Source organism: Aquarana catesbeiana, linkage group LG02 (genome assembly GCF_042186555.1).
Source record: "Aquarana catesbeiana isolate 2022-GZ linkage group LG02, ASM4218655v1, whole genome shotgun sequence".
NCBI classification, from domain to species: domain Eukaryota; kingdom Metazoa; phylum Chordata; class Amphibia; order Anura; family Ranidae; genus Aquarana; species Aquarana catesbeiana.
This window is the reverse complement of record NC_133325.1, coordinates 154,667,116-154,811,294: the sequence shown is the minus strand read 5'-3', so window position 1 is coordinate 154,811,294 and position 144,179 is coordinate 154,667,116. Positions and strand designations below refer to the sequence as shown.

The 144,179-nt window shown below is 41.4% G+C and overlaps 1 protein-coding gene across 1 annotated transcript; it reads left to right on the top strand.

Annotated features, from left to right (window-relative positions):
- The first annotated feature begins 50,098 nt into the window (after positions 1–50,098).
- LOC141127332 (twist-related protein 2-like) lies at positions 50,099–138,027 on the top strand. Its single transcript, XM_073613652.1, has 2 exons — positions 50,099–51,044; positions 135,804–138,027. Exon 1 carries the CDS (start codon positions 50,472–50,474, stop codon positions 51,003–51,005), a length of 534 nt encoding a protein of 177 aa, XP_073469753.1. The 5' UTR covers positions 50,099–50,471; the 3' UTR covers positions 51,006–51,044; positions 135,804–138,027.
- The last annotated feature ends 6,152 nt before the right edge of the window (positions 138,028–144,179 follow it).

Genomic DNA, 144,179 nt, shown 5'->3' with positions numbered 1-144,179 from the left:
TTAGGCTGGCCCCTGGAGGGCATCCTGCCTCGTTGGTGATGTGCTGCCGCCTCCTCCTCCTCCTCCTCCTCCTCCTCCTCCTCCTCTCTCCTATCAGGCACCCACGTTGAGTCAGTGACCTCATCATCCCCTCCCTCCTCATCACTGGAGCAAACCTGGCAGTATGCTGCAGCAGGGGGAGCATGACTGCCAGATTGCTGTCCTTCTTGGGCACCCCCTCTGTCCGCGCTCATGTTACTGCCTTCATCGAGCTCAGTATCGTCATCAGAGCCTTCCAAACGCTGGGCATCCTCCTGGAGCATGTACCCAACACTGTGGTCAAACAGTTCGAGGGAATCCTCATGAGGACATGGTGGAGCTAGGGAAGGAGTCACTGATGACATTGAGCTGAGGGAAGAGGCCGCTGCTTTGCCAGACAAAGCACCCTGGGCATGGGTGAGAGAGGATGAGGAGGATGAGGACGGCTTGGTCATCCACTCGACCAAGTCTTCCGCATGTTGCGGCTCAACATGGCCAGCTGCCGAAAAAAAGGCCAAGCGTGTCCCATGGCCACGTGCTGATGAGGATGCACCGTCTCCACGACCAGCACTAGACACAGAGCCTGCTTGCCCTCTCTTATTGGCTTGTGACTGTCTGCCTCTCCTTCTTGGCCTTCCAGACATACTAATGGCCTGTAGCTGCACTAAGCTGGGATAGAACACCTGTAATTTTCTTCAAGTAGCTTTATATACTGTAACCAGACAAGCCTGCCTGTCAGTAGGAAGATAACAGGAACGGATCTAGCTGAACACTGTGAGCAGGACGCACTGTACTAAATGTAAATAGTCTAGCTGCCTGACCGTGGTACTAATAGGATCAAATAGAACACCTGTAATTTTCTTCAGGTAGCTTTATATACTGTAACCAGACAAGCCTGCCTGTCAGTAGGAAGATAACAGGAACGGATCTAGCTGTACACTGTGAGCAGGACGCACTGTACTAAATGTAAATAGTCTAGCTGCCTGACCGTGGTACTAATAGGATCAAATAGAACACCTGTAATTTTCTTCAGGTAGCTTTATATACTGTAACCAGACAAGCCTGCCTGTCAGTAGGAAGATAACAGGAACGGATCTAGCTGTACACTGTGAGCAGGACGCACTGTACTAAATGTAAATAGTCTAGCTGCCTGACCGTGGTACTAATAGGATCAAATAGAACACCTGTAATTTTCTTCAGGTAGCTTTATATACTGTAACCAGACAAGCCTGCCTGTCAGTAGGAAGATAACAGGAACGGATCTAGCTGAACACTGTGAGCAGGACGCACTGCACTAAATGTAAATAGCAGGAACGGATCTAGCTGAACACTGTGAGCAGGACGCACTGCACTAAATGTAAATAGCAGGAACGGATCTAGCTGAACACTGTGAGCAGGACGCACTGCACTAAATGTAAATAGCAGGAACGGATCTAGCTGAACACTGTGAGCAGGACGCACTGCACTAAATGTAAATTGCAGGAACGGATCTAGCTGAACACTGTGAGCAGGACGCACTGCACTAAATGTAAATAGTCTAGAAGATAACAGGAACGGATCTAGCTGAACACTGTGAGCAGGACGCACTGCACTAAATGTAAATAGCAGGAACGGATCTAGCTGAACACTGTGAGCAGGACGCACTGCATTAAATGTAAATAGTCTAGATAGAAGATAACAGGAACGGATCTAGCTAAACTGAATACAGTGTATATATATATATGCAACACCTGGGATGCATATATATACACAATACACTGTAAGTGCAGCTAACTGACTGACTGTTCTGCCTAATCTATCTAACTCAAATCAAATGACACTGTCTCTCTCTCTCTCTATCTCTCAGCACACCGGAACACACACTACACAGGGCCGCCGTGCAGGCGGCCTTATATAGTGTGGGGTGTGTACTAAATCCCCTGAGCCATAATTGGCCAAAGCCACCCTGGCTTTGGCCAATTACAGCTCTCTCTACTGACAGCGCTGTGATTGGCCAAGCATGCGGGTCATAGTGCATGCTTGGCCAATCATCAGCCAGCAATGCACTGCGATGCCGCAGTGAATTATGGGCCGTGACGCGCCACACGAATTTAGCGCGAACGGCCCATAACGTTCGCAATTCGGCGAACGATCGAACAGCCGATGTTCGAGTCGAACATGGGTTCGACTCGAACACGAAGCTCATCCCTAGCCAAGAGTCAGTCATTCCCACATAATATAGGGTGAACCCTCCAGATGGAGCCCAAATGTACATAATCGACTTAAATAATCTCCATAAATACCTCCTGGTCCTTAGTCTTCTAAACTTACCTATAAGTGGCCACTGTGTGATTTGAGTCTTCCATATTATGCCAGTTCAATGTACCCTGCTTGTAGAGAGACGTAATGTAAACTTTTTCTACTGCTAACTCCCACTGTAACTACTTATCCAGCCAACTTGTTTCTTGAACAATGTTTGTTTCCGCACGTTCTTTTGTTTTTTGTGAGACTCTAATAAAATTAGATTAAATTAAAAAATAGTTTATACTAACACATTAACGTATAGAAATGCAAAATATGTATTTAAAATGTATTAAAATAAGCATAATCAGTCCAAAAAATAAATTTCAGTTCAACAGTCTGTAAGGCAGTTGCCAAAAATAAAGCTGTAAATAGACTTAAAGTGATTGTAAAGGCTTGTTTAAAAAAATAATTAAATAACAAACATAATATACTTACCTCCTCTGTGCAGTTGGTTTTGCACAGCCCAGATCCTCCTCTTCTGGGGTCCCTCTTTGCTGCTCCTAGCTCCTCCCTCCTTTGAGTGCCCCTCAGCCAGCAGCTTGCTACAGGGGGCACCCAAGCTGAGTCAAAGCTCCGTGTATCCATTCAGACATGGAGCCCTGACCTGGTCCTGCCCCCCTCTCCCCTGATTGGCTGACTGACTTTGATCGACAGCCGCGGGAGCCAATAGTGCCGCTTCTCTGTCTCAGCCAATCAGGAGGAGTGTACTGGATGGCTGAGGGGATTGTGGACATCGCTGGAGAGAAAAGGGTCTCTGGTAGGTAATTGGGGGGTGCTGGAGGGGCTGCTACACACAGAAGGTTTTTTATCTTATTGCATAGAATGCATTAAGATAAAAAAACTTCTGCCTTTACAACTCCTTTAAAGGGGTTGTAAAGACAGAAGGTTTTTTTTTTTTTAATCCTAATGCAATCTATGCATTCAGATGAAAATCCTTCTGTGTGCAGCAGCCCCCCTCAGCCCCCCTAATACTTACCTGAGCCCCATCTCTGTCCAGCGATGTTCATGAGTGACTCGGCTGCCCCAGACTCTACCTTCTGATTGGCTGAGACGTGGCAACTGTGCTATTGGCTCCCGCTGCTGTCAAACAAAGTCAGCTAGCCAATCAGAAGAGAGAGGGAGAAGGGCTAGGCTGCAGCTCTGTGTCTGAATGGACACAGGGAGCTGTGACTCTGCTCGGGTGCCCCAATAGCAAGTTGCTTGCTGTGGGGGCACTCAACCTGGAGGGAGGGGCCAGGAGCAGTGAAGAGGGACCCGGGAAGAGGAGGATCTGGGCTGCTCTGTGCAAATCCACTACACAGAGCAGGTAAGTATAACATGTTTGTTATTTTAACTGAAAAAAACAAGACTTTTCAATCACTTTAAAGTGATTCTAAAGGAAATAATAAAAAAAAAGTAGCTTTTAAAACCACTTTAAATAAAGTAGTTGTAAACATGTTATAGACACTTTCTAATACTGTTATAACTAGGAAGGCACCCTAAGGCCCCTTTCACACGATCGGACCGTTCAGGTCCGCCTGTCAGTTTTGACAGCGGACCTGAATGGGCGCTCCATGTTAGCCTATGGAGCGACGGATGTCAGCGGAGTCATGGATGGCCCTACGTCCAGATCCGTCGCTGGCAGATCGGATCGGGTGAGATCTGATGAAAACGGACATGCTGTCCGTTTTCATCCGATCCCTCCATAGGCGGCAGCAGCACCTGACAAGACCCTCCCCGCTCAGTGAGCAGAGAGGGACCTGTCATCCGCCGGCTCAGCGGAGATCAACGGACAGATCTCCCGCTGAGCCGGCGGACTGAGGTGGGCTCCGTGGAAGCGGAGTCCGCCTCGTGTGAAAGGGGCCTTACTGCTTTGTTTAAGAGACAGGCTGTGATTAGTCGGGGGGTGTGAAGGCTGAACAAACCACCCAATACAGGCATGCTGTTTGTCTGCATAGTGACCTGCTCTGAATGTCCAGCCAAAGGATGAAAACTGACCACACAAGAACAGATCACCTTCTGTGCTTTGTGAGGTCAGTTTAGAACAAGGAAGAAAAGTGACTGGCAGGATCAACCAGGTACTTTAGATAGAATAAGTCTATGAAAATGATAGAGACAATGGGGTCAATTTACTAAGAGATAAATACCGCATTAATTTTTTAGTTAAAATAACTCATGCTGTATTTATCTCAAAAGAAAAAAATCACTAAAAAACATGCAGTATTTCCCGAATGCCTTAAATATCTATATTTTGTGATATTTAGAACTTAAATTTGCTTTATTTTTGACGGTTTTTTTTCCCCGCAATTTTTTTAATGAAGGCTAACACTGCACCAAAAGGCACACAGCAATTTTGTGAAACTATGATGAAATGTTACAATTTATTTACATTCCTGAGCTCAGAGGAGAACATTTTCACACTGATACATTGTATAATTTTCACTTTCTGGCCAGTGCAGAGTTCCTCAGAGCCAAGGTTCACACTGATGTGGGTTAGAAATCGCGCGAGTTCAGCTGAGCTCGCATGATTTCAAACCGGCAATGTAGTCTGACTTCGGGGACGATTTGACCTACATCTGTGCGGGTTCATGCACAGATGTCTATTCAAATCGCCCCCGAAGTTGCCAAAAGTAGTACAGAAATGACTTTTGGGAATTGGTGCGGCACCACAAAGCTGGCGCTGCATGAATTCGGATGTGCTATTGCCGGGAATAGCCGCAGATTTGGCATGTGATTTGACATGTCAAATCGCATGCCAAATTGGCCCAATGTGAACGTGGGCTAATTGTTATTTCGTGCATTTCTAAAATACCGCCAGCAAACATCAGGTGATAAATAACAAATATTTTGTAATTTTTTGTAAATTTACTTTAATAATTTATCTCCTTTTTTTGTAGTATACATCTCACTATTTTAACAAATGTGTGATATTTACCTCACATTCGATATATTACTTTGATGTATTGACTCTTTTATTATCTCATTCAATATTTCCAAAAAATGAGTACTATAACTTTCATACGCATGCGATAACTTTTAGTGAACTGACCTCTATGTTTTATAAAATACACATAAGTGAACACACATAGAAAAAAATATTTAGGGTAACATGGACTTTTTTGCTGTGTCTGTGTGTTTAAATTACAGTAACTCATATTTTTAACTGATTACTCCATTTAATATATGTTAAATATTACATATATATTTTACATTCCCATGCTTTTATTGTACGTGTATAAACATTTGTTTACTGTTGGTGTTGAAAGATTATACCAGGCCCCGGTCTCACTAAGGTTGACAACCACTGCTCTACGACAATAAAACATCTAAGGGGGAACACTTTTCCTAGACACCATTTATCAGACATTAGGTTTTCTTTCATTTGAAATTTGCTGGCACATATTACAAACCTTATCTTGGTACTTTATTCTTCATAAAATCTATGCTAAACTGTCTTTCATTTTCAAACATTTTCAAAATTTAGGGTCTGTTTCTCTCAACCCAACAGGATGTTCCACTTTATGTAGAATTCTAGGAACGTTTCTCCTGTGAAGTACTTAATATGTTTTCCTACATTTCATCATTCCTCTTTCTCCTATATCGTCTTTTCATTTTTTCTTTTCCCCCCTCTTCTCCTTTTTTGATTTTTAACAATAATATAAACACATCTCCAGACGTCACAAAATAATATAATATGGAGAGTATATGTAAGCAAGTCCTACATCAGGGTATGCAAAAACGGAATATAATAAAGATCAAACTTTCATGTTTGGACGGTGGGATAAATAAACAGTTAGACATAAAACTTACACCTATGAATTATCATTCTATTAGACATGAGCGATAATATACGTGAGTAACATTTTGCTGGTGGTACTGAACCCCCCCCCCACTGAATAAAAATGGTGAGGGGGCGAGAAACGGAGGATGTTCATGTCCTGACAGTCTGCGCAGTAATAGCGTAGAGTGTCCTGTGGATGAAAGAGAGTAGAGGAAAGAGGGGGGAAGAGGGAGGGGATAGAATTTTGGTAGAGTATAATCATGTTATGGAAACGAAGTAGGAAAAGGGAAAGAGAAGAAAAGGGTATATCTAAGTAACGCTGAACCTCCTGGTCCATGGTTTTTCCGGGGTCCAATACCCCTCACTATATTGGCTATGTTAAGCCCAGAGCTGAGCTAGGAAAGACAGGGGTAGGGGGTGGAGGGAAGGATAAAATGGCAAAAGGGTAGGGTGCATGAGGAAAAAAAAGAAGGGTAGATAAGTTGCAAGTTTTTTTTGTGGGTAAACGTTGGCCCTGAGTGTAGCATTCAGATCATGCGAAAAAAATCATTGCATCTTAGTTCTGGTTGCCTTGTATGATGCTGATCTATGACATTCCTCCATGTGCATTGGTCCAGGTTACATTGTTGCAGTCTGTCAAGTTTGTAAAGCACAATGGACTCCATCTCAAAAAAGTAATCCACTTGATTCTTCCAGTTTTGTCCACCATAATCGGGGGGGGGATCAAGCTGAATGCTGCGTTAAATGAGGTGTAGGTGTTTAGCTGGTAAAGGTTGTTATTCTTTATCAGCATGTAGAAGGTACAGTTCAGAGGAGTATGGGTGTTGTATACTTTCTGCCGGAACTTTTCCCAGAACTTTTGTAGAGGCCTGCAGGGAAAGAATGTGTGACACAGAGGGGTTGATTTACTGAAGCTGGAGAGTGTAAAATCAGGCGCCCTTCTGCATAGAAACCAGAACCATAGAAATCAGCTTCCAGGTTTTATTACCAAAGCTTAATTGAACAAACTGAGGTTAGAAGTTGATTGGCTACCATGCACAGCTACACCAGATTCTGAGTGCTCCAGTTTTAGTAAATCTACCCCATAGTGTCTTTTTCAGCGTTGCATCTCCAGCAGGTTAAAAATGTTCAAAAAAAGGGTCAAATTTGTCTAACTGCAAGGGGGTCCTGTACCAAAAAGACAAGATTTTATAATTTGTCTCTTGTGTCATTGCACTAATCAAGCTCTGCTGAAATAGTTGGCAGATGGTTTAGCATTGCTAGTCAGTAACTGAGCATTGAGGGAGTTCTTTGGAGTGGAATAAATCTAGGAGATCAAGTAGGTCTTGGGACCCTTATTTATGTATATTTTTTTGAAAAGCAATAGAAGACACGCACAGCCTTGTATACTTAACCTGCTGGTCGATGGAAGCCTCTCTACTGCTATAGCTATTGGTCTCTGAGCTTGTCCCCTGACCATGACAGAATAATCTGGCCCAAACATGGAGGTGCTATAGCAAATGCTGTGGTTCCTTTCAGGCAGCAAATCGCAGAGCTGCAGGAGTTTGGTGTTACTTATCAAGAACAATTTGTGGAACTGGAAAATGTGGTGAAAGGACAACAGGAGAAAATCCATGCTCCCCAGACAAAGTTGGTGGACTTACATTCCAGAGATGATGCACACATGCAACACATGTATGCCTCTATTATTATTATTATACGCGATTTATATAGCGCCAACAGTTTACGCAGCGCTTTACAATGTATAGTGAGGACAACACAATTACAGTACAGTTCAATACAAAAGGTACAGGAGGGCCCTGCTCATAGAGCTTACATTCTAAAGGGAGGGGGTGGTGGTACAAAAGGTTATAGCTGCAGAGAATGATTTGATGGGGGAGGCTCTGGGATAGTTATGTGGGTGTGGGATAGGCTTCCCTGAAGAAATTAGTTTTCAGGGATCTCCTAAAGGTGGACAGGGTAGGGGCCTCTACCACTCAAGTTCAATGAAGACCGCCGCCATTATAGAGGTTTTCTTAATCAGTGTTGCATATATTTCTAAATGCAACCCACTGTATTTACTTTTGAAAAAAATAGGGTATTGTTTGTTATCAACTTCCCAACTGAGGAAGCCCTAGCAGGGACCTCATCTTATGTAGAACAAGACATCCCCACAATAATTTTAAGAATGTTTGATCGTGATGAATTAGGTTTTTGATGATCCTAACTGCTGTGCTACTGCTGAAGCAAAGTTGCATAGTTTGCAGCAGAGTAGACATTCTGATGCTGAGTACACAGCTGAATTCCAATGTTGTATGTCAGATACCACTTGGAACCCAGCAACGAAAAAGAGAGGTAAAAGATGAGCTCGCCAGAGTAGAGACTCCTAATGATATTGAGGCTTTCATCCAATTATGTATCTGATTTGAAGGTTAAGAAAGGACTCCCTGTAGCTGCACATCGATGCTATCCCTAAGAGGAGTGTGTAAGTGGCAAACTCAGCCTGGACTCCAGCCAGGCCACGTCCCCAATGCGCTTCGCCCCTTGGAGCTTAGTCATGGGGAACCCAGCTGCGAAAAAGAGAGGTAAAAGATGAGCTCCCCTGAGTAGGGACTCCTAATGATCTTGAGGCTTTCATCCAATTATGTATTTGAATTGATCAGGGACCTACAGAGACAGAGTGTTAGTATTCTAACACTCTCGAACCTATGCAAGTTGATGCTATTAAAGTGGTAGTAAACTCAGTTTTACCACTTATACCTACAGATAAGCCTATAATAAGGCTTACCTGTAGATACTGTAAATATCTCCTGAACTTGCACCGTTTAGGAGATATTCAGAGTGCATGCAGCTGGCGACGTCACCGGCGCATGCGCTATGAAGGTCCGGCATGCCAGACCTTCAGAGTCTGTGCCGTAAACAGCGGCTCCTGTACGCATACATGGGAGTGACATCTTTTTGCCCTCAGCCACTCATGTAGCCGGAGGCCGTGAACCCAGAAGGAAGACCGGGTGAAGATGGAAGCCCTCTCAGCGGTGACAGCTCGCTGCTGGAAGGCTTTGTTTTAAGGCAAGTCTCTCATAATGTGCTAGTATGCAATGCATACTAGCACATTATTGCATTGCCTTGCAGGGGATCTTTTTTTCTTTAAATGTGGTTTACTACTGCTTTAAGAGATCTCAGTAGAAAGAAAGAAGATGTTCAGAGAACTTGTGTCTCTATTGTGGGGACTCTGGGCATTAAGCAGTTAGTTGTCCCAACAAAGTCAAAAGAACAATTACTGTGACTGATGTTATAGTGCCTGAACAAAAAAACTCTATTACCCAGTCTCCCCATTGATCAATGAAGAAAATAAAGTAAATTCTCTTTCTCATTTTGTCATCCCTATTAAACTTGCTCTGCTAGGCTGGACTCTGGGCTGGGGGTGGGGATTTATGGATATATAGTTTGCCCAAAGCAACAATATTCAAACAAGAAATAAATCTGCCCCTACTGATTTTGAGACAGTTGATGGTTCACCTTTATTTTCAAGACCTGTTACCCAGGAAACAGTTCTGCTGGTACCCTGATTTGAGGCTGACCACCATGAGACTGATCAGCTTTCAGTTGATTACATCACCAAAATTTCCCATAATCCTGAGCTTTCCTTGCTTATCTACCCATAATCTCCCCATCAATTGGGGAGCATGAACTATACATTATACAGCCCCCCATTGCGTAGAGCATTGTAGTGAACCTTGTCTAATAAGTTCACCGCCGATCAAGGAATCACAAGTTGATATGGTAACTACCAAGTCATATGATAACCTGACTCCACAATAACATAAGTTCCGGTATGTCTGTGAAAAAAAAAGTGCCGATCAACTACCTACTTATTATACATATAATTGTTCCATTGTCCCAACTGCTTCCAGGGGCAGAAATACCTTTTGGTCGCCTTTTCAATCCATCAGAACCTGAAATAAAGGTGCTTAGGGAGTGGCTTGATGGGAACATAGAGAAGGGCTTTATCAGACATTCAATGTCTCTTGCAGGGGCAGCCCTGTTCTTTGATGAAAAAAAAAGACCCCACCTTGCGTCTGTGCTTAGATTACAGGCAATAAAATCACTATTAAAAACCGTTATGCACTTACCTTTATCGCTGCAAAAGTCTTTACAAAACTAGACTTATCGGGAGCATATAACCTTGTACACATTCGTCAAAGAGACAAATGTAAAACTTCCTTTAAAACCAGATTTGGACATTTTGAGCCCTTGGTTATGCCTTTTGGCCTTTGCAACGCTCCTGCAACTTTTCAATACATCATCAATGATGTTTTTCAAGATCTGCTGGACCAATTTGTGACTGCAAATGTGGATGATATTCTCATCCTTTCTGATAACCTGGAGGAGCATAGCAAGCATGTTTGCACTGTCTTTGAAAGATTAAGGAAAAACCGACTTTATATCAAACTGGAACAACTTGTTGCACTTGCACTAATACAGCTACAATCACCTCTATTAAACTGGAGAAAAGTGAGTTAGAACGAACCCAGATCCAGTTCTTGGGATATATTTGTAGAAAGGTCCCTGGTCTCCTTATGTCTAATAAGAACCTCCAGGGCCGGAGAACAACATATAAACAAAAAAAGAGCGACAATTTTGAAAAAAACACAATATTTTTTACTTTTTTGCTATAATAAATATCCCCAATTTTTTTTTAAAAAAAGCACGTTTTTACCTCAGTTTAGGCCGATATGTATTTTTTTACATATATTTGGTAATGAAAATCACAATAAGCGTATATTGATTGGTTTGCGCAAAAGTTATAAAATAGGGGAAAGATTTATGGCGATTTTTTATTATTTATCTTTTTTACTAGTAATGTAAATCAGTGATCAGCAATTTTTATCAGGACTGCAACATTATTCCGGACAGACCGACCACTTAACACATTTTTGGGACCATTAACATTTATACAGCGATCAGTGCTATAAAAATGCACTGATTACTGGGTAAATGTCACTGGCAGGGAAGGGGTTAACACTAGGGGGCGATCAAGGGGTTAACTGTGCTCCCTCATGTGTGTTCTAACTGTAGGGGGGTGGGACTGACTAGAGGAGATGACAGATCTTTGTTCCTAGCTAGTAGGAACACACAATCTGTCTCTCCTCTCCTCACAGAACAGGGATTTGTGTGTTTACACACACACACGTCCCTGTTCTGGCTCTCGTGCCCGCGATCGCGCCTGGCCGGTGGTCATCGCAACCGCCGGCCACGCACATCAGCACGCCTGCAGTGCAGCTGGCACTCGTGCCTGCTATCCCCGCTTATAGGGCCGACATACAGCTATGACAGTTCGCAGGAACATGATGACCTGACGCAGTATAATGATGGCGGCTGCTCGGCAAGTGGTTAACAGAACTTTGGGAAAGAGGGTTAGGGCCAGGACACCCTTAGGTAGTTGCAAGATTAATTGTCAGACTCCGAGACTTCAACAGGAGAACAGCCATGCAGGGAAAGGCATCCAGCAAGACGCCTCTGCATGTGTAGGAATGCTGTCTCCTATGGCAACAGTATTTAACAGTTTCTAACACAAAGTGTAACAGTTCCTTCTCTTCCACTACAATCACTTATTGTAGTTCTTCAGCCCACTGAGCTCCCAGTCTCTCACTAGACTAGATGATTCACTGCCACTGAATCCCTTGAGTTCCTCCAATCTTCACGGTAGTATCTTCCTCAAGCGTCACCCTCGCCTCTCTGCTGGGTCCCTAGCTTGGCACTCAAGATACTTCTCAAGCTTCTCCCCACTGGCCTGCTTGGTCCCTGGCTTGACACACAAAGCTGGTCTGCAAGCGTCACCTTCCCTGGCTGGGTCCCTGGCTTGATACCGACTGAAGTTTCCTGATTCTTCACTGTCCCCGGTTGGTGAGAATACTTCTCCGGTACCTGCTTCAGCTACTCACTGTGGTCCCTGGTAATAAGGTGGTTGGTCCCTTAGTGGAGACAGCTTCCCTTCTACCTCCGACCAGGACAGGTTCTCCAGCCGGCAGAACCGTCACTTATGGTTGGACTGCAAGCCGCAATCCCAATCCTGCGCTGCTCTCTTGCTTCTGGATAGGCCCTCAGACAGCCTAGCAGCCAGATGTGCCTGGGATAGGCCCAAACTCTGGCCTAGCAGCCCGGGCAATACAACACACGTCTACCCAGACAGCCGTCCAGGTGGCACAGAACCCCGATCACCGGACTCCACCCAAATATATAGGTTCACCCAGCAGGCCAAGGGATTTAAGAAAACCCCATGCCCATTGGCTGGGATACCCCATATACCCATAATCTGACCTTGCAGTGCCCTTCTCATATCTAATGCCACCAGGTACCCAGCCACCTAGCGGCAAAAGAGAGAAGTGCAGCAAATACAGACTTATGCCCCGTACACACGGTCGGACTTTGTTCGGACATTCCGACAACAAAATCCTAGGATTTTTTCCGACAGATGTTGGCTCAAACTTGTTTTGCGTACACACAGTCGCACAAAGTTGTTGGAATTTCCGATCGCTAAGAACGCGGTGACGTCAAGCACGTATGACGAGACTAGAAAAGGCCGGTTCAGAACCAAGCGCGGCACCCTTTGGGCTCCTTTTTCTAATCTCGTGTTAGTAAAAGTTTGGTGAGAAACGATTCGCGCTTTTTCAGACTCGTGGCTTTCAGATCGTTTTCTGCCGTTCAGTTTGTGCTTGTGGGTTTGTATCTGCTCTTCAGTGCGTGCAAGCAAGTTCCGCGTGACTTTAATTAGTCATTGTATTCTTGTTCGTTAGTTACTGTTTTTCAGGTCGCTCTTCACAGGCCTTGCTGTTCTTCAGTGCGTTCTCTTACTTCGTTCTGAGCAGCCGACCGTTTTCTAGCCATGTTGTGTATGCCTACTCCTCGTAGAGTTCGTGCTGTGCGGGGGCTTGGTGTTGGGGTCCTGACCTTGACACAAGTCCAGACCATGAACAGGGTGGGGAGGAGTTCATGGACCAAGAATTGGTTGCTTCAGCGTGACCAGTTCTCTCATATGCCTTTGCTCCATGAGATCCATGAGAATAATCCTGATGATTTCAGGAACTTTCTCAGGATGACGGACCCCGTGTTTCACCGTCTGTTGGCTTTGCTGACCCCTTATATTAGCAGGCAGGATACCTGCATGGGGCAAGCCATCACTGCGGAGCGTTACCCTGCGGTACTTGGCGACAGGGAGAAGCCTGCAGGACTTGAAGTTCTCGACAGGCATCTCCCCCCAGGCTCTGGGTATCATCATCCCAGAGACCTGTCCTGCCATCATACAGGTCCTGCAGAAGGAGTATATGAAGGTAAGATTTTTATCCTTTTATATCACATTTTATTGTATTGAATGGTTGCTAATATATTGTATTTCTTTCCTCATTCCCTAATTACCATGATTGGAATATGCTGTGAATGTCCCCTTTGTTCTCATGCATGATGGATTTTTATGTCATTATTTTTTTAGGTCCTTCATACAGATTGACCTTCAATAACCTCCCCAGCATGTTCTCTCCTGCCCCTATATTCACCTCATGTAGTCACTTAACAATGTATTTTATCAGCTCCATAGTAGTGCTTTACCCCAAACACCCCCTAAAATGTTTTGAAATGCTATTTTAGCTTTAAATTCAGGCAGAGTGTCAGAGGCTTTTTTTTTGTGGTGTTGTAGTAACCCTCCCTCCCCCAACTGGTAAGTCAGCTGATCCCAATTCTCTATCTATCCTCAATCATCTATCTGCTGACTTTGCCCAACCCATACACACTATACCCATCTGTTTTTTGCTCTGATTTATGGATGAATTCCCCAAAGCATGTAGTGCAAGGGCCTGCCTGTATACTTTCAAATGGTACTGTTTAAAGTTTTTGTATCCTATTATTATCTTGACAGGTAATATCAGAATGTCCAAATGTCCTCAAATGTGTACAGTGTGTATTTATATCTTTGTATTATAACACTTCTTACCTGTCCAGTGGGCTGCCAATAGTGTAACTAAGGAGGGGCTGTTCCAAGTAATACCCTGTATTTAGCCATTCATGTCTCAATGAAGTGAAGAGGGTTACCTGTCCAAGATTTCCACACACCCCATAATGTTAGAAATGGCCCATGCGAGGGGGGGAGTGGGAATATGATAGGTGTACCTTATACTTTGGCGTTGTTAAATTCCCCTTAATAAATGCTATCTGGAGGTTGCCCCATAATGTTTGTGCCTAATCTGCTTGCCATGTTTCTGAGCACAAATAGTAATTATTTTTTTTCCCTCAACAGTTTCCTTCCACGCCACAGGAATGGCAGACTGTGGCCTCCCACTTTGCCCAGCGGTGGGACTTTCCTAACTGCGGAGGGGCAATTGATGGGAAACACGTCCGCACCGTCCCACCACCCAACTCGGGGTCGTACTATTTCAACTATAAGGGGTTCAATAGTATTGTGATGTTGGCGGTGGTGTCAGCTAATTACGACTTCTTGTATGTGGACGTGGGGAAGAATGGCCGGATGTCCGATGGTGGAGTCATCGCCCAGACGGAGTTCTACAGGCGTCTCCAGAATGGCAGCTTGGACTTGCCAGCTCCAGAGGACAATGTGGAAGGACTCCCATTTGTGTTCGTGGCTGATGAAGCGTTTGCGCTGGGGGACCACCTGATAAAGGCCATTCCCGATGAGGACCCTCACCCCGGAACAGAGGGTTTTTAATTACCGTCTGGCCAGAGCCCGAAGAGTGGTGGAGAACACATTTGGGATCCTGGCCAGCCGGTTCCACCTATTTCTGACACCTATCCATATGGCGGAGTATAAACTGAACCATATTATACTGGCGTGCTGTATTCTCCATAACTTTTTAAGGAAACATTCTGCCAACTATGCTGGCTCAGTTGGGCCTGAGGCCGGAATGATACATGAAACCACACTGACGGCGCTGGAAAAGCGGCCGTCCTGGCTTGCCCTCCCTGAGTGCCCGTGATGTCCGGTTACGATACCTGGAGTTCTTTGCGGGTAGGGGGGCCATCAATATGCCAGCAAATCTGTGAAGCCTTTTTATAATAAAAAAACAAAAAAAAAAAAACATTCTTTGTGGACATTTACTGCTTGTGTTTGTTTTAGCTGACCCTGACAGAAATGTGTTAATTCCAGAAAATGGCGTGTGTGTAAATGGATGTGTGTAAATGGATGTGTGTAAACTTATACAAAGCACTGTTGGCTGTTATTTACTAAATGCAAAGACACATTTCACTACAAGTGCACTTGCAACTGCACTGAAACTGCACTTGTAGTGCCAAGAGGATTTGTCCTTAGTAAATAACCCCCATTTTCTCTTAAAACAGCAATGACATCACCCAAAAAGTGTTGTAGCGTTGAGACAATAATCCACACATTCTTGATTACCAAACTTTTTTATACCTGCGCAATCACATGTGCATTTACCAAAGGTTTTTCAAACAAACCAACATGTTTGTTGTATACCAATTTTTGGGGTAGCATTATCAAAAATAGAAATGTCCATTTACGATAAAACAGGCCTGTGTAAAACCAACAAGAAAGACACAAATCTTGAACTTACAAACTGTAGAATTTGAAGGCAATATCACACATGAGTATTTAGGAACTGTGTTTGATATTGCGTTCAGATGGTGTGAAGTCACCCCAGGAAAAGCCAAATTTGGAAGATGCACAGCAATTTACGAATTTCAACATGTGCTAGCTGCCATCATGGGGGATCAAGGGACTTGTTTGGGATGAGAAACCCCTTCCTCTCAGCTACTTTATTATTGAGGAAGGGGTTGCACCCCCAAAATGCGTCCATTGATCTCCCGTGATGGCAGATAGCACATGTTGACACACTGTGTGTATCCTCCAAATTTGGCTTTTGGAAAAATCACAAAAACATTTTGCACATTGTAGCACACCAAAAAACAAAGGGATTTGGAGGGGCTTTAAACTCGCCCCAAAACATCAATGATGTTTTTAGTTTTTCCAATAACATCATTGATGTTTTTCTTGATGTTTTCCAATTGTAAATTACACCCCATGATCTCCCCGATCAGGATCTGGGCACTTTCAGATGTGAAAGGATCTGGATCCACAACATCACGATCACCTAAAAAGAGAGGAACCCCAAAAAAAATTAGGTCTCAAAAATCTGCCGGCATCCATCTCTTACCTGAGCCTGTGGTCGCAGACACTCACCTGTTGTGGTGACTAGTTCCACCACATCTTCTTCCTCCTGCTCTTCTTGGGTTGGGGGTATTTCCCCTTCTTCCAGAGGGGGGTGGGCTCTGGTCTCCTCGGATGAGGGTGTCCTCCGAGTCTTTTCTCCCCTATGTAAAACAAAAAGGTATAATTAGCACACAGATATTTGATGGCAGAACTATAAATAGGAAACATTGCTTGGAAGTGGTGTACAATGGGCAAGTTTAGCAGAGTTCCAAAATGTAGCATTTTCAGTGTCCTTTGTCAAGCTGCAATACTTTACTTGTTTTGTACAATCTTCACAGATGTAGCACCCCTCCCCCCCATAGTATACACTGGAGCACCTGTGTGGCCCCCTAATAAAAATGGTGTTCTTGTGTCCCCACACTAGTGCTCCAGCGTCCAGATGTGAAAACAGCTGCTGAGTGTCCTCTCCTTACACAGAATCTAGTTTGCATTTCATTCTAGTATAACAAAGCCATCTACACAACCAAATTCTTTTAAGACAAGTATAGGGCGTAAAAATGTTGGCCAAATGCATTGGCCTAAACAATGGTGTTTTATAGGCCGAAAGAAAAATGTTTGATACGAACGAATAATGTGCCCATGAACATGAAAGTTGCCATTTTAAACTGTACAACAGTTCCTAAAAGCACATGGAGCAGCACGAACGTACTAAACATCAAAAGAATAGGAACACAGCACAACTACTTACTTTTTTGCAGCACTCTCTGGATCTTTCTGTACTGCTCATGTTCTCTTAATTTGAGGTCCAACCACCGCTTCCTGAGCTGATCTTTCGATCGTCGTACCCCGAATTTCTGGTGCAGACTCCTGACCACTTTCGCCATGATCTTGGCCTTTCTGACATTGGGGTTGGGGTAAGGCCCATACTTTCCATCATAGTCGGCCCTCTTCAGGATGTCCACCATCTCCAACATCTCCCCAAAGGACATATTTGAGGCCTTAAATCTCCTTCTGGATCGGGACGTCTCCGGATCCGGGCTTTCCTCCTCCTCCTTCTCGTTGCTACAATTATCACGATCCTGCTGTGTATCCGCCATGTGCTCTTCCCCCACTGTGCCGAATGAAAAGGGGCGGGGAATAGACTAGAAAGAACGCGTGTCAGGGGCGGGCGGAGTTACACGCATGCGCAATGTGTATAAAGCGTAACACGTGTGCGTCTTACGTACGATCTGTGAGTGGAGGAAGGAGCATCGGAGGCGCCGATCGTGATAACGAAGGTAGGATCTAAACTTGGGCCTATACTGCTTCGAAATGGAAGCCTATATTGTAACAAGATTAGGGGAGTTTGGCCTGACCTTAGGGTTTGTCTTGTGTTGTGTCTTGCAGAGAAAATGGATGGGTTCAACGACCACAATTTCCTCCCCCTGTTCATAGACAAGTACAGGGAGCTGCCCTGTCTGTGGCAGGTGAGACACCCCCATTATCACAGGCGTGCGCACAGGGTGTGCCTGGGCACACCCTAATCACCCCATGTGCATTAGCATTATCCAGGGGTGGCACCAGGTGGGTGGTTGGGGTGTCGGTGGCCAGTGTAAATGCCCCCAATATATTAAAGGCTATGTTCAACTAGGAATAGATTACACCTATACTTAGGATGTAAGGTAATATGCTCCCAATCAACTGTCTCCCACCATCAGAGCCTCCTCCCTGTGACAGCAGGTGGCGCTCATGTGTGTTTGAGCTTTGGGGTGCACACCCTAATGCAATAGGCTGCGCACACCTATGCCCATTATAATCATAAACAAAAGAGGCAGGCAGCGCTGGAGAAACTGCTGGAGTTGGTGAAGCCGGTGGTCCCCACAGCAACCATCCCCTATTTAAAAACCAAAATTGGTGGCCTGAGGAGCACTTATCTTAGGGAGCGCAAGAAGGTAACAGATTCCCAGAGATCCGGAGCTGCAGCAGATGACATTTATGTCCCCAGGCTGTGGTACTATGAGAGACTGTGATTTCTGTCAGACCACCCAGAAGTCAGGGAATCCCTCTCTACTCTTCCTTCCACTCTTCCTTCCACCCCAGCTGAGGCTTCCGATGTCCAACCTGGGCCTTCCAGCCAGGAAGAAATGGAGGAGCCCAGATTGAGTCAGGTATAGCATTCTTCTACAGATTTCCGGTCAATAAATAAATTATGTTTATTAGATGTTATTATTGATCACTAATTGGTGATTGCAAAAAGTGTTTTACATATCAATAGACAGTAGTGGGCACCCAAAATTGGGACAAGAATGAAAAATGCTGGGCTCAGAAGGATAGTCTGTTATATTTGGTAACAGTCAATTTGCATCAGTCATGAGATGAAAATTGTGTGTGATTGATGAATAAAATACTAAAACTATGTCCCTTTTTCATACACAGGAAGACCTCAGCCAGGAGGAGGTTGTGGAATGTGGCAGCCAGGAGGAGGCGGAGATTAGTGGCAGCCAGGAGGAGGCGGGGCTAAGTGTCAGCCAAGAGAAGCCTGGGACCAGTCGCAGCCTGACTGAATTTCAGGTTCCTCCCCTCCGCCTTCCATACAAAAGGGCGAGGAAGACGACTCCCGTGCATGATTCTGCGCTCAGGAGGCTTCTGCGTCCCTCTGAGCCTTCCCCACTCCTGAAGAGGCCTTTGCCTGCATGGCTGCCACCAAACTGCAGGGCATGCAGGAGGGTCAATGCAAGCTCTGTGAGGACCTTCTGTAAGTCCTAAGTAAGGGGGTGAGTGGGGAACTAACACCCAAGACCGACGTCATTGAGTTGGGCCATCCTCCTCCTCCTCCTGCTGCCACAACTCCACCACCAGAGCCACCGCGTGGAAGGAAGCGTGGAAGGAAGACAAAAGAGTGATGACCCTGGGTTCAGTCTGGTCTGACAGAAGCTGCAGTCTCTCGTATGACCACAGCCTGGGGACACAGATGTCATCTGCTGCTTTCTTGATCTCTGGGACTTCTGGACCAGACTGCCCTCCCTTAGATAAGGACTCCTCAGGCCACCAATTTAGCGTGAAAATAATTGATGTCTGCCCTGGGGGTCCAAGGCTTCACCCATTTCTGCTGTTTCTCCAGCGTTGCCTCCCTCTTTGTTTAGTTGTGACCCCTTTTAATAAAATTTTTTGAGGGAAATTCTACTCTCCTGTGTGTGTTTTAATCCAAAAAGGACAGTTTGTTGGTGACGATTCTGGTACATTTCTAACATAAAATGTGAAATTAACAAGGGACACCAACACCAAACAATCTCCTACAGATTAAATAGAACAACATATCAATGGTGTTGTGGTAACTTGACACAAAAAAAACACACACAAACATTTTTGGGAGTACAAATAAAAATCCAAAAAAAAAAAATACAACAAAATTATGTTGTCAGATGTGAGAAATCAAAATATATTGAGGGAATCCCGATAAATAGTAAAGAAATAAGTTTGTGAGAAGTGTGTGTGAATATGAGCAGCAAAACTACTTAATTCTTGTCACATTATAAAGAAGAAGAGAGTGCGCTGTATTAAACCATTTTTGACATTGCAGCATGACGAAAGTGCTGTATCCATTGCGAACGCTAAGTTTACCAGAACGAGCTGTTCCGTGCCGGAATTTCTTCTGAGCATGCGTGGTACTTTGTGCGTCGGAACAGGCCACACACGGTCGGAATTGACGCGATCGGATTTTGTTGTCGGAAAATTTTATCTCCTGCTCTCCAACTTTGTGTGTCGGAAATTACGATGGAAAATGTCCGATGGAGCCCACACACGGTTGGAATTTCCGACAACACTCTCCGATCGGACATTTTCCGTCGGAAAATCCGACCGTGTGTACGGGGCATTAGAGTGAAATCAATTGATCCTCAACAATTAGCCAAGGTAGCTATACCTGGCAGGTAAATTTAAGAGCAACCCTGCCAAAACACCAGGGTGCTACATCTTCTTTCTCCACAAGGCGTGAGCATGGATCCCTAGAGTATCAAAGCAGTGGTGGATTGGCCTGCCCATAGAAATGTTAAGGAAATATGATTTGTTGAATTTGCCAACTTCTACAGAAAATTTAGAAGAAACTTCTCTAAGGTGATATCACCAATTACACAGCTGACAAAGAAAGGGATGCCCTTCGTGTGGTCACTTGAGGCACAGACTGCCTTCAGTAAGCTAATGACTCTTTTTACTTCTGTACCAGTAGTGGTACATCCTGATCCTGAACTTCCTTTTATTATGTAAGTGGATGTTTTTTCTGCCATGGGAGCTATTCTTTCTCAGCAAAGAGGAGAAAAGATGCAGCTTCATCCTTGTGCTTATTTCTCTCATTTAATGTCTTCAGACAAAAGGAATTATGACATTGGTAATAAAAAGTTGCTGGCAATTAAGGAAGCCTTTTGTGAATGTAGGCATTTGCTGGAGGCTAATCATCCTGTAACTGTTCTCACAGATCATAAAAATTTGGAGTTCATTTGTTCTGCCAAGAGATTGTCTTCTAGACAAGCATGTTGGTCTCTATTCTTTTCCAGGTTCAATTTTATCATCTTGTATTGACCTGTGTCAAGGGTTGGTAAGGCCGATGTTGGATGTTGTCTGGGCTCCTCCAGAAAGGCAACTCTGAAGGTACAATACTATCTCAGAAGAACTTCCTAGGGGCCAAAAGTCCCAATACAATCTTACCTCTCCTCAAAAAGTGGTATGAGAGAGAATGACTCACTTCTCAATCATCCTCCTAAGGACATTAACCTCAAGTACAAGAATGGCTTTTGGACTCAAGCACACCGCCTCTATGTACCTAAATCGGTTTGGGTGGAAGCCCTCAGGTTGGTGCATGACTCTAAACTTGCTGGGCATTTTAGGGATTCTAAGATGGAAAAACTTTAATCACATTTCTTTTGGTGGCCTGGTTACAGGAAAGACTTCAAGAACTATGTGACCTTGTGTCTAACCTGTGCACACCTTGGTCTTCTAATTTGGGGTTGCTCCAACCACTCTCTGGTCAATCTCCTTGGACTTTATAGTCAATCTTCCTCTCTTGAAAGAGATAACCACTATCTTAGCTCATTTTATACCTGTTATGCAGTACCCTCTGCTGAATAAACTGTGGATTTGATGGTTTGAGAAGTCTTTAAGATACATGGAATTGTGGTGTCTGACAGCAATACAGTTTACTTAAAAATTTTGGAAACGCGTTTGCTCAGCTTTAGGTGTAATAGTTAATCTGTCCTCTGCTTTTCATCCTGTCTAATGGTGAGAGGACCAATCAAACTTTAGAGCAGCACCTTTGATGTTTTGCCAGTTATCTTCAGGATGACTGGGTGGATTATCTTCCTATGGCAGAGTTTGCTTATACCAATTCTAAACATAGCTCAGCTTCTCAAAGCCCCTTTTTCTTATATACTGGGTATCATCCAGTTTTTATTCCTGATCTCCCTATCTCAACTCCAGTTCCTGTCATTACCAACAGATTAACCACATTACAAGAGATTTAGAAGTAATTGATTGATACTTTGAAGGAGGCTCTGGAATATTGCAAGAAAGCTGCTGACAGACATCGCAGATCACTCCCTACTTTTCATTTGGATGGCAAAGTTGGGTTATCTACCAAAAATATGAAGGTTCATGTTCTATCTGTGTCAAAAGTTTGTGGGACCTTTTCAGATCTCTGCTTAAATCAACCTGGTCACCTTTTTCTTAAAATTTACTGACAGTATGAAGAGTCACCCTGTTTTTCGCATTTCACTAAGCCATCATGAAAATCCTTTTTCTGGAAGAATTCTTCCACCTCTTCCACCTGTTGAGGTACAGGGTGAAGATGAATTTGTGGTTGAGAAAATTCTTGATTCAAGGATCTTTAGGACCAAATTACATAATCTGGTTCAATGGGAAGGATATGGGCCTGATGAAAATTCTTGGGAAACTGAGGCAAACGTTCATGCACCTAGATTAACAAGAGAATTCCACCTGAGGTTTCTTTACAAACCTTGCCCTAAGATGTCCTGGGGAGGTTGTGGGAGGAGGAGAGTACTGTCAGGCCCCGATCTGAACTTGCAACCTCTGCTGTGTCTGGTAGTGCCTCTTCTTGCTGAGCCACCTGAGAGGCTGGGCAGCTCCCTGGACAATTCCTTGAACAATCTTCCCTTGAACCTTGTTTCTGGTAAACCTTGAACTCTTTGCTTCTTCCATGAACTTCCTTTTTAAGCCATGCCTGTTTTCCAAATTATTGTGCTCTCCCCAGCCAATATCTGTTCCTCGACTACACTTCTGCTTGATCCCAAACTGCAACCACTTATTACTGACCTTTGGCTTGTTTACCAATTACACTTCTTCTTTAAACCCTACCTGCTATATCTGTTTCTGGACCCCGGCCCGCTTACCTCTTAGTGGGGTAATCCTGAAGACCAAGACCTGGTACTAACATGCAGCAAAATCTCCACCATTAGGAGCTCTGGTGAATACGATAGGGCTTAGACCCAGCACCTCAGGTAACCCATATTATCCACCAGAGTGGCCTGCTTGTATACTTATTCTTCTGAATGGTTGGAGTCGCTCTACTGCTACAGCTACTGGTCTCTGAGCCTGACCCCTGACCGTGACAAAAGGACTTACTCACACAGGTACTCTGGCTGTGTGAATGAGTGAATTGTTCATGTGGCTGGGGCCACCTATTACACTAAGGGGATCAGCAGCTGTACAAACATAGGTGAGGGTACTAATTTAACATGTGTGCATGTGTGGGTGAATGGCCCCCAAATGCACACTGTGTTTGGGGCCCTGGACCTGCAGTTGTGTTCGCACAGCTGTTGCACCTCCACAGGGTAAAATATGCTGACTGTACATAGCTCCAAACAGCCCCAGCCACACAAACAAACCACTGATTCACACTGCACAGGCCACAGCCCCCATGTGAATGAGCCCCATGACCTCATTCACAAACAAAGCATGATTTATTAACGCAATAGTTTTATCTGTTAGATTTAGCAGGAATTCTGTTGTGTTTGTGACCACTAATAATGATTTTAGTGTATTTTTTGTGAAAATATCATTTGATATGATGACGATGTGCCCAGGCAGTATGCACTGCAGGGGCGGGAGAAGGAGCTCTGCTGAGTGCTCTGCCACCAGTACCCCTGTCCTCTGCCCTGCCAGCAGTAATCCCTGCCCTATGTCCTGCCAGAAGAGACCCCTGTCCCCTGCCCTACCAACAGTCACCCCTATCCTAGGCCACTAGGGGGTGCGAGCGCCCGTGGTGCGACGCCGGGGCCGATGCATGTGGCCGGTGGCCGCGATGTCCGCTGGCCACCCATGATCACTCCTGAGAGAGACAGAACGGGGATCTGTCAATGTAAACAGACAGATTCCCTTTCTGTCAGGGGAGGATAGACAGATCTGCTGTTCCTAGTAAATAGGAACAGCGATCATTCTCCTCCTATAGTCCCTACACTGCCCCCACAGTATGAAACACCTTCCTAGGGAACACTTAACTCCTTGTTCACCCCCTAGTGTTAACCCCTTCCCTGCCAGTGACATTTATACAGTAATCAGTGGCTATTTTTAGCTCTGATCATTGTTCAAGTGACAGGCTGACCGCAGGTCAGCCTGTATGTGTAGGAGGAGTCTGTCCGCATAAAGCCTGCCCTCCGTTGCCTCCTATCCTGGTGGTCGTAGGCTCACGTGTCAGCGTAATTTCCGGCTCTGACGTCACGGATCGAACGAGGAGGACCTTCGGAGGCGTCTCTCTGCTCGTGGCAGGTCTTGGCCGCGTTACCTTGCGGCAAGGGTCTCCTGCGCTGCGGACACTGGTAAAGGGGTAGTGTTTCTTCCCTCTGTTTTCCACCTTACTCCAGTCGGCGCGGGGTTCAGGTAGCACCATGTTCTGGGGTTGCAGGGTGGGGGGAGTGTGTTTGGGGGGCCTTTCAGGGGATGTCGGCAGGGTGTCATGTGACACAATTTCCCGCCTCTGTCTATTGGTTGTCGTGGTGGATTTATCGTGTTGCGGGTTGCTATGTAGTTGACACATGTCTGCATGCTGGGGCAGGGCGGTTTGAAGGGGTTTCACCTGGGCAGCCTTAGTTCAGGGGGGATGCTGGGTTTCATTTGGGACCACATCATCCTTTTACTGTCACTTGCTGGGGCCGGGGAGTCGTCATGCGGCCCCTCCCCTTTCAGGGCTCATAAGCAGACAGCTGGCGGTCTCTCTTTATGTTCATTAGAGGTAGCGTTCAGCGGACCCCCCCCCAGGGCTCAGCTCCAGCAGCACCCACGTCAGTTCAGGGGGTCGCTGTGCATGCATGGTTACACAAACTTCATCAGTTCTCTTGTTACTCAGGGGCAGCTAAGCAGGGACCCTCCCCGGTGCTCAGCACCGAGGCACCCCACATCCGTAAGGGGGGGGGTTATCAGGTAGGTATGGTCACGAACCATCCTCACCTAGCCACCATACTCTGGTATGTTCAGGGCAGGTGTCTTGTTTAAGTTCTTAAGTTTGTATTCTGAGTGGTAGTTGTTTGTTATGTTCCTGGTTTTGTTTCTACACATCTACTGGATTTTTAATTGGCTTGTGCAGTGGCATCCGTGTTACATACGTTACATCTCGATTTCTATTTCATAGTTACATGTTACCACTTAATCATTAAAGGAAATTCTGGACAGCCGCACTCCAAAAAGACTATATGCCTTTATTTAATAAAGTGTCATCCAAAATACGAGTCACAGCAGAGTGGAACAAAGCTTATGCGTTTTGCACTACGCAGAGTGCTTAGTCATAGCTATGACTAAGCACTCTACATAGTGCGAAACGCGTAAGCTTTGTTCCACTCTGCTGTGACTCGTATTTTGGATGACACTTTATTAAATAAAGGCATATAATCTTTTTGGAGTGCAGCTGTCCAGAATTTTCTTTAATGATTAACTGCTACAGCATTGCCAGCACCTGGACTTCTAGACTGGAGGAGATGCCTTTTACTTTGACCTGACCCACCTGGAGCGGTGATATTCTCTCTCTATTTGGATTCCTGGACTTTACATGTTACCACTTACATCAGTAGCCTGACACGTTTTCAGGTTTCAAGGCCTGAGTTTACTTTTTTTTTTTCTCAAATAAAGTTTTTATTGTAACAAAACAAAGAGAGTCTGTACAGTTTACATAGAAAGACCAGCAACGATCCTTACATTCATTACAGAATATAGCATCAGTCGACATGGAATCAAGGCATACAAGGTGTGATAGTACAATCCGTGCACCCAACACTCAATATTCATTAAGATTGGATACAAGTCACCGTTAACCCTAAACGTCTCCAATGCTTTATCGCAACACATGAGGTCTGTCTACCACATATCTAGAAGCTTAGCATTCCACCCCAATGCCTGCCTTCACCTCCAGGTTATCTAAACAATAGCCTATTCATTACTAAATCAATAGGCAAAATGCCGGGGGTGTCCAACCAGGGCGACCATAGTTTATCAAATTTATTTGGGCGTTCCCTATGTTGATATATGTACTTCTCCACCCGGAGTGTGTCCCCCATCTGTGTCAACCATTCCTTCAGCCCAGGAGGGTCAGCCTCCCTCCAGTGCCTAAGGATCAGTTTGTGGGCCTGAAACAATGCTCTGACAATAGCCTGCTTCTGGTCGTCTCCTGTAGGGATGTCGTCCACAATCCCTAGCAGACAGGGCTTTGGGTCCAATGGTACTGTAACCTGAAAGACATTGTTAATCATGGACACAACCCCCGTTCAAAACCGATGTAGTTTGGGACACCGCCACAGCAGATGTATGAGGTCACCGTGGTCTCTCACACATCTGGGCCAGTGCGGGTCTGCCCTCATCCCCATTTTATACAGTCTGGCCGGTGTATAGTGAACTCTAAGGACAATGTACAGCTGAGACAGTCTTTGGGCCACATTGAGGGAGCACATCTGTATCGCCTGTAGCGCCTCCTCCCACTGATCTTCCTCGAAGGTGCCCACATCCCATTCCCACCTGCTCACCGCCCCCTGGGGGAAGCCCTCCAGATGGATGTGCAGGATCATGGCATAGCATCTGGATATAAAGCCCCTAAATAGAGACACCTCTGCCATGTAGTGGAATACGAGTGTCGGCGAAATAACCCGGAGCCCCAACAGGTTGCGCCCGCACTGCGTGTTGCAACTGCAGGTAATAAAAAAGCATCAAGTTGGGGAGGCCAAACTGCTCCCTCAGTGCAGAGAACGGCTGCAACTGCCCATCCGCAAAAATATGCTTCAGGAGCATGACCCCTACACCGACCTCCACACTCCAACTTCTGCAATTCCTCATAATGTCCATTGGCCCATATCGGGCTGTAGCTAGTGAACCCCTCTACCTCCTGCATCTGCCGAAGTTTATTCCATAATTTTTGTATGAGCACATACATTGGGAATCTCTTGTTGGATTTAGCATGTGCCAAGGCCTCCAATCCTACAGCAACATCCGCAGCGCCAGTAGCGTGACACATAAGAGCTCTGATGGGGTCAAAGTCTACACATTCCCCTATTGTCTCCTGCCCATCCACCATAGTGCGGGCGATGTGCTGTAGCTGTGCAACCAAGTAGTAAATCCAAGGGTTAGGGAGCACAAGGCCTCCCCTTTCCTTGGACTTCTGTAGTTGTTCAAGTTTAATTTGTGGGGGTTTGTTAAGCCAGATAAAGGCCCTAAAAATAGAATTAATTATACGAAACACCTTAAGGGGGGATCACCATAGGGGTGTTGTGGAGCATATACAAGAGCTGTTGCATAAACACCATCTTGATAAGGTTTACCCGTCCTACGAGGGACATTTTTAGGTGGGACCAGATTTTGGCTCTATCTCAAATCCTATTAATGAGAAGGAACAAGTTCAATGAGACAAAATCCCTGGGTTCAGGTGTGACCTGTACACCCAGATATTTAAGGCTGGGTGTAACCGGCACCCAACCCCCCCCCCACTGTGTGCATCTCGCTGTCTGGGTTTGTGTCCAGCAGCATGAGAGAAGACTTGGACCAGTTGATCACAAGCCCCGAGTACTTCCCGAAGCGTCTGATCAAAGACATAGCTTCCTCAAGTGTTTGTGTCCCCACGAGAAACAACATGGTATCATCTGCGTATAGCATGAGTTTCTCATGGATTTCTTTGTGTTGGAAGCCCCTAATCTGCTGGTTAGCCCTAATTTGGGCTGCCATGGGCGCGATGGCAAACAGGAGGGGGGATAATGGGCATCCCTGCCGGGTACCTCTATGTAGTTGAGACGGTAACGAGACATGTCCCGCCTCCCGAATCACTGCTTGTGGTGAACAGTAAAGCAACTGAACCCATGAAAGGAATCATTTGCCAAAGCCAAATCTGCCCATGACAGTACTGCCACTCTATGCTATCAAATGCTTTATGGGCATCCAGCGACAGCAGAGCCCTGTCACCCTCATTGTCTGATCTCATCTGTAGGTTACGGAAACGCCTTCTAATGTTAATAGCAGTGGATTTTTGGGGCATAAAGCCTGACTGGTCTGAGTGGATGATGTCGCAGATAACTCCATTAAGCTGTATTGCAAGGACCTTGGCAAGTATTTTAATATCGCTTTGCAATAAGGATATAGGTCTGTAAGACCCCGGATCTAAAGGGACCTTGCCAGGCTTGAGGATAAGTACAATATTAGCCCTAGCCATAGACTCTGGTAAGCGTTGGTTTTCCCTGGCAGCATTAAGTACCTTAAGTAAATGCGGCAGGATACTATGTCCATATTGTTTGAAGAGTTCTATAGGAAGACCATCATCCCCTGGGGCCTTGTAATTGGGAAAAAGGCTAAGCGCCTCCTGCAGTTCCTCAATGCTAATGGGGGCATCTAGCAGTGATTTCTGTGTGTCCGTTAAACTGGGTAGTTCTATGTCCTGCAGATATTCCTGCAGATCAGCCGGTGTGTAGTCCACTCGGGATCTATACAGATCCGATTAAAACCCCACCAGCTCCTGCATTATAAGATCAGGGGTGGTCACCAGTCTTCCCCCTCCTTGGCGCAATGCGCCAATAGATGGGGAGGTCTGGGAGGCCCTTACTATCTTTGCCAGTAGTCTTCCTGTCTGTTCCCTCTCCTCGTAGAAAGCTAGCCTATTGAAGAACCTTTTCCTGTTTGCCACAGTTTCGGTGATCCTATCCATCGCTTCCTGAGCGGCAAGCCAAACGTCTCTTGCTACATCTGACGGATCTGCCACAAATTCTGCTTCTAAGCAACTGACCAGCCGGGCGACCTGCTCCTGCAGGGCACTAGTTTTTGATTTCACCCCATTTACCTCATAGATAAGTATACCTCTCAGGAACGCTTTAAAATTATCCCACAATAAGTTGAGATCAGGGTGTTCTGCATGTCGAGTCCAGAACTCAGAGATCTCCTCAGATATCCGTTCTGGGGCGAGGAACAAATTGAGTCAAAATGCAGTTTCCACGGAGCTCTGGGCAGATCCAGGGCCGGTTTGGCCAAAACAGATACCACCAAGGGCGAGTGGTCCGATACACCTCTCACCAGATATTGAATATCCTGCAGGAGGTGTGCCACCTGAGGGGTGCATAGGCAGAGATCGATCCTAGACAGTGAGAGGTGTGTTTTAGAAAAACAAGAAAATTGTTTTTGCTGTGGGTTGCGGTCCCGCCATGGATCAATCCATCCAACCTCCTCCGTGAATTTCCGCAGTGCCGTTCGAGCCATTTTGCGACCGGTCACTGGGGGCGGATGTTTGTCCAAGGCTGGATCCATATAACAATTCAAATCACCTAATATAATAAATGGAATATCAGGACTGCCCATCTGGTACGACAGCAATGTTCTCAACACTTCTAAACTGAAGGGTGGTGGCACATAAACAGCAGCAATTATGCATTTCAACTGGTAAATCCTGCACAACAGAATAACATATCTACCTTCAACATCTATTAGCTTATCTATTAGTTGGAAATCAACTGTGCGGTGTACCAGGATGCTCACACCCCTGGAGTATGAGGTGTGGGTGGGGTGGTAGGTTAGGTACAGGGTAGCGAGTCTGGTACCAGATGTGTCTCTTGTAAGGCATATATGGCAGGGGAATGTTTGAGGGTGGGGGATACCATAGTGCGTTTTAAGGGGCTCTGTAGACCTCTAACATTCCAAGAGAGTACCGGCAACACACTCATTTGTCAGCACAAAAGTATATGAAATGTGACTAGGCAGTTCTGGAGACATGGGTGCCCGGGGCAGTGTACAGTCATTTCTCTCCAGACCCTGCTGGCCAAGAGAGAGGTGCATACCTGAGACAAGGCGCCATGTCTGAGCAAGTGGGCTCACTCATAGCAGAGTCCTCCATGAGTCCATGTCTTCACCCGTAGGGCCAATTTCATGACAGTTGCTGGTCAGAACAGTAAAAAAGAAAAAGGTTAAACAGAACACAAAGGGAACCCCGGGTCTGCTGAGGCCCTCACCCAGGGCCAGGCCTGCCAATTCACGTCCCTGAGTTTCATAGGCAGTATGGCGGGGGTTGTAGCTACTCCAGGGACGTTGAGTAAAACCAGGGAAAAAAATATGGTCAGTCCAACAGGACCAACTGACAGTCCACTCATCCCGCAGAGACCGAACTAGTGGGTAACAATTTGCGGTAAGTTTCCAAACAGTGCTTAAAACTTTCACTTGCTCTCATCATGAATGGCTTTAGTAAAGGTTATGAATTCCCAGCCAAACAGGTAACATGGTGCAAACTTTTAATCTGGTGAAGTAGGGTTTCAGTCTCCCTCCGCAGCCCCCCTCCCGGCCTGGCGAAAGATGTGCACGTTGTTGTCTAACCAGGAGGAGGCGTCTTTAGCCGACTCAAATAAGTGTGACTGACCCCCTGCAGTGATCCGCAGCTCTGCGGGGAACAGCATGGCGTAAGTGGCCCGCAAACGCTGCAGTCTTTTTTTTACATTTGTAAACCTGGCTCTGCGTTTTTGGACTTCTGCGGAGTAATCAGGATAGAAAGAGATGCGGGCTCCGTTAAATTGCACATTACGCCTCTCACATGCCTGGCGGAGCACTATTTCCTTGTCTTTAAAGTTGAGCAACCGAGCCAGTAGGGTGCAGGGAGGATGCCCTGGTGGAAGGAGCCTAGATGGGACAATGTCGTCCAACTTAAGTTCGCTCACCCTGGCAATCCTGGCAGTAATTTGCATGTCCCTAAGGAGTGGGGTTAATTTATCCTCGAGATCGCTGATACGGCCCTCAGCAGCTGTAGTGAGCGCTCTAGTTTTCTGCAGGTCATGTGTAATAAAACACAGTTCCTCTTTGAGGCCCCCAAATTGCTCCTGGAGGGTGTGTACAGAGGCTTTACATCTATGCACTGCTTTCAGTATGGCTGCAAGGGTGGGTTTCTCTCTCTGGTCCCCCTCCTCCTCCTCCTCCTCTGTGTCTTGGGATGGCTGATCAGTGTCCTGTGAGGGGCCTTGTGCATACCAAGCATCCTCTGGCTGTGTGCGAAAAGTGGCCAGGGTAATTAGCATGTCCTCCCCCCCTCCCGGTTCCGTGGCACCATTCAGTTTTTTGGCATAATATATCATGTCCCGGGGGGGTGGTCTTTCGCTGTGCCCTTAGGTGTTTTAGGGGGCTTACCCACGTCCTTGGTCATGTCTGTGCCTTGTGCTCGCTGGGAGAGAAGAGCTGCGGCGCCATGTTGGTTTTCTGGTGGGCCGCCTGTTGCCAGCTGCTTGCGGGTCATCATGGCTTCGGTGGAGCTCGGTTTCAAGTCCGGGTGGGTCTGCAGAGGGTGCCCCAGAGTTTGTGTGCTGTTTCTCGCTTGTATTTCGGCTGGGAAGAGGACCTATTCAGGATCGAGAGAGGGAGCTCAGTGAGGCACGTCTGCTCACATGCTGCTGTTGGCCACGCCTCCCCTGAGTTTACATTTTTAATTTGCCTGTTATGTCTCAGGTAACTTGGCCTGGTAATTAGACTGGCATGTTTCAGTCCTGTTCTTACGTTGTGTTGTCTGCTACGCCTCAGATTAATTCGGCTTCTGTCCGAATCCCGAGACTCACATGGTTAGTCCGGCACTAACGTTCATTTATACATGTCAGGTTCATATCTTCATGTTTTAGATCTGATGGCTACACTCCACTGTTGGTTTACCTATCACGTTTATGGGTACCTACGGATTGAGATGATCGTTTTTAACTGGCTTATGCGGTGGCAAGTCCCCTCATCTGTTTCCCACGGCTTACATTACAATTTCATACGTCATGACATATCACTACTCATATCACTTGCCTGACACGTCTTCAGGTTCATAGGCTGGAGTTTATGTTTTAAATTTGCCCGATTTGCCTCAGGTAGCTCAGCCTTGCTAGTTTCTTGAGACTGACACGTTTTCAGTCTTGTGCAACGTATACTTCGTCAGTTAAGCACAGTCACCTTTGGGAGGTTGTTCGAAAAAAATAAATAAAGTAAAGAGTTTTCCTTTCCTTAAGGTAAGTTTGGGGTATATTTGGACAAACTCTTGCTTATGTTGGTGTTGTTTTCGTTTCTTTGCATTTTATCCTGAGTGGCAGTAGTTGCTTTGTGTATTTGTCTTCCTTCCATAGTGGTGGTTACTACATTGCAACAGGGTTCTCGGAAGTCCGTTGTTTGTTTCCCAGTCCAGTTTCAGGTGGGTATTTTGGTGTTCTCATACTCAAGGTTTTAGCACTTTTCTCACGTTAGGGCTGACAATGGTCCACAATTCAGTTTACCCATCACGTTTTTAGGTACCTAACAGGTTGAGGTGATCGTTTTTAATTGGCTTGTTCAGTTACAAGTCTCCTCATCTGTTCTCACGCAGCCTACGTTTATCATGCAGTGACGTTTCTCATTCAGCTTACATTGTCACGCAACTGACGTTTCTCGTGCAGCTACGTTTCTCATGCAGTTTACGTTTCTCACACAGCTTACGTTCATCACGCAGCTTACATTTCTCAGGCAACTGATATGTATCACGCAGCTTGTGTTCCTCGCCCAGTTATGTTACGATCTTTCTCACACAGAAATGTTTTACCACTTACATCGGTTGGCTGAGTACTGTTCGTGGTGTTCTCATGTTTATTTTCTATGGTTACATGTGTTTTGCATCACATCTTCACGATTAGTTCATGGCATCTCCACTGCAGTATTACCTATCTCATTATAGGTTAGCACGGATTGAGTTGGCCGTGTCTATTGGCTTGGGCGGTGGCAAGTCTCCTCATCCATGTCACATACGATTCCATCTTGGTTTCTGTTTCATAGTTTAACATTGACTATCCACATCAGTAGCCTGACACGTTTTCAGGTTTCAAGACCTGAGTTCACGTTTTAATTTGCCTGTTACGCCTCAGGTTCTCGGCCTGGTAATTTCACAGGACAGACACGTGTCGGTCCTGCACAACATTTTGTTATTTGCAGGGGGGGTGGGGTGTCAGTTGGGTCAAAGGTAAGTCGTGGGGACGTTTAATTATGTTCCTTTGTTTATGTCAGTGTTATTATCTGTTCATGCAGGTCATGTCACTAGCAGCAGATATTGAGGACTTTGCGTCCATCCCTCCTTCTCTGGCTAGGGGTTCGGGATGCAGTAGCTCGCCCTCTTTCAGTACCTGGACTGTCCCAGGGGCTTATGGAAGAACTGCAGCGCAGGGGTATTTCATACCCTGCTTCAGCATGGAAAGCTGAGCTATTCAGGTTGCTGTTCCCCTGTGCTTCAGGCTCTACTGCGGAGCATGTTACTCTTCGGATGGTGGCTTCTTCCCTGTCTCGAATCCACACTACCCTTAGTTCCCTGGCTACTTCCTGGTGAGAGTTGAGTAGCAGAATTGAGGTTTTGGAAAGTCAGCCGAGTTCAGCTCCAGGAACTTCTACTGTCCCAGGGGCTTCGGCGGATTCCATGACCCCCTCGGTACCTAGGTCTGTACCGGTAGGCTCAGCAGGTCCCAGATGCGGACGCCTGCGTCACGCCTTCTCATTTCCTGCTGATGATATATTAGATTCCCATTGGGCTGTCACGGCAGCCTTGGTCGATAAGTCTTTGTCTGTGAATACCAGGAAGGCTTAGGGCGCAGCCTGGAAGGTTTTCCTGGCTTTCCGGTCGCGGTATTCTAGTTTTGACAGCATCAACATCAAGTACCTACTAGCTTTTACCGCTTTTTGCCACTTTTCAGCTCAAACTGGCCCACAGCACCAGCAGAACATATCTGGCAGGGATTCAGCTTTTTATATTTTTGGAAGATCCCTATAGGTCCTCTTTTTTTCCGCTCACCCCATCAGGGCCATCCTCAAAGAGATTCAGAAGAGTAGCCCTCTGGCCCTGCCCAGCGGACTTCCCAGCATGGGTCACTTTTTTTGGGACATGTCTGACATGCTCACCAGATCTCCTTTTGGGTTGCTACCTAGGTTGGTGCTCAAGGCAGCCATATATCTGACCTGTTACAGTTTCCTGAGGCCGGGGGAGTCTACGCGTAATGGGACTTTTGGCCAATCAGCTGGTCAGGCACCCCGGCCACTTCTGTTTGCATCTGCACACATGCAAGCCGCTGCAGACAGGAGTCGGCACAGACATCAGGTTTTCTGAGATTGGCTAGGCAGGGTGCCCGGTTTTGGTATTAGACCAGCTCATCAGTGCTACGTCTGACAAACCCGGGGATGGTCCTCTGTTGCCTTTCCCTAGTTCTCCCCTCTCCGCAGCTCAATTCGTGCTACATTGCCGTACCCTATTGGACAATTTTTTGGGTCTGGACCCTAAAGCATACTCTGGCAATTCATTCAGAATGGGTGCGGCTTCCGTGGCTTCGCGCCAAGGGGTCCCTGCTCATATTGTCAAGGAATTGGGTTGGTGGAGGTCATCATATTTCTCTAAGCATATCCTAGATCCACTGTTTGAGATGTCACAAGCTTGTCAATTTGGCCAGTTAATAGTTATTTAGTGTGTAACATAATCTTTGGTAATCTTCTCCCTACTGTGTTTATTTTTGCCCCCTTTTAGGCATACTGACCTCGTGACCCCGGCACACCTCAGGTCAATGTTCTCTGTTTCTCTTTTCCTTTCCTATACTATCCACAGATAAGACTCAAATGTCAATGGTCCCAAAAAGTGTCAAAAGTGTCCGATCTGTCCGCCGCAATGTCCCGGCACAAAAATTGCAGATCACCGTCATTACTAGTAAAAAAAAAAAATAATAATAAAAATGGCATAAATCTATCCCCTATTTTGCAGACGCTATAACTTTTGCACAAACCAATCAATATACGCTAATTGCAATTTTTTTCCCAAAAATATGTAGAAGGATACATATCGGCCTAAACTGATGAAGAAATTTGTTGTAGCAAAAAGTAAAAAATATGAGGTGATCAAATACCACCAAAAGAAGCTCTATTTGTGGGAAAAAAAGGATGTCAATTTTGTTTGGGTACAACGTCACATGACCAGGCAATTGTCAGTTAAAGCGACGCAGTGCTGTATCGCAAAAAATGGACTGGTCATTAAGGGGCAAATCCTTCCAGTCCTTAAGTGGTTATTGCAGGGATTTCTGTGGTCTTTTTCATGTAAAAATTAACACACAACTACAATTGCATGAGTTTCGGATCTGTAAAATATGGCTACCTTCTGTTCACCATTAGCAGTTTCTATGAAAAGTGGCCACTGGTCTGGGTCACAATGAAGCCAGGGCTGGATCTAGCCTTTCTGATCTGGGGTAGCAGTAAAAAAAATCAGGGAGCCTACTGCCAACTGGTGCATGGGAGCATTCTCTGGCTGAGAACCAGTGGACTTGTATTACCATCTGGGTCAGGGGCAGCAGTGCCTGCTTTGCAAACTAAAAAAGTTATATAATGAACTGCTAATGTAATCTGACAAAGACAATGAACTAAGCTGTTTTTTTCTCTCAATCACTTGCTTACTGGGCACTTATATCCTCTTCCTGCCTAGGCCAATTTTCAGTTTTCAGTGCTGTTGCACTTTGAATGACAATTGCACAGTCATGCAACACTGTACCCATATGATATTTTTATCATTTTTTTTTGATGAGCACTGGTAGGTGGCACTGGTGGGCACTGGTAGGTGGCACTGGTGGGCACTAATGAGGCGGCAGTGGCTATCTGTGTGGGGGACCGATGTGCCGTTTACACAACCTGGTAATCGGCTTATTTATTTCTCCCCATGCTTTTAGCATTAGGGAAAAAGAATGATTACTGTTTTTTGTTTACATCATGTGATCAGCTGTCATTGATTGACAGCTGATCATGGGGGATCGGCCCTTTACTTCGATCTGTGGTCAGGTGATCACTAGTAACTGTCTTTCGGCTATAGCGTGGGCATCAAGTGGTAAAAGTGCAGCCCTCTCCTCCTTCTTCATTTTTTGTCTCTCCATAGTCCAGCCCATTTCCCCCACCCGTGTTTTTGTCTCTCCAAAGTTCAGCTCTCCCCCATTTTTTTTTCTCTTTAAAGCTCAGCCCCCTTGGTCCACTGCTAAGAAGTATTACCAAGGTTCTCTACTTTTTCTAAAAGCTATGTATTAATTAAACAAAAGATGTTAAGTCAGTTTCAGCTTCAATAGCTTTTACTGTTTTTGTAGGATGCAGAGAAACATGCATTTTTAAACAAGAGTTACAGTGAACCATTCTAAATTGTACAGTATATAGAAATAGATATTAATACAAGTGTGCTGAAGTCAGCAGACTAATTATCAATAAAAGTGAGAAGTATATGTATATGTGGCATTAGTCAAGGACCTATTGCTCATATAGGTGGGTATCAGTGGGTGGCATCACATACAATTGGCACTCAATGTTTCCATTACATACAAGCAAGCAGTGGAAAGTAAATTAGAGAGGATAAACAGGAGGGTTAACTGGGAAGCGGTAAGTAGTAAAAAAGGAGGATGGAAAAAAGTAAATAATGTTGCATCAATTTCAATTGGTGACATTTATGGGCTGCAGTGAACAATCTGCGAATCATAGCTCATATCACAGCACTATCTATAAAGAAGAAAAGAGATCTCAACTTAATTCACTCAGTCTGAACAACCTTTTGATGTTATTATCAACTGAGGAGAAAATAGCCTTCAAATGGGCTGACTGGGCTTTTATTGAAGACACTCTCAAACATGTTGGATTAGGAAATTCCATGTGCGTGGCACTTTACTCTTATTCTTCTGTCTACTTTACTCTTATTCTTCTGTCTCCTTTGAACTCAGTAGTTTGCTAACTCCAACATACAGATGAGACTGAGCTGTCCCCTTTCTCCACTTATTATCTTTATGTCCTTCAGACTCTTTCAATGTAATGATTTTGCTATACCTAGCATGCCAGAATTTAAATAGCAGATGCACACCACTAGGTAGTGACCTTCACTGATGATCCCCTCATATCATGTCATGAAATTTCTCTCATATAGCCAAACCACCTCGTTTGGTGAAACACCACGGAAGACAGTCAAACTCCAAAGCCCCAAAAATATATCAAACCTTCACGTCCAATACGTGACACACTTTTTCCCTTATTAGGCCCAAGATTGTAATAAAAATTGAATCACCTAGATCAGTGTTTCTCAACTCCAGTCCTCAAGGCACCCCAACAGTTCATGTTTGCAGGATTTCCCTCAGATGAAAGGGCTGTGGTAATTACTAAGGCAGTGAAACTGATCAAATCACCTGTGCAAAATAATGGAAACCTGAAAACATGACCTGTTGGGGCGCCTTGAGGACTGGAGTTGAGAAACACTGACCTAGATAACCAAAGATGGCTCAGAGAGCTCCTCCAATTACATAGTTAGTAAGGTTATATTCTCAGTTCATCCTGAGAATGTGTGCGTGTGAACACTATTTCCCATATCCCTGTACGTTGTGTTCACTAAGAAACACATCTAAAAGCTTTTGAACTTATCTACACTCTCAGCTGAGACCACCAACTGTGGAAAGGAGTTTCACATTCTCGCATCTTTAACAGTAAAGAACCCCTTATGCAGTTTAAGATTAAACTGTTTCTCATCCATCTTCATTGTGTGGCCACATGTTTTCTTTAAAGACCTAAGAGTAAAAAGTTTCCTCCCAATGCTAGAGTCATTCAAGAATTTGTATATTGTTATCATGTTATCAACCCCTTAAGCGTCTCTTCTCCAGAGAGACTTAAAGCAGAACTTCATCCAAAAGGTCCCAGGAATCTGCGGGACCATTCACATGCGCAGTGAGCAGCTGGCTTTGAGGCTGCAAACAGTCACAGCCGCCTACCCACAGTTAGCATGCCGGTTCCAGGGACTGAAGCCGGCCAGTTGAGGACAGCACTGGATCCTGGGACAGGTGAGTGTCTGTTTATTAAAGTCAGCAGCTACAGTTTTTGTAGCTGCTGAATTTTAATTCTTCAAAAGATGACTGAAGAACCACTTTAAGTTTAACTTTTGTAGTCCCCTTTTTAGCGTTGTTGCCCTTCTCTGGATTTGCTCTAGTTCAAGCACATCCTTTCTGAGGAATGGTAATCAGAACTGGATGGCACACTCAAGAAGTTGCTAAACTGCTAAAGTTGCTAAAGTGGTAGAGTTATAGTTTTATCTCTTGAGTAAATACCCTTTTTAATGCATGCTAATAGTCCACTGGCCTTGCATGCTGCAGCTTGGCATTGCATGCTATTGCTGAGTTTGTTTTTTACTAGGACCCCCAGATCCTTTTCCATCCTCAATTCCCCCAGAGGTTCTCCCCCTAACACGTAACTTGCATGCTTATTTTTGGCTCCCAAGTGCATTACTTTACATTTTCCTACTATGAACCTCATCTGCCATATAGCTGCCCACCCCTATTATAACTAGATCAAACTAGGTCTTCTTGTAAAAAGTTGCTATTGCTCTGCTAAGCTTTGTATATTCAGCAATCACTGAGATTTAACTATTTATTCCAAAATCATACAATTTATAAACAAACTAAACAGAATTGGTCCCAGGACAGAGCCCTGGGGCACCCTAGTCACAATTCCAGACCATTCAGAAAATATTCCATTAATCATCATCCTCTGAGCATGCTCCTGCAACCATTTTCTTACCCAGGTACATAATGGGTCATCAATGGCAAAATGCCTTAATTTGTAGAATAATAATTTGTGAGGTACTGTATAAAATGCCTTAGCAAAATCTAGATACACTTCTTCCAAAGGCCTTCCTTCCATCTCATTTACAATTCACTTCCTCATAGAATTTTAAAAAGGTTGGTCTGGCAATAATGCTCTTTTGATAAATTCATGTTGGTTACTACTAATACTACTATTTATATCAGCAAATTCTTGGAAATGGTCCCTTATCATTCCTTCCAATAGTTGACATACTACTGATGTTAGGCTGACTGGTCTATAGTTCCCAGGTATATATCTTGGCCCTTTTTTGAATAATGGTACCACATTTGCTATTCACCAATCAGCAGGTTCCATTCAAGTCATTAAGCTGTCCTTAAAAATTAGGAATAATGGTCTGGATATGACATTGCTAAATTCTTTGAGAAAGCTCGGGTGTAAATCATCTGGTCCTGGTGATTTATTAAGTTTTCCTAGTCTTTTTTAACACTGGCCTCTGTCAGCCACGAGGATACATTCAATATACTGTTATTAACATTATATTCTTGGAATGATGCACAACTATGTTTAACCGGTTCCCGACCGGCGCACGCCGATGTATGTCGGCAGAATGGCACGGCTGGGCAAATGGGCGTACCTGTACGTCCATTTGACTTCCCCGGCGTGCCATTGCGTGCACGCCGCCGGCAGCCGGGAGCTCCGTGAGCCGGATCGCGGGTCCCGCGGACTCGATCGCCACGGGGATACCCGTGATCGCCTCATGGAGAGGACGAACGGGGAGATGCCGTTGTAAACAGCATCTCCCCGTTCTGCCTAGTGACAGTGTCACTCGATCTCTGCTCCCTGTCATTGGAGCAGAGATCAGTGACGTCACACACAGAGCCCATCCCCCTACAGTTAGTAATCACTCCCTAGGACACACTTAACCCCTCCCCGCCCCCTAGTGGTTAACCTCTTCACTGCCAGTGTCATTTACACAGTAATCAGTGCATTTTTAATCGCACTGATCGCTGTATAAATGACAATGGTCCCAAAAATGTGTCAAAAATGTCCGACATGTCTGCCATAACGTCGCAGTCACAATAAAAATCGCTGATTGCCGCCATTACTAATAAAAAAAAATTATTAATAAAAATGCCATAAAACTATCCCCTACGCTATGACGTTTGCGCAAACCAATTAATAAACGCTTATTGCGATTTTTTTTTTTTACCAAAAATATGTAGAAGAATACGATTGGCCTAAACTGAGGAAAAACTATTTTTTTATATTTATTATAGCAAAATGTAAAAAATAATGCATTTTTTTCAAAATTGTCGCTCTTATTTTGTTTATAGCGCAAAAAATAAAAATCGCAGAGGCGATCAAATACCACCAAAAGAAAGCTCTATTTGTGGGAAAAAAAGGACGTCAATTTTGTTTGGGAGCCACGTCGCACGACCGCGCAATTGTCAGTTAAAGCGACGCAGTGCCGAATCGCAAAAAACACTCTGGTCAGGAAGGGGGTAAAATCTTCCGGGGCTGAAGTGGTTAAATGTTGTTTTGTCCAACTGTACTTCAATAGGTATGAGGTTCTTTTGCACGGCTGAGAACATGCAATGTTGTCAAAATTGATATCATACCCATAATGCTGTATCTCCTTTCAGTCCACATCCCAACATTCTGCTTTCTTTTCTGCATGTACAGCATGTTGTTTTTTTTGTTTTTTTCTTTTTGCATTATCTTGCCATTTAGAAATATATGCGATAGAGATTATGATTCTTTTAAATGCAGCACCCATCCCTCATGCTAAGCTGATAACCAGAATATTAGCTCTCCATTTATCTCTTTTTTTATGCATTGTTTCCTCTTGAGCTAGGTGAGGCATAAAGGTGCATACCCACTGTGATCCATGTTGGTTTGGTGTTGCACATGTCAGCCTAAGAACAGACATTGTTATTTTTCATCAGGAAAATTTGTGTCCAAAACTAGTTGCCTGCAGGCACAAGTGTTTTGATGTAACTTTGAAAACCATTTTGGAATGGGAATCTTAATTCATACAGATGCAAACAGCGATTGCATAAATGTCATAACCGTATATTTCATATTAGCCATTTAAATTAACATCCCTCTGGAAAAAAAAATGCTGCTTACTGTTTGGAGCTCTTTTCTATGCACTGCCATTCTGGAACACCAAAAATTGGTATGCACCTGGCAGTGATAGGGTTAAATCACATGGCAGACCACAGGACATCAAAGATAATGCGCTGGTCATGACACATCTGCATCTTATTTGGTAGGAATATGGTGCTAATTGTTCACATATGAGAGAGCTGAACCCTGTTCAGAGCAGTTTGTTGCATTAACCCTTTCACAGCCTGAGGCTGCTGAGGCTGTGAAGTCGTATACTCTTGTTTACCCTTTCTGTGCCAGGCAGCTTCCTTGCTACAATACAGTTTCCCCAACCAATCTACAGGGATCACCAAGGTTGCAGGTTTTACTCAATTCCAATGAGCACAGGTGTTTCAATTAAAATAATTTTAGGACAGATGGATGCTTTTAATGCAAAATCTACCTATTCTCTGAAATGTTACATGCACTTGATGGTGCAATCACATTTCATTGTCAAAGAGTTTCCCAAAATCATGAAAAAAGTGATGGCTGGTGCATAATTAAAATATATGGTCAGATATTTTATTTATTTATTTATTTTTTTAGCTAAAAATTAAATAAAAGGTTTGTGTACTTTACTGGTACATATGAGATGACACATCCACTTCTTAAAATGGTATGCACTTTATTCTTATTAAAATAATTAAAATCATTTTTTGTATTGCATGATGGCTTTTTGTGGCAAAAAAAAAGGTGGTATTATTTTTTTTTACTTTTGTTATTCCAATTGTTATTGAAAATAACTATGCGGCCTGAAAACTACCACCGGAGTAATTTTAATGGTCCCTGAGTACTGGAGTTAACTTGGGTTATTAAAATAACACTCAAACTTGACTCGTTGTTGTAAAAGTAAAGTTTTTTTCCGTGACAGCCCCCTTCCACACCACCTAATATAAAGCCTAAGCCAGCCTTTGAAACAGATCTATACAGGTAGTTCACTAAGAGAAGGAAGCAGGTCAAAAAGATCTACCTTCTTTGGAAGAATGTATAGTTATCAATTTGCTAAAGGAGTAACATTACTGCTAGCCATGCAAACATGTTTTTTTTCCCATGACGAGTAGTCACTTTAAATGGCATCAATACTTACAATAAAAAATGTAATTTGAGCATGGCTCCTCAAGTACGGAGTTGAGTAAACAGCGGGTCAAGATCTCATACCGGAGGAGATTTACTAAAACAGGTACACTCAGAATCTGGTGCAGCTGTGCATGGTAGCCAATCAGTTTCTAACTTCAGTTGGTTCAATTAAGCTTTGTCAATAAAGCCTGGAAGCGGTTTGGTTTCTATGCAGAGTTGCACCAGATTTTGCACTCTCCAAGTTTAGTAAATAACCCTCACAGGGTTTTGTAATCCATTTCATTAGTCCTCTTATTTTACGTCATAACTTGCTGCACTGTGCAAAAATTAAACCTGTCCTATTTTTTTCAGTGCACACTAATGCAACAGGTTTGTGTGAACTGAAATAGAAGTACCAATTGTTTAATTTCACAACAACTGCATTGTTTATCCTTCTGGACTCTCTTGGACAATAATGCCCAATGTAGCCCCATGGCTAGTGTGAACCAACATGGCGTGCACTTCTTCTATGCTAATTAGTTAAGTATTATTTCACCCATTGTCATTTTAATGACACTCAAATCACAACCAACCTTCTAAAATCTGCCTTTTAAAAAATTCTTATGAATGTCAGCTATTGCTAGAAGAAAGTTTATTGTGACTTTATAGCAATGCTAAAACTAATAAGTCTTCTGACTTTAGTGATTTACAGTAATTTCGACGATCCATTTATTTGGTATTATGACTCTTTAAACTAAATAACATAAAATATATATAAGCTGTGTCACCCAAAATCTGACTAGCTGGGTCCCTCTTCCTGTATGGTTGTTTGTAGGGAACACTAGTCCACAGAGTAAAGCTGGCCATACACTATACAATGTTCTTATTTAATCACCTTTAGATTTACCTTCATCTATGTAGTGCAAGGGCCAGCCTGAATGCATACAAATTGAAAGTGTTTAGGTTTAGGTGTTTAGGTTTGACCTCATATTATATGGTTTTGGTAAATCTAAAGGAACAAGAAATTGAACAAGAAAATTGTATAATGTATGGCCAGCCTTAGTGTAATACTTCCACCATTTCAACATTTCCCTTACAATTTCACAAATATTCAATAGATAACATTTTTAAAACCCACAAAAAAATGAAACCTGGGCAGACATTGCATATTGTTTTCTAATGTACATATAATGTACATTTAGGTGTACATAACACACAAATGCATACATTTTATGATTTTGTGATGTATATAATAAAGCAACAACTATATTTTTTAGTAAGGAAAAGAAAACGCCTTTTTTCAGCCTGTGTGATTTTGCAAATGTCATCAGTATATTCAGGCCATGAAAAGCTTTATTCCCTAAAATCAACATCTGTGCTAGTCCAGTTAACATTAACTCATTCAGTTTAAGGCTGGGTTCACATATGCTGTGCCCAGCAGGGGGTTCCAGTGCATCCCTGTTCACCGATTCAGGTGCGAATCAGGTCCGAATTTTTGCCTGAATTCGCACCTGAATCGGAACCAAAGACACACGGGACCCTTTTTAAATGTGGACAGCGGCCGCCCTGGAGCTGTGTGAACCGGCTCCATTGAGAGCCGGTCACACTATCCTGTCGTGCGAATTGGATACGGGTAAATACCGCGTCCATTTCGCATATGTGTGAACCCAGCCTAAAGGAAATTGATTTTCATTCTGATTTTGAGGTGGATGGAGATCTGCTGGTCAGGTGTAAGACTTACCCTTTGTGCTAAGTAGTGCCATAATACAGTGTAGGAGTACAAATACACCAAAAGTGAACCAACTGAATGATATAAGTATCCCTTTAAGACAGTTGCACCTGCAAAAATGTATAATTAAGTTATTAATGGTTAACCAAATAATACACAACAAAAGAAGAAGAAACCCTTGTACAGATTTAGAAGTATATCTTTTCTGCAGTAAATAAATATAAAAAAAAGGCTCATAGCATTTTAAAAACAACCCCAAACCTGTTTATGTTTGCATCCTAAACACTTGAGTAATTGTCCTAAATCGTTTGCAGTGCAAATGTCTATTCCATTCCATGCATATATTTATTAGCAACCTTTTTTTTTTTACCTTTAAGTGTATATTGTTTTTGTATGTTATTACTGTGACTCATATGTATAAGAAATGTTATACCTATTGCTTTTGGAACTGAACCTTTTTTCACCATGGAAAATAATTGGAGTGTAATCTAACGCCTGTATTAATTAACTCAGCTAACGTTCTTTCATCCTTTTAAATCATTGTCCTAATGATTTTGTAGATGCCTTTCTGGGATTTGTGTAAAATCCTCAATAATCTAGCTGTCATGCAAAGTAATCTATTGAAGATTTTTTTTTCTCTTCGACAGTCATCTGTAGCTTCTGGAGTGAAAAAAATGGTTCTTCCGGTACAGAGACAAGGTTTTATTTTTACATTTTAGTTTTGAGTCTGGGTGGAATATTTTAGTCTAAGTCAACAATTTCCTTCCAATATTTCTTAGGGACTCCAGCTTCTGTTCCCCACTGTGTTCACTCCCACTATGAAGTCTCACTCCTCCTGTTATAATAGAGGTGTTTGCACACTTCAAGTTGAAGTCCTATAATTCAAATCGAGATATCGATTAATACAAATGGAAGACTCATAGCTCCACGTACCAACCTTGGCAGGTGTGTAGATCTGGAAAGACAGCTTAGAATTCTCACCACTGTAGCGCATAAAAGATTAACGAAACCTATAGGTGCTTTAACTTTAGTGCATCCATCAAAGCTTAAAACACAAGTATGAGGTGGGCTGATCCTTAAAAGGTGATGTAAATAAACTGATGCAATATGTATTTATACAAGTGGGCTGAAAAACCTACCGCTTATTATGTTGTCATGACTTTAGGGGTAGCAACTCCTCAGCTCCTCACAGAGGCCCTTGGGTGCTGAGGTTGCTTTGTTGAGAGATATGTGTGACCTTTAATCCTGCATGTTATTTAATACAGTGTGGGAAACCAAGCAATTTCTGAACTTTAGAACTAGTTTTACTGATTATATGAACTTCAAAAGAATGGCTTCATTTTCATCCAGCATACCTTTCATAAACGCCCCCCTGTATTTTTATATTTTGTGAGATGAAGACATTAATTATGGGATTGTTGTGTCAGCAGGGGGTTTTCTATCTATCTCAGAAGCTGGTTTTAGTTGTCTTCATTTTAGTTAAAATGTCATGGTCTATATAAGAAATCAGATGTTTTTTCATATAGACCCAATGGGGATTGTGTTTGACGATTGTTCTAAGAGAAAAAAAAATATTTTTGTCTTTAGCAACTAACCAGCTTCCAGTGATCATTTTTTATATCTCAGAACTGAAAAATAGATGTAGGCTTCTGATTGGCTGGTGAGGGCAACAAATATGTATTCCTTGGCATGATTTTCAGATCCTAAAACATTTAATCTCCTTCTGTTTTACAGTAAAAAGCACATTAAACTTTATCTTACTTTCATTCAGTTTTTTGCTTTTACAGACAGCTAATTTTGAGTGTTCAATTGAAGAATTCAGAATTGTCTCTGAAGGTGTAGAAAATATATTATTGTCAGCGAATTACAGTAACCAACAAATCATCACCTTCAAAACAGGACAACACTAAACTGCTCAAACCAGTCACCCTCTGTAAAGTTAGTTACCCCGCTTAAACCCTTCTATTTCAACTGTTTATTCCTTAAAATTCTCTAGCACTTTAGGCTTTGTTGGATCTCATTTGATTTTTTTTATAACACCTTCCCAGTATGACAGCCGGGCATGCCTTTCGTCCTCCTGAGTAGATATCATATGATGTCCTTTTTAGAGGTGCCGCTCGCGCAGAGCCCCGCGATCTGTCACCGGCTGTGTCAATCGAACACAGCCGATGACTGATCACTATACCGTCCAACTGCCAGTATCATCTGACCAATCACAGCAGATCACATGACAATTGTAAACAATGGATGGCTTCCTTTAATGCTGTCCATTGTATACAACTGTGATCACATGGTACAGACAGGAACAATCACAGCCCATCTGTACCATGTGATTAGCTTTGGCTAATCACAGCTAATAACAACAAAAGACACTGAATGAATCAGTTTAATTCAGTAAAAATGGTTGCTTATACTAATGGAATTCATTGGTATGTAATCATAATGCGGACAAAAAAAAAAAATCCTGATCACTTCCCCAAAGTAGTACAGTGTTACTATGGTAACACTGCATTGCCCTGGTCACAGTTTACTAAAAAAAAAAAACAAATTAAGAAAAATAAATTTTTTTATAAAAAAGAAAACAAATTGAAATAAAAATGTATTTTTTTTTTTTTTTTACAAACTGTCATCAGTCCCTGATCACCACCACTATAGTTATATGATAACACTGTACTGAACTGGTGACAGTGTGTAAAAAAAAAAAAAAATATTTCTTTATTTTTCAAAAAATTACAACTTCAGAAAACTGCCATTTACTAAATACCTTGGACTGTCTACTTTCCAAAAAGGGGTAATTTAGGGGATATTTGTACTGTGCTGGCGTTTCCGGGCTTCAAGTACATCAGGATTGATCGACTTTCAGAAATACACCATAGTTTATGGACTCTATAACTCCTACAGCCTAAATAGTAAACACTGATTTGGGTTATTTTCACCAAAGAAATGTACATTTTGACCTATATTTATGAAGAAAGATTATTTATTTGCAGAATTGTATAACAGAAACAAAGAAAAACTGTCTTTTTGTTTATTTAGAAAAAAATAAAAAATCTAGTAGTGATCAAATACCACCAAAAGAAAGCTCTATTTCTGTGAAAAAATTATAAATAGTTCTTATGTGTACAGTGTTGCATGACCGTGCAATTATCATCCGAAGTGTGACAGTGTTGAAAGCTGAAAATTGGCATGGGCAGGAAGGGGTAAAAGTGCCCAGTATTGAAGAGGTTAAAGTCACAAATCACTCCTTACAAGATTAAAGGACTATCATTCAACGCATGCTCTTGTAGCCTCCCTGGCGGTTTTCCCGAGTGTGGCTCGGGGTTAAAATTCAGTCCCATTAGCGGTAACCCCGAGCCACACTCGGGATCGCATTGCAGGATCCTGGGGCGGCGTTACTTACCTTGTCCCCGGGATCCTGCGATGTCCCCCGCAGTGTCCGAGGGCTCCGTCCTCCTCCGAAGCCTCTCTGTGCCAGGCTCCATTCCCTGCGAGCGGCGCGACGCACGGGGCGGAGCCTGGCGGCAAATTTAAAAAAAAGTAAAAATCATGACACATACAGTACTGTAATCTTACAGATTACAGTACTGTATGAAATGATTTCACATCCCTTTTGTCCCCAGTGCTTTGTCCTATGCCCTGCATGCAGTTTTACATGATATACACTGTTCTTTCTGCCTGGAAACTGGAGATTGTCCATAGCAACCAAAAAGTGTCCCTTTACGTCAAAAGTGGCTTTAGACCAGCTAGAAAACAGCGATAGTAAATTAGAACACTTGCAGAATTGAGCGATAGTGAATTGTGGGGAAATTTATTTTATTACTATTTTTTTTTTTTTTTTTTAATTATTTATTTTTATTTATTATATTATAATTTATGTTTTTGTGTTTCAAACTTTATCATACCCGGGATATCTACTAGACTCTGGTTTGGACAGATTTAAGTGTGTTATTGTTAAGATTTACAGACCTACAATATAAAATGCCAAATTTCCATGCAAAATAATTGTACCGCTTTCAGCACCTAAAATACGAAATAATCATACCGCCAGGGAGGTTAAACTAGAACTCTAGGCAAACAGCTAAAACATATTGGAACACATACATACATGTTTATTTTTTTACCTGTCAAAGTATATGTAAATAAAGTGGTTGTAAAGGCAGAAGGTTTTTTATCTTAATGCATTCTATGCATTGAGATAAAAAAACTTCTGTGTGCAGCAGTTTCCCTCAGCCACCCTAACACTTACCTGAGCCCATCTCAATCCAGCGATGTTGCAGGAGTGTTTCAGCTGCCCAGGACTCCCCTCCTCATTGGCTGAGGTAGCCGCATGGCTCCATTGGCTCCTGCTGCTGTCAATTAATGCCAGTCAGCCAATGACCTCCTGCTCTCAAGCTCTCTCATCTCCTCCTCCCATGCTCATCTCCAGGATTTCTCCAGAGCCTCGCCCATCCTCTGGAACTTGCTACCTCAACCTGTCCGGCTATCCCCTACCCTTGCTACCTTCAGGCGATCCCTGAAAACTCATCTCTTCAGGAAAGCCTATCACATCTCCAACTAATTTCCTACCACTTCCAACAGCTCATTCCCCACAGTTACAACCTTTTGTACCACCTGCCCCACCCTATTAGATTGTAAGCTCTTCTGAGCAGGGCCCTCTTAATCCTCTTGTATTTTATTGTATTATGACTGTATTGTCTCCCTTTTATATTATAAAGCGCTGCGTAAACTGTTGGCGCTATATAAATCCTTTATAATAATAATAATGAGGAGAGAAAGGGTGCAGAGCTAGGCTGCGGCTCCGTGTATGAATGAACACAGGGAGCTGCGGCTCGACTCGGGTGCTCGACCATAGCTGCTTGCTGTGGGGGAACGCAACAGGAGGGAGGGGCCAGGAACACCGAAGAGGGACCCGAGAAGAGGAGGATCTGTGCTGCTCTGTGCAAAACTATTTCACAGAGCAGGTAAGTATATCATGTTTGTTATTTTTAACAAAAAAACCCCAGAGATTTTAGTATCACTTTAAAGCAGTTATAAATTCAGAGGGTTTTTTTTCTTAATACATTGTATGCAATAAAAATAAAAAGTTTTCTGTGTGCACCCCAGCACCCCCTGTCTTGTCTGTCCGAGACTCTCCCTCCTGATTGGCTGAGATACAGCAGAAGCGCCATTGGCTTCCACTGCTGTCAAGATCAGTCAGCCAATCAGGAGAGAGAAGGGGCAGGTCCGGGCCACAGCTCCGTGTCTTAATGGACAAATGGAGCTGTGACGCGGCTCGGGTGCCTCCATAGCAAGCTGCCCGCTGTGGGGGCACTTAACAGGAGGGAGGGGCCAGACGTGCAGAAGAGGGACCTGAGAAGTGGAGGATCCAGGCTGCTCTGTGCAAAACCACTGCAACAGAGGAGGTAAGTATTACATGTTTGTTGTTTTTATTGCAAAAAAATGAGACTGTACAATCACTTTAAGATCAGGCAATAAGCAGGTCAAGGCAGAGCGGTGACATATGAAGATATAAAAATGAAGAAGGAAACAGAGGATTTACAACTCCTTTGACAGGTAAAACTGTAATCATATATGTAACTGAGCAGCATAATTACCTGTTTATCTGGAGTTTGGCTTTAAGGTTACAAAAATGAAATGATCTCATGAGCACACCACACACAACTAGGACTAAAGAATAAGAGAAATTTACCTACAAATAATATTCTATTTGATATTTTTAGAGATTGTAACTGAGTTTGAATGAGAAAACAGGTTGCTATCATTAAATAAATTAAATTTAACAAAAATTTGATTTTAAAAAGGAAAGCTTAGAGTTGTATGGTTACACCATAAAGTCTGATATTTGGTTGGTGTGATTTAAGTCACACCATTGCAATGTATTATCAAAGTAGGTTCCTATATACAAGTATGACATTACAGAAGAAGCTGACTTTATATTAAACTAAGACGTGTGTATCATAAAAAGAAGTAAATTTAATGTATAATAAGAAAATACTAGTGATAGAAAAGAGCCACTCAGTCCTGTGATGGAACTTTGCTATAATTTCTAATATCTTTACGGTAAGCGGCCCACTGTTTCTCAGATATGTACCTAGGCGTATATTATCTGCACACCAACTCCCAGCTCCTGCTATATGTGCATGTTCAACTGCCAAGCATAGATACAAAGTGTTATTGTTAGTTTTTCCCATTGCCTGTTTTTGTTGGAACTACAACAACTATATGTTTGCTATCCTGTTTAGACAAGATGATTCATCTTGATTTTTTTAAATGGTTGTGTATCTTTGCAGCCTGTGCATGTGTATATATATTGGTGGAGTTTACAGTTGGCAGCAGCATCACAGCGTGTCCATTTCCCATAACGTTAAAGACTGGTCCAATGCAACATCAAAACACTACTGGCAGTCTGTTCCGATCAGGGGATTTCGGGACACAAACATAATGCGTGTCTATAAAATCAACTCGGAAAGGAAAGGGTTTTCCCATCATCTGGTTAGGATTTGCACTGGTACAATCTGTCACAACAGTGTCTGTTTATTGTGCTGCTCTTCTACACTATACACTCTCCCCAGTGAGGTAACCTCATCCTATATAAAGATTTTCTTCTACCTAGCAGCGTTTGTTGATAGAGAAATTATGCTTTCTGAATGCAGAGACTGCACGGTGCAGCCTTTATATGTAAATGATGAAGTGTCTGAAAGATTTAAGGGGTAACAGTGATTCACTGGGAAAGGCCCCTGTACCCCCTCAGTGGCGCCTAAGGGGACTGATGCCGCCTTTATGTTACTTCTTGCTTGATGGGCAGTCTGCTCCAGCCTTCCGTTCACTGTGCATCTGTGCCTGCAGGGCTTAAATCTGGAACCCATAATGTCCAGCAACGTTTATACTACCTTTCCATGATGGATTGGTTTTGACTGAAGGAAAGGAGAGAGGGAGGGGGGTGAAGAGTTATTTGGAATCACAAAGTTAGAGAGAAGTTATGGATCCCTCCCCCCAATTCATTGGCTTGGATGATCCAATCAGAAGACGCACAAGGCCAATTTCTTGTGAAATCCCTCCTTAACATCCAAAAATGAGGAGTGAAAGAAAAGAAGGACGGATAGGAGCATTATTCGGGAAGCCTGTTAAGCTTAGGAGCACACACTCTGCCTGAATCTGCTGGCACACACACGCTGCTTTCCAGAATTTTTTTCACCTTACTTGGTACAGCCTTTTGCCTCCAACACTTTAAAAAGATTCTGGCACAAATAAGAGTGCATTCCATAGCAGGAATCTGGGGGATGATCACAAGTAGCATTCAGGCAGCAGGGACCACTTCATACAAGATGAAAGAAGAAGATACATGCCCCGACTCCCCCGAAGACAGCCAGGTAACCAGTGAGGAAGAGGCTGAGCGCCAACAGAGAAAGGCCATACGTAAGCGCACAGTACTGGTGGGCAAAGCTGGTGATGGGAGGGTGCCCCTATCACCAACATGCAAACGCAACAAAAGGAGCCCCCCATTAGAAACATTTGAGGATGTACACACACAGAGAATTATCGCCAATGTCAGAGAGCGGCAACGCACACAGTCCTTAAATGACGCTTTTGCAGAGCTGCGCAAGATCATCCCTACTCTACCATCTGATAAACTCAGCAAGATACAGACCCTGAAGCTGGCTTCACGTTATATTGATTTCCTGTATCAAGTCTTGCAGAGCGATGAGCTGGACCACAAGATTGCAAGCTGTAACTATCTTGCTCATGAAAGACTCAGCTACGCTTTCTCTGTTTGGAGAATGGAAGGTGCCTGGTCCATGTCAACATCTCACTGAGCCACCAGCCGATGTCCTTTGTGCCTGCTGTTCAAGAAGGTATGTGGGAAAGCAACAAGGCTTGGCAAACAGTTTTATGTGTATTATATGGAGTCTGCAATGGCTGTGTTTCGCCTGCTCATCTGAAATGCAAAGATTGAAAAACTGAGGGTAATCTGAACGTTTAATATGCTTGTTTAGATACCATCCAGGATCTACTATTATAGTTAATATATGTCCTTGTTATCAAGGAACTCTGTGTTATGTAATAATATAGGAGGTGGAAATGCATTAGTGTGACAATAATTTTCAGAAGAGTGGTCAAAATCTCACTTCTTTCTATTATATTCTGTTTCCCTCTCAGCAAACCACGAGGGGTTTATTCATAAATGTATACTTTCCTCTAGCTCCAGGCAACTACATCCTTGTCCACACTTTCTGTAGGCTTGTGGCCAATATGTCTTCACACAGGGTTAGATGGTTTCACTAGTGGGCACTTTAAGCTTGCAATAGTCAGTGCACATGTCATTTATATCCTTGTCATTCAGACCACTAAGCAAAAAAGGATGTTATACACTCCTGTTATAAATTAGACAAGGAAGGGCTTGGCTGACCCAGGCCACATTATCACTTTTCACAGCTAATCATGTCTCCTGGGTGGGAATGAGGTGCAAGCATTTCCTTCATTACACTATCCAGACTGATTAAACTGTACAGCCGGAAAAGTCTTAGCCACACTTCATTACTTACAACAAGGTGCCCAGTGCTGAACATAGCACAACACTTAGAGCTCAATTAGCAGTGTCTAACATGGAAGTTGCAAGGCAGTCTGTAGTTTTATTAAACTTTACAATAGAAACAAAACACTGAGGATACATAAAAAAAAAAAATTGATTCCAAGTTCTAAGAGTAATGATATTTTTTTTATATCACTGCCCTTAGAAGTCAATCCAATTTTACAAATGTGATATTGCACCTTAAAATATGAAAACAAGAATCAAATTAAAAAAAAATTCCTTCTGCCCACATTTGTATATATGTTCTCTCCAAATTTGTGCACAATTCTATATCTAATGCCAAACACTGATAAGTCACTTGTAGAGGTCTACAGATTAATACAATCCTTAAAAATACACTACTTGTTAAGAACATCAAAAGAAACTAGAGGCAGTCCCAGAGTTACATACAATCAAAGAGGTCTACGAATTAATGCAAATCATTAAAAATACACTACTTGTTAAGAACATCTAAAGAAACTACAGGCAGTCCCCAGGTTACATACGACTCATACTTACAAACAGAGGGAGACAACAGGAAGTGACAAGAAATCTACCCCTAGGAAAGGAAAATCACTCCTGTAAGAGTTATTATGGGAAAAAGGTGTCTCCGCTGAAGCTTTATCACCAATCCTTGTTTCCATGACAATCCAAAATTTTCAAAATCCAATTGTCACAAGGACAGAAAGTGAAGTGAAATCTTCTGAACACTGGCACAGACAGCAAAACAAACATTACAGGGCTGTTAACTCTTACCCATGCTATCCAAAAAACGTAAAAAAAATGTTTTTCACCTGGAGTTACACTTAAAAAATGTACCTGTTCCAACTTACATACAAATTCATCTTAAGAACAAACCTACAGAATCTGGTTTGTAACCCGGGGACTGTCTGTACTACAGCAAAGCTTTATAAAGAACATGAAGGTATACAATTAGATAGAATGATATAGTATATGAGTCCAAACAGATGTATGATACAAAAGTACACATGACATAATTATATATCTGAAATGTGCCCATTATGTCTGCACATTATCAATAAAATAGTGTTTCTTGGCAATAATAAATTTGTTGCAAACATATGCATCCTATGTTTAGTTTAGGAAAAAGATGATGCATTATGTTTCTTAACACTTGCACCATTGCTATTTAGGAATCTCTTTTCCACCAAAGCCTTTTTTTAATATGTTTTCTACCTACAAAATTATCCTACTGATAAATAATGAAAACACATCTTTCTTTTCTCTCACGATTTGAAAACAAAAATTTTTTTATAACGCAGCATATGAATATTTGTTGTGTTCACATAGCTCATCCCAACAGTAAACACCTTAAAAAAATGGTTTGGTGTTATGTAGCAATAAGTAGCCTGGATCTGAAAATGATTCACATCCATCATCCCATATGTCTTTGTATATCTGCTAGTATTCATTCCAAGATAGTGGAAATAAACATTGACATGTCAAGGACCGCATACAACTTTTTGAAATAGTAAGGTTCACCTTTGCTATTAGTATCTTTGGGTTTTAAGTAACAAATGAAGTTGTGGTTAAATCTGAGCTGACAGCTAAATTATACCATGTGGTAGTTCATTTAGTTGAAAATCAATATGTATGGGTTCTGTTGATTTATGCCCATGCCTAGGGTATGCAGACCACCGGAGAAAATCCGTGCAGCTATGTGTGATGTTTATTTCTATACATTGTCTGTGTCCCACAGCTTATTTATCTAGCATTCAAGAACTGTCCAAATGTTTCATCTCAAACGTTTCAGCTGCCTTGCTAACATCTTTCTCCAATAATCAAAGTAGTTTGCCTTGTCTATTTTGTGGTATAGACTTGTTTTTTTAAATTTTGCCTTTGGACGTTGTAACATAAACAAACTTTTAAGCATTCCTTCATTGTAGAACACGCAGGGGGCTGCGTGCATGACAAAGATGTATTTTGCTGTGTGTGTATGTACCAGGAATGTTCCTAGAAGAGAACTGAACTGGCACCTTTACATGTGTTACTGTAATACAGTTAGCTGCCTATTCTAAACACTCAGCCCATAATAAAGTGTTCATAATCCTGGAAATCACATAAAGGCTAGAAGCAAATGTAGATTGAACAAATCAGCTTGGTTTATTCAATAAGGTAAGTACAGAAGAAAGCCAACACTTGATTGATCCAACTGCAGTAAACTAAAACCTGATTGGCTGTTTTGGATTGGTGCACCTTGTACATCCTGACTGCTCACCGCACTGCTTTATTACATTCACCAAGTGTATTTCAAGACAAACTAGACAAGGATTGTCATTACCTCTGATTAATGAACTGTTGTGGTTATGGCTAAGAAATATCATACTAGTTGGTAACTAACCAAATAAAGTTTTGATGTAAAAGGACATAAACATTACATCTCATACATTCACTTCTGCGGAAATCTGTTACTTGCTGTAGATTTAGTAATGACTACTGCTGTTCGTCACAGCGTACCGAGTGATATGTTCTGTCATCGCAGGCATTTTCTGCTCATTTTTACTGCCTGCTTAATAATTTTATTATGTTACTGGCTTTAAATGTGCTTATCATTCCCGTTTGTTCATTTTCTTTTGATACCCTTTTCTTTGTCATTCAAAAGGTAAGAAAGAAAATCTCTGTTAAATGTAACTCTAAAAAACATACAACAGTTTTAGCAAGGTTTTGTGCACTTTAACATTTTACTTGCAAAAATTCTAATAACATAAGCATGTAAATAAAACAAAACTTTAAGCCAATATGTTAACAAATAAATATAAATTAAAGAATGGTATTCCTTAAGTCCAACATCTTAGTATAAAATTGTGGTATGCATGATCTTATATAAGTTCTGCATTTTTATAGTTTATAGGTTTCCCTTACATTAATGAGAAAGGAAAGCAAAGCACAGAAAACATTTTGCTTGCTATATTTTAATATATGTCAATGTCAAAGCTTATCGTGTTAGTGCTGTAAGACATAATTAAGGTGATATATTAGTTTGAGTTCACTGCGGGGAAGGAGTTTTATTAGACACATCCTTTTACAGACACAAATGTCAAAATCATGCTTGTTTAATTAACACTTGACCTTTCTGCTCCTGTTGGGACCTTTAGCAAATCGAGGAGCAATAGCTACAAGCTGCCTTTTCTTTTCAGGAAACGAAGGGCATAGCGCTGTGGAAAACAGACATAAAACCTTGCCTGAAAAAAAAAAAACTGTGAAAAGCAAATGTTGAAAACTGTTAGGTGGATTAGATCCAGGATTTGGCAAATTAGGAATATGTACAAAACAAAATGTGGTAAGTGAAGTCAAAATTGGCCAATCTACTTCAGTTTCACACAACTTCTTTGTATATAATTTAACTAAAACTTTACCTGGGTCTCATTGGATATTTACATTTAATATAGAGTAGCATGAAAATGAAACCTTTAGTAAATCACGTTGGGAGTCATCTACAAAACCTGGCTATGTCTGGTGCCATGGCAGAAGTATTTTTTCACAAAAGGAGAAATCCATTTATTTTATTGTATTTTATATTTCCCTTGAAGCAACGGATCTGGTCTAGAGTAATATAAAGGAGCACCTAGGAAGTGTACATAAGCATTTTACTCCTGAAATTTTCTTGGGAGATTGTGGTATACTACAATCAAATGATATAATAATGGCAATAATAGGAGTAGAAACAGCTAAAAAAAAAAAAAAAAAAAAAAAAAACCCTGCAAAAGCTGAGATCTTAGTATGACGATGAACCATGTTGAAATTTAGAGGGGGGAAATTCTAATAACAAAAAATCAATGTTCCTAGGAATAAGGGGCGATTGGCAACCACAATTCCCTAGAACCCCCACTCAGTTATGAGCTCTTTCACATAATTTTATTTATGAAACACCACAAAATCATTAACTAGAAACTCGTTTGTGATGTGGTTCTTTAAATCACGGTTACCATTACTATTATCTATCATTCATTTTATTATTATTAATACGTTTATTATAATTTTTTCTTATTTTTATGATGGTGTTATGGAGATCTATCTAACTGATGTATGTAATACATTGCAAATTCAAACATACAAATTAGCTTGGTGATGTTTTGCCGAAATGACCAATATCAAAAAAATACTGCACAAATTCCTTGCTATATTATACAAAGCAAAAATGTACAGAATACAAATTCCTACATTGGGCTGAATTGCAGTATCTGATCTACACACTCTACTAATGTTTTTAAGTAACATATATTTGGCTGACAGATAGAAAGTTGCAATGGACATTAGACTGTACATAGTAGCAGCCCTGATTCAATAATAATTGTCTTTGCATATCAGTCTTTGAAGCACATGATCTAGTGTTTAAAAAAAGGGGAAAAAAACAATAAAGCTATTATTAAAAGAACATGAGCAATTGTAATGTACAGTAACACATAGCAGGAGTCAGATCAATGACATCAAACAGCTGCAGGTAACTACACTTTGCACATTGACAACTGTAAAGGCCTCAGTCAGTTTAGGGAAAATATTAGTGAGCTTAACTGGATGTTTAAAGCAAGCACAGGTTTGCTTTGGTAGTGTATAAATTACCTCTTTAGTATATCAGATTTTACTACTATAGAAATACAGCAGGCCGGTGAAAGTTCTATAACACTAGCAGAAGATTCCAAAATGACATACTTTACCGCAGGTTTACACGTTCTGGCAATGAACGGTGGAAAGCCGGCCATGAAATACAGCCTGCTATTAGGATTAGCGTTCCTGTTTTTGCTGATAAACACAGAGGAATAGAATTTAGGATGACTTCTCCTATAATCTATCGCCTGGCCTGGATTTCCATCAACTTTAACTGAGTTACTCTGAAAACATAGTAAAGTATTGCTTCTTCTCCTGGGACACAGCTGCAGTTTCCAACATGCTGTGCAAAATGGTTTTATCTGAAACAAAAGTGCTTAGTTTTCCCGTAAAAGTCATTTATTACAGAGTAATTCCTCTGTGTGTGCATGATACTGGAGAATTTTTCTCATACTGAATCTAGAGAAATCCAGGTAGCCTTCCTCAAGCTTGAAAGCAGTACTAAGAGAATATAGGAACTGCCATTGCTGACCTCTCCTGGGACCTCTCCTGGGAAGGTTTGTAATTTGGCTTCCATGCTAATCCAATGTCTTCTTTCGTTTCGGAGGCATGGACCTGGAACAAGTCAGCCTTACTTCACCGGGACTTTCTAATCTGTATACTTTTTCTGGGTCAGTGATTCAGAAAATATCAAACTTTGACAGTCAGGTGACTGATATTACTAGAAGATCAACAATGGTAGCTCCCTTATTTCTCTTAGTACACTAAATATAAGGACCAAGCTGATGCAGTCACCTGCAGGTTTGAAAATGTTACAGCAAAATAGACTTATGGAGGTAAAGGAACTGATGGTGAAGATAGTAATAGCCCAGACATTTGCTATTTTCTTGTTTTCTATAGTTTACTATATCCATTGCACCTATTTATATAGTTTATAAATGTGCTGTTGTATTATAGCATTTATCAATTGTGTTTTACCATAGCAAGTGTAAGGGATACATTTTGCATTAACAGTTGATTAAGCAATAATTAATATCACAAATTAATGGGTTAGTCTACCTAGAATTGAATAACGTTTTTAAATTTTTTAGAGACTCCAGCAACACATCTGAAACGTTTCCTACCTGTACCCTCCATGCCATAAACATTTATTTTTGCTTCATTCCTTTTAATGTAAAGTAAGAAGTATTCAACAAGTAGAATGAGACCACCTTGTAGTGGACAGACAAATGGGCCTTAAGAGCGAAGATCTCACTGATGGAGCTTAAGGCACTTAAAAAGCCATTAGGTTACATTAATCTGCAAATATCAAACTAGAACTCAGAGATTAGGGCTGACACTATGGTCATTATAGATAGATTACATTTTTTCGATGATATATACATTTTAATGGTTTACATTTACATCTGTTTTTTTTACTTAATAAAAAGGACCAGTTTCAAATGGTCTACTTTAGGGGTTTATTGAGGTTCAATACAAACTACCACATTTAACATAAACTCTGAAATAGAACATGCAATATTTACGTGGTATTAAACCAAAGTTGTGTACACTGCACTAATGTCCACAACACAGATTCAATGAGTTTGATTTGCAAGACTAACACAGAGAATATATCCATAGCCTATTGAATATGGTGAAGTTGTGCTTGCAAATTCACCTTATTTACCAAGCTCAGCGACCACTTGTTTACTCCTTGTTAATCATTATTTCTAAGTGACTCATGGCAAATGCACCAAAATACAAATATGAGGCAAACGTAATGCAACCACAGGTTCAGGTCCAGTGTGAACATTCCCTTGAAGTCAAGGACAACTCTTTGGAGATGTGGATATGTCAAAATACTTTCATAGTACATCCCATACCACTGGCTTGCTTACTGTGTAATATTGTTCATTATATAAAGATACAGTGTACATGTAATAAAATAGTACATAAAATAGAGAAAATCTTGATTAGCTTTTCCAGCCTACATTTTCAATACGCCAGCTGATTCTTTGGCCTGTGTTATAAAGATCTGAGTGTCACTCATGGTAACTGTGTTTAGTCCGTGTTAAAAATATTGTAGAAGTGTCAGCTCATACTGTGTCTGTGCATTTGCCTGTGGTCTTTCTTTTTACCGTAGGACACTGCAGGGAGAGTTCTTTCTGAATTGCTGTCTATGAAGGCTGCATTGTGATGTAGGGGAAAAAAGTCAGCAAAATGTTTTCTACACATTAAGGACTAATACTCATCTCTCTGATTTAGGTGTGGTGCATTTTATTTTACATGCGATCTAAGCCAGCCATACATGGATTGAAATTTGACAGTATTAACAGGGACCAGCTGAATTTCAATTTATTGTATGGGCACCCTGGTTGTACACAACTCAATAAATCGATTGACTTGTGCACAACCAGCTGAATTTCAATTTATTGTATGGGCACCCTGGTTGTACACAACTCAGTAAATCAATCGACTTGTGCACAACCAGCCTGTCAGGTTTTTCCCAAATGATTAGTGCCAATGGTTATAGCCAGCAACACTAATCGTGTTCTGCCAGCAGGGAAGTCTCCCCGCCAGCAGAATCAATAGTGCGGTGGGAGGGATTCCCCCATCAACATTGACTGAGTTGATGGGGAAATCAAGCAATTTTCCACCCATGGTGGAAGATTAGAAATCTGCATAAGCTATGGCCTGCCTTACATGGGTTACCAATGAACTCTATGGGGTTTATTTATTAAAGGCAAAAAGACTAGTCACTTAGCAAGACAAATTGCACTATGGAAGGAAGTTTGCCCCAGTAGTTCACTTAATAAAGAATACCTCAACACATGTAAGGAATATAAAAAAAAAATTTTGCACATAAGGAAGTCAGCAAAACGTCATCTCATTCACTAAGCTCTAGGGCAAATTCCTTTGAAAGTCCACCTTTTTTTTTTTGATGGAGTGAGTGAACAACCTATTTGCCAGTAAATCAACCCCTATGTAACATGTGCTTTGAGAATAAGATGTTGCAAGCAGGTATTTGTTTACCACACCTACAGCCCACTGGCGCGAATGGGCCCCAAAGGGGCCTACAATAATACAATTCACTGCATGTAAATGTAGGCAACATGCAGATTTGTGTGTATAATACAAATCAACCCATTGCTTCACTCTACCTAAAAAGACCTGTCTATGCCCCACCCATTAATTTAAAAAGCACCTTATCATGATTAGTGCCATTTAAAACTATGCTCTCATAAGCAAATGTAAAAAGATATTCAATAATACATGCTAGTTACTATAGATTACTGGGCTGATGTGAAGGGTTAGTAAATTAATGTGATGTGAAGGGCTAGTAAATCAGTAAATAGTTGTGTTCGTAAATATGTGCCAGCTTCAGAAATTCAATTGTGTGTCTATTGTTTTTAAATTTCACCAGTCTTATTGGGCTCAAGTATTGGAAGGGAAAATAGTATCACTGGGCTCAAGTATAAAAGTTGCTTCCTTAGTAAATCTTTCAGCATACTGGAAAATGCATCTCGTTGGGAGCAAAATTTGCTCAGAAATTATGTAACTGGCAAAACCCACATTTTCTCATAAATATATTTAAAAAATTAGTACAGTAATTAATTCTGAAAAATATTAATAGGTAACTATAGGAGAATGGCCATAAAATGAATATTTTAGCAACAAAATATCTGTCTATCTGTGGCCATATTACATGGAAAAATTAAATCTGTATTATATTATTTATAAATGTCATTATTCTACAATGGCAATAGAAGCATGAACCTAAGAAAATACGATTTCTACAGTCAACACATGACAGATTTGATTCTTTCTAATTCACAATGAGGCCCTTTGTGTTTTTTCCAAATCTCAAATTTGATCTCATTTAAAGAAAAAGAACATTAACATAGGAGCTCTCTACATGGCACAGCGGATCCTTCGCCACTGTAATTGTCATCGTGTGCTTTATACAAACTCACAACATGAAGATTTACAAAACAAACAAGCATTACCCCTTCTCACTACCAGAACGTGCACAGAGGCCACTACCGGGCCAACTTCAAAGGAAGACGGAATTGTCTCCTGTCGTGCGGTGCAAGTCTGCACAGTATGTGGATCAACATAGGAACATTAGCTGCAGATGTGGCCACAATTTCCCGATAAACTTTGCACATTGGCAGAGATGAAATTCACTCACAGAAAAGTAAGAAAAAAAACTGAAAAGAAGGCTAGGGAGAAAGATCATTTTCAGGGTAATGGTTTACAGTTTCCGTATTTTATTGGTTTATCTAACTGCGGACACACGTTATGTCAACTCTTTACATCACATCTGAATGTGGCAGTGCACAGTAATTAACTGACGAGTACATAACCCTTCCATTTTGTACTCCAGGCTTCACATTTAGCGGTGTCACTTTCACAAAAGTCAACATCCTAACTAGATTATGGAAATTCAATTATATATATCATACTTATGTGGTGTGTGTGCTGCAGTGCGCAGACCTAAAAAGGGAAATCTATAAGACCAACAAGGAAACATTAAAGGCATTGTTTGCTTGTTTGATTAACTAATTAAAATATTACATTAGTAGATCAGAAAAGCCTTAGAGAGAGGGCGGTTCTGAAAATACAACATCTTATTCTGTGTAAAGCTACTAGATTCCTTTGGAAATGTATTATGTACTTTAAAATGGAATTTCCAAGAGAACACGGAAAAGTTCTATTTGCCTGGGATCCTTTTTGTAGTAACACAGTGGTGTCCACTCTAGATAAAACACTTTATAACTGTGAGCACAAAAGGCTTCATTTACAAAAGCAGTAGTGAACTTTAACTTTTCAAATCTCCAATTAGCTTAGCCTTAGTGAATATGATGGAGTTGTGTTTTTCTTAAACACCAATTAAGTACAAGCCAAAATCATTTTTTATTGTTTTTGTAAATGATTAGCTATTTAAAGTGAACATAGCTTTCTACCTTAGAAAATCAACCACAAAGACTAGGAGGCAGGTTATTCTTTGAATCCACGAAAGACAAAACCAGAGAAATTCCTAGCTCAACTCACCAACCAGTCTGCTTACCAACCGAATTAGGCTGTCTAACAGTATGTGTTAAAAAATGGGGTTTAGTTAGCACACATTTGAAAACGCATGCCTAAGCTGCAAGGCCTCTTCACGACACCCTGAATTACCTGCAGTCCTAACTCCTGTAAATTAATGAGAGTCTCCACAGTGGGAGCACATGCATTCTAATGGATAGATGAGGGCAGGTGGACCTGGAGGTAGCCCAATCCTCCTTAAAGGCACAGGGGCACACTGAACACCCAGCATTTTCTTTGAATCCACACCAGAAGGGCTGAAATGCAAAAGACAAGCAACCCCATGTAATAGAGTTCTAATTCTTAGGTAGTTCTTGTGCAATAATCTATAACAAACAACCACAATTCATCTTCTACTGTCTGACAACCAATCATCATGAAGTAGAAATAGTAGAAATGGATTCTGAAAAATTGATTTTGGTTACTAAACAAATTATTGTGTAAAACTGATAAGGGCATTTGTGTTGAAATTTCAAATAATACTATAAAGAGACTGACATTTGACAATAGCTTAATCCTGATTTTGCTACCCCAAAAAACTGTACATTCAATTCAATGTTTCCCAGCTTTAATTTTGTTTTGTATTCCTTGATAACATCTCATTTTTGCTACCTCTTGTTCCATGTTAGTTCATCTACAAAACCCCAAAAAGCCTGCAAATTTATTACCAATAACATTTACTATGACCCTTTTATTACACCCACTATTTTGAGGTCTGAGCATGCGTATTTTTTAAAATACACTTTAAAGCGTTATTTCAAGTTTAAATAAAAAACAAAAATGAGAAACTGTGAAAAAGTACTGCAGGCATAAAATCTGCTGCTAGGAAACATGTTTGAGCAGAACATTCAGAAATACAGAAACAGGCAAAATGCAGAAAACTTCCAGTAAAAATACAATAAGCATAGAAGTGAGCCACTGCATGTAGCACAGCAAAACTATGAAGGTCTGTGCAGCATCAATTTTACAATACGATCTAAAATAAACCTAAATTGATATATAAGGGCTGCAATTGCTTCTCTACTTCTGAGAATGACAGTTTCCTGGTTGTTATGCTGACACTTTTCAAAGTCAATGACCTGAAACAATAATGCAGATCAGGTAGATCAGAGAAAAGGCATAGGTCTTTATCTGCATAATTGTTCTGGGTCAGGGATTCACAGTATTAAAGCCAAAAGGTCAGCATGACAGCCAGGCAACTAGCATCTTCAGAACCAGAGGTCAGTAACATAGGGGTTGATTTACTAAAACTGGAGCAAAATCTGGTGCGGCTTTGCATATAAACCAATCAGCTTCCAGGTTACTTTGTCAAAGCTTAATAGAACAAGCTGAAGTTAGAAGCTGATTGGCTACCATGCACAGCTACACCCGATTTTGCACACTCCAGTTTTAGTAAAGCAACCCCCTAATGTTTCTTTCATTACAGGTTCATTTTAAATAAGAGCTACAGACTATGAATAATGGTAATTGCCAAAAGTGTACTTTCCCATGTCCATTTATATGTTTTTGGATGGACCATTGATAAAGATATAATAATTTTCTGCAATTTTGGCACTGTAGCAATAGATGAGACATGAGCAAAGTGCATTGTTTTCCTGACTTCCCGTGGCTTTCCTTTAATAAACATTAGGCATGTTACTCAGAAGCAAAACATTAATCTGTACAGCACCATACATAATATCTGTCTTGTTGTGAATATATTGATAAAATTTGGTGTCTAGGACACCAATGGATGGGGGGTGTTGTACAATGATCAGGTGTTTCTAGAATACTGTCAGTCTATTGATAAAATATGTGTTATTATTTACTAACGGTATGTATAGAACACAGCGATTTACGCAGTGCTTTGCAAATTGGACAGGCATTGCCTTCGAGGAGCTTACAAGGTCCATATGTCCCATGCATAAATACACATTCTAGAGCCAATTCAGACAGGAACCAATTGGGCTACATGCATGCATTTGGAGTGTGGAGGGAAACCCATACCAGCTAAGGGAGAACTTGTAAACTGTGCAGGTATTGTCCTGTTTGGGATTTGAACCGGGGAGTACTAATAACTAATCCAATGTACTAAGCACTGAATGCAAAATGTGCTTAAAGCTCACCTATTATTAATAAAAATAAATTAAATGCAAGCTGAATCAACAGGCCATATTGCAGCATAACCAAACAAAATTACATTTTGTATCCCTTTTCCAGACTTTATTAAAGTATGATGCTCTGACCACAATCATGTCATTTTTAGTCTAGGTGTAGGTGATAAGACGGTGGACTTACTAAATAAATATAGACTGTTCATCAAGCAAAGTGTATGTTCACTTTAGAAAGTGACTGCTAACAAATAAGGAGAAGCTGTATTGACTGAGAATAACCAATGCAAGGGAAATAAAAAAACAAATGAAAAAAAATTAATTTTTGCTAGCACATGATTGGGTATTCAGAGTGAACACAGCTTGATCTTATTTACTAGCAGTCTCTTTGAACATTTACTTTGTGAACATTTACTTTGCTAGGTACAGGCTCTACTACTTTAGCAAATTAACCCCATGGTCTCAAACTGTGTTGCATTTAGGGTGATGGCAGCCCTTATGTACATATGGTATCACTAATGATACATGAAAGCAGGGTTTTTAAAGCATTACAGCTCGACTCCAGGTACATGAAAAAAGAAATAAATAGCCTCCACCAGCTCATGAAGAATTGGTTGCTTAGTTTTGCAGGGGGATGGGCTACTTCTTACTTTAAGGTCCTGTGACAGCCAGCACTCATGTACTTCATTGAAATGTGACCTTTCTACCAGTGGCCATGTCCCATCCTCTTTACGTGGTCTCTTCCTCTGCATTGATTACAGTGCAGGAGTTATGACGTTGGAGAGATAGGTAGCAATGAGACCAGTCAGAGACTTGCATAAAGAGTGGCTTTGATGGCTCGGTCTTCACAGCTGCAGTCGGAGAGGAGGAAGATTGCGGGTCTATGGAGTAATGTGAATATTCCTATGTGTTCTCCCATGCCCTTGCAAAAATTAGCAAAATATTTTTAGAAATGTGGGGGCTTGGTATTTTTTTTCTGTAGTGCTAGGTAATAACATGCATTGATAGGATTCTATGTCTCTCTTAGAAAAGATTATTGTATGCAGCACAATACCTAGAGGAGCATATAGTAAGAGGTATTGATTGTACAGCATGCACAACCTACATATGTATGCACATTACAAATTATAACCACTTGCAGTAACTGACTTACATTACAGAACTTGTAATGTAACATAATTTATTTAAACAATGTGCAATCATGGCTGCAAATCACCCATAAATATGAAGCAAGCCCATCCAATTTAAAAAAAAAGGCACATACAATTAAGGAACTTTCAAGATTAGCAATGAGTCATAAAACAAATATAAAAATGCAGGGAAATCACATGGGCTACACAATGATATTATTTATGTGTATTTCCAGGAGAGCTGATTCCATTATGAATATGGAGATGGAAGCACAGATATTTACTGATGATTTTATACATTAATGCACTCAACTTTCCCCACATATGATTGGGTATTTAATGTAAACAAAGAGTGAACTTATTTACTAACATTCACTTTGTTGGCAATGAGCCCCTACCCTCTACTGTAGTAAATCAACTCCATCATGTCCCTTTTATTATTTAAGACTCCCCTGGTAAGACATATGAAAATTAAAATTTTTCCAGCTGGCCAGCCAGCCAATTTCTTGAAAATAAATACATCTCCCCATGGCATTCCATATGGCACTGATGAATTTCAAGTGCAAAAATCTGAAGACTGGATAATGCTAACAAATCAAGGTTTCACAAGGTCAAAGCAATGCAAGCTTTGTTTGAAAGGGTTCCGTCTTGACATGAAAATTACGTTCTTGAGATGTTTTCACCAACACTTGGATTTTTTAAAATTGGGTGAATGTTGTTTATAGGTGTTGGTAACACTGCGTGTGATTCTACACACTATGATCCACAGTGGTCCCAAAATGTTGGTCTGATATTATGCTTTGATTAATAAATAAGGACTAGGAAGATGGAAATTCCCATCTTAGACCGCTATAACCGGGAACAAGTGTCCTTGTTAGAATATTTCCGATCACCTCTTGTTCTGGGGACCTTGAATCCTAAAATATTTAATTTCATCTCGCTTTCTTTCTTGGTGACAATTGTCACCAGTAAAAATAGAGGGGTAAATGTTCACAATGGAGACAAAAACAGAAAGAAAGTTGACAGTTGAGTTTGTAATGCTGCCTCACGCCATCCAAAGTTAAAAAAAGGTTTTAGAGATACAATGTATATCTTTTGGCACAAATCATAATGTAGTGCAACCCAAAGTATGCAAACAGATTTCAGCTTTAAGGACCTCCCCACGTACATATACTGCGGCAGGGTGGCCCTTAAGTGCAAAATCACATACCTGTACGTGATTTTTTTTCTTTGGCTATGGGAGCCAATCAGTGGGTCCAGCAGACCTGATGTCCGCCGGAAACCCGGCGATCGTTCCGAGAGAGGCAGAACAGCGGTCTGCCTATGTAAACAAGACAGATTGCTGCTCTGCTAGTAAGGAAGACAGAGATCTTTTGTTTCTGCTATGCAGAAACACGGATATCTGTCTTCCTACATTTAAACCATCCCACACACAGTAAGAAAGCACACCCAGGGAACCCATTTAACCCTTTGATCACCCCTGATGTTAACCCCTTCCCTGCCAGTGTCATTAGTACAGTGACAGTGCATTTGTTTTAGCACTGATCACTGTATTGGTGTCACTGGTCTCCAAAAAGTGTCAAAAGTGTCAGTTAGGTGTCTGATTCGTCCGCCGCAATGTTGCAGCCTCGTTAAAAACTCACTGATCACTGCCATTACTAGTAAAAAAATAAATAAATAAATAAAAAACATAAATCTATCTCATAGTTTGTAGACGCTATAACATTTGCGTAAACCAATCAATATAAGCTTATTGGGATTTTTTTTTACCGAAAACATAGAATTTGACAGAATACATATTGGCCTAAATTGATGAAGAAATTTGATTTTTTACATTTTTTTATTGGATATGTTTTATAGCAGAAAGTAAAAAATATTGTTCTTTTTTCAAAGAAAGAAAGCTCTATTTGTGAGGGAAAAAAGGACATACATTTTATTTGGGCACAGTGTTGCACAACCGTGCAATTGTCAGTTAAAGCAACGCAGTGCAGTATCGCAAAAATTGGCCTGGTCAGGGAGGGGGGAGAACCTCCCGCAGCTGCAGTGGTTAATATAGTCACAAAAATAGGCTTTTTTATAGGTTGCCATAGTTGGTGCACCCTATACACTACCACTTTTTTTTATGCTATAATGAGAAGGGTATCATTTTATTACCATCATACGTCTTTACTACGTCTTTATACTGACATGTTTATAGTACAGTATACTTCAGCTTTGGGCATTACTTTTATTGAATATGTGGGAACAGTAGAAATAATATGGTATAAATATATGGTTCTAATATACAGGAATACACAATGTCCCTCTATATTAACAAGTGTACCTTGATAAAGTCTCCAGCATCTGGAAAACATGTCTTCAAAGCCAACCATCTCCAATTTGACCTACACTGTGAAATGTCTAAAGACATACCCAGGTGCCACTTCACGACATATGTTTACAGTTTCAATCCTTTTATGTGATATAAACCCAGCTTTCCTTTTAACTCGCACATTTTACTTACTCTTTCTGGATTTTAATAGCCTTCTGAAAGTAGAAGTCTTGCATGCCTTCCCTATGTCTTTGAAGCTGTTTGATACAGGCAAAAAGAGGATGTAGAGAGAGCCCTAAGGCAGAAAGGATGGGAACTTCCAAATGTTTGTGGAGAAAAGTAAACCAAAGTATACAGAATAACTTTTGCATGCATTAGGAAGCAACAGAGTTGCATCCCTCTTTCACAATAAGTATATAGGACAAACCATAAGGGCTCATGTACAAGGGCATCAAACATAGAAGCAAATCAAATGCAGTATGCTTCAACTGCTTCTGAGTAGCTATATATATATATATATATATATATATATATATCTATAGATCTATATCTATAGATCTATAGATATAGATCTATAGATATATAGATATATATAGATATATTTATTTATATATTTTTCTATCTATCTCTCTCTATATATATCTATATGTAGATATCTATCTATCTAGATAGATAGATAGATAGATAGATAGATAGATAGATAGATAGATAGATAGGTAAAGGCCTGCGTGCTGCAACTTTGCTGTGGTATATGATAGAAAATGATTTGAGCTTACATACAACATGTATTTTTCAATATAAAATAAAACTTGGATCAATAAAAAGATTTTGGTCATTTAGGAATAATTGCTTGAATTCACAGGTTACTCATTACATAAAGGTTTCTGTAAGAGAGAAGAAGAAATCTTTACTGAAATGGTCAGCATAGGGTTGACTGACAGGTAGACATTCATGGAAGGCTAGGTGAATGGTAAGAATAAACTGCCACTGTCGTAAAATAACAGCAGATTAAAGCAAAAAAAATTGTGTTTTTTGGCCAATTTTATTTACATTTTGGCTTGAGTATTTAAAGCGGATGTAAACCCATTTAAAAAAAACTTATTGTGAGAAGAGGCATTCATAATTTACAAAACGTTTTGCTCTTGCAAAAAAAGAAACACATTGTAAATATATTTTGGTGCTTTGGACTACATTTTTACTGTATTTACTGTATTCAGTGTCTGGAGTCATGGGCAGTAAAGCCACCACTCTGTCCCAAAGTTTAACCCCGTCTTCTTCCTGTTATCTTGAAGTGCTTGGTTGATAGCACATGTGCGGTAGGACAGTATAGGGTCAGTTGTCAGAACATACAGAAAAAGTCACAGAGTGGATGGTTGCTTAAAGTGGAGAGCCTAGTTGGGTTGGGGCAATTTGGAGGGTATCAAGGACACTGGTGGACCAAACATGTACGGTAAATCACATGGCACATATGGTGGCCATTTTAAACCAAGGCATGAATGCCTCTGGTGATAACAGAAGCCCTAATCACATGGCACATGGTTGCCATTTAAAAATAAGGCATGAATGTCTTTGGAGATAGCAGGGCTCCACTGATACAATTACTTCTTCCAGGACCATTAAGTATGTTGTATTAAGTGAGATGTACTGTATTTCCACTGGATAATGCAGCTGGGAGAGAATCAAACACTGGAGACTGAGACTATTACTGCGGAAGAATAAAAAAAAATAGAGGCCAAGTGTGGTTCCTTTGCCTTAGCACTAAGCAGTTGAGCAGGCAACCAGGAAAACTCTCCCATGATACAGTATGAGATTTCCCTATGCCATTAGTCAGTTTGATGTTATAATGTGCAGACAGAAAAACAGAAACATTTTTCTCTTGATGTGAAATCCAGGACTGCATAACAGATTTTCTGCTTCTGCAGGGAAAGCAAATTAATCTAATAAATAGTTATATTTAGACATTTTCTTAAAAAAAATGCTTTTCCCACTAGTATGTAGATCTTTTTTAAACAAAGAAAAGACAAGGCAACAGGTTGCTTTAAAGTCACCCTGACACTGGTATGAAACTTCAATAGTACCCTCTGAGAAAAAAAAATCATACCTACCTGTCCAGTGGGTAGCCCCTCCATTCTTTGCTATCTAGCAGACCAATGGGCACCACTGGTATCTGATATTTTGTCAAATATCTTGTACTCTGCTACATACTGTGGTGCAAGTGAGTGAACATTGGAGTCACTGCCTGCTGGAAAGGTAAGTATTACTGTTTTTCCTCTACAGAGTAGCACTATTTGAGTTATTTTATAGTAACAAGATGGCTTCTTAAACTGATGACCAAAGCTACACATAATCACCTTCCTTTTAACTACACGTTTAACAGCACTGCTGCTCTAGTCATCAGAAGACAAGAGAAAAGGGTTGATTTACTAAAACTGGAGAGTGCAAACTCTGGTGCAGCTCTGCATAGAAACCAATCAGCTTCCATGTTTTTTTTTGTTTTTTTTTTTATCAAAGCTTAATTGAACAAGCTGAAGTTAGAAGCTGATTGGCTACTATGCAGAGCTGCATCAGAGTTTGCACTCTCTAGTTTTAGTAAATCAACACCAAAATGTCCTGTTCAAGCTGCAAGTCAAAACTTAGGCTAGGTTCACATCTCAGTGTTCCGTAGTGCACATTTTTACGTGCGTTCACAAAATGCATGTAGCAGTTGCAGCACCATCCATTGTTAATGGCATCGCAAACAAGATAAGCAGATGAGTATTTTGGCACACATCAAAATGCATGATTAAAAAACGGGCAAAGCTCAACACCCAAAAAGGTACATGAGCTACTTTGTTATGCATAGGGCTGCCCATTGAAATTAACCTCCCTGGCGGTATGATTATTTTGGATTTTAGGTGCTGAAAGCTGTACAATTATTTTGCATGGAAATTTGGCGTTTTATATTGTAGGCCTGTAATTCTTAAAAATAACACACCTAAATCTTTCCACCAAGAGTCTAGTAGATATCTCGGGTATGATGAAGTTTGAAACACAAAATCATAAATTATAATATAATAAATAAATATAAATAATTAAAAAAAATAATAATATAATGATAATAAAATACATTTCCCCACGATTCACTGTCGCTCAATTCTGCAAGTGTTCTAATTTACTATCGCTGTTTTCTAGCTGGTCTAAAGCCACTTTTGACATAAAGGGACACTTTTTGGTTGCCATGGACAATCTCCAGTTTCCAGGCAGAAAGAACAGTATATATAATTTAAAACTGCATTCAGGGCATGGGCCAAAGCACTGGGGACAAAAGGGAAGTGAAATTATTTCATACAGTACTGTAATCTATAAGATTACAGTACTGTATGTGTTATGGTTTGTACATTCTTTTGAATTTGCCACCAGGCTCCGCCCCCGTGTGTCGCGACGTTCGCAGGGAACGGAGCCTGGCACAGAGAGGCTTCGGAGAAGGACAGAGCCCACAGACACCGCGGGGGGGGGACATCACAGGATCCTGGGGACAAGGTAAGTGTACCGCACCAGGATCCTGCAATGCAATCCCGAGTGTGGCTCGGGGTTACCGCTAATGGTGCTGAAATTTAACCCCGAGCCACACTCGGGAATACCGTCAGGGAGGCTACGGGGATGCCCTTTGCTTGTAGCATGTAAAACACATAAAAAACACACAAAGCAATGTGTGCAAAAAACTTGTATTCATAAAACCCTAGGTGTGATCCTAGCCTTAGAGATTAGACAGGCCTGAAAATTCTGCCAGCCATGTGGAAGCACTAGGCGCCAAAGCAGTCAATCAGCAAGTATCAACACTACTGGTGGTCAAACAGAGTAGAATTAAAGGGATTAAAGGGGAGATGAGTACTGGCCGATGCAAAGGGTGGCAGTACAGTAAACTTGTTGCTTTGTCTTGGATGGGTAAAGTGCATGCTGATTCTAAATCTGAACAAAGTCAGATATGTAAGAACAAGCTAAATATATTCCTCTTTAAATATGGCACTATGCCTGCTTGTAAAAACTGGGGGCACTGTAGGACTTTATTAGGTCTGTGCAGCACACTGATCTGTTTGTGAAAAATACCACTTAAATATTTCTTTCCGCTGGACAAATGCCAAGGCAGTTTCATGGTGCTTCCCATTAAGGGCCTAATTTACTAAAAGTGTATGATCGCTTGCCAAGCTGTCATTCACAGGCGATGCTGTAGGGTAACCTATGCTGTAGGGTAACTTATTCAGATTTTACTAAAGCCAAGTGTTATATGCACATATGTGCACAAGCCACATGCAGCAACCGAGCACACATCCCACTGAGTGCAACTGCATGTTTTATGAATATACAGCTTACATTGGAGGAAATCTAATACAGAGTGCATTTTGCAAAGCCAAAATAAAATGTTAAGGAATGATAGCTATTTTTTAATTGTTGAATTCTAGGCTTAATAATAAGTCTCTACATTTAATTGAAACAAAAGCAGATGAATAATATTTTACTTAACCACTTGCCGACCAGCCGCTGTCATTATACTGCGGCATGTTGGCTCGTTCCCGTGAATCGCCGTAGCTGTACGACGGCCCTTTAAACAGCTATAGCAGGCACCCGCTGCACGGCAGGGGAGCTAATGCGCGTGGCCACCCGCAATCACTCTACAGAAAGGCAGAATGGGGATCTGTCAATGTAAACAAACAGATCCCCGTTCTGCCAGGGGAGTAGAAAGTGATCGTCTGTTCCCAGTGATCAGGAACAGCGATCTCTCTCCTCTTCCAGTCAGTCCCATCCCATCTCTCCTCCTCCCAGTTAGAAACACCTCCCAGGGAACACATTTAACCCCTTGATCACCCCCTAGTGTTAACCCCTTCCCTGCCAGTGACATTTATACAGTAATCAGACCATTTTTATAGCACTGATCGCAGTATAAATATCAATGGTCCCAAAAAAGTGTCAAAAGTGTCCGATCTGTCCGCCGCAATGACGCAGTCCCGCTAAAAATCGCTAATCACTGCCATTACTAGTAAAAAAAAATGCCATAAATTTATTCCCTATTTTGTAGACGCTATAACTTTTGTGCAAACCAATTAATATATGCTTATTGTGATTTTTCTTCCGAAAATATGTAGAAGAATACATATTGGCCTAAACTGATGAAGACTTTTTTTTTATATATTTATTATAGCAAAAAGTAAAAAATATATATATTTTTTTCAAAATTGACGTTTTTTTTTGTTTATAGCGCAAAAAATAAAAACTGCAGGGGCGATCAAATACCACCAAAAGAAAGCTCTATTTGTGGGAAATTTAGGATGTCAATATTGTTTGGGTACAGTGTCACACGACTGTGCAATTGTCAGTTAAAGCGGCGCAGTGCCGTATCGCAAAAAATGGCCTGGTCATTAAGGGGGAAAATCTTCTGGTACTTAAGTGGTTAAAGCAGTATTAACCACTTTAAGGACCTAACCCATTTTTGACACTTGTTTACAAGTTAAAATAAGTATTTTTTGCTAGAAAATTACTTAGAGTCTTTTATAGAAATATAGGCAGTCATTGCAATATTTTATGTCACACAGTATTTGCGCAGCGGTCTTTCAAATGCAATCTTTGGGGAAAAAATACACTTTTTTGAATTAAAAAATAAGAAAACAGTAAAGATAGCCCAAATTTTTTGAATATTGTGAAAGAGGATGTTACGCTGAGTAAATAGATACCAAACATGTTACGGTTGAAAATTGCACACACTCGTGGAATGGCGACAAACTTAAAAATCTCCAAAGTGAGGCTTTAAAATTTTTTAATGGTTACCAGGTTAGAGTTACAGAGGAGATCTTGTGCTAAATATATTGCTCACATTCTGACGATCGCGGCAATACCTCACATGTGTGATTTGAACACCGTTTACATTTGCGGGCGTGACTTACATATGCGTTTTCTTTGCTGCACGAGCACGCGGGGACGGGGCACTTTAAAAATGTTTAGTTTTTTTCTTATTTATTTTCTCTTTTTTTTTTTTAACCCTGTCCCCTAAAAAAAAATCTGATCACTTTTATTGATGTCACAAGGGATGTAAACATCCCTTGTGACAGTAATAGGTGGTGACTGGTACTCTTTATGGAGGGATCGGGGGTCTAAAAGAACACAAATCCTCCTTTGGACTTCAAAGTATTCAGATTGCCAAAATCAGAGTTTCTGAACACTGTAATTTTTTTTAAATCGGCGCATTGGCAGCCAAGTAAACCAGAAGTGACGTTGTGACTTTGTTCGGGTCACAGTCTAGTCGGCGGATGTGCCGGATGGTGGCTCGGGTCTCCCGGTGGGATGGAAGGCCCGAGAAGAGCGGTGAACAGTGGCGGGAGGGGGGGCGTTCCCTCCCGCTGCCTGGGATAACGGCCAAGCGGCTGCTGAGCCGTATCAGCCGTTATCACCAGACCGCCCACTCTAAAAAACGGTTTCGGGGCATAGCCTGCAGCTATACCCTGATACATCCACTTCCTCTTACCGATGTGCCAGTACAATGGTTTGCGTGAAGTGGTTAAACCCAAAACCAAAATGTAAAATATTGCAGCTTACCAATCATTAGATGTGATGGCTGAGTTAGTTTTCTTTTTCCCTCTGTTTTCACCTGGTGAGAGGGGAGCGTTGATTGTACTAGCAGATTTAGAAACACTAACTAATTGAAGCCGAACTCCAACCCACGCTGCAGTTACACAAGCAGTTACATTTTTTTCTTTTTCTAAATAAAAGCTAATCATTTTAAGCACCACTGTTAGTGGTAAATGGTCTGTCTCAACCCTCTAAGGCTTCATGTACACGGGACGTTGAAAAACCTCTCCTGAACGATGGAACTTAACAGCTAGTAACCGATGGTTAAAAATGTCCATTGTGCCGTGATACATGCCGCATTTAGCCGCGGTTTTTACATTGTAAATGGTTAGAAATGTATCTCCTTTGAAAACGCCTATAAATGAAACATGGCTAAAGGTGAGTTACCGCATTTAGACACATTTGCAAGCTGTTACAAGCATTTGGCGTTTCAAATGCCAATAAAATTCCACCCTGAATGCAATTTTTTGCGTAAAAAAAAAATGCCACTAAACTCAACTACCTCTAAATGACTATAAACTACTCAGTGTTCATGGACGGATAAGATAACATAGAGGAGAGTTCAGGGGCTGCTGAAAAAAATGCCCAACTGCTCCTAAACGTCCGTTTATTTGCAGCGGTGTACATGAGGCCTTACTGATACATTTGTAGGAGAGTTTGTTTTGTTAAAAAACAACTGACTTACTGGCCAGATCACCAGGTGAAAAAAAAAAAAAAAAGAAAAGACAGCCTTAAAAAGAAAATGAATGCAGCCATCACATCTAAGAATTGGTAAGCTGTAATATAATAAATGTTTGCTTTTGGGTTTAATACCGCCTTAAACTAGAATTCCAGCTTATACCTTACTAGCCTTTAAACCGTTCCCCACTCCCCTCCGAACACTTATGCTAACTAACCTGTACAAGAAAGATGTGGCTACTTACCTATTTTCAAGCTGCCGACAATGGATAGGCCATTGAAGCCTGTAGGTAACATCATCACTCCAGACTTTACTAGCCATTGTCGTTGAGTTTTGTCTCCTCTCCTTGCAGCCACCACTGGCTGACACAGGGGAGATCATGTGACCGAGCCGGAGAGGCCTGAAAATAGGTAAGAGCCCTTTCACACTGGGGCGGTGCGGGCCCTTAACTGTCGTTTTAGTGGCACTATTCAGCGGGGCAGTTTTAATCCCCCTCTAGCGGCCAAGAAAGGGTTAAAACGACCCGCAAAGCGTCGCTGCAGCGTCGCATTGCCGGCGGTTCTGCAGCGGTGCCCATTCAGACCAATGGGCAGGAGCGGTTTAGGAGCGGTGTATACACTCTCCGGCTTTCACACTGGAGAGATAGGCGCTATGCAGGCGCTATTTTTAGCGCTGTAGCGCCTGTAAAGCTCCTCAGTGTGAAAGGGGTCTAAGTGTATACATCTTTCTTACACAGGTAAGTTAGCGTAGGTGTTAGGAAAGGGAAGGGGAATTCTACTTCAACTGACTTGAATATCCACTGTCTGCTTCACTGATCTTATTGGAGAAAGTCTTTTCAAACAGCACATGCATATTCATGTTGAATCCCAGTGCCATTTTAGAATGGCCATTTTAAAATGGCACTAGGAATCAGGGCTGAGGTGTTCAGGCTGAAACTGCCTGTGATTGCCAGCATCCTCACTAAGCCCAGGAGCTAAAATGATCAGCTCCTTGGCTTCCAATGCTTCTGCAGAGCTCTCCATAACAGACACTATTGCGCCAATTTGTGCCCTTGTCAAGCCAAATTAATTTTATCTTAATGCAATAAAGGCAATTCAGACTGATTTTTCCAGTATGTGTTTATGTGTCGCAAAAGGGAATAAAACTACCCTAAATGCTTTCACTTTAAGCTTTACCATCCCACTATGTTACATAAAAGTAGCATTTTAACCTCCCTGGTGGTATGATTATGTCCGATTTTTGATGCTCAAAGCGGTACAATTATTTTGCATGGAAATTTGGCGTTTTATATTGTAGGCCTGTAATTCTTAGGAATAACACACTTAAATCTGTTCAAACAAGAGTCTAGTAGACATCCCGGGTATGATGAAGTTTGAAACATGAAATTATAATATAATAAATAACTATAAACAATTATAACAAATAATAATATATTAATAATAAAAATTATTCAATAATGTAATCAAATCAAAAACACTGAAATTTGCTGAGTTGCAGAATTGTCGCTGTCATTACTTTCAGTGTTTGATGACGGATTTCCCCACAAATCACTATCGCCTAATTCTGCAAGTGATTCTAATTTATTATCCCTGTTTTCTAGCTGGTCTAAAACCACTTTTGATGTAAAGGGACGGTTTTGGTTGCTATGGACAATCTCCAGTTTCCAGGCAGAAAGAACAGTATTTATAATATAAAACTGCATGCAGGGCACTGGACAAACCACTAGGGACAAAAGGGATGTGAAATAAATGGATATAGTAATGTCATCTGTGAGATTACAGCGTATTATATATGTATTGTGTTTTTTACTTTTTGAATTTGGCGCTGTTCTCCATCCCGTGCGTCGCAATGCTCACAGGGAACGGAGCTCAGCACTGTGATAGATCCGGCGGAGGACAGCTCGCACACAGAGCGGGGATCCTGGGGACAAGGAAAGTAACTTTGCCTGGATCCTGCAATGCAATCCTGAGTGTGGCTCGGGGTTACCGCTTTTGGTACTGAAAATCCACCCCAAGCCACACTCGGGAATACCACCAGGGAGGTTAATCAGCAGACTTTGTTGATTTTTATTTTGATATAAATAAGATCATCTAAGTCTATTGATTAAAATGCTACTTTTATGTATGATATATATGGGAGTGTACATAAAAAAGTTGAGTAGGCTATGGGGGTACCTCATCCTATGGATATTTGAGAGATAGAGCTGATATGATGGACTTTAACAGTACCAGTAAGGGATTGTAACCCCCAGCATAGTTACAATCTGGGGGCAGTAGGGTTGTCTATCAGACCCTCTGCCCGACCAAAGTGGTGGGGTTGAGGTAGTAGGAGACTGGGGATTCCCACTCCTGTCAGGCCTTCTATGGTGTAATTGTTCCATTATATAGCAATGATATGTGGTTTATCCAGTCTGCAGAGAATGGGATGGTATGGCCTAGTGTGCATATGTGGGGGTTCTGATTGGATATGTGACGCTCATTCTTCTCTATCCATTTTAGGACAGAGTTTGGACGCTTGTCATTCAATATTGCGACACTCGCTCTGGCTCTAGTGCGCATGCGCAAGCTTTCGGTCTCGTTCTCGACCGGAATCTGGTTCGGCGCATGCACGGGTGTGCAAATGACTCATTGTGTTATCAATTCCCATCCCTACCCGCCCCACAGCCTGCCAGCACCCTCCCATTATTTCACCTGCATTACATATTAATTTGGACGCCGTTTTGGCACCAAAACCGGCTATATAATCAGTCTTGATTGTAAGGGCTTGGTGAATGGTGCTGTGTTTGCTGATGGGAGACAAAGGTGAGTCTATCTGAGACTGTGTCAATGGACAGACAGCTATGCATATTATGTAAGCTGATTTCAACTCACTGGGCACTTCGGCAGCGCTGCCCATTCATTTCAATGGGCATGGCTTTTTTGGAGCGGTGTATACACCACTCTGGCACCGCCCCAAAGATGCTGCTTGCAGGACTTTTTTCCTGTCCTGCAAGTGCACTATCCCAGTGTGAAAGCACTCGGGCTTTCACACTGGGGTTGATGTGGCTATCTTGAGTGAGTTACTGGGTTGATGTGGCTATCTTTAGAGAGTTATTGGGGTTGATGTGGCTATCTTTAGAGAGTTATTGGGGTTGATGTGGCTATATTTAGAGAGTTATTGGGGTCGATGTGGTTTCTCTTTAGTGAGTTACTGGGGTTGATTTGGCTATCCCTAGTGAGTTATTGGGGTAGATGTGGATATCTTTAGTGAGTTACTGGGGTTGATGTGGCTATCTTTAGAGAGTTATTGGGGTTGATGTGGCTATCTTTAGAGAGTTATTGGGGTCAATGTGGCTTCTCTTTAGTGAGTTACTGGGGGTGATTTGGCTATCTTTAGTAAGTTACTGGGGTAGATGTGGCTATCTTTAGTGAGTTACTGGGGTTGATGTGGCTATCTTTAGAGAGTTATTGGGGTCGATGTGGCTTCTCTTTAGTGAGTTACTGGGGTTGATTTGGCTATCTTTAGTGAGTTATTGGGGTAGATGTGGCTATCTTTAGTGAGTTACTGGGGTTGATGTGGGTATCTTTAGCGAGTTACTGGGGTTGATGTGGCTATCTTTATAGAGATATTGGGGTTGATGTGGCTATCTTTAGAGAGTTATTGGGGTCAATGTGGCTTCTCTTTAGTGAGTTACTGGGGGTGATTTGGCTATCTTTAGTAAGTTACTGGGGTAGATGTGGCTATCTTTAGTGAGTTACTGGGGTTGATGTGGCTATCTTTAGCGAGTTACTGGGGTTGATGTGGCTATCTTTATAGAGATATTGGGGTTGATGTGGCTATCTTTAGAGAGTTATTGGGGTCAATGTGGCTTCTCTTTAGTGAGTTACTGGGGGTGATTTGGCTATCTTTAGTAAGTTACTGGGGTAGATGTGGCTATCTTTAGTGAGTTACTGGGGTTGATGTGGCTATCTTTAGAGAGTTATTGGGGTTAATCTGGCTATCTTTAGAGAGTTATTGGGGTCAATGTGGCTTCTCTTTAGTGAGTTACTGGGGGTGATTTGGCTATCTTTAGTGAGTTACTGGGGTTGATGTGGCTATCTTTAGTGAGTTCCCAGTAACTCACTAAAGATAGCCACATCAACCCCAGTGTTGATGTGGCTATCTTTAGAGAGTTATTGGGGTTGATGTGGCTATCTTTAGAGAGTTATTGGGGTCGCTGCGGCTTCTCTTTAGTGAGTTACTGGGGTTGATTTGGCTATCTTTAGTGAGTTATTGGGGTAGATGTGGCTATCTTTAGTGAGTTACTGGGGTTGATGTGGCTATCTTTAGAGAGTTATTGGGGTTGATCTGGCTATCTTTAGAGAGTTATTGGGGTCAATGTGGCTTCTCTTTAGTGAGTTACTGGGGGTGATTTGGCTATCTTTAGTGAGTTATTGGGGTAGATGTGGCTATCTTTAGTGAGTTACTGGGGTTGATGTGGCTATCTTTAGAGAGTTATTGGGGTTAATCTGGCTATCTATAGAGAGTTATTGGGGCCAATGTGGCTTCTCTTTAGTGAGTTACTGGGGTTGATGTGGCTATCTTTAGAGAGTTATTGGGGTTGATGTGGCTATCTTTAGTGAGTTATTGGGGTTGATGTGGCTATCTTTAGTGAGTTCTTGGGGTTGATGTGGCTATCTTTAGTGAGTTATTGGGGTTGATGTGGCTATCTTTTTTTTCTCAGAAAGGATTTTATTAACATAAAAGATAATAAACATACATGGATAAATACACTTCCCTGCATATAAAACAAAATTTGACAAAATTTCCTTACATCCAGCAGCATGACATTCAATAAGTATAATGTAAGACAGGCCTCAGCATCTTTCAACTATACAGTTCCGATACAGTTATCCATTGCCATTCACAAATTCGGCCCTCTCTGAACACAATCACATATGGATTATAGAAGCAACCTATCCAATACTGATGCGGCTATCTTTAGAGAGTCATTGGGGTCGATGTGGCTTCTCTTTAGTGAGTTACTGGGGTTGATTTGGCTATCTTTAGTGAGTTATTGGGGTTGATTTGGCTATCTTTAGTGAGTTATTGGGGTACATGTGGCTATCTTTAGTGAGTTACTGGGGTTGATGTGGCTATCTTTAGAGAGTTATTGGGGTTGATGTGGCAATCTTTAGAGAGTTATTGGGGTTGATGTGGCTATCTTTAGAGAGTTATTGGGGTTGATGTGGCTATCTTTAGAGAGTTATTGGGGTTGATGTGGCTATCTTTAGAGAGTTATTGGGGTTGATGTGGCTATCTTTAGTGAGTTATTGGGGTTGATGTGGCTATCTTTAGTGAGTTATTGGGGTTGATGTGGCTATCTTTAGTGGGTTGATGTGGCTATCTTTAGTGAGTTATTGGGGTTGATGTGGCTATCTTTAGTGAGTTATTGGGGTTGATGTGGCTATATTTAGTGAGTTACTTGGGTTGATGTGGCTATCTTTAGTGAGTTATTGGGGTTGATTTGGCTATCTTTAGTGAGTTATCGGGGTTGATGTGGCTATCTTTAGTGAGTTATTGGGGTTGATGTGGCTATCTTTAGTGAGTTATTGGGGTTGATGTGGCTATCTTTAGTGAGTTATTGGGGTTGATGTGGCTATCTTTAGTGAGTTATTGGGGTTGATGTGGCTATCTTTAGTGGGTTGATGTGGCTATCTTTAGTGAGTTATTGGGCTTGATGTGGCTATCTTTAGTGAGTTATTGGGGTTGATGTGGCTATATTTAGTGAGTTACTTGGGTTGATGTGGCTATCTTTAGTGAGTTATTGGGGTTGATTTGGCTATCTTTAGTGAGTTATCGGGGTTGATGTGGCTATCTTTAGTGAGTTATTGGGGTTGATGTGGCTATCTTTAGTGAGTTATTGGGGTTGATGTGGCTATCTTTAGAGAGTTATTAGGTTTGATTTGGCTATCTTTAGTGAGTCATTGGGGTTGATGTGGCTATCTTTAGTGAGTTATTGGGGTTGATGTGGCTATTTTTAGTGAATTATTGGTGTTGATGTGGCTATCTTTAGTGAATTATTGGGGTTGATGTGGCTATCTTTAGTGAGTTATTGGGGTTGATGTGGCTATCTTTAGTGAGTTATTGGGGTTGATGCGGCTATCTTTTTTTTCTCAGAAAGGATTTTATTAACATAAAAGATAATAAACATACATGGAGAAATACACTTCCCAGCATAAAAAAAAAAATTGACAAAATTTCCTTACATCCAGCAGCATGACATTCAATAAGTATAATGAAAGACAGGCCTCAGCATCTCTCAACGATACAGTTCCGATACAGTTATCCGTTGCCATGTACAAATTCAGCCCTCTCTGAACACAATCACATATGGGTTATAGAAGCAACCTATACAATACTGATGTGTCTATCTGTAGTGAGTTATTGGGGTTGATGTACTAAAGCAACAAAGACTTTGCAAAACAAATGCTAGAAATAAGGTGAAGCTGACTTTGAGTACTTAACCTTGTATGAGGGAAATGATGAAACAGGATATTTGTTAGCATGACTGGTTACTCAGTGAACATTTGCTTTGCTAAGTGAACAGTCTGTACCCCTTTTGGTAAATCCCTGTGACCTGAAACTAATTTGAAGTTCAAGTGTTACAGTACTTGACTGATTGCACACTTGTTTTGAGTCATTGGGATTGATTTACTAAAGGAATAGAAGCCGATCGCTTTGAAAAGCGTACATTTACTTTTCAATGTGAATAATAGTAAATAGGGGGAATCCCAATTAAAAAAAGTATGTTTGCTAGCACATGATTGGTTCATTGAAGTGAACACAGCTTTAACTTATTTACTAAGATCAGTGAACATTCATTTTGCACGTTCTATTCCTTTCATACTGCTGGGATTCTGACGTTACTGCCTGATAGGGCTGTACACATGCCATGGCAGCAATGCTTTGCTTTTTTCCTGTGCTGCAGTTATCAATGGGGATGCACAGGAACCGTGAGCCATTTGGCTCACACAGTTGCAGCACAGTCCTGTAAAGTAAAATTGCCATTTGTTAATTTAAAAAAAGTATGAAAAAAAGGAAGGGTGCGAGGAAGCAGGAGTAGTGCCTCCCAGCCTGCCACTGCTATACCATCCTCTGAAAAGCAAACCACTGCTGATCCCTTTTCAGAAGGCAGTAAGCATTACTGCCAGTGTGAAATGGCCCTTGGTAGGTAAACATCGGTATCTTATCAAGAAGCAGGGAAAACAGTGACAGCCCTGAAGTTTGTACTTTCAAAAGCAAATCAGCAATGTCAGCTTCGGCATTTCTTGTCTGGTTCCCTCAAAGGTGAAGGGGGCTTTGAAACAAATACTAGCCTACGGGCAAATCCTTTACAATAAGACATCTGCAACAAATACTGCAAAGAACAGAAACACACTACACAGTCACTTGTACAAAGCAAGGGTTAACTGCACTGCTAAATTATACTGACGCTAGCAAAGCTTAGCTTTGATTTATACACACTTGCTCATAAATTCATCGTGTCCCATGGGATCCGGCTTTTCAAAGGACAACAAAAATACGCACAGTATTTTCTCAGATCGTTATTGTTTTTTAAATTACTTTTAAGAAGCGGTTTTGCCAGAAATATCTGAAGTTTTGCCCAAAATAATTTAGCGTGCAAGCAGATATGCCAAGTGCACACATGGGAACTCCAGTAATATGTTAAGAACGCAGATCTGAATCCATCCAAAGACCTAAGCGGTTTCCTGAATTGTGGGCAGGGATAGGTCAGAAATGACTCACCTCAGAAATTGTCTGTATGTGTGACTAAAATGATTAAAAGCCTCTAGGAAGCTTAAGACATAATGCAAATGTAAAAAATCATGCCATGTTACTTTAGAAGCCGAATGCTACGAAGGAAAATGTAGTCAAAACACAATTTGTCTAATAGATAAGTCAGGTTTGGTGATTTAAGGGAAAGTTGCACAATAGTTTTAACTTATCACAGCCAAGGCTCTGAAGGTTACCATTCCCCAGCTCACAGAAGTGGCAGTTTTGGGGGAGAAAATATCACTGTATTTAGGGGTGCTTTGTCCTAAAACTAGCCCTCCCCAGCAACCAGGCAGTAGCAGTACCCAGCACTGAATGGGACGCTTGACTGTAATAGGTAACAGTCATTATAACAAGTTCTCTTTAGGTTTGTCAAACAGTGTTTTTCCTGTATCTTCATTAATAGCAGATAAAAAATATGTTAATGGCAGAATTTCCAAAAAATAAAGGGACAAATATAATATAAAAACTGCAGGCAGGTCAGTTCGTGTAGACCAAGTCTTATCTGACTTAGCAAGCAACACATAACATGCTTAAAAAGTCTCATTCATATGGTGGTGATTGACTAAAGCCATGATTTTCACTCTTTGCCATGTAAACCTGTTTGGTTAAAAAAACAAACATGCAGATGATAGGGTGTGTAAAGTGAACATAATTTAACCACTTCAGCTCTGGAAGATTTGGCTGCTGAATGACCAGTCCATTTTTTGCAATACGGCACTGCGTCACTTTAACTGACAATTGCGCGGTCGTGCAGCGCTACACCTAAACAAAATTGATGTCCTTTTTCCCCCACAAATAGAGCTTTCTTTTGGTGGCATTTGATCGCCTCTGCGTTTTTTATTTTTTGCGCTATAAACAAAAAAAACGACAATTTTGAAAAAAAAACACAATATTTTGTACTTTTTACTATAGTAAATATCCCCCTTTTTTTTACAAAAGCAATTTTTTTCTCAGTTTAGGCCAATATGTATTCTTCGACATATTTTTGGAAAAAAAAAAAAAAACGCAATAAGCGTATATTGATTGTTTTGCACAAAAGTTATAGCGTCTAAAAAATAGGGGATAGATTTATAGCATTTTTATTAATTTTTTTTTTACTAGTAATGGCGGCGATCTGCGATTTTTATCGGGACTGCAATATTATGGTGGACACACCGGATACTTTTGACACATTTTTGGAACCATTGCCATTTATACAGTGATCAGTGCTATAAAAATGCACTGATTACTGTAAAAATGTCACTGGCAGTGAAGGGGTTAACACTAGGGGCGATCAAGGGGTTAACTATGTTCCCTGCTACATGTTTCTAACTGAAGGGGGAGGGGACTGACTAGAGGAAGTGACGGATCATGGTTCCTAGCTAATAGGAACACACGATCTGTCACTCCTCTCAGAACAGAACAGGGAAGTGTGTGTTTACACACACTCGTCCGTGTTCTGTCTCTCGTGCTCACGATCGCTCATGGCCGCCGGTCATTGTGACTGTTGGCCACGAGCATCGAAACCCCCGCTGTGCAACGAGCGTGCGTGTGCGCCTCCGGCAGTGCGCGCGTGCCTGCTATCCTGATCCTGGGAACCGACGGTTCGCGGGATCGCGCCGACCTGCCGCAGTAAAATGGCGGCGGCTGGTCGGCAAGCGGTTAACTTAATCAAAAGTTGTAATGATGCTGATGCTTTTAGTAGATCAAACCTGCTGCATGTTGTGTGTAACATGTGTGTGTATATATATATATATATATATATATATAGGTCCTTGTTTGCCAATGTGTCTCAGATATGTACTGTCTATGTAGAGCCACCAATTGAAATCAAACCAACACCTAAAAAGACCTTTGAAGAATGAATATGTGGATGTGACTAAAGTCTTTGGAGAAATGCATAGAGTTCATAGAAGCTGAAGGCAGAAAAAGAGAGATTGGTTCTTTATTTAAAAGAAGAAATCTGAAAGCTGGCCCCACACTTTACACTATAACTCTGCAACCTACAAACAAACTCCAACCACACATCAATTTCTAAAGCCTAGTACACACAATGAGATTATTAGGCAAATGATCCATCCGTTTTTTGCATGCTAGTCTCCATATTGAAAACGAAGAGCCTACTCAAGTATGACGATTCTTGTAGAACAGAATAAAAACTCGGAAGTGATGTAATGTACTGTATTGTATCCGTACTGTGTTTTCGGACGAAAACTGTACTGATTAAATGAAAATCTGGTATCATACGAGAACATTTTTCGCGTTTGTTCTTTTGGAAAATTTCAGACGAAAGCTGTATATTAACAATCAGATTATCGTACGATCACTTCAAAAGTGGTATTTTTTGTACGATTTTCTCATCATGTGTATGGGGCTTAAGACATTTTCTGCCAGATTAAATTTACCAATAACCATGTCTTGCAAGTGCCTACAAATTTGGCTATGAGGATGGTTTTGGTGACCCCCACACCCAATACATAGATCAGCCACATTTATTAATTACTAACAGATCAAGTTTAAGAAAAACTTAACTTTTGTGGTACCAGCTTCAGATTTACCAACAACTATGTAGTGTTAGGATCTATGAATATGAGTTGGATAATTTATGAACAATCATATTGTAACGTGTGGTCAGCATTATCTTCAGCTAGCGGCCTGAAAAAAAAACAGATGTTAGCTTTTTGGTTTGATAACTGTGATTATCACTGGAGTGACTCAGCCATCTCCACAGTCAATTACTGTATCAATTAATGTATTGTTCTCTCTACTTATTTGGATCAGAATTGGTAGATAATCGTTTGCTGCATTTTGCTTGACCACAGAAACAAGTCTACAATACCTTATACTGTATTTTACAGATTTAACTGTATCAGAGCTTAGCTGTTCAATCAGACAGACGATCGGCAGAGGGTTGCTGTGCAACAGGACTTTAATTGGTGTTGTGCTCATCAATAGAAATAAAACATACAACTTACTTTGTAATATATGGGCAATGTCACTGTTTGTGGTATGTATGCCCTACATTTAATATTCTTTATTTTATATGCCTAACTGTAAATATGAATATTTTAACAAATAATCCTTTGTTGTTTGTCATTACAATACTCATAATCAAGGAATTCCCACTTGTATGAAGAAAATGGGAATCCCCTCCAACCTGCTGGTGATTTAAAAGCAGTTAGGCTCTCCCCTTGCACTAGTTGTTTGTCAAACATCAAAAACCAGTTCAGACACTGCAATCTATAAAAGGAGAGTACTGTTGCTACAATTAATAGATTACAGGAAACCCAAGGTGTATTTTCTGTAAGTACACCTTTAATCCCAAGTAGGGTAAAGCAACAGGTTCACTTTAATGTTGCCCTCCCCAGCACATTCTTACCTTCCCTAAACTACCATGTTGCTCCTTTCAGTCTCTGGGAGCAATAGGATTGGCTCAGCCCTGTCATATGTAGAGAGTCACATACAGATACCTGGAAGTGCCGGGTTTCTCCTTTTGCTGCTGATTGGAGTAGCAAGGGAGAGAAGCAACTGAAAGCATATGTTGCAATGAATGGTAATATAAAGCAGTTGCCTTACCCTGAAAACAAATGTCTGCTTTTACTGCCACCAATGTTACTAAATACTACACTAGTGTCAGATGAGGATTGTAAAGAAACTCACGGGCACTACAGCAGCCATTACTTTGTTAACTTTTCAAGAGCAGACTGCTGGCTTTAATGTAGTAGTGATCCAGAGGCTATACAGCTGCCTAGTCGCTTCTACAGTGTAAACTCTCTTATATGTGACACCCCCCCCCATGCTGTTCAGGTACCCCTCAAGACATCTCTCTTGTGTAATATGAACCAGGAAGCATTCAGGTCTAAGAGTACTTCTGGGTTCAGAGCCTTTGGTTCCCAGTCAGGAGAGCCAGGTGAAGCAGCTAATCAAAGACGCTGTGGGGTTGATTTACTAAAACAGGAGAGTGCAAAACCTGATACAGCTCTGCACAGAAACCAATCAGCTTGCAGTTTTTTTTTTTTTTTTGTCAAAGCTTTAGGCCTGGTTCACACCTACTGTATGCAGGTTGCAGTTTGCCTATTCCAGGTGAAGTTTGCGTTTTTCAATACACATTTTTGATCCATTAAAGTCTAGAAAGTTTAGAAACTGAAAAAAAACTGAAAAACCAGAAAAAAGTCCCTGGCCCTTTCCATAAAATGCATAGATGTGAACTACATCCATAGGAAACCATGTTAAATGGAATGTAGTGTGTTTCTGCATAACTGAAAACGCACTAAAAAATGCATAGGTGTGAACCAGGCCTAAATTAACAATCTGAAGTTAGAAGCTGATTGGCTACCATGCACAGCTGCACCTGATTTAGCACTCTCCAGTTTTAGTAAGGCTCCGTTTCCACTAGTGCGACTTATCATGCGATGTTGGACATAAAGTCGCATGACAAGTCACAGCCCATTGATTTCAATGGCACCCGTTCCAATCTATGTGACTTAAAGTTGCAGCAATTTTGAAAAGGTGCCTGCACTACTTTGATGCAACTTTGATTCAGAGAGTGTAAAGTTGGATCAAAGTCGCATTAAAGTCGCACTCCAAAGTCACACTCTGAATCCTATGGCTTTGGAGTTGCACTAGTGGAAACATAGTCTAAATCAACTTCTGTGTTCTCAATCAGAGTTGACTGAGTGCATGAAAGGTGTCCAAAGTCCCATTAAGGGCACCTGTCATTTAAAAGTGCAATCACATAGAAACTTATCAGCATCTTTATGATAGCAATAAAGTTAAATGAAAAAAAATTACAAACATAAAAAAAAGTATTACAATATAAAAAAAAACCTTTTTTTAAAGTTGCCCATCCCCTTGCACATGCACGTGTAGGGAAACCTAGGAGTAAATAAACAAAGATTACATGACACACGTTGGGTATCGCCATGCACATTTGCCTTGGGACAATTTTGGGGATTGCAATTTCTATCTGTGTTGCAGGTACATACCGTTTTGACTCTTGACATATTTGGTATCTACCTACTTAACTCTTTGCGTTTGTATTCACTAAAATTAATTTGAACTAACATAGTGTGACATAATTATTTTTTTATTCTGTGGGTTCTCTTTTTTCAGAAAATATGTTATGGCTTGGTGTTGTAGGTGTATTTCATGTAAAAATTAGCTATTTAGCATGTTCAAAAAATGGAAAAACAGCTCCAATAGTGAAAGGGTTAAATTAATACTATCTGAACGTAATTGTGGCTCTGCACTTTACTACCCCTTCTGGTCCATATCAGCAGGGCCAGACTTTCCATTGGGCTTGACGGGGCTGAAGCCCATGGGCCCCGGCAAATAGGGGGCCCCGCTGGCCCCGCCCATTCCGAAAGCCACCAAGAGCGGCTGAGATCCGCCGAGAGCGGCTGAGAACTTCCGAAAGCCTCCGAGGGCAGCCGAAAGCTGCTGAGAGCCGCCAAGAGCGGCCAAAAGCCGGCTCTGTATCTCAGCGGCACCATTTTTAAACTGAAAGGCTGCAATGACAAGGCAGCAATGACACTGGAGCAAGACTACACTGACAAGTCTGCAAATGACACTGGGGCTAGGCTACACTGACAATGACAAGGCTGCAGATGGACACGATAAGGCTGCATTGATGGGCATTTGAATGTAAGTTTTTTTCCTTAAACTTCCCTCCTAAAAGTTTTTTTTCCATAAAATGCCTTCCTAAACTTGGGGTGAGTGTTATACGCTGATAAACACCGTAATTATAATTTTATCCATTTTTATTGCTTTTATTAATCGTGGACCCAGGACGAATACCAGCACAGTATCCCCCACTTATACGCTTATATATTATCTACTTTTGTGAGTAGCCATTTGGCTGTTTTATCTTGTCCAATTAAACAGAAGTTATTTAATACTGCACTCAGTCTGGCGCACCTTTGTCCTTTTTCTATTTCTGTTTTATAGAGCTGTGCATATGTATAGAAGGTAGGGCCCGAAAGTGACTCAAGCCCAGGGGTCCCCACCACCCTAAGTCCTGCCCTGCATATCAGCATTATTATTTGCATTATTTAATCCTACACAGATCTGTAGATCACACTCTTGCTAAATAGCTGCTAAGAAGGTAAACCACAAAGAAACTGTATTTTTTCTATAAATCTGAGCAGCTTAATGGATTTACAGCAATTCCCGCCCCCATCCTTTCTTTCCACTCATTTAAATGTGTACACCTTAGAAGCTGATTATACAGATCTAGAGAATGAAAGGCCTGTAGACATGTCTTTGGGTGGTTTGATCAAGCACAACTACTGCAATTGTGTATTTCTTAAAGAATATGTTACCCCAACATTTCATATTTCTGATATGTGCCTGCTGTACCATGTACTCGTATGAAGAAAGTATTGTTTTGCCTTTGTGTTGTTTTCTTTGTGTATCCTGGGGTGTTCCTGACAGTCCCTCTGCGTTCTTATTTTCACACTAGGCGTGGTCCGTTTTCTGGCTGTGCTGGGAACTCAGCCTTCTATCCTCCAATGATTAGACTTGTGCTGATACGCCCCCCCCCCCCCCCCACACACACACACACACACACACAAAACAAACATACACAAAAGTCTTGCCTTTCTATTTTAATCTGAATAGGTCGTTTTACAAGGTGAGCGTTCACATAAACTTTAATTTTGTTCGCGTAAACAAATTAATGATATTTAGAACAGAGATCTCCAAATGTTCAAAGCAAATGGCCAATATACTGTACTTCAGATTTTAGGGTAGCCAAACTGTGGCTGTGTGAGGAAGTACATAATTCCCCAGCATTAGTAGGAGTAGACAATGTCTCAGGCTTGGTGGTCAACAGGGGTAAAAAAAAAATACATAATGCCTGGGTCAGCAGTGGCAGCTGGAGGTATATTTTTTGGAGGGGGGCGTCAAACAACCCTTCCTCTGGGCGGCGGGGGGCGGCTTCACCATGTATCTCATCTCCTCCTCAGCTTTGGCGGCTCCCCCTACTTCTCCTCCCTTCTCTCCCTCTGTGGCCAATAGGATCGCTTCTCCTCTCAGTCAATCGGGTGACGGGTCTTTCCTGATTGGCTGGGAGGAGAATCAGGAAGACAATAGCGAATATTCATTCGCCATTGTCACACAACTGGGTGGGCTGGGGGCGCAGTGCACCCCCAGCCCACCCTTTTTTAAAGCCAATTAGAGCCTCAGGCTCTAATCACATGCTTATAAAAAAAAAACCCTATTGGAATCCATGCGTCCGGCGCCCTGCATGTGGATTAGGGGCCGGGTGCATGGATTAGGAGAGCGGCGCCCCTGCACCCCATATGGACGGGCCACCACTGGTGGTCAGGTAGGATGAGGAACAGTGCCCCATCATTGGTACTAGTGGGAGGAATAGTGCCCCTTTGTTGGTATCAGTGGGGTGCCCCTTTGTTGGTATCAGTGGGATGACTTGTGCCCCATTGTTGTCAGTGGGAGGAAAGGTGCCCCACTGTTGGTGTTAGTGAAATGAATGTTGTCTCATTTTTGGTGTAACTGGGGTGACTAGTGCCTTGTATCAATGGAAGGAATAGTACCCCAAGGGCTGAATAAAGGCAAGCATCTGGCCAGTGGGCCACAGTTTGGAGACCACTGGAATAGATTATATCCTAAACCAGACACCTACCCTGCTGAAAGGTTACTGAAGTCAGTGGTAGACATGTTGTCTTTGTCCTTTCCTTGATCAATGGCAGCTACAATATACTAAGGAAAAGCAGTAGAAGTAACCACACACACATGTTAGGATTGTTAGAGACAAGGGACCCATTAAACAGTGTTTTCATTTCTACAGAAAGTTTTTTTTTTCTTCTGAAATTTATTTAGGTTACACTATGTGGTCAGTTGGGTGCAAATAAGGCTTGCAGAAATTGTCTTTATATTTCCTCTGCTATACTTTAAAGCTATCCATTCACTCATAAATGGTAAGCTAGTGAGACACTGGAGCAAAGAAGTGAGAGGATACAACAGTCTCATGTCATATTATTATACTGTGCTGTTTTTTCCCTTTTAAAGAACCATATACCTAGATTTCATTGAAAGATACAGATCACTTTTGAATCTTTAATAAAAATAATCTTTCTTTTAAACTGGAGCTAGCCTGTAAATGATCTATTTATGACAAATAAAATGTAAAAAGAAATTGTACATAAAGGAAAAATTTAGTTTTTCACTTTAACCACTTGCTTACTGGGCACTTAAACCCCCCTTCCTGCCCAGGCCAATTTTCAGCTTTCAGCGCTGTCGCACTTTGAATGACAATTGCGCGGTCATACAACACTGTACCCAAATGAAATTTTTATCATTTTTTTCCCACAAATAGAGCTTTCTTTTGGTGGTATTTGATCACCTCTGCGTTTTTATTTTTTGTTAAAAAAATTAAAAAGACTAATTTAAAAAAAAAAAAAATTTATATTTTTGGTTATAAAATTTGCAAACAGGTAATTTTTCTTCTTCTCCTTCATTGATGTACGCTGATGAGGCTGCACTGATGGGCTGCACTGATGGGCACCGATGGGCTGCACTGATGGGCAACAATGGGCTGCACTGATGGGCACCGATAAGGCAGCACTGGTGAGCACTGATAGGCGGCACTGGTGTGCACTGAGAGGTGAGACTGAGAGGTGGCACTGATAGCTGGCAGTGATGGGCACTGATAGGCAGCACTGGTTGGTTACACTGATAGGTAGCACTGTTAGGTGGCACTGATTGGCACCACTGGTGGGCAATGATAGGTGGCACTGGTGGACACTGTGGGCAGTGGCAGGTGGCAATGGCAGGTGGCACTGGCACAGATGAGGGTACTGATTGGCATCCTCTTTGGGACTGATGTCCCCTGCACATAATCCAGTGATTTGCTTTTTTTTCCCCTCACACTGTCAGCGTGAGGAGAAAAAGAAAACGATTACTGAGCTTTTGTTTACACACATGCTCAGCTGTCATTGGCTGACGGCTCTTCACATGGTAAGGGGCCGGGATCTGTGATCACCCGAGTCTCGGTGACTCGGTGATCACAGCGCGTGCCGTGCATGCCCTGCAGGGGGCGCACGGGGTGTGTGCAAAGGGGAGGATGTCATACGACAGCCTCCCAGAAATTCAGGTCTATTTAGCCTTGCAGGCGCGCTCCCGAGTCCAGAATTTTTGGTCCATAGACACAGAATGTAGGACTCGGCCCCTGCGCCCGCATCATTGGATTTGATTGACAGCAGTGGGAGCCAATGGCTGCGCTGCTATCAATCTATCTAATCAAGAGCCAAGAACCCCAGCAGAGAGGTAGAGCGCGTTTCCGCCGAGGGAATGAAGGGGGTCAGGTGAGTAAAACGGAGGGGCTGGTCACTGTCAGAAGTTTTTTCACCTTAATGCATAGGATGCATTTTCACCACACCACCTCCACAGCTTCCAGTCAACTATTGTTCTTCATTTGGTGGTTCTTAACACAATTTCCATCAGCACTTCCCATTTATACTACTTCTATTTTTCACTTTTTTGAGCACGGGCACTGCACACATTGTGTTTGTCATGACACTGATTTTTATAGAATAACCAACAAGTGACTACATGTATTATTAAATCAGTGCATTTTGGACTCTTATTCTGAGGTCCAGTGTCCGGCCTGCCTCCTCTCCACACCCCCCCCCATCTCTCTCCCCCCTCCCCCGACATTTCTTCTTGGTTCTGGTGCTAAATGTGGCATCTCATATTTCCCTTTCTTGGTGGTGCGAGTGCTCTCCCCACTGTTGGCGTGGGGGGTTCCATGTTAGGCTCTTGCCGAGAGGTCTGGATCCCTGAATGACAGTCCAAGGCATACATCTGGGTGGTCTGTTCAACTGCTGTCAGTGGTAACTATTTATCATACATCCATATATACTATTTTTGAACCTGTGTGTTGTAGTATACACATTGTTTAACATACTTATACACTGTATTATTTAGAAATCTATAATGCTTTTCCCCTGAGGAAGACCGATACCACATATGGTCCAAACGTGTCGGGCTCTCTCAGCCTGGTTTCTGTGATATATCATGCTATGTTTTAATGTACACTGTTCAGTGGTATTCTATATGTATCCTCTGTATGTATGCCAACTTCCATCACAGAGCTCATATTTTTAACAATGGTTATGCCAATGTAACTTTACTAATTGTAATAAAGTTATTTTTTGCTGCAATTCAAAACCCCACAAAAAATCTCCTCCATTTTTTGTAAATGCATATGATGCATTAATGTGAAAAAACACGAGGGTTTACAACCCCTTTAAGTTACAAGTTAAAATGTCATATATTTCAGAGAAAGGCCAAAGGTGGGGGGACAATCCAACACCCCTAGCTGCATGCTAGGCTGGGACAAGAGTTCCTGTTTTCTGCTGTGAAATAAAGGGAGATGGCTGGGACTACTTAACATAAGGGGAAACATTTGGAACTGTTTTTCTAACCAGTCTGGTTGGCTGCTCCCTGCAGCGTGGCTGGTTGACAGTGGTCTGCATGAATCACAAACAGAGGCTTGCTGCCTGAGCAGTTGCCAGTGTCAGGATCTCTAAGAAATGGCTTACTTGCTTCTATGTAGTCCTTACACCATAGACTTGGGGAGGAAGATGTTACTCACTTGATGACCCCTTGCTAGCAAAGGAGATTAGGCAGTATTGCGACCAATGAGGGAAAGATTTCATAAAGATAAATGTAAGATTTGGGTGATTCTGCTGCTGGTAAGCAGAAGAATTGCTCGCGTGGCACGGCCCTATCGGTATTGAGTTTTTTTGAGTATATGTTTATTTAAACAATTAGGAGGCATGCACTGAAATATACAGGAATGCAAACAGTTACCACTAGTCAGAAATACAACCTTTGATTTTAAATGTAAAAGTGGGAACACAAATAGAAGATAAATATTAAATAAATATTCACACAAGACCTCATTCAGACCTTGACATGAATGTTTCTAAGCACAATAACATTCATTTTGTTAGGGCAGGCCATTTACATGATTAATACCGTGCATTGGGTTAAGGATTTCCAAATAAAAGCCCATTCAAAATGAATGGCACCACAATGGGCTGATGCACCTAATCTGTGTTACAGTAACACATGCATTACTGCACTGTAAAGGTGTGAATGGGCCCTAAATGTTTAAATGGAATGTTGTAGCAAGTAATAGAATTCCTTGACAAGGTTGGAAAAAGCAGAGAATAATAAGTAAAGGTTAAAACAGTAAGAAAAGATATAAAGGGAGACCAGTAAGCCTTTGATAAAGAGAAGGGAAAATAAAATGGTGACAGAGGAGGAAAAGTAGAGAGAGAGAGGCTGATTTCCTTAGGTCTCATGCACACTGGATGTTTGACTTTTTTTTTTCTGCCTTTAAACGCCCATGCATGTTATGGGAAAGGCAAAAGGGGTGAGCATCGCTCCAAAGGCATTCCTATGAGATCTTCAGCTGCCAAAAAATCCTGGGTGCCTGTCTGAGTCGGCAAACCCCATATGAAGGTAGAAAAGAAGAAGATAGCAGCACTTTCAGAGAATCAAAAGAGCTCCTTTTATTGTGTAAAAATGGGAATGAAAAACATGCCACACACACTCAACCCACGGAGAGTCAGCAGACGCGTTTCACACTCCTGTGCTTAATCCTTGACATCCTTTTTTGTTTTCCGTGCACGTGATTGGGTGTTCTTTACCTACCGTAGTGAAGCTTTGCCTCATTTACTAAGCTCTGGAGCAACTGCACTTTGCAAAGTGCACAGTCTTTTTGCTTTTAGTAAATCAACCCCAATGTGTCTCGCACATATAAGTGCTTAGAGAAGTTTAGAAGCAGGGGTATTTAGAGGCAGAAATAAAAACCTACTGCCAGCACTTTCAGGAGCAGCAGCAAAAAAAATGCAGGACGGATGTAAATGCATTTAAAAGCACCTTAACGCTAGGTGCGGTTAGCGTTTGAGCATTAACCCATTTCAATTGCCAGAATAAAATATTATTCTGACCAATAAAATGAATGCCTGACACACCTGAACACTTTGCATGCATTTACATACGTCAAGTTTTTTTCTGCTAAAATGTCACTGGCAGGAGGAAAGGCATCTAGGTGAGAGCATACAGTGTGCATGAGGCCTAAAGAGGTTTAGAAAATGGAAAGAATTGTGTAAATATTTACTTAAATTATCCAGTCATCTGACAAGCAAATTCCTTTTCACTTTAAATTCCCAATAGATGCTTTTCACATAATTCAATAACTGGGAAGGGTCTAGTAAATATGTAATTTACCGGCCCCTTCCTTTTCTGAATGGAAAGAGTCGATGATTGGTACCAATCACTGACTCTGTCCATTCATAACTGAAGCATAGTACACTGTGTTTACTATACTTCAGTTTGTGAATAACAAGGAAGCTCTGAAGCTCATGGAAGCTCATTCATTCTGTGCAACTGAGGCTGCATAGATGGAAATTGAGGCCTCAATCTACTTTCAGACCCCTGATAACAATTTAAAAATAAAAGTGTAAAAATTAAAATAAAATAAAGTGGTAAAAAATAATAAAAAAATGAAACAAAAAACGACTGACACTAGTGCCAAACTACCTGGGGTCCCAAAGGTTGCACTTGCAAAGGGTCCTGGCATTCCGGCGTTCGGGGGGGGGCCTTCATAGTTTCTTGCACTGGGGGGCCCTGAAAGCTTCTGTTCATGCCTGTGGTGACTAGTCTTGTCTCAGCTCCTTCTGTCGTTTCCTGCAGGCAGCCTGTTGTGGGTGGGGCCTGCCAGGTCCCTCCCACAGTTCTACTCTTAACACAGGCTATGTGTATCACAGTGATGATGTCAACAATATTTTTACAAGGTAATACCTGGGTTTGCAGAGTTGCTTGGTGCACACAAAATGGATTTAAATCCTTTGTGGCTATTGAGAAGTCTATTTCAATTAATGTTTTTGTGCCCGAAGTTCAGCTTTAATTAAAGACAGAAAAAGAAAGGTGTCTTGGGATTTACAGGTCTTGTAATTCACCCAACCATAGCAGATAAAATTTAACCGGATAATCAGAGCTGGTTTATATTATATAGATTCATTTATACATTTTTAGTTTACCAGTTTCCAAAATCTAGCTTACTCTTATGCAGCGTACACACGGTCGGACTTTCCAGTTGGATTGGTCCGACGGACCGAGTCCGGCAGACAATCCGATCGTGTGTGGGCCGGACCTGTGGCAGACTTTTCCAGTCGAAAATCTGATGGACTTTAGATTTGGATCATGCTTCAAATCTTTACGTTGTAATTCCGCCGGACCCAGAAATCCGCTCGTCTGTATGCTAGTCCGACAGACAAAAACCCATGCTAAGGCAGCTATTGGCTACTGGCTATCAACTTCCTTATTTTAGTCCGGTGCACATCATCACGTACAAATCCGTCAGACTTTGGTGTGATCGTGTGTAGGCAAGTCCGGTCGTTAGAAAGTCCATCAAAAGTCCGTCGTAACTGCGTCGAAAGGCCGTCGGACTTTTGTTGCTGAAAAGGCTGAGCGTGTGTACAGGGCATAAGAAGCCAACAGACTGGTAATGGGTTGAAGCCTCATTGTGATTACAATTTTGTCACTTCTGCCGTGTGCCGGAATCCCTTCTGGACACAGAAATAGCTGCCGAAATCACATTACCAGCTAGTCATTGTACTGTAATTCGCAGCAGCCCCAGATCTAGTACATGCAGGGTAGTCCGAGGACTTTTGTAGTGTCAGGAATATAAAATCATATATGTACAAGATAATATTAAAATATAAAACAATTCAAATGAAATATTCCAACACGTTGAAACCATCAATTAACTGATCCTTTATTTCATGAGGTTAAAAGGTTTTACTTTAATAGCATGGGTTCCTTGATAGTAAACATTCCAGCCTCCTTTTTAATGACACATCCCAACCTGTGTAATTTTGCCAAAATCCTTTTTAAAATAAGCACACAAACATCAAACTTCATGCCGCTTGGATTATTTTCCTCTGATTACAGCCAGCGCGCATACAAATTAAAGTTATTTCCTTAGCTGAGCTTTTGGGCAGCCAAAAAATGTGGCAAGATTTCTCTTTTAAAGAGAACTGTAGTCATTTTAATGCGTTTAAATATTGACATTGAAGATCAAGTTTTTATGTAACCAATCTGATCCATTGAGTTTTTATGAATTAAAATTCCTGTCCACTGGTGAAGTTAATTATTTTCTACATATGTGAGGGCAGCTTTTTTATTATCTTAGCACAATGGGGTTGATTTACTAAAGGCAAATCCACTTTGCACTACAAGTGCAATCCAAGTGCAATTGGAAGTGCGCTTGGAAGTGCAGTCGCTGTAGATCCGAGGGAAAGATCTTAAATGAGGGGAAGCTCTGCTGATTTTATCATCCAATCATGGACAAACAAAAATGCTGGTTTTTATTTTCCTTGCATGTCCCCCTCAGATCTACAGCTATTGCACTTCCAAGTGCACTTGCAGTGCAAAGTGGATTTGCCTTTAGTAAATCAACCCCAATATTATTGACCGGTAGCCAGAGGTAGAGACTGTGGGGTTGATTTTCTTAAGGTAAATAGACTGTGCACTTTGCAAAGTGCACTTGAACTCTGCAAGAGCAATTGCTCCAGGGCTTAGTAAATGAGCAGAAGTTCTCTTGACTTCCATCCTCCATCATGTGCAAGCAAAAGACCTTTTTTTTAATTTGTTTTTTTTTCCTTGTATGTGGTTGGGTATTCTTTGCAAAGTGAAGCTTTACCTTATTTACTAAGCTCTGGAGCAACTGCACTTGCAGCGTGCAACTTCACTTTGCAAAGTGCACAGTCTATTTGCCTTTGGTAAATCAATCTCTATGCAATCAAGATTGCCTTGGCTGGAAGCTGGAGAACTGTTGTTTTTTTATTACTTCAAAAAAATAAAATTTTTGTTCAAAATAATAATGTGATTTGGTATGTTAACATGTGTTTTACTGATTCATGTGAAGTGTGATTTTTATTGACAGGGCACTTTCACTCCCTTCCTGCCCAGGCCATTTTTCAGCTTTCAGCGCTGTCGCACTTTGAATGACAATTGCGCGGTCATGCAACACTGTACCCAAATGCATTTTAATAATTTTCTTCACACAAATAGAGCTTTGTTTTGGTGCCACTGCCATTTAATCACTGCTGTTTTTTTTTATTTTTTACAAAAAAAAAAGAAAAAAGACCGAAAATGTTGAAAAAAAAAGTTTTTCTTTGTTTCTATCAGTAAATTTTTAAATAAGTAATTTTTCTCCTTCACTGATGTGCGCTGATGAGGCGGCACTTATGAGCACTGACTAGGTGGCACTGCAGAGGAGGCAGTAATATGCCTCACTGATGGGCACTGATAGGTGGCACTGATATGCAGCACTGATGAGCACTGATAGGCGGCACTGATGGGTGGCACTTGTGGGCACTCATAGGTGGTTCTGGTGGGCACTGATAGGCGGCACTGGTGGGCACTGATGGGCGGCACTGGTGGGCACTAATAGGTGGCATGGATAGGCAGCACTGATGAGTGGCACTGATGGGCAACACTAATTGGCATTGATGGGAGGCACTGATGGGCATTGATTTGGCAGCATGGATGAGCAGGCACTGATGGGCACTGAAAGGCTGCACTAACTGGCAAGACTAATGAGCACTGATTGGTGTCACTATTGGGCACTGATTGGTGGCACTAATGGGCACTGCTACGGCTTTCTGTAATCAGGACACTGATGATCAGTGCCCTGATTACCTGCCCTGGACGCCCCTGCATTGAGATACCGCTGTTCAGCACTCCTCGCCACACAGTCTGTCAGTGTGAGGCGAAGAGAGCCGATTAATGGCACTTCTGCATTTACATGTGACACAGCTGATCACTTGGTTAAAGAGCCGTGTCATTGGCTATTTACAGAGGAACACAGCGCGGCCACGATCGCTGCGCATTCCCTGCGGGCGCTCGAGAGTGGCCGATTTGGGGTGCCGTCATGTGACATCTTCCCAGAACGAGAGCTGCACCGTTCCTCCGTCACACATCTCCAGAACCTGCGCTTTGTAAAGGAAAAGTTTAACACTTCTGCTGATTTATTACTGCAGAACAAAAAACACTGATGACGTGAAAAGTACCAGTTAACAATTAATCAGAAATCATATGTTTAATGACCTGCATATTGTAATTTAATTGGTTCATAAGGTTATTTAGACTTTGCACTTCTTAACCACCCTTTGCACCCTTAACCAGCGCAGTTCACAACATGGGGTCCGTTGCATCCCTGTTCACCGATTCAGGTCCGAATCAAGACCACATTTTTTCCTGAATTTGCACCTGAATCCGACCAGAAGACACACAGTACCCTTGACCAATGCAGACCGTGGCTGCCCCAGAGCTGTGTGAACTGGCTCCATTGAGAGCCGGTCACACTTTCCTGTCATTCGAATTGGATGCAGGGAAACCCTCAACCAATTCATATGTGAACCCGACCTAAGGGTGTGTGTGCACCAGAGGTGTACCTAGCATACCTGGCACCCCAGGCCGACCTTTTTTCAACCCCGCCCCCCCTCCATTACATGCACAGACACACTCATACACAAAAAAATGATAAAGCAGTGCATGCAGCCCCAAATTATGGGTGTGACCAAATTACGCTAACAGTGGGAGGGGCTGAAAGGGGCATGGTTAAATCTAATCTGAACCTACTCAGTCTATACACAACACACATTTTCCACAGCACTGTTCCTATACTTTTACAGGCAAAGTGCAGAGAGCGTGGGGCTCAGAAGTGCACAATGCCTAGGCCACTGTACAGAACAGAACCAAAAATGACTCTGATCTGCCAATACAAATCCCTTACAAGTCCATAACCTGTAGAGTACAGATCTCAACCAACAGCCCCAATCTCCCTTTAGTACAGATCTCCCCCACACCTCTGAATCCCCCTTCCAGCCCACCACCTCAGTACATACCCCCTTCCCACCCTAACCTCTCAGTACAGACCCTCCAATACAGACCCCCTCAGTACAGACCTCCCCTGTGTAGACACCATTTAGTAGAGGCCTGTCTCAGTACAGACATCCCCAGTACAGACTGCCTCAGTACAGACACCCCTCAGTCCTACCCCCTCAGTACAGACACCCCTCAGTCCTACCCCCTCAGTACAGACACCCCTCAGTCCTACCCCCTCAGTACAGACACTCCTCAGTACTACCCCCTCAGTACAGACACCCCTCAGTCCTACCCCCTCAGTACAGACACTCCTCAGTACTACCCCCTCAGTACAGACACCCCTCAGTCCTACCCCCTCAGTACAGACATCCCTCAGTCCTACCCCCTCAGTACAGACACCCCTCAGTCCTACCCCCTCAGTACAGACACCCCTCAGTCCTACCCCCTCAGTACAGACATCCCTCAGTCCTACCCCCTCAGTACAGACACCCCTCAGTCCTACCCCCTCAGTACAGACACCCCTCAGTCCTACCCCCTCAGTACAGACATCCCTCAGTCCTACCCCCTCAGTACAGACATCCCTCTGCAACTACCCCCTCAGTATTGACCCCTCCAGTACAAACACCACCCAGTACAAACAGCCCATATACAGACACCTCTAAGTGCAGAAAACCATCAGTGCAGACTGCTCCAGTATGAACACGCCTCCATACAGACACCCCCTCAGTGCAGACACCCCTTGAGTATAAACTCCCCCTCAATACAGACACCCCTAAGTAGGCCCCCCCTCAGAACAGACATCCCGCAGTAAAAAACCTGTAGTGTAGAATTTGCCTCTTTACAGACCCCACCCCCAGTAAAAACAACCCTCAGTACAGACCCACTCAGTATAGACCCCCAATACAGGCCAACCCAGCACAGACCCCTCTCAGTACAGATCCTTTAGTACAGACCCCCCAAATATAGACTAACCCATTACAGATCCCCCTCTCTCCCCCAGTAGAGACCCCTTCCCCCTTCAGTGCAAATCTCCTTTCTTTACTTACCAGATGCAGCATCAGCTCAGAGGGAGGAAGGTCTCCCCTTGGCAAAGTAGGGTGGTATGGGAAAGTGGTGTTCTCTGTGCACTAAAAACGTATTTACTGCACATTAATTTCAGAAAGGGGATAGTGTTTGTATTGTTTACACTCATTTAAATGTGCTATCAAGGAGAAATCTAAAAGGTAACCCAAAAGCTTATTTAGGGTTAAATTATATCAAAAGACTTTTTCACTGCACTGCCAATCTCTCACCAGACCTTGCGTTTACTGTGCGCAAGCTACATACCCATTGACTTATAACTGTCATTGTCATGCTAGCCCCCTTTTCTATTCATCATTTCTATGGTTGGGTTTGGATGTGCACTAGGCATAGGACTCGTTTGGGACTGTCTACAAGCAAGGCTGTGCAGTGCTGGGCAGGAATGCACAGCGATCTTTTGAGTATGACTCTAGGTCAATACTTAAAGTAGAACTATGGCCTCCCATTAAAACAGAATATCTGGGGCAGTACTTATTTATAAGTGCATCAACACTGCTCCCAAAAAAGCCCTGCCCATTGAAATGAATGGGCAGCGCTGCTGAAGCGCCTGCAAAGCACTTTGGCGGTGCCACAAGCACCCCACTAGCAACCAAAAAGCCAAGCTAAAATGACATTAAATCGCCGCTAAAACTAGCGGCGCGTTACTGCCAATGCCAGGTACTTCCAGTGTGAAAGTAGCCTTAGTCTCCTTGAAAATTGCTGCAAATACCTGTTGATCCTGCTAGTAAAGTCCAGCTCATGCAGCTTATTGTGATGGTGTGACGATGATGCTGCACTGCTCCTGAATTCAGAGCAGAGTTGTCACTCTCATGTGGGCTGTGCCATGGGATGAAAGATGTCACAGAGAGCATTGTCAATGCTGATTCAGCCAGTAGCTTGTCAATCAGCACCTGACCACACCTAGTCCTGCCCACTGCTTTCTGGATTGACAGCACTGCCTCTGTTGCTGATACCCTCCCACTGTAAGCTGCAGTGTCTGGGACAGGAAGCATGTGAGACATAAATGGAGGATTTAGCTCAGTCAGGGAGGGTTTTGGTTCACATTTTGAGGTTTGTGAACATAGTTACATAGTTACATAGTTACATAGTAGGTGAGGTTGAAAAAAGACACAAGTCCATCAAGTCCAACCTATGTGTGTGATTATGTGTCAGTATTACATTATATATCCCTGTATGTTGCGGTCATTCAGGTGCTTATCTAATAGTTTCTTGAAGCTATCAATGCTCCCCGCTGAGACCACCGCCTGTGGAAGGGAATTCCACATCCTTGCCACTCTTACAGTAAAGAACCCTCTACATAGTTTAAGGTTAAACCTCTTTTCTTCTAATTTTAATGAGTGGCCGCGAGTCTTGTTAAACTCTCTTCTGCGAAAAAGTTTTATCCCTATTGTGGGGTCACCAGTACGGTATTTGTATATTGAAATCATATCCCCTCTCAAACGTCTCTTCTCCAGAGAGAATAAGTTCAGTGCTCGCAACTTTTCCTCGAAACTAAGATCCTCCAGACCCTTTATTAACTTTGTTGCCCTTCTTTGGTACTCGCTCCATTTCCAGTACATCCTTCCTGAGGACTGGTGCCCAGAACTGGACAGCATACTCCAGGTGCAGCCGGACCAGAGTCTTGTAGAGTGGGAGAATTATCGTTTTATCTCTGGAGTTGATCCCCTTTTTAATGCATGCCAATATTCTGTTTGCTTTGTTAGCAGCAGCTTGGCATTGCATGCCATTGCTGAGCCTATCATCTACTAGGACCCCCAGGTCCTTTTCCATCCTAGATTGCCCCAGAGGTTCTCCCCCCAGTGTATAGATTGCATTCATATTTTTGCCACCCAAATGCATTATTTTACATTTTTCTATATTGAACCTCATTTGCCATGTAGTTGCCCACCCCATTAATTTGTTCAGATCTTTTTGCAAGGTTTCCACATCCTGCGGAGAAGTTATTGCCCTGCTTAGCTTAGTATCGTCTGCAAATACAGAGATTGAACTTTTTATCCCATCCTCCAGATCGTTTATGAACAAATTAAATAGGATTGGTCCCAGCACAGAACCCTAGGGAACCCCACTACCCACCCCTGACCATTCTGAGTACTCCCCATTTATCACCACCCTCTGAACTCGCCCTTATAGCCAGTTTTCAATCCATGTACTCACCCTATGGTCCATGCCAATTGACCTTATTTTGTACAGTAAACGTTTATGGGGAACTGTGTCAAATGCTTTTGCAAAATCCAGATACACCACGTCTACGGGCCTTCCTTTATCTAGATGGCAACTCACCTCCTCATAGAAGGTTAAAAGATTGGTTTGGCAAGAACGATTCTTCATGAATCCATGCTGATTACTGCTAATGATACCATTCTTATTACTAAAATCTTGTATATAGTCCCTTGTCATCCCCTCCAAGAGTTTACATACTATTGATGTTAGGCTAACTGGTCTGTAATTCCCAGTGGTGTATTTTGGGCCCTTTTTAAATATTGGTGCTACATTGGCTTTTCTCCAATGAACCAAATAGTAACTGGATGTGTTAGTTGTGTAGACTGCCATACAGAAGCCTGTAGCCTTTGGTCTCACCAAATGCAGCTTTGAAATTGTGCAACTTAACTTGCGACTTGGAAGACATCTGTTTATCGTGTCTGCCCATGACTGCTTTGGATACAAATCTCTCCCGTTCTTGAAAATCTTTATGACATTAAACATACAAAGAATTAAAAAAAAATGTTGCAGACACATTTAGCACCTGCTACAAATTTGAGAGTGTATTAGCAAAATATGCAAAGTTTGTGAGCCTGACTTGTAACAGATATTTTAGTTCAAGAGCCTGTAACTCACCCTTGGGGGCATAGTAATAAAGCAGCGATTGTGATTTTCACTAAACATTCACTGGAGACGAATTAATTGCTGTCATTTAAAACACATCAGAAAAAAGGAAAAAACACCCGCGCAATGGGATACATGCAATGGAATAAAGTATTGATGGAACTGCTGCCACTACCAATTACTTCCACTAGGCGGAGTATGATATGAGAAAAGGAAAAGAAGTAGATATGGCGCTGTTCCAGACCTGATGGATTCAGGTGTGTGCTACTCGCTTTGTGGGAGGAAGATATGAAGTGGGAAAAATATGAAGATGTTGCCTAGTGTCTTCAAGTGCTGTACAGTGCAGTTGTGCATGAAAATCCTAAATGTGCATAAAGTTGAATTGGCTACCTGACTTAATAAAGTGCAGTGTGTGCACTAACTTGATCCATAAAAATGTCTATATACATTTTTATGCACGCTCCAGATGGCGTCAGAGTGACGAAACTCGTAGGGCAGAGTCTACATACGTCCTTGCATCACTTCCTGCTCCAGAGGCTTGTGTCAGCAATATAGGCTTTTTTACCTTTTACCAAATGTGAGTACCTTTAAACGTTTTTACACCAATAAACAAATTTTCATACAGTATTACACTATGTGGGCTCCCTGTTTTCTCTTTCATTATGGAATTCCCTCATAATCCACACTAAGGATGGAGTTATCTTGTGTTATCCCGCGTTGCTACACAGTGGCATATACTGTGGATGTGTGAGACCCCAAGAGGGGGTGAAGGATCTGGTGAGTGCAGTCACTATAAGAGCACGGATTAAGACACGCACTGAATGTTTATTCATTGGAATACCCACCAGAACCCAGGGGGATTTTTTTCACCGGCACTGAAAGCACCTTATTACTTAAATGAATATATTAATAAGCTCATCTGTTTATCCACATCAGCACTTTATATTTATACCATTGATTTGTGTTATTGATCATATGAATATTGTACTTTATTTATATTATTTTATTTTACATCTTTATGGATATGTATATAGACATTTTTATGGATCAAGTTAGTGCACACACTGCACTTTATTAAGTCAGGTAGCCAATTCGACTTTATGCACATTTAGGATTTTCATGCACAACTGCACTGTACAGAACTTGAAGGCACTCACTGAACAGGCAACATCTTCATATTTTTCCCACTTCATATCTTCCTCCCACAAAGGTAGTAGCACACACCTGAATCCATCAGGTCTGGAACAGTGCCATATCTACTTCTTTTCCTTTTCTCATTTAAAACACATCAACCTGGAAAAACCACCTGCAGTGAATCTTTGTTGACAGTCACATACATCCCTTAGCCCTGGTTCACACTGGTGAGATTTGTCATGCGATTTGACAGTTCAAAATCGCATGATGAATCATACTCCATTGTTGGCAATAAAACTGTTCAAATCGTTGCGATTCACGTTACAGCGACTTTGAAAAAGGTTCCTGCGCTACTTTTTTGAAATTTCATTGTGACTTATGCCGCGTACACACGAGCGGACTTTACGGCAGACTTTGCCCGGTGGACTTTTCAACGGACTTTACGATGGACTTTCTGAATGAACGGAACTCGCCTACACACAATCCACCAAAGTCCGTCGAATTCGTACGTGATGACGTATGACCGGACTAAAACAAGGAAGTTCATAGCCAGTAGCCAATAGCTGCCCTAGCGTGGCTTTTTGTCCGTCGAACTAGCATACAGAAGAGCGGACTTTTCGACCGGACTCGATTTCGACGGATTGATTTAAAACATGTTTCAAATCTAAGTCCGTCCAACTTTTGAGAGAACAAAGTCCGCTGAAGCCCACACACGATCGAATTGTCTGACGAAATCCCGTCCACCGGGCAAAGTCTGCCGTAAAGTCCGCTCGTGTGTACGCGGCATTACATAGACTTCTGTACAATGAAGTAGCAAGCCACAATTAAATCAGGTGGTGCAAATTGCACTGATCTGCGGCTTTGAAATCACGTTGAAGTAATGCAATTTTAAAGCTGCACTGGTGTGAACCAGGGCTTAATGTATTGATCATTTCTAAAGTGCATATTTCTAAATGAATAGTGATATTATTGTTCATCACTGAATTAATAAATTCTCAAAATAAAGAACTACAGCCTAGAAATGTACATTTTATTTGAACTCCAGGGACAGTGCTATATTAAAATGACTAAATCACTGCATGCTTTAAAAATACTTTAAACTATATTTTTACCCCTTTGGAAAAATACTATAAAAATGAATATCCATAGGTGGCCATTGACCTTATAAAACAGGTCCATAAGAATTCGCTCCCCTTCTATTTTTATGACTTACATATTTAAACACAATAAAAAGAACTCCCCATACTAATATTTATGGTTTAGTTATATATCGTTTTTCTACATTTTTTCTCTTTTATTCATGTGTAATCCCAGGGCACTTTTTTCTGAACGTTAACCATAGTTATTTCCACTTAAAATGTTGAGCCAATTTTTTTTTTACTCTTTTTAAGGCTTGTCAATTAAATCTAACATTTTCTGTTATAAGGTGACAGGACCAGGAAAATTCAGTAAAATTAAAGTGACACTAAAGGATATCCTTATTCTCCAAAAATAATCTATATACATTCATTATCTAATGACCCTGTAATCAATTTTTCATGAAATCTTTTCTTACTCTGTTTTTCTTACCACTTGCAACATCTGAGCTCCTGAACCCCTCATTTTCCTCCTCACTTCCGTTTGTTTGGAACAAGCAGTGCTTGTTAGTTGCAGTCATGTGCACTACCCTACGCACAATACAAGTTCATAGTTCTTAGTCCAACTCAGGAGCAAACAAGAGAGGGTGGCTACACGCCTACATGCAGTGGGAACATTGAGAATACAGGTAGCCACCCTCTAACAGGAAATCAGATAACATCAGAAAAAAAAGGAATTTGGAGGTGACTGAAAGCAATAGAAGGAGCTTTTTGAGTTAAGAATACATACTTACGGCCCCTACCTCCTGCACTGCAAGACATTGTTGTGTCCTTTTATTTATATTTTATTTTTCTTTTACTTTCCTGCTTCCACCTCCCCTGAGGTTATCACGTAGGCAGCTCTTTTCATTATCACATGTTGCTCCACTATTCCCCATTGGAGCATGCAGAGGTAATATGGAACTACCAACGGAACTGCCGAACTTTCGATTGCTGCGGCGGGAATTCACTGCAATTTTTTTGTTTTCTTGTTCAGGGATTTAGCTATGTGCCGGACTGGGTTTGTTTGTTTCCAATATAAGGGAGGGAATTTCTAGAGCCACCTTTTCCCAATTACAATGGAGACACCATCTTCCCAATTTGTATCTATTTAGATTTCTGCAGGTTTGACATGCCTTCCAGATGCAGTTTCGAGAGATGAGGGGGAGTCCTTGCCCTCGTCTCTTGAAACGTTATTAGCAAATGAGGACTTACTTATTATATAAAGAATTTTTTAAGGTAACTCCACTGGCAATCACCAGATGCAGGGAGAGATGGGAGGTGGAGATCCCGGATGTGCAAGGGGAGGACTGGGATGATTTTTGGACCCAACCATTTAAACATCTGATGTCGCAAGGGACAGGTTAATCCAGATCTTCCCCATGGCCTTGGCAGAGTGTTGGAGATGTTTTCATTCACCTGCAGGCGCTGACCACATTTTTTGGCATAGTCCCCATATCCAAAGATTTTGGGCGGATATCACGTCTTGTATTGCTGAATAAATATCAGTGCCGAAACCAATGATGGTCAGGGTTTGTTTGCTGGGTCTAGTGGATGATTTTGTGCCAACAGGTGCCATGCGAACGATGCTAAATGTACTCCTATTCTATGGAAAAAGCCAGGGGCACCGAATATCTCCTCCTGGAAGGGCCTGGTAAACTTCATGCTACCCTACTCCAAAGTTACGTATGAGGCTAGAGGCTGTATGAAAAAATTTGACAAAGTGTCGCACTCATGGTTTAAATCTAGCGCCACAGTGGGATAGCGGAGGGGGTATACTAGCTGCTGGTGTTGTAATTGGACAAATATGTCTTCTGGGAGTCCCATGTATTACAATGTCTATTTCTGAGGGCATTTCCCCTAGGGTGGGGTGTTAGACAGAAGGTCTTTGTTAGATAGGTATGAGGTCATGTTGGCCTACCATGGATGAAGTAATAGTTAACACGTCCAAAGGTTGTATGATATGCCTTAACCCCCCTGGCGGTATTCCCGAGTCTGGCTCGGGGTGGATTTTCAATACCAAAAGTGGTATCCCCGAGCCAGACTCAGGATTGCATCGCAGGATCCAGGAAGAGTTTACTTACCTTGTCCCCTGGATCCTGTGATGTCTCCCCGCTGTGATCTGCGAGCCGCCGTGTCTCGCTCGATTCACAGTGCCGAGCTCCGTTCCCTGCGAGCGTTGTGACGTACGGGGACGGAGTTCGGCAGCAAATTCAAAAAGTAAAACACACAGTATAGATGCAGTATACTGTAATCTTACAGATTACAGTACTGTATCAAATAGTTTCACATCCCTTTTGTCCCTAGTGGTCTGCCCAGTGTCCTGCATGCAGTTTTATATTATAAAAACTGTTCTTTCTGCTTGGAAACTGGAGATTGTCCATAGCAACCAAAACTGTCCCTTTACATCAAATGTGGCTTTAGACCAGCTAGAAAACAGCGATAGTAAATTAGAATCACTCGCAGAATTGAGCGATAGTGATTTGTGGGGAAATCGTCATCAAACACTAAAAGTAACGAAAGCGACAATTCTGCAACTGAGCAAATTTCAGTGTTTTTGATTTGATTACATTATTGAATAATTTTTATTATTATTATATTATTATTTGTTATAATTATTTATAGTGATTTATTATATTATAATTTTTTATTTCGTTTTTCAAACTTTATCATACCCGGGATGTCTACTAGGCTCTTGTTTGGACAGATTTAAGTGAATTATTCCTATGAATTACAGGCCTACAATCTAAAATGCCAAATTTCTGTGCAAAATAATGGTACCACTTTCAGCACCTAAAATCTGAAGTAATCATACCGCCAGGGAGGTTAAAAAAACCAATAAACAGAATTAAAAAAAAAAAAAGAATACATACTTGAATATATATTTTTAAAACAAGGATTAGTGTTACTTTAAAGTGTTGTTAAACCCAAAAACAAAAATGTAATATATTGCAGCTCACCATTTTTTCCCTTTATTTCACCTGGTGACCCAGCCAGTAACATGTCCTCTCTTAGGGTGTCTACATTCTGGATGAAGTGCAAAGGAGACACCCTTGGACAGCAGCATTGTCAGTCTGGAGGGAGGGTAGTGGTAAACTAGCAGATTTAGATGGATTTGACTAACAAACTGAAGCTGAACTCCAGCTAACACTTTATAACCACTTGCTGACCAGGCCTTTTTCTGACACTTGTTGCTTGCAAGTAAAAATCTGTATTTTTTGCTAGAAATTTACTTAGACCCCCCAAACATTATATATATATATCTATATATCTATATAGATATATAGATATATAGATATATAACGATATCTATATAAATATATATATATATATTTATGGTCGTGGCCTTATGACCGAGACAGATATGGATCACATAAACACGCAACGGGACTTACAACATAAATAGACCTAAGGTGTGCCTTGGTGATCTGGTCAGTATGCCAAGAAAAGGGGGCATACCTAAGATAAGTAATGGATAGTTATGGAGAAAGATGTGCTGAGAACTGCCCTGAAAAAGGGAAGGGAGGGTATCGCTCACTGGAACCGACAAAGAACATGGGCGAGTGTGCTACTTAAATACCCCCCGGGCTCCTCCCACAAATTCAGCCCATCGCACCATACTGGCCTTTATATATATATATATATATATATATATATATATATATATATATATATATATATATACATATATATATATATATATATATATATATATATTTAGCAGAGACCCTAGAGAATAAAATGGCGGTTGTTGCAATTTCTTATGTTTTTGTGCAGTGGTCTCCAAATACAACACAAAAAAAAACACAATATATACCCCAATTTTTTTGTAAAATATAATAAAAGATGATATTAAACCAAGTAAAAAGATACCTAACATGTCATGCTTTAAAATTGTGCACGGTACTTAAAAATCTCCATAGGCGACGCTTTCAACATTTCTACAGGTTTCCAGTTTAGAGTTACAGAGGAGGTCTAGTGCTAGAATTATTGCTCTCACTCAGACATTTGTGATGATACATCTCATGTGTGGTGAAAACATCATTTACATGTGTGGGCATGACCCACGTATGCGTTCACCACTGTGCGCGAGCACGCGGGGACGCTTTAAAAATGTTTTTATTTATTTATTTATTTATTTGATTAAATTTTTACACTGTCCCTTTAAAAAACATGTTTTGATCACTCTTATTGCTATAGCAAGGAATGTCAACATCCCTTGTGATAGTGATACAGCATGACAGGTCCTCTCCTCTACCCTAAAAGGGATCAGAGCTACTGATCACCCAGGGAAGCCCGGGAACCACTGGAAAGCACCCCACTGCTTCCAAAAGTGATCCAATGGCGAATGCGCTGCTTGGACCACTTTTCTCCGACCAACCACTTTTATAAGACCGGTGCCTGAGGTAAAACATGATGCCAGGGTTATGGCATCTAGCTGCAGCCAAAACCTCAGTGTTTAACGTCAAAGTAACGACGTATTTTCCCAGCTAGGCAGTCGACAAGTGCAGTTACAGAAAACAGTATTTTTCTTCCTTTAGGGATTAAGGTTTTACTTCAATGAATAAATGCGGACCATTATAAGAGACTCTGTCAGAGTTAAATGGTTTGTCTCAACCTTCTAACTGCTACTTTGTCTGGACAGCTTAGTCTGTTAAAGTAAGTTGAAAAATTCCTTGCAGAGATGTAATGATTTTTTTTTCATTTTGTGCAAATATATACTTTAAGTTTGTAAAGGACTTTGTTCGGTGTACTTAAAAAAGAAGGTGCAGGTCAAGGTATCTAGAATACAGCTGGTCGATGTTATCCAGCACACTCCAATAATGCACAATACATCTTGTGGGAGCATGCAGCAACATGCATGAATATTCCGCCAGTTTCACCATATCCCTATATAAAGTTATAAATCAATGAAAGCCTATGCCAACCAATCAGGTTTTATCTTTCAAAAGATGTAAGCAATCTGGTTGCTGTTAGCAACTGCTTCCCTATTGCTTGAGTTTTATTGTTTCCTGATTAAAATCAGCCTTTGAAAAAAAAAATGAATACATAAAAACATATCTGTAGCTGGCTAGGCATCAAAAGAGTTGGTAACAATGAACTGCCAACTGTTCATGATTTGGGGATTATTGCAAAACTTCGCTAGTGCCGTATCTATAACTATCAGTATGAGGTTTTTTATTTGCAGGAAGTTCTAAAAGCCAGTAAATGCCAACTTAGAAATGCTGAGGTTAGCAATAAATCCGTACCATTCCACTTGGCATTTATTTCACACTGGTTGGGTGTTTAAAGGCGTTGCAAAGCTGCAGACATTTTTATTTTCCATCTAACTGCATTAAAAGACTTTATTAGATGGTGAGTAAGTTTTATAATATAAAACAGTGTGGCCTAAAAGGTGCTTGCCCAGAGCTCAGTAAGAACTACACTACTTGTTCATTTATCTGTAGTTTTATTGATGCTTTTTTAAAAAACTAACGCCATTACTTTATTAGAATAAATAAATACTTTGCACCATGTTCATGCTAGCAGATCTTTTTTTCCCCAAATCATCAATTTATTTTTTTTTACTCCCAAATCATAGACTTCAATTCAATCAATCTCTTCTACTACGTATACAGCGCGACACATCTGAATCTATTTGATAAAGCTGATGTCTTTTATTAGATTTGACTATTTTGGATTTAAACTGGCCGTAGATGTATCAAAATTCAGCCAGGTCAGCAGGGATCAGTTGAATTTCCTTCCATATATAGCCATTCCCATACGTGAAAAGTGGATATAATTAAGGCTTGTTGGAAAATATTTGTTCTATCAGTGCTGCAGTCATTTGGTTGCAGTACTGATCAGTGTATTCTGACAGCGAAGGAGTCCCCACTTTCAAAATAAAGATGGGGGTGGGGCAAGAAATGTCCCCGCCCACCACTTATGGGATGCTGGTAGACAAATAAATTACAGTTTAAACCAGTTTCTGGCAGTTGTTATTACTTACCTATAATTGGCTTATAAGGTCTGCAATGGTCCTGGCATGAGCAGGGATCTACAAAAAGCAAAAATGCGTCATTAGCAGTGCAGTCGGCGGGGATCAGAAGAAAGAAGCATATCCCGCCCTTCCTCCCATGTCGCGGCCAATATTAAGAGTTTTTTTGTCCTTTTCTTTAGAAAAGGGACTTTAAGTTATTGTTTTATTGGCTTGAGCTTTAATAGCTAAGCTAAAAATGTGTTGTTGATATATTAATATCGGTATTTGATCATATGCTGTTAATTTATATTATATATACCTACAATAAAAGGCCATGGCCAGTTAAATCCACACAAATATGAGTCCAGTGTTGTATAATATATTTATAAGTTAAAGTTTTATTGAAAAGTTCTGCCTAGCATACCATACAATAACACAAGGGGAGAATTCCTTCATCCACCTCGCTTGAGTGGATGAAATCCGTTCAGTTTTTCAATCAGCACACTGGCGGATCAGAACCCCATACTTATAGCCTGCTAAAGGTTGTAGCTACACTATAATGAAGGCCTCTTGAACCCCTATAGGGAAAGAGAGCCTCGGCCAAGTGCTGGACAATTTAGGTGTAAGGTCAGTGTATGGTCGGTGTATGGTCGGGATTGGTCAAACTATGGGGATGGGCTGGGCCAGAGCTCAGTAAAGTTATTGCCCCAGGGAATTATGGGCCTTTTGGAAGAAGATGGCTGGAAGAGCTGCCAACCCACCCGCCCCTTTTTTCTTTTTGGTATGTCACAGCTTGCTGCAGTTTCTTGACCTTGCCAGCAGTAAAGTTGCTGTAATTGGCTAAGCCCTTGGATGGAAAATTGGAAGTAGGTTGTCTGTCCAGCACTTATGGTAAGGACAGGCCTCCCCTTTTGGAAGTGTGTGCTCACAGTGCAACTGACTGGCACTGGTTTAAAGTGTTAATATGTTATGTGTTGGAATTTAGATAAAACTGTGGCCTTGCCAACCTAATGGTTGTAAGTGTGTTTTATTAAATGGGGTGAGGGGGTAAGGATGTGCGGTGGAGTTTATCCCATTGTGTACAGTTGATTCATACCTAGGCCCATTGAGCCTCAGCAGTCAAAGATATTACATGCTAAGATTTTCAGGTGTTTTAAGCCTTCCTTAGCCAAAGGCTACAGCTAGCATGCAACAATAGGTTGCAAAACAAATTTTTAGAAAAGACATTAATAGGAATGTGCCTATAGACATTCAATAGTGGACTGTGTGCAATGTGACCACCAAACAAGCATTCCAATAAAAGATAATTCTTCAAAAATGTAATTCCATATTGGGTAAACTTGCATGATTGTGCTTACTGGTGGAAACAAATGATAATTTTATGTGAAAAAAACAATAGCCATCAGCTGTAAAAATCCAATTCAGACAATCTACAAGATGTAAGACAGGTAAAGGTAATTTTACATAGGTACAGTGGGGCAAAAAAGTATTTGGTCAGCCACCAATTGTGCAAGTTCTCCCACTTAAAAAGATGAGAGAGGCTTGTAATTGTCATCACAGGTATACCTCAACTATGAGAGACAAAATGTGGAAACAAATCCAGACAATCACATTGTCTGATTTTTGAAAGAATTTATTTGCAAATTATGGTGGAAAATAAGTATTTGGTCGCCTACAAACAAGCAAGATTTCTGGCTCTCACAGACCTGTATCTTCTTCTTTAAGAGGCTCCTCTGTCCTCCACTCATTACCTGTATTAATGGCACCTGTTTGAACTTGTTATCAGTATAAAAGACACCTGTCCACAACCTTAAACAGTCACAGTCCAAACTCCACTATGTTGAAGACCAAAGAGCTGTCGAAAGACACCAGAAACAAAATTGCAGACCTGCACCAGGCTGGGAAGACTGAATCTGCAATAGGCAAGCAGCTTGGTGTGAAGAAATCAACTATGGGAGAAATAATTAGAAAATAGATTTCATACAAAACCACTGATAATCTCCCTTGATCTGGGGCTCCACGCAAGATCTCACACCGTGGGGTCAAAATGATCACAAAAACGGTGAGCAAAAATCCCAGAACCACATGGGGGGACCTAGTGAATGACCTGCAGAGAGCTGGGACCAACGTAACAAAGGCTACCATCAGTAACACACTACGCCGCCAGTGACTCAGATCCTGCAGTGCCAGACGTTTCCCCCTGCTTAAGCCAGTACATGTCTGGGCCCATCTGAGGTTTGCTAGAGAGCATTTGGATGATCCAGAAGAGGATTGGGAGAATGACATATGGTCAGATGAAACCAAAGTATAACTATTTGGTAGAAACACAACTCGTCATGTTTGGAGGAGAGAGAATGCTGAGTTGCAACCAAAGAACACCATACCTACTGTGAAGCATGGGGGTGGCAACATCATGCTTTGGGGCTGTTTCGCTGCAAAGGGAACAGGACGACTGATCCATGTACATGAAAGAATTAACGGGGCCATGTATCGTGAGATCTTGAGTGCAAACCTCCTCCCATCAGCAAAGGCATTGAAGATGAAACGTGGCTGGGTCTTTCAGCATGACAATGATCCCAAACACACCAACCGGGCAACGAAGGAGTGGCTTCATAAGAAGCATTTCAAGGTCCTGGAGTGGCCTAGCCAGTCTCCAGATCTCAACCCCATAGAAAACCTTTGGAGGGGGTTGAAAGTCCGTGTTGCCCAGCGACAACCCCAAAACATCACTGCTCTAGAGGAGATCTGCATGGAGGAATGGGCCAACATACCAGCAACAGTGTGTGACAACCTTGTGAAGACTTACAGAAAACGTTTGACCTCTGTCATTGCCAACAAAGGATATATAACAAAGTATTGAGAAAACTTTTGATATTGACCAAATACTTATTTTCCACCATAATTTGCAAATAAATTCTTTCAAAAATCAGACAATGTGATTATCTGGATTTGTTTCCACATTTTGTCTCTCATAGTTGAGGTATACCTATGATGACAATTACAGGCCTCTCTCATCTTTTTAAGTGGGAGAACTTGCACAATTGGTGGCTGACTAAATACTTTTTTGCCCCACTGTATGTGCAAATTTTAGCATCAATCTCTATTTGACATCTATTTTAGGTTTACTGGTAGAAATTACAGACTACTCAATACTCTACTAAGATTAGACACTAAATTGGGATTTCAAGGATGTTCCCATTTGTTTGTGTCCCTCCAAGTATTATGGCCCTGAATGTAAAAATATAATATATATTGAAATAGGCTATAATGTCAAGGGTTCTCCCACATTCCTAGAAATTTCTGGAAATTTCCGGAAAGCGAGAAAAAGGTAAGTAAACCACCCCTAGACTAAACAAGCATTTAATCCTTGCTACCATCTGGGAAAGAGGGAAGTAGGATTGATAAAATACTAATTTATGGCTGACTGGAGTTTAACTTTAACGTATCACTATTAAGAATGGTCTTTGTTGCCTCACTTACCCAAAGTTGACTGAAATATTCAAAGATTAGTTTTAAATAAGATATTTTTGAATTTGAGTGGTTACTGTATGGGAATATAGACAGTTCCTATTCCTCCTTGATATGTCAGGGGCCACAGCTTGCTGTTGATAAAAAGGTCCATCTAATACATAAACAGATGGGGAACAAAGTGTGGGGTGAACCAGAGTGCTCAAAAACCTGAAAACACTGGAAACCTTGAAACTGTACATTACAATGAAGGATGCCCACTAGTTTAAAAGCAAATTTGCGTTGAATTTCTTGAATTTCCCAGAGAAAATTGAGTACTGTCCGTGATACTTTTTTTATTTGCACTAACATACAATTTTTCAGGACAAGCTTTCGGGGTGTGTCCCCTTCTTCAAGGTCCAAGCAGTACTGATTCACACATTTTTAAGCAGAATGTTAAAGAAAAAAAGGAAAAAAAAAAAAAAAAAAAAAAAAAAAAGAAAACGAAACACATACAAATCAATGGTAATAAAGATAGCAGCAGAGTTAGTGAGATAAGACAGAGGGAGAGCTAGGAGGGAATGCAAGGGGGGGGAAAATACTAATCACAGAGCGGTCGTAAAACTTTAGCATAATGTGTAAGGAAACCAATGTCTAAATTCAGGCCATTATTCTTTGTGTCAAAAAGAAGTATCATTCTTAGTTCAAAAGTTTTCCTTTCCTGGATAGTTCTGAAATTCCTTTAAGAACTAAGACATTGAGGTCTTCTATAGTGTGGTCCGATTGTGAGAAATGATGTCCCACAGGTGTGCATAAACTGTCTTCTTTATGTTCTTTGATGGTATGTCTGTGCAAATTCATCCTCACTTGCAACTTCTGTCCTGTTTCACCAACATAAGATCCTTTGTTGCACCTTTTGCATTGGATGAGGTACACAACATTACTTGAGGTACAGCTGTAAGATCCCATGATATAGAAGGTCCCATTTGTGTGTGTAACACTTTTGGATAGATTTATCTGGTTGCATAGTTTGCAGCGTTTTTTATTGCAGGGTTTGCAACCATTATTTTTGACTTCATAATCAGAGTGAAGTTTCCTGCTGATTAGTTTGTGTCTGAGGTTGGGTGGCTGTCTGAAAGCCAATAATGGGGGTTGTTGGAATATTCCTTTCAGAGTTTCATCCTCTGTTATAATGGGTTGTAAATCTTTAATTATCTTTTTGATCCCTTCAAGTGCTGGGTTGTATGTGGTCACTAGAGGTACTCGGTTATTTGTTTTTTTCTCTGTGTATTGGAGGAGATTTTCTCTTCGGGTTTTCAAGGCTGTGTTTATGCTGTTGTTTATGGTTTTGTCTTTGTAACCTTTCTTATGGAAGGAGTCTGCCAGTGTTCTGAGATGTTTATCTCTGTCTTCTGGGTCTGAACAAATTCGGTGGTATCTGATGGCCTGGCTGTGTATGATGGCCCGTTTGGTGTGTTGGGGGTGAAAACTGGAACTATGAAGATAGCTGCATCGGTCAGTCAGTTTTCTGTATATTGACGTGTGTAGCTTGTCATCCCTGATGTATACTGTAGTGTCCAGGAAGTTGACATGTGTGTTCGAATAGTCCATTTTTAGTTTGATAGATGGGTGAAAAGTGTTGATCAATGAAAAGAATTGGTTTAGATTTTCTTCACCTTCAGTCCATATCATGAATATATCATCAATATAGCGATAATATCTGTATGGCTTTTGTTGTATGCTGTTCAGAAATTTGTCCTCCAGGTCAGCCATAAATAAATTTGCATATTGGGGTGCCATTTTGCTTCCCATAGCAGTACCCATACACTGGAGATAGATGTCATTATTGAAAGTGAAGTAGTTGTGTGTAAGAATGAATTCAATGAGCCGTGTCACATCCTCAGCAGTGTGTTTGTGGTCTGGTGAGGATGATAAGAATCTGTGACATGCCGCCAACCCATCCTTGTGAGGGATGTTACTGTACAGAGATTCTACATCCATAGTGACTAGAAGAGTATTAGGTGGTAATTGTTGTATATTGTTAAGCTTGTTCAGAAAATCAGTGGTGTCTTGCAGGAAACTTGCAGTGTTCATGACTAAAGGTTTTAACATGTTTTCTACAAGGCCTGAGATATGTTCAGTAAGTGTATTCATACCTGTTATAATGGGTCTGCCTGGATTTCCTGGCTTGTGGATCTTAGGCAGCATGTAGAAGTCTCCCATTTCTGGATTATCCGGAATTGCATTGATGAGTTCTGAATGTCGGTGGCTTGGCATTGTCGCAATGAGACCTTTTAATTGCTTAGTAAAATCCTGGGTCGGATCATAATCCAGTTTTTTGTAGTAAGTAGTATTTGCCAGCTGCCTCTGGCCCTCTTGTATATATTTGTCTGTGTCCATCACAACGACTGCTCCCCCTTTATCTGCTGGTTTGATGGTTATGGCCTGATTATTGCGCAGATCATGTACAGCTCCTCGCTCCAGTGGTGAAAGGTTGTATAATGTTTTCTTTTGCTGGGTGGATATCAGGGATGTAACTCGCAGCCTGAAGCTGTCAATATAGGTATCCAGTTTGGGGTTGCGTCCTTGTGGAGGTGTGAAGTTGCTGTTCTTTTTCCTTTTGTAACCATCTATTGTCCTAGGATTCCTTTCCTTACTGTCAAAATATTCTTTGAGCCTTAGTCTCCTAAAGAATTCCTCCATATCTGACCATACCTGTAATTTATCCAATTTGGTGGTTGGGCAGAATGTGAGGCCTTTGGAGAGGACTGTTGTTTCTGGTGTAGTAAGTTGATGATTTGACAAATTTATTATTCCGAGTTCCTCTGTTATATCCACATTTTCTGTAAAGTCAGCATTTACACAAAGGATACCTTGGGATTCTGGATTGGCTTCCAAATTGCTGATAGCAGGAGTTATAGAAGTTGTGTTTATAGAAGAAGTTGTCCTGAAAAATTGTATGTTAGTGCAAATAAAAAAAGTATCACGGACAGTACTCAATTTTCTCTGTCACAATTGCACTAATACGGCTACAACAAATCAAGTTTGAATTTCCCACAAAGTAGACATTGCAACTTTGTAACTGTGGAGCACACAATAAAATAAATTGAAAAGTATATTTGAATCTAAGCTTCAAACTGTTTGTGTCAGTTTTTCTGGAATGCCTTGGTCTTTAAAGGTCTTTTTACTTCCTAACCATTGTTTCATCATTCTTCATGGTGTATTGCTAGATGGCCCAGGCACACTTAGCCGGATGTGCGTGTTACACAGGATATAAAGAATGCAGCTTTGGTTTGGGGTTAGTTATAGGCTTAAAATAAAGGAAGGAATGCATCAATTGTTGCTGCTTTTTGGTAATCATTGTGAGTCATAAAGCAGAATTTACAGAAACCACAATAGAAGCAAATATTTTACTGTACGAATTATGCAGTACATTATTGGATCAGAATTAAAAATGGCAAACCAAAGGCAATTTGTAGGGTGGTTTGCGTACATTGCTTCTGCTGAAGTGTTTTATCCACTGATAATGTATTTTTTTTTAACCCTTTAAACCCCTCCCCCATCCTCTCCTGTACATCTGATCTCCAGCCTGTTTCTCTGTGTGACCTGTATGCTAACTGTTCGCCTCCTTTATCCTGTATGTGTGCACAATAACCCTTTCATCTTCATCTTCCCACTGTATGTGATCTGTATATTAATCACTTCAGCTCCTCTTTCTGTACATTAATGTATTTAGTGCACCATTGTCAAGCTTCATGTTTAACTTAACTCAATACCAACATGTTTCATTGTTTGAAAAAAATTGGGGCAAATATTGTATTACTTCGGGGTGCCTTACTTTCCAAAAAGGGTTTATTTAGGGCACATAAACCAAACAAAAGTCCCATGGGTCAAAACCTGGCCCACCATGCCTTGTCATGTGGCCCTCGCATCCAGTTTTGTAGCTGGAATGTGGTGGATCTCCATTCCACCACCTCCAGCTCTCACCCTCTGTTCCGGCTCCCTGCTGTCACTTGTAAACACAGAAGCCTTCTGTGTTTACAAGGGACAGTTTTGCTCTCAGCGGCTCCAGGAACGAACAGATCTCTGCACATACTCACACCGGGACACGGCAGTGATTCCCCAAAATTTAAGAGAGAGAGAGAGATGGAACTCCCTGCAAAGTGAGGCAGAGTCAAGGACACAGGGAGGTACTAAACCCAGGCCAGGTAGGAGAGAGAGATGCGAGGAAGCTTTGAGTGAGGTTGAGGTTAAGGTTGCACACTGTGCACAGCACCCCCCTTAACTCTGCACATAAAGCCCTCCTGAACCCTGCACTCTGTACGTAGTGCACCCCTAAACTCTGTGCATAGTGCACTCCTGCACTCTGAACTCTGTGCATAGTGCATCCCTAAAATCTGTACATAGCGCACCCCTGAACTCTGCACTCTGTACATAGGGCACTCCTGGAACTGCACTCTGTACATAGCACACCCTTGAACCATGCACTCTGCACAAAACACACTCCTAAACTCTGCACTCTGTACATAGCATACCCCTGAACTCTGTATGTAACACACTCCTGAACCCTGCACTCTATACATAGTGCACCCATAAATCCTGCACAATGCACTCTGTGCATAGGTCACCCCTGGAACTGCACTCTGTACATAGCATGCCCTTGAACCGAACACTCTCTACATAACGCACTCCTGAATTCTGCACTCTGCACCAGTGTCAATACGGCCACCCCCCAATCCATGCGCCTGGCCCCTAATCTACATGCAGGGCGAAGTACCCACTTCCTGTTTGGCCGAGAGGAGAAGCAAGGGCCCCAGAGCATGGAGCAGCAGCCCTACCCTGCATTCTTGTCATCTGCCTCCTAAGGTAAGGAAACCTCTTCTGTCCGTCTGTCTCCCGCACGGGTGGGGGTGTGTGTGATCGCTGCACTCATATCCGTCTCCCGCGGGAGGGGGGGTGGAGTGGGGTTGGGGCATCACTGTCTCTGAGGAGGGGGAAAGAATTGCCGCCTTCCCGTCCGTCAACCCGCGCCAGGGGGGTGGCGTTGGTTTTCTGCCCCCCAAATTATTGAGCACCAGCTGTCACTGCTCTGCACATAGCATGATTCTGAACTCTGCACCCTGTACATAACGCACTCTTGAACCCTGTACATAGCGCACTCCTGAACTCTGCACCCTGCACGTATTACAATCCTGAACTCTGCACTCTGTATGTAAAGTGCTCATGAACCGTGGGCTCTGTACAAGGCGCACCCCAGATACACCCGGCCCTTTGAGAGCAACCAACTTACTGCTGATGTGGCCCATAAACAAATTGAGTTTAACACCTCTGATTAAGGGGCTTATGTACTGTCCTGACATTTTTCTTTTACATGTTTTATAACAGACCATAAGTGAGTTTTCTTTTTCAAAATGTTTTTTCTTTTTTCCTTTATATAGTTCCTTTATATTTATATAGTTTCCTTTATATTTATATAAGGTTAGAAAAAGTGGTTAATAAATACCACCAAAGAAAGCTTTAGAAAATCAGGCTCATATTTGTGAATGTTTGTAAAAGCATTTTCTTACTTAACAGCTTAACAAATTCAAAGCTTGCTAAGAATAAATGTATAAAATGTATAACCTGCTAGCAAGAAAACTTGTTACTTTGCCTAGTGCAGGCATAGATAGCAAACGTTTATTAGCTGCAGGTTTTTTAATACTGAAAAAAAAAAACAATCTTATTAGCATGCACAAAAACAAGATAAGGTAAGAAAAGTGGAATATATTAGAAAGAAAACAATCACCGTAATATGTCAGTTACATTAATGAATTTATGAATTAAATATAAAAATTAATTCAATGTTGTATTTACAAACATATAAAAATGTATGAAGGGTTGCTTATCTAATAGACCCCACCCCATCATTTATCATGTATAAATATAGAGTTCAAATTTAAACGGTAACTTCGCTCGGCCTCATAGTGGGATGCTGGGAAAGCTGAGGATCCCACCACAAGGCTGAGTGACATCACCTTCACAGCAGCAGGAAGCCGGGGTATAAGGCAAGTATATTTGTCTTTTTTCTGCTAATGTTTCATCTCTCCAATTTGTTTCAATATTTTTTGCCTGTAAAAAAAAAACACGCCAAACATGGGGAGGTGGGAATCTATAAGATAAATGGACCTTGTATTTTTATGACTGGTCTGCTTTCAATGCAGCACAATGGGACATGCATAATTTATAAGAATATGACATGATCCATGGCAACAATAAACGCAAGTGTAAACTTGTTTTCAATACAAACCAAGTATTGCATTTGTATTACATACAATATAAATTCAAGTATTGCATTTCAATTACAAACATGTCAGTAACAAACACCCATACATGCATCATTTTTTTTTCATATGATCCAGCTGATAAAAAAAAATAACCACATCCAACCAACTGAAATAGAACATTCAGAAGAACATACAAATATTTCAGAAGAATACAATCTTTCAACATAAATTGTTTTCCTCTGCTGACAATTGTTTTCAATACATTTTACCAGTTCCATTGAATAGTTGTGAATGGCAGATGTTGGTAGAAGCTATGATCCAGAACTGTTTTGCCTGTAATAGCGTGAGTTGTGTAAAAAAAGACTGCATGATGTAAAGCCTGAATCATACACTTACCATAATTTCAATACAGCTGCTTGAATAGTTTAGCTGAAAAGCAAAAGCCAAACTTGTCTATAGCCACCAGGCAAAACTAGGTGTGTTCTATCAACCACAAAACTGTCTTAACCAAGAACAAGGGAAGCCTCCCATCTTAGTTTAGATGGATACTGAGGTTAGTAGGAGGGACAAAAAAAAGCAAAAAACTTATTTTTTTAATAAAAGTTATTTCACAAAAAAGCTTTATCGGCAAAAAAGACTATTAACTTTTGCGCAGCCCCCCCCCCCCCCACCTCCTGAAAAAAAGAAAAAGAAAAATGGGTTTATGACACTTCAGCTATGCTATATGTTACCAGGGTTTCCATCATGTTATGTTCTGGCAGTACAAGCGGAATCCCACTGCTAGTCCAAGGAATCACTGCTTTAAAATGGCGCAATCTCACTATTTCCAGCGTGTGAAGCTCCCATCATCCTCACTCACTATTTCATCTCTAGGGACAGGATGTTTTGGAAGATGAAAGGAGAGCTAATCTTGGCTCTCAATTACTTCCATACTTCTCTCTCTTTATGAGCAGAATCCCTTTTAGGAAAGGGGAGGTGGGGGTTTATGTTTCTCCCTCCTCTTGGATAGATTCCTTTTCATGCCATCTGTTTTGAACTAAAATATAATGTGATCAAACTATAACATTTTAAGCAAATTCAGCTGGGCAGAATCCTACAAAGTGGAGGTGAGAGCAAGCTTGCAATTACAGTAAATAGAGCTCGGATCTCTCATGGCAATTTATAGGTTTGGCGTAACTTAAATACCTGGATGGACCGCTCAGCAGACATTGTTGGCAATGTCCTAATAATCCATTGTGGCAGAAAGGGTTGTGTTTCCTTTGAAATCAGAGAATAAGGGTCTTGCCTTCTGTGACCCCTCATAGATGAACTTTTTTGATTTTCCCATTTGCTTCAGGCACAGTACATGCAAATCATGATACTGGTGTAGCATGAATGATTTACAAAAATATATTTTTAAAATCTATGTACAGTATGTCATTTCTTTGAAAACAATTAAATCGTAATAAGAATTATTGAAATCTGGTCACAAAACACATCAGTTCAGGATCACATTTGGGGAAGTAATCATTAAAGCAAACATTACCAGCCAGTAGTTTCCCCAGACACATGGAATTTTTTGCACAGTTGGGCATTAACAGGGCACTGCAGGGCACAAGAGGAAGCTTTGTGCCACCACATTTGTTATAAAAAGGTTGCTAGACTGATGGAAAATTTGTTAAACTGGTTGGAAAATTTCAGAGGCTAGACAGGTGTTACACCGTGACAGTGCTGGGAGAAACACCAGGGCGGAAGTTAGAAGTTGAAAAGTTTCTTAATTTCAATCTGTAAGGTCCTTTTTTGGCCTTTGTTAGTTTGCTTGTTAGTTAGTTAGTATAGTTTTGGCCTTTGGTTAGTTATTCTGCTCAGAAATTGCAGCACTCTGTACCTTGTTGTGTTAATGAAATACCTCCTAAACCTGATATTCTGCCAAAACTGTTGTGCTTCCCTTCTACACAACATGAATCTTGTATCTAATAAATGCCAAAGCTTGAGGGTTATAACCAAAACCCATGTCAGAAAAACACTGGAAAACAAATATCTACATTTAAAATACTTTAAAGTGTCTACCTGGTATTATTAATGTACAGAACATAGCCACATATATGGACAAGTCATAACATTATGATCACAAACCATAACCCATTGAGACATGGACTCCACTAGACCTCTGGAGGTATGATCCCAGCTTAATCCAATGGTCAATACGATACTTGGGCAAGGGTCAGGTTATTAGGGGATACACCTTATGGAGGGAAAGGTGCTAAAAGAATTGCACCCAATTTTGAAAGGGATAATTTTAGCAAACATTTTTTTTGACTTGTTGGAAAATCTGTGAACAACCCACCCCGCCCCATCAAACATTGTTTTCTTTAATAAGGTAGAACTTCAGTCTGTCAGGGGGAGCCATGTAAAAACATTGGCCCTTGTGTGATTTAAGTTGAGCTGATATCTCCCTGCTCATCATTCTCAGGGAGGCATCTGGCAGTCAATGGCCAGCCTTAAGCAGGCACCCCTATAAGGTGCCTGCTATTACCTTGAAAGCCTCTTTTACCTCTTCCCCATTCTGCTCTAGTAGTTGGTGCCTAACAGACACAACCATCATCTGCATTCTTAGGAGGTGGGTAGGGTTTTGTATAACCCTCTCTAAATACCAGTTTGCAGTAAATCAGTATTTGTATTTGTATTTTCTGGCTTCAGAAGCTTGGGAAGGTGGGTCATGGAAGCAGCAGACACAAACCATGCCTGTCTTCATTTGCTTCAGAAAACAGGTTTACTGTAGCCTCCCTGACGGTTTTCCTGAGTGTGGCTCGGGGTTAAAATTCAGCACCATTAGCGGTTACCCCGAGCCACGGGATTACATTGCAGGATCCTGGTGCGGCATTACTTACCTTACCTTACCTTGTCCCCAGGATACTGCGATGTCCCCCGCTGTGTCTGCGGGCTCTGTTTCCTCCGAAGCCTCTCTGTGCCAGGCTCCGTTCCCTGCGAGCGTTGCGACGCACGGGGGCTGAGCCTGGCGGCAAATTAAAAAAAAAGTAAAAATCATAACACATACAGTACTGTAATCCTACAGATTACAGTACTGTATGCAATCATTTCACTTCCCTTCTGTCCCCAGTGCTTTGTCCAATGCCCTGCATGCAGTTTTATATGATATATACTGTTCTTTCTGCCTGGAAACTTGAGATTGTCCATATCAACCAAAAAGTGTCCCTTTATGTCAAAAGTGGCTTTAGACCAGCTAGAAAACAGCGATAGTAAATTAGAACACTTGCAGAATTGAGCGATAGTGAATTGTGCGGAAATTTATTTTATTATTATTATATTATTATCTTTTTATAATTTTTTATTTTTATTTATTATATTATAATTTATGTTTTTGTGTTTCAAACTTCATCATACCCGGGATATCTACTAGACCAGGGATATGCAATTAGCGGACCTCCAGCTGTTGCAAAACTACAAGTCCCATCATGCCTCTCTGGGTGTCATGTCTGTGGCTGTCAGAGTCTTGCTATGCCTCATGGGACTTGTAGTTCTGCAACAGCTGGAGGTCCGCTAATTGCATATCCCTGTACTAGACTCTTGGTGGACAGATCTAAGTGTGTTATTGTTAAGAATTACAGGCCTACAATATAAAAACGCCAAATTTCCATGCAAAATAATTGTACCGCTTTCAGCACCTAAAATCCAAAATAATCATACCGCCAGGGAGGTTAAGGGACATATTCTAAAAACAGAGGTATGCAGTGGCATCCTGGATTGTCTACTACTCAGCACATAGCTTAGTTGTATATTTTCCTAGTACAACTAACTATCTGACTTGATCAGTTAGTTTACCGAACCTATTCAACATTCTCTACAACCTAATATGATTAATAGTAAATATAAACATATGATAGGTGCTAAACACAGACAACTGTAGTCCAATATCATATTCAGTGTATCTGATCACATATGCTTAGATCTTCCATGAAGTGTGTGAACTTATGGTACCAATAGAAAGACATTGCCATTTTTATTGGAATCAGTACACAACTTCATGTCTGTGGGGCAGACAGATGGGTCAACCAACCATTTTTAGAGAAACAGCCAACTGGACATGTTAGAAAGTCTGGGTTGATTGCTGCTGTTCCACCCTGATTGTGTTTTACGTGACCCTGTCAGGAGTTAATTGTCTTCAAAAATACATCCTGCAAAAGAAGAGAGTAAATACGTTTCTGCTACCCATGTTGCTGAATGCTACTACATTATATAGGAATCATTTGCTGAAGTCTGTTAAGAAACAAACATGTCCGGCAGGCAACCTCCACATCATTAGTGGCGTGAAGGTCAGCAGGAGAAACCACTGAGCATGACAAGTGGCACTGCAAATTGACACTCCAAGAATTGTTAGTTTCCCAGACTTCAGTGGAAGGTTCCTCTTCACTGGAGTTATGCAATGGCATGGGCAGGAGGAAAGGTATGTATTTATTTATTTGTTCTTTTTTCAGGATATTTATTGGCTGAATAGTATTTCTGACAAGGTCCTAAAGAAGGCTGAACAAGATACATGCCCAAAGGGGCACATCCTACTGCCTATAAATGTCTATAACCAGCTTTAAAGTATACCTGCTGCAATCAAAGCTGGGCAGCTCAAATTTAGTATGTGGTGAAAAGCATGAGCAAAGGTTACCTGCATTGAAAATTGTTTGTCTGAATGACAAGCAGATCCAGAGAGATAAGGTGCTAATACTTTATTCAAATCCTGACTTTTCCTGTAAATGCGTAGCTTGAACCTGTCCCTTCCTGCCTCCCAAGCCCCCTATTAGGCCACATGCACACTGGGCATTTAGCCCCTGTGCATCCAATTCTGGTGTTTTCATGTACCCAAGAGGCACAGGAGAAGCACCAGTCCCACTGCATAATACCCGTGTTTCGTATGTCCCTGAACACGTTTGGACCGAAACACAAGTAGCACTCGGTACAGTGTTCAGCCAGAGCGTATTTCAGCCTCTCATTGACTTTGACAGGCTGCAGACATCATGGCAGGATGCTGCACTTGTGATTTCCAGGAGCAAAAAACCAGCTAGGCTGACCATCACATTAAGGTTAAATATTTAGACTTGGGCCAAACTCAAATTTTACATGTAAAATCAAATTTTGCACATTATTGCAGCTGGATCTGCTAATTGTTTTGACATGCTGTTTTTGCTTTCTTCCCTCCTCCGCTGCCATATTTGGCACTTTTTGGGGGGGAAATGTACCCCCGGAAGTCCACCCCCCCTCCTCCTTCCATCGCCACCGGGCCTTTTAGAAAGCGCAGCGCACTGCGCACATGCGCAATAGGGAATCGGCTGTGAAGCACCCGAGAGCCAATTGAAAAATTGGTTGGGGTGCCGGCATCGCGGGATCCCTGGAAAGGTAAGTGTCCTAATATTAGAAATTGAGCAGCTACAGTATTTGTAGCTGCTGACTTTTAATTTCTGGAGGGGGTGGGGGGGGAGGGCTGGAGCTCCGCTTTAAATTGCCTGGGTTTGTGACAGGTTCACATGTTTTATATTAATGACCTCAAGTTTAAAAAATAAATCCATACAGACTAAATTATCGCTATCAAAAATAGGTTTACTCATAAAATACACATGCAGTAGTAACTGACTGAAAATGATTCAAATATTCCAGCTCCACAGAGTGATGTTTCTAGTAATGTTTTGCTAAGAAGATCTGTGTGAGATTAATGAATGTTCAGCTTGAACCATTAGGGTGACTTTAGAACTTTTGCAATGCTATAAATGTGCTTGATCATTCTTGGTTTCTCATGATTATGGAAATACTTTTTAGTTTTGTCATACACTTTTACTGTGCTATATTTTGCAACTGATCGTGCACTGTGGCAATACTTGGCAAAATACAGTGCGTATCATACTATAGCTCCATTGCCTCCCTTTCTATTGTAAAAATACAGTCTTCCCACCAAGAAACAAAGTGTCTGACTGACTATATTAGGCGATTTAGATGATTTATAAAAAACATGAAGAAAGAAAAAGTATGTTTTTTGTAGCAGATGGTCAGATCATTTTTCTTTTCTTTTCATTTTTGAACCAATGTTACAAAAATAAAAGCTGGAATCTGACTAGTGTCTATGGGCAGTAATATTTTGATCTTTAGGTCAGGCTTCTTAAAGCGTAACTACACTGCATCTGAGCATCACAAATCAAAAATTCTATTCTATTTTGAAAGCAAACTTACACATCCACCCATGTCTCCATGCTTTATTTTGCTGAGAAATCACTTTGAAAAACATCCTCCTAGCATTTCAGGCCATAGACATCTTGAGTGAGGTCATTTAATTTATGTAACATTTAATTCTCAGAATCCATCTGCCATTAGCTCAGGTATGCATGCAGAAGGGTGTGCTTAGCTGAGAGAAACCATCCTGCGCTCCTGAAGACTCCTGGGATGTATGACATCATCATGCCTAGGCCTGGAAACCAGGAAGTAACTGATAAAATGTAAAAAAAAATTTTTAAAGAAAAGTGAAGTTCTGCTACTGTATGTTTAGGGTTTAAATTAACAAAACAAAAGGATGGAAAAAAAGCCCATCATGGCATAAGGTACATGGCATCTTACACCTACATTATTATGTAATTTTACTAACAGGTTTGATCTGAGTTCTCAGTTTTCATTACCTAAATTATACTGTACCTAACACACAAAAACCTCTAGTTAATAGTTTAACCGCTTCTGGACCACCCTACGCATATATATTGTGGCAGGGTGGTAAAAAAAGAAGATGCTGACCTCTTATGGGGACCTAGCAAAAAAGCTGACTGAATAATCTATGTATATATAATTACTTGTTACACACCCCCAAAAGTGAATATCTGCTATATTTAAGCAATCATACGTATTTACTTTGATGACATTTAGTAAATGTTATGTTTTTTGTGAAAAAAATAAAATAAAAATTATAATACTTCAACTTTCCAACCTAGTGCCATAATAAATCGTGTTAGTTTATTTCTATGGTTTTTACATGTCATATGATGTCATACTAGTAGATTTGCCAGACAGAGGAGCTACAGACATGCATTAGGAATGTACATGTGTGTGGATCCCATTAGTGTTGGTGAAGGACACAATTTTCCCCTCCCTTTTGATGGGGCACAATTTATCTGACTCCTCTTGTTAAATTCTTATTACTGGCAAGTGAGTATTTTTGCAGAGCGCATGTTTCCAAACACTAATACAATAGACTAAAAGCTTGCCAAAATGTTGAAAAGGGTCATTGGTATTGCTTTGGGAACTTTGTAATAAACAGACATTTCTTTTTGATGAATCTTCTGTGTTTACAAGCCTTGCCTTCCACCCACATGCATTCAGAGATGATTGTTAACGCTAAGTTGTTTGGTTAGCAGGGTTGAAAAAAAAGACCTTTGTTAAATCTCAAAATTTCAATTGTAGCCAAACACAAAACCAAACTGCTTGTGCAACACATAATTTGTATTCCTTTGTACTGTTATTAGAGGGGTTGTAAACCCTCAGGGTTTTTCACCTTAAAGCGGAGTTCCACGCACTTTTCAGAGGTGTTAAATGAAAGACCACCTCTCCACCCCTCGTTTTTGGATATTCAATTTTTTTTTTTTATTCTATAGTACCTTTTATTGAAGTACAGCCTGTACTTCCGATCCATCCAGTCCGCAGGACGTCATATCATTTTGTGCATCGAGCCCCCCTGCTGTCTTCTGGGACCTGTGTGTGTCCTAGAAGACAGCTGGCCATTCACAAAGCGTTGTGCGACTCGAGCATACGCAGTAGGAAACGGGCAGTGAAGCCGCAGGGCTCCACTGCCGGTTTCCCTTAGTTAGAATGGCGCCTGGACTCGATGCGATGGATGGATCAGCCTAGGGGGGCCAACATAGCGGGCTCCCTGGACAGGTAAGTGTCCTTATTAAAAGTCAGCAGGTACAGTTTTTGTAGCTGCTGACTTTAAAAAAAATAAAAATTGTGGGTGCAACACCGCTTTAATGCATTCTATGCATTAAGGTGAAAAACTTTTTGTGCTGCAGCCCCCCAAACCCCCCCCCTTTTTTTACCTGAGCCGATCGTTCAAGCGATGGGGACAATCAAATCTAGTGACATGGGGCCGAATCCTGCTGCCAGTGTCAATAGACTCAGCAGAAGGACACGGGAGCGCACCAGCACGAGTGCCCCCTTGGAAAGCTGCTCTCCAAGGGGGCACTCGAGAAGAGGAGGAGCCAGGAGCGCCGCGGGAGGTCCCCAGAAAAGGAGGATCAACGGCCTCTCTGTGAAAAACCCTTGCACAGAGGAGGTATGACATGCTTGTTATTAAAAAAAAAACAAAACTTTTAAGATCGCTTTAATAAAGAGTATGAGCAACAAATGATATTTAACACGTAACTTTGGTAACGAATTTCGGGTAAAGAGCGGTTGGAATTTTTCAGGTAATTCTGCAATTAAATACTGTGGTCCCGAACTTATGGAGTGCCTGCAAAATGTACTCTGTGTGTGCAGCTTAGTGTAAAATTTGAAAAAAAATGCTAGCAGGCAAGTAAGAAACTCATGCACACTGGACGTTATAATAACGTTATAAAAACGCCAGTAGCTTTACAGTAAGTTTACAATGTTCTTCAATGTTTTTGCAATAGCGTTTTTCAGCAAATGCTTTTTTTAACGTTTTTTTCTTACATAGTAGGTGAGGTTGAAAAAAGACACAAGTCCATTAAGTCCAACCTATGTGTGTGATTATGTGTCAGTATTACATTATATATCCCTGTATGTTGCGGTCATTCAGGTGCTTATCTAATAGTTTCTTGAAGCTATCAATGCTCCCCACTGAGACCACCGTCTGTGGAAGGGAATTCCACATCCTTGCCGCTCTTACAGTAAAGAACCCTCTACGTAGTTTAAGGTTAAACCTCTTTTCTTCTAATTTTAATGAGTGGCCACGAGTCTTGTTAAACTCTCTTCTGCGAAAAAGTTTTATCCCTATTGTGGGGTCACCAGTACGGTATTTGTATATTGAAATCATATCCCCTCTCAAGCGATTCTTCTCCAGAGAGAATAAGTTTAGTGCTCGCAACCTTTCCTCATAACTAAGATCCTCCAGACCCTTTATTAGCTTAGTTGCCCTTCTTTGTACTTGCCCCATTTCCAGTACATCCTTCCTGAGGACTGGTGCCCAGAACTGGACAGCATACTCCAGGTGCGGCCGGACCAGAGCCTTGTAGAGTGGGAGAATTATCGTTTTATCTCTGGAGTTGATCCCCCTTTTAATGCATGCCAATATTCTGTTTGCTTTATTAGCAGCAGCTTGGCATTGCATGCCATTGCTGAGCCTATCATCTACTAGGACCCCCAGGTCCTTTTCCATCCTAGATTCCCCCAGAGGTTCTCCCCCCAGTTTATAGATTGCATTCACATTTTTGCCACCCAAATGCATTATTTTACATTTTTCTACATTGAGCCTCATTTGCCATGTAGTCGCCCACCCCATTAATTTGGTCAGGTCTTTTTGCAAGGTTTCCACATCCTGAAGTTATTGCCCTGCTTAGCGTAGTATCGTCTGCAAATACAGAGATTGCACTGTTTATCCCATCCTCCAGATCGTTTATGAACAAATTAAATAGGATTGGTCCCAGCACAGAACCCTGTGGGACCCCACTACCACCCCTGACCATTCTGAGTACTCCCCATTTATCACCACCCTCTGAACTCCCCCTTGTAGCCAGTTTTCAATCCATGTACTCACCCTATGGTCCATGCCAACGGACCTTATTTTGTACAGTAAACGTTTATGGGGAACTATGTCAAATACTTTTGCAAAATCCAGATACACCACGTCTACGGGCCTTCTTTTATCTAGATGGCAACCCACCTCCTCATAGAAGGTTAATAGATTGGTTTGTCAAGAAAGATTCTTCATGAATCCATGCTGATTACTGCTAATGATACCGTTCTTATTACTAAAATCTTGTATATAGTCCCTTATCATCCCCTCCAGAAGTTTACATACTATTGATGTTAGGCTAACTGGTCTGTAATTACCAGGGATGTATTTTGGGCCCTTTTTAAATATTGGTGCTACATTGGCTTTTCTCCAATCAGCTGGTACCATTCCAGTCAGTAGACTATCTGTAAAAATTAGGAACAACGGTCTGGCAATCACTTGACTGAGTTCCCTAAGTACCCTCGGATGCAAGCCATCTGGTCCCAGTGATTTATTAATGTTAAGTTTCTCAAGTCTAATTTTAATTCTGTCCTCTGTTAACCATGGAGGTGCTTCCTGTGTTGTGTCATGAGGATAAACACTGCAGTTTTGGTTACTGAAGCCCCCCGATTCACTCGTGAAGACTGAGGAGAAGAATAAATTCAATACCTTCACCATCTCCCCATCCTTTGTAACCAGATGTCCTTCCTCATTCTTTATGTGGCCAATATGGTCTGTCCTCCCTTTTTTACTGTTTACATACTTAAAGAATTTCTTGGGATTTTTTTTGCTCTCCTCCGCTATGTGTCTTTCATGTTCTATCTTAGCTGTCCTAATTGCACCCTTACATTTCTTGTTGCATTCTTTATAAAGTCTTAATGCTGAGGATGATCCCTCAACCCTGTATTTTTTGAAGGCCTTCTCCTTTGCTTTTATATGCATTTTTACATTGGAGTTAAGCCAACCAGGACTTTTGTTCGCTCTTTTAAATTTATTACCCAATGGGATACATTGACTAATGCCCTTATTTAATATGCTCTTAAAGCAAACCCATCTCTCCTCCGTATTCTTTGTTCCTAATATTTTATCAAAATTTATGCCTTTTAGCAAGGTTTGAAGTTTAGGAAAGTTGGCTCTTTTGAAATTCAATGTCTTTGAATTCCCTTTATGTTTCCTATTTGTGTGATTTATACTGAAACTAATTGACCTGTGATCACTGTTACCTAAATTGCCCCATATTTCTACATCTGTGATCAGGTCTGTATTGTTGGTAATCAGTAGATCCAGTAATGTTTTATTTCTAGTTGGTGCATCTACCATCTGACCCATAAAATTGTCCTGCAAGACATTAAGGAACTGGCGAACAGAACTCACTAGTTTTGTTTTTTTTTTTTTTTACAGCCAAAAAATGCCCCAGCCAAAAATAGTTGATAACAGCCTATGTGTGCATGGACACATAGGATAACATGCTGGAAAGTTTATGGACTGTAGAAAAAAACATCTGAAGCTAAAAACAGCAGCTGTAAAAACGTCCAAAAATGTCCAGCGTGCATGAGGCCTTGTAGGAGAAGAGGGGGTGGATTTACTAAAGGCAAAAAGACTGTGCGCTTTGCATGCGCAGTTGCACTCATTTTCCTCAGAGTTTAATTATTGTGGCTTCATTTTTTAAAGAATACCAGAATCAGGTGCAAGAAAAATTTTAAAAAAATAGCATTTTTGCTTGCACATGATTGGATTATGGATATCGGCAGAGCTTTACCACACTTACCAAACTCTGAGGAAAATGAGTGCAATTGTACTTGCAAAGGGAACAGTCTATTTATCTAAACTTCAGAGTCTCTGCTGCTATAACAAGCTACCAGTTAGCTTTTTCTTTTCTTTGCAATCTATGTATAAGGACCAGACGTACAAATCTCTAAGTGCAGGATCACACTGATGTGGGTTATAAATCATGTGAGTTCAGCTGAACTCGCACGATTTCAAACTGGCAATGCAGTTCGACTTCGGGGGGCGATTTGACAGACATCTGTGCGGGTTCATGCACAGATGTGTATTCAAATCGCCCCCTACGTCAGCAAAAGTAGTACAGGAACTACTTTTGGGAATCGGTGCGGCGCCACAAAGTCGCGTCGCACCGATTCGGACAGTGCCATTGCCAGCAATAACTGCCGATTTGGCATGCGATTTGACATGTCAAATCGCATGCCAAATCAGCCCAATTTGAACGTGGGCTTAGGCTTCGTTCACACATGTCCAGCTGCAGTTTGCAGTCCAGAGTCCAGTGCGGTTTTGTTCACTGGTTCAGCTGCGATTCAGGGGCAAATTTTTACTTGAATTCGCACCTACACTGGACCCAAAATTGCACAGGACCCTTTTTAGAAATGGACCGTGGTTGCCCCAGACATGTATGAACCGGCTCCATTGAAAGCAGGTCTGATTCACAGGTTATGTGAAAAAAAAAGCACATCTGATTTGCATATATTTAAACCGAGCCTTAATGTTTCACGGACTTTATTATTAGGAGGCTTAGTTTCAAAAAATTGGACTTAACTATTCCCTCCCCTGAACCTTTTCTCTGGTTATTTTGTTTTGTTATATACCCTATTGAACAGATACTAAAACTCATCTCTTCATCATTTCATTTTGGACCAAAGACAAATTTACAAAGCTAGCAAAAAAAAAAAAATAATAGAAATGGGCTATAAATACTTTTGGAGATTGTAGTAATATTGATAGCTTGTCTAATCAGTAATTTGAACTTCTGACCAGTGGCAGTTGGTGGTAAATTTTTTGTGTGGGGGTGGCAAACAGTTAGTCTGCCCATTCCCCCCCCAGACTTAAAAAACAAAAAAACAAAAACGCTGATTGGAATCCATATGTCCGGCGCCCCGCATGTAGATTAGGGGGCAGGACGCATGGATGGGGGGGGTGGCCTGCATTTTGGTTTAAAAAAAAAAACAAAACGCTGATTGGAATCCATGTATCCGGCGCCCTGTATGTAGATTAGGGGGCAGGACGCATGTATGGGGGGGGGGGGCACCTGCATTATGGGGCCACCACTGTGTTTGACCCTTGTAGGTGGAAATGTATTAGTGAAGATATAAAAATACACTTCCTGTTATTGGATGACAACTGTGTCACAAACAAAACACTTGGGAGAAAGTTGTCACCCAATATCAATAAGTGCCTTCATGGCAAAATAGTTGGGTATTATTGTAAATAAAGCTGTATATTTAAAGAGACTTAAAATAACTTTTGGAATTGCATTAACATGTTAAAGCTTATATGAAATTATAGGAACTGTGTGTAGATCTTCTTTAAGTCTACTGCAGGAATTAATGGCCAGCCCACTTTGTAAATGTCAAGTTGTATACCTCCCAACACTGAATTCTATAATGTCTTTTAGTCACACTGAATGTGGCTTTGAAATCGTGCGAGTTCACTTGAAATCACACAATTTCAAAGCTGCATGTCAGTGCAATTTCAGGGGAGACTTGGCGGACATCTGTGTGACTTCATGCACTGATGTCTATGCAAGTCGCACCTGAAATCACCAGAAGTAGTGCAGGAAATCTGTGTGGCACTGCAAGGTAAATCAAAAGTCGGATGGCTGTACACTCACACGATGCAATTTCGGCTTTATTCAATAATACAAAATCCTTTAAAAACAACCAAGCACAGACAGGCAGGAGGGTACAAGGTTGACGCGTTTCACACAAGATCCGTGCTTTATCAAAACCACAAGGAATGCAGTTACTAACCTAGTATATATGTGCAGTTACAAGCTGAACACAAATTTTATCAATCACATAATTGCATATCCCCTTTATAGATCTCATAGTACGTATGTTTAGAACTTAAGGACTATCAATAAAGTATATAATGATGTCAAAAAATGTATATTACAAAAACAAAAGTAAATAACGAAAATACCAAACAAAAATACTATAGAACTAAAAGCATTTCAGATACAGTTGCATGTCATTGTGGAAATTTCTATCCTCCAAGCACCACATACATGGAAATACCTGGAAATGTGTCCCTATTGAAGGATGTGGCACCGCAAAGTCGACATCGCACCGGTTTGAACAGTTCCATTGCTGACAATAGGGTGCGACTTGTCATGGGATTTGACCTGTCAAATCCCATGACAAGTTGTACCAGTGTGAATGGGAGCTAATGGAATATTCAAAGGTAGGGAATTTGACATCTAGGTTCCTTTAAAGCTGGGCACATTTATTGTATTGCAGTTAAGAGAACTATAGCAAAGGGTACCGGGACGGTGATGGTGTAGTAGATATAGCAGGCGCGCACGCCTGTGGCGTGGTGCCGGAGGCGATGCACGTAGCCGGCAGACATTGTCCGTCGGCCACCCGCGATCGCTCCACAGAGAGGCAGAACAGGGATCTGTCAATGTAAATAAACAGATCCCTGTTCTGTCAGGGGAGTACAGAGAGATCGTGATTAGGAACAGCAATCTCTCTGCACTCCCAGTCAGTCCACTCACCCTCCAGTTAGAAACACCTCCCTAGGACACACTTAACCCCTGGATCGCACCCTTGTGTTAACCTCTTCCCTGCCAGTGTCATTTATACAGTAATCAGTGCATTTTTATAGCACTGATTGCTGTATAAATGACAATGGTCCCAAAAAAATGTCAAAAGTGTCCGATCTGTCCGCCGCAATATCACAGTGCCGCTAAAAATCGCTGATCACCGCCATTACTAGTAAAAAAATAAATAATAATAAAAAGTCCCTAAATCTTTCCCCTATTTTGTAGACGCTAAAACTTTTGCGCAAACCAATCAATATACGCTTATTGTGTTTTGTTTTGTTTTTTTACCAAAAATATGTAGAATACATATTGCCTAAGCTGATAAAGAAATTTGGATATTTATTATAGCAAAAAGTAAAAAAACATAATTTTTTTTTCAAAATTGTTGCTCTTTTGTTTATAGCGCAAAAAATAAAAACCGCAGAGGTGATCAAATACCACCAAAAGAAAGCTCTATTTGTGGAAAAAAAGAACATACATTTTGTTTGGGTATAACGTCACACGACCGCGCAATTGTCAGTTAAAGTGAGGCAGTTCCGTACCGCAAAAAATGGCCTGGTCATTAAGGGGGTAAATCCTTCCAGGGTTAAAGTGGTTAAATGGGCGCACAAAATAATGAGCTTGCAATACTGCCACATGTCATTCATGTGTGAATTATAATAGTAGGCCATCTTTAATTTTGTTTAACAGGCAGGTACAGGAATGTTTTAATGGGGTAAATAATAGAAAGAAAAAAACACCACGGTTTCATCATCTACAGCCTAACATGATATATATATAATAAACAAATACATAGATAAACTGAACACATTTTTTATTATTTTTCAACAGGTGTGCCAGGAGCGGCCATCAAAAGGACTAAGAAATGGTCATCTGCTCCCTTTGATGGCTCCAACTTGTCAACTTCTCTTACAGCTAGAGGACTCTACATAAGTTCATTGACAGGACAATACTGCCATTGAATCTGGATAATGCTTCTGGAAGACCATTATAAAAATAGGATCTATGAAGTGTAACATGTTATCTTGGATGCAAGAACATCACAGCTGAGCTTTTCACTCTGCGAATGTAAAAAATCAACTGTGGACACTCAACCACTTGTAAAGAAATCCTGTGGAAATTATTTATTCAGGAAAATTAGGAAGCCAAACAAATGTTGGTCTGTTCTTCAAAGATAATCTGGAAAGCAAAAGTTCAAGCAACGTTTCTGTGAAGCTACGCCACGTAAAACCGGCTACCTGTCTATATACTCTCCTCCAAGCTCTATGGACATGATGGTGTTTGCTTAGCACATATCTCCAGCTTATCTGCATGTATCATTCATGAAAAGAGGAACGTTTGTATATTTTAGGACAAGCATCAGTATACTCTGAAACCCTGACCACTTCTGTTTGAAATAAGGAACCCTTTGTCATTCCAGTTTACACCAGAAATACAGAGAATCATCAGTACAATGTACTTAAAATAATCATAATATAATGAGCAAAAATGATGTTAAACAAAAGGGAAGACACTGCAATCTGCTTTAAAAGAAACAAAAAAGGCATGGAATGAAATGAAATAACCATAGTAGAATATAACATAGCAATCGAGCAATGGTATTAGCATATTACCCCCTCTGCCTCCTAGGCTTTTATAGTTGTAAAATTGATTGACAGTAAACTGTGATTTACGATGCATTACAAAAATGAAGTAGCACAGAGGAAAAACTCTGTGTGGAGGATATCTGTAGGTACCTGCATCAGTAAAATGTAATAAAAGCCTTTCTCATCTTCACAGCCAATAAATATGTAATAAATACTATTCCCACACATGTATACTATAAGTGGAAAGAGACTAAAGCATAGTATTAGTGACGGAAGACTTATGGGAAGATGTGCAATTACAGCATATAGCAGATGCAAAATGCCAAATAAATAGGGAAAATATTACCCCATATGAACCCACATCGATGTAAATAGCTACTCATGCATAATCTATTGCCTTACTATTGCAGCACAAGTGCACACATTCCTGTGTCATGGTTCACTTTGCGTTCTAAATTGTCACAATTTACTTAAAAAAAGACTCATCTTCTATGTGTTCTTTTTTTTAAGTTTGATGTGTCTCTGCACATATATGCAGTTGCACACATATGAAACACACCCATAATTCCCCAAAACAAATTCTGGAATTTCAGGAAAAGGACATATGAAAAAATATGTCCTACGTTGAAGTACAAATCCTGCACAGGTTCCTGCACCCTACTCCTTTCTATTGTACCCAAAAATAGAACTCAGCTGTAGCGCACACACGTTATACACTGCACAGCTCTCCTTTGAACCAAACTGTGTTTACATCTGGACTTCTTCTATCATCTGTGCTGCAGTGCCCATGTGGGGGCTTCAAGTAACCCCAATAGAACTGGCACTGCTGCACAGTCGCTGAGAGAAAATCAGATATAAACACTATATGGAGCAAAGAAGCGCCAGGCAGTGAATATCTATGCTACATTTTAGTTCTTAGGTCTTTGAGTTTTTCATTATAAAGGTACGATGGTTCTATCTATATATTGAAGTTTTCTATAGCTTCTAGTAATGTCATCAGGTAACTACTTACCTTGTCACACCCAACCTCCTAAAAAAATCTTGGTGACATACAAAGAGAATGGAGGTGCACAGGTGTAGAACTGGTAGACGAGGATTTGAACATGATACTTTCAAAATAAATACATTTTAATGAGAAAAAAGTATAGTGCCTACCTTCCCAAGGTGCCCTTTGTTTTCTTGTTTCAAAAACCTATCTGGCAGCTAAGGGGCAGATGTTACTTTACACCATAGAAGTAGCCTTTCTGGTAACACAGAAAAGAAGGCAGAAATAAATTCTCACAAATGGTTACTCCTCATATACGAAAGAATTAAGTGTGAGGACTGAGAACTGAGTTCTAAAAAAAGCAATGAGAAAACTGAATACTGAGAGTAGAATGAGAAATAAATTTTATTTGTAATTTTCTTTTATGTGCCTTGCTAATTTTCATCATGGTGCCAAAATTAAAGCAAAACATTTATTGAGTAAACTATGTGAGTCTTATTATGCTTATTCTTGGAATCATACAAATGTAATATCCACTTAAAGAGAACTAATCATGAAAGATATATGGAGGTACAGTGCCTTCAAAAAGTATTCATACTCCACAACTTTCATCTTACAACCAAAAACATAAATGTATTTTATTGGGATCTTTTGTGATAGACCAACACAAAGTGGCACATAATTGTGAAGTGGAAGGAAAATGATAAATGGTTTTCAAAATTCTTTACAAATAAATATCTGAAAAGTGTGGTGTGCATTAGTATTCAGCCCCCTTTATTCTGATACCCCTAACTAAAATCTAGTGGAACCAATTGCCTAATTAGTAAATAGAGTCCACCTGTGTGTAATTTAATTGCAGTATACATACAGCTGTTTTGTGAAGCTCTCAAAGGTTTGATAGAGAACCTTAGTGAACAAACAGCATTATGAAGGCCTGGCCAACACACCAGACTGGTCATGGATAAAGTTGTGGAGAAGTTTAAAGCAGGGTTAGGTTATAAAAAAATATCCCTAGCTTTGAACATCTCATAGAGCACTGTTCAATCCATTAATCAGAGAAGCAGCCATGGTAACTCTGGAGGAGCTGCAGAGATCCACAGCTCAGGTGGGAGAATTTGTCCACAGGACAACTATTAGTCGTACACTCCACAAATCTGGCCTTCATAGAAGAGTGACAAGCAGAAAACCATTGTTGAAAGAAAACCATAAGAAGTCCTGTTTGCAGTTTGTGAGAAGTCATGTGGGGGACACAGCAAACATGTGGAAGAAGACGCTCTGGTCAGATGGGACCAAAATTTTACTTTTTGGCCTAAAAGCAAAACGTTATGTGTGGCGGAAAACTAACACTGCACCTCACCCTGAACTCACCATCCCCACCGTGAAACATGGTGGTGGCAGCATCATGTTACGGGGATTCTTTTCTTCAGCAGTGACAGGGAAGCTGGTCAGAGTTGATGGGGAGATGGATGGAGCCAAATCCAGGGCAATCTCAGAAAAAAAACTGTAATGCCGCATACACACGAGCGGACTTTTCAGCATCAAAGGTCCGACGGTCTTCCCAAAGGACTTTCGACGGAGTTACGACAGACTTTCGAACGACCGGACTTGCCCACACACGAACGGACTAAAGTCCATTCGAAAGTCCGTTGGTTTGAATGTGATGACGTATGAAGGGACTAGAATAAGGAAGTTGATAGCCAGTGGCCAATAGCTGCCCTTGCGTCCTTTTTTATCCGTCGGACTAGCATACAGACGAACGGATTTTTCGACCGGACTCGAGTCTGTCGGGTAGATTTGAAACATTTTCCAAATCTAAAGTCCGTCTGATTTTCGACAAAAAAAGTCCGCTGAAGGTCCGATGAAGCCCACACACGGTCGGATTGTCCGACGGATTTTTTCCGTCGTACCAGTCCGGTCGAAAAGTCTGGTCGTGTGTACACGGCTTTAGAGTCTGCAAAAGACTTGAGACTGGGATGGAGGTTCACCTTCCAGCAGGACAACGACCCTAAACATACAGCCAGAGCCACAATGGAATGGTTTAGATCAAAGCATATTTATGTGTTAGAATGGCCCAGTCAAAGACAGACCTAAATCCAATTGATAATCTGGGGCAAGACTTGAAAATTACTGTTCACAGACGTTCTCCATCCAATCTGACAGAGCTTGAGCTATTTTGCAAAGAAGAATGGGCAAGAATTTCACTCTCTAGATGTGCAAAGCTGGTAGAGACATCCCCAAAAAGACTTGCTGCTGTAATTTCAGCGAAAGGTGGTTCTACAAAGTATTAACTCAGGGGGACTGAATACAAATGCACGTCACACTTTTAACATATTTATTATTAAAAAAAATTGAAAACTGTTTATCATTTTATAAAGACTGGGAATCCGGACATCAAACAAGCAAGACAATCAGCCAAACAGCCGGTCAGCAAGAGCATTGACCTGTTTCCTTAATGGGAGCTGAACATATTCAGGCACATCATTTTGGGTCAGTTAAAAATCTTGAATCTGGATAAATGTTCTGTAGTACAAAGATAATGGTAGACGTGTGTGTATACATATATACAAATGGCTGCTGTTAAAAATCACGGGGCCCCTAACAGCCTACCCAACAAGGCCCCCCCCTTAGACAATTTTGAAACAATATTTTTGCTAAAAGTACACAAAAATCAATATTAGCGGACAAAAGCACAACATAACTATAAAAGTTCTGTTAAATCTAAAAGATAAAACTACAGAATCATGCGGCAATCATAGCAAAATGCATTGTGGGAAGCTTGTCGTCCAAAAATGAAGAAGCAGAAGCTTTGTGTGATTCTGTTTGCTACAATTGCTGCGTGATTCTGTCATTCAACAATCGTGGAAAAACCGCATCGCATTTGAGGTACTATTAAAAATGATGAGCACCTAAACGTGCATGTTGTGTTTTGCCACGATTGCAGTGCCTATTGTAAATGCAGCGATTCTGCTCGTGATTCCAAATCGCCAGATGTGAACAGGGCCTTTTAAATTAATTACAAAGATCGCCTTCCCCTTGTAGTAGTTGCATCAATTCTCAGCTTTGTACCAGTCACATATAAAGCCAGACACTGGCTACCTACCTGCTGACATGGTCAAATCAAACCATGGCTAATAATAAAAGAATGGTCAGGTAACTGCGATGGACCTTCTTATATCGAAGTATGCCGGTGCACTGACCTCCTGATCCTCGTGTGTTCCAGCAGCAGCTGCAGTTGGTGATAGGGAGAGAATGAAAGCCGGCAGCGCTGTGGGAGGAGGGAGCATCGGCGATGAAGGACCCAGAAGGGGGGTGATCAGTGCGGCGAGGGGGAGAAGCACAGATACTGGAAGCAATCGCCCTGCGTCTTTTCCTGCAGCAGGGGAAAGTGGATCGGAGAGGAGGAGATGCAACTGGGCTTCAGAGGGAGCCACAGGAAGATTTGTTTCAGAAATGAGGCAGTACAGCCAGAGCTTCTGCTCGTCAGGTGCCGGAGTCCCCCTTATGAACTGATGGGGCCCGGGCCTGGTACAGGAGGGCCGGCTGTACTGCCTTATCAGCGGCCCTGCATACACACACTGTATCCACATAAGGGTAAATGGCCTAACTCAAATAATTTATTCTATACTGCAGTGCAGTGTGTAATATTAAAAACTGGGCATGCTTTATACATTTTAAATCATATATAGTAACAGAGTACAGTGATCAATGAGACAAAACAATTGACCGCACTCCAAGGATAAGGAAAATGGCTTTATTGGTATAAAAACATCCAGCATGAAAAACCAACGAGGTTACAGCATAATGACAGCACAGAGGGGATCATGGTTGACGCGTTTCACAAATTTCTTCGCTTAGTCATAACCCCGGGTTATGACTAAGCAAAGAAATTTGTGAAACGCGTCAAACATGCTCCCCTCTGTGCTGTCATGATGCTATAACCTCAATGGTTTTTCATGTTGGATGTTTTTATACCAATAAAGCAATTTTCCTTATCCTTGGAGTGCAGTCAATAGTTTTGTCTCCTGCATCAGTTACCCAGATCACGGACTGGACCTGCACCTGATCATTAAGCATAGGTGTGCGCAGCCTATTGCATTAGGGTGTGCACCTCAAATGTAATAAAACATGTACATTGTTAGTAGAGCAGGGGACTTGTCAGTAGGGCAGAGGTTGGTTTCAGTAGGGCAGTGGATGGTGTCAGTAGGTTTTTATTTTTTATTTTTACAATTCTTTTTAGGAGCCCTGTTTAGGGGCTTTGGTGAACTATCAGCAGGGGAAATCTGTGCCACACGAGGTGATTAGGGTGTGCCCAGGCACACCCGGCACACCCCCTGCGCACGCCTATGTCATTAAGGTAGGTATTACCATCACCTGGAGCAGTGTTACTCCCTGTTTGTTGTTTACAGTGATCAATGGTCAAAACCCAAACCCAAAATCAGCTTCAGTTTTTTATTTCAAGAAAATAAGGAAATCCAGCATGTGATTGCAGTAGAATGTTGCATTTACATAAAGCATCTTGTGTATATGTGAGAACCAAAATTGTTACATTACATACAATTGAATGCAGTATAACTAAATAAAAGCTATTTTATTGACAGAATTTAACAATTGTAATCTTTTCCAAGCAACTGACTGCTTTTCTTATCACTTAAAAGGCTTGCCAAGCTTTCGCATAATAATAAGTGATTAGAAAGCGCATGGTGTTGCAGTGACAGGACACCTGATAGAGTGACAGCTTATTGTCTATAAAGAAAACCACACTTTCAAAGTTTAATACTTGTATCTCTCTTGTTTGTTTTGCTTGGATGTACTACTGACAAGCTCTCTAGAAAGGGGTATTTCAACAAAGACTGTGCTAGAAATACATATATACAGTATATACATATAAACATATTACTTTTCCACATTTTCAAGTATTTATTATAAAAATGCCAGGTAGTTTCTGTATTTCCTAGATTTAAACATCTTCCATTCTCTAGCAAAATGAAGACCAGACAGATAACTTTTTTCCAGCATCAGTCATAATGTGCATTTGCCTGTTTTGCTACCTGTAGTACAAAACATCCCACTATGACATGTTCTCAATAGGACTGCTACTTATAGGGTTCAGTAGAACCAAAAGAAAGGCACAGCTCGCCCTAATGCTGGTGGAGCTATGGTGGCATTTGTTTTGTATAATAGAAGAAAATAATTTCTTTTTTGCAAAAACTAAATAGCAGATAAATGAATACAACAGACAGTTATATAGCTAAGTTTGGTCTTTACGTGGCTCTTGTTTTTTGGTAGAGTGAGGCAGCTGCTTTTAGAGTTTACTAGAGAAAAACACAGGTAAGAGAAAGAACATAGAAAAAGTGAATTAGATTGCACAAAGACAATAATACAAAGAAAAAGAAAGACATTGAATGGGTAAAGAATAACATAAAGGGTTTGAAAACCTACAACTACACTTACTGGAAATTCATTTTCTGGTCATTGTCCACAACACTACCAGTTTGATAAACAGTCTCAGTATAAAAGTCCCTGTCCTTCCAAAACCTCACTACTGTTCTCTAAAATGTAATGAACACGTCTAATAAAATGTGTAAAATTTAACAAATTAACAATACACTTTCACCATGTCTGCTGGGCCCATTGGGGCTTCGGCTGTCTCAGACGGAGAGGGGGGGGGATGGGGCGAGCGCTGCGGAATTATACAAAGCAGGGAGCTCCCGTTTACCTGGCTGTCGGACGAAGTCCAGCCTCCTGGGCCAGTTCCTATGATAGGCAGCACACCGATGATGTGTATCATAGGAGGCGGGACTTCATCTGAGCATAGCGGCTGCACCGGGTAAACGGGAGGTTACCGCTCTGTATAATCCATCTCCTCTCCTCTAATCGCTATGCACTGGTCATACTGCATTGATGACCATAGGTAAGGCTGAGCTGATGGGCACTGAACAGGCTGAGTGGATGGGCACTGAACAGACTGCATCGATGGACACTGATGAGGCTGTGCTGATGTTCAGTGCCCATTAGCTCAGCCTGTTCAGTGCCCATCAATGCAGCCTCACCAGTGTCCATCAATGCAGCCAGCTAAGGGCCCATCCACTCAGCCTGTTCAGTGCCCATCAGCTGAGCTGATGGGCACTGAACAGGCTGAGCTGATGGTCACTGAACAGGCTGAGATGATGGGCACTGAACAGGCTGAGTGGATGGGCACTGAGCAGGCTGCATTGATGGACACTGGTGAGGCTGCATTGATGGACACTGAACAGGCTGAGCTGATGGGCACTGAACAGGCTGAGCTGATGGGCACTGAACAGGCTGAGTGGATGGGCACTGAGCAGGCTGCATTGATGGACACTGGTGAGGCTGCATTGTTGGGCACTGAACATGCTGAGCTGATGAGCACTGAACAGACTGCATTGATGGACACTCAATAGGCTGCATTGATGGACACTGGTGAGGCTGCATTGATGGGCATGGAACAGGCAGAGCTGAAGAGCACTGAACAAGCTGAACTGATGGACACTGATGAGGCTGCATTGATGGGACTGAACAGGCTGAGCTGATGGGACTGAACAGGCTGAGCTGATGGGCACTGGTGAGGCTGTATTGATGAACACTGGTGAGGCTGCATTGATGGGCACTGATCAG

Coding starts and splice junctions, on each gene's coding strand:
- LOC141127332 (XM_073613652.1), top strand. CDS start 50,472: ATGATCACAAGTAGCATTCAGGCAGCAGGGACCACTTCATACAAGATG.